Source organism: Larus michahellis, chromosome 4 (genome assembly GCF_964199755.1).
Source record: "Larus michahellis chromosome 4, bLarMic1.1, whole genome shotgun sequence".
Taxonomy (NCBI): Eukaryota; Metazoa; Chordata; class Aves; order Charadriiformes; family Laridae; genus Larus; species Larus michahellis.
The window spans coordinates 24,364,629-24,483,982 of NC_133899.1; the positions used below are offsets into that span (position 1 = coordinate 24,364,629).

Below are 119,354 nucleotides of genomic sequence, written 5' to 3' on the forward strand. Positions count from 1 at the left end.
CACATTTCCATTGGTTACCACCACATTTCCATTGATTACCACCACCATATCCATTGATACCATTGACATCAGTACATTCACGGTGGGGCTCAGTATCCCCTTCTTGCATCAACAGAGCAAGGCTGTTATTTTGGCAGACAGTTTGTGACACCTCCAGCTGCTCCGTTTGTCCACCCATCTCAGCTCCAGCTCTAAGATCCCATATCCCTCCATTCTGGACCAATCCTTCCTGGCACTGAGCAAAGAAGTGCAGACAAAACCAGGGATGTCCGGCACCGAATCTCACCGGTCATCTATAGCCTCAGTAAGAAGAGCTTGGTAACAGGCTGTTATCTTTAGCAGAAAGCAGCAGTAGAAAGGAGACACCAGGACTAGTTCACCAACCCCAGGTCACCTCCCTGGCCGGTGCTGTTATCAGTTATCAGAGTCTGCAGCTCTCCAGGTGCTCAGGGAACAGAGATACTCCTCACCACCTGCGGATCACCTTACCCACCCACCAAAAACCAGAGCCAGACAGGTGCTGCTGCCCATCAGTATGTGCCAAGGCTTTTGCCAGCCAAGGTTTGAACTGGGGTGTCAGCCACCTCCCTGAACCATGACAATTTACCCCAAAACAGGCCTTCCCTCTGCCCGCTGCAGGGAACATGTTGCATCACCCCGCTCTGCTTATTTTTGATGGATCATGGTGACCTTTCCAACATATTTCCTGGAGTATTATAAAGCCTTATCTGAATGGGCCTCTTGCAAAAAAAAAACATAACCAACAGCGTAAACCAAAGCAATTTGGGTAATGATGGCTTTTTGGTCCAGTTTATCCTGCACCAAACTCCATAGAAGGCAACGCTGAACGTTTCCCAGACCTTCACAGTAGACCTTGGAACTGTCTCTCTGATTTATCGGTTGTTTCACGACACATGCGTTTCTCCTATATAATCCTAGTGTTTTGCTTATAAGCCATATTATAACCGGGAATCAATCTATCTTCTTTATTTGAACGTTTAGGACAGATTCACACATCATTTTACCATTAATTAGAATAGACTCAGCCTCACGGATCTTTCAGGTTTTAAGCCTGGCTGTGGTATTTCAGTTCTTTGCTGCTGCTTGCTTTATGTGAAAAAAAATCCCAAACTTCAGCGCTTTCTGTTGCGGCTTGAAGAAGAACACAGGTTGTTTCATCACTCGTTGTGAGACATGTGTTACCCGGCTCATTAATTCACAACAGTTCTTGTTTTCTCTGCCTTTTTCATGCTGATCTGATACATTTGTGAAGTCTGGGGTTGTACTGCAAGTGATTAATGCTGCAGTAAAGTCTAATAAACTGAGATTCCAACAAAAAAGTGTGAAAAATGTAATCTCTAATGTTCTGAAAGCTCACATATGACAAAACCCATAAATCACCCCAGAAGTAGTCATTATGGTGAGTTACTAACTAGATTATACAGCTGCATTTGTCATAATTTCCCATTACGTAGAGAATAAACCTATCAGCCTGATTTATGGCAGAGGGCTTCACAATATGGGAACAGGGACCTGTGCTGTTCCGTGGCAAACGAAGAGAAATGTTGTGTCTGCTCAAGTGCAGGATGGAAAAGGCAGGACGGGAGATCTTCCCTTTCGCTCACTGGTCCTGTGAAGGCACTGATTCGGGGCCAACGAGCCCACAGAGGAGCTAGCCTTACGTCCAAGGGATGGCAAGAGAGAGCATCCACCAACCCAACCTGTCCCAACCCCACCAGCAGCAGCAGAACATGCTCTCCACAAGTAGGGGGAAGGGAGAAGTTGGGAGGTCTTTTGGGGGGCCAAAGTTGGTCATGGGGAAAGCGGATGGTTTAGTCACATCTAGGCATACGTTATCTCCAGACCTTAAATACACCAAACAGCCGTGCCTTGAGCATGGACTCAGGCAGAGCCTTTCCACATTTATGGAGGAGAGAACAGGAAGGGCTGGCCTGGGAGAAAGATGGTCAGCTTCAGCCTGTGGAAGAGAATTTGGCCAACTCAAAGAAATGTCCTCGTGAACAAGGGTAGGCTGCATTTCTCTGGAGGTCCAGTGTGTTTTTCAAACCACTGCAGAGCAAGTTCCCTCCTCCTACAGGGATCTCTGTATTGCCACGCTCTTCTGGATTGCATGAGAATGTCTGCAGCAATTTGAGATAATTCCCAGCCCCTCCACAGAGGCAAACAGTGAGCTGAAGTGGCTGATTTACTAGCAAGCACAGCTGATGAAGGCAACATCAATGAGGACACTTGGCAAGCCCGGCTCCGCGCAACCAGAGCCTGCCTGTCTGTGGTGGTACAGCCTGTAATTAGCTAACACTCATCTGCTATATGCAGAAAGGATAAATATTGACAAACTTTGCAGAGTCTCCATTTATTCAGCAGCTGCTGAAAGCACCAGGTGGTTTGGTAGCCTGGTGCATCTGTCTGTCACCACAAGCTGCCACCCACCCCTGCGACAGCTCACAGCCAAGAGTAAGGAAGAGGTTGCCCATGTCCTCCTCTTCTAATTAAATATCACAGGGGCCGGTGACGCAGACACAAGGCTCAAAGCAGCAGTCTGAACTCCTCCTTGCCTTGGTTTGCTGCTAGGGATCAGAAGCTGCTTGTGCCTACACAGAAGGGACTGGAGCATTGAATTTTGGTGCTGGTTTCTTGCAGGACATTGGGCAGGTCTCCTTGGCCTTCTGTGTCTCAGGTCCTCACCTGTAAAACCGGTGGAGGAAAGACTGCTATTTCTGACCCGTCCAAATGAACCTGTAGTCACCATGTTTATCTGCTGAGATCCTCCCTCTGGAAAGCCTCAGAGCAACAGGGAACTTTTTTTTTTCCAGCTGGAGTAGCTACAGGCATCCAACCCAAAAGCTCCCCATGATCCTTCTCCCAAAGGCCAGGGAGCCAGTGAGGGGAAGAAACCTGAACAAGCACTTTTGCCTTCCTAGTTGTGGAGAATCAAAAGCAGTTTGTGGGTTGTGGGAGGAAGGAGCTGACAGGCCAGAGTAAGCCAGGAGCACAGCGGCCATGGGCCAGATGCCCAGAGCTCCTACACTCCCCTGAGAGGCTCCTACACTCCCCTGAGAGGCTCCCACCATGGCTTCAAGTGTTTAAACACCCCAGAAAGGGCCCAAACATGCAAGAAAAGAGGCTGTGTTTGTCCCTAAGGGGCTCTCTGCTCATTGCTGTTCTACAACAGACAAATGCAGTGAAGGAAATGGTGGCCATAAAGATGATGGGGATGTGTAGGTGTTGTAACTCAACAAACTCTACAGTCACAACTCCCTCATGGGCCAGGTTGCCAGATATTGTATGAAGCAAAACAACATGGCTTTTTGGTTATTTATGGAGAACTCCCTGCTCCGTGTCACCTTCTAGAGGCACAAAAAGCATGAAGGGTCAATTGGGCAAAGGGAGATGGAGGTGAGACCATGCTGCCACCCCACTGAAAACTAGGAAAAGGTCTTTCAAGAACAATCCCCGAAGCGAGAACCACATTGTTTGTGCTTGCTGTGGTGACAGTGAGCGCTAGCAACAGCTAAGTGTAACCTGAGCAAAGCACGTTATCTCTGTGACACCTGGAAGGCGACTTGCTAGACGTTATCGCTGAGCAATACTTTGATCTACCAGATGGGAGCAAAATGAAGGGATCCCACATGTTTTTCAGGAGACTTCTCCACTCCGAGCTCTCCTGGCCCACCTGAGCCCACCTGCGACATCCAGCTCCGTCTCAGATTACCACCCCAACAAAGCACCTGTGGAGCTGAAATCTACCTTGAAAAACAACTGGGGAAAAAAAAAATCAAACAGTAGAAGAAACTTTCTTTTGTGTCAGCCAGGAGAGCGTGCTTTGGCCAGACAGCAGAGCCCTCTTCAGTCCAGCAGTGGGTAGTGAAGAGCTGGTTGAACCAGTGTGACCTTGCAGGCACTGGCAATCTCCCAGTTGGGCCAAGCTGGGGTTTATCTGGTGCTGGGGTATAGCGGGCAGCAGTGCCTCCAGGACACAACTGAATGCACCCACCACCAGTGCTCCCACCATAGATAGAAGACAAGGATCTGTCAAAACCAGAGGGCGGGAAATGCATCATATAATTACAGATTACAGTTCTAGGAGAAAGTATTGTTTCATGGAGAAATCATGGGGTGGAGGAGGAAAAAAAGGGGAGAAAGGGAAGAAACCCGCATTCTGAAGCTAATACATTAAAAAAAAAAAAAGATCTAACAAAACATGTCATCATGTGACAAGGTAGTTTTTCTTGCAAGCAGGTGCACCACAGTTTTAGAAATATTAAATCTTAAGAGGTTTGCATTGCACAATAGATGGCAGCCAGAAAGCATGTTGATGTTTTTTGGCAGTGTTTCAGATGTCATGGTATTTTTTTTTTCTTTAAAGCTTCCATCAGCAGGAGGGAAAGCCGTGCCAAGGAAAAGGAATCAAATCTGGATGCAGCAAGACTCGCATTCAGACGGAGGCTCCCTGCCAGGAGCTACAGGGCCAAATCGGAAACAACCACATTGAGTTCATTATGACAACTGCATAATCAAAAGCCTGCATAAAGGCAAAAAAAAAATTAATATATTAATCTATTTAATACTTAGCTAAATTCTCAATTGTTGAAATAGATTTGAAGAAAAATTCATCGTAATCCCATCTCCTGTTGAGAAATTCCTTCTCCTTGTTCTCCGAGACGCCCATGAGATGGCAGGAGCGCACTCTCCTCTGATGGCCGAGGGGACCATGATGCAGGTGCCATTTCCACACCGGGAACTTTGCTCTGTGGGCACTGCTGAGAAAACGCTGATTTATCTTGCTAGGTATTGCTGCTGGAGGGAGATGAGGGAGCGGCACCAAAGGGCACATCTGCAAAGAAGAAATCGACTGATGGCAGTTTTCTAGAGAGCTACAAATGGCTCCGTTTCCTCCTCTTGATTTCAGCCCCTTTAAATTGCTTTGGGGGACACGACCCTGCTCACCACAGACCCTGGGCCTATGTGCTCATCCCGTGGTGTGCACAGGAATTTGTGAATGGGCACTGAGAAACTGAGTGCGATGAGAAAAGGACCCAGACATCCGCCAGAACAAAATCTGGAGGCTGTGATTTCTAAATCACAGCCCTGGCATTTATGGCTGGGGATGACTATGGAAACAAACTCTCAGGGATGTCCCAGTTTTCAGCTCTGTTTACGATCCCAAGGCCTCTCCACAACTGGGGCACAGCTGCAAGCCCGCCTCTGGTTGGGCAGGACCCACAGGAGCCCAGCTTCTGTGTGCTGGGCCAAAGGGTGGCAGTTGTGCAAGCACTTCCCTTAGCCAGGCTGCAGAAGGGACACCCCAACAAGGGACAGACACTAGTGGCTGAAAAGCACCTGGCTGCCCCAACAGCTTCAAGAGAGAACGTTGCATGAAGGAGATGCTCTTTACATGCTCAAGGGTCTTAAACCAGGAGGTCCCCCTAAGTAAGTCTTTCACCCACTCGTTTGCCAAATCCATACTGAATTCATGAAGTCACACACAATTATGGCAGTTTTGCATGATGGAAAGTGTTCAAGTGCGCAGATGCTGTCTCTGTCAAGGGTACAACCACTTCTGCACCAGGTTCATGCTTGCTCAGGCACGCTCAGCTCAGGTCCTACCAGGATGGGAAGGCAAGAAGAACTCCAGCAGCCTCACGCTAGGTCGTCTCTAGCAACAGGTATAATCGGGACGCTACAGCCTGCGTTCCCAGGAATGTCACTGTAGCCTGCAGACAGCTGTACTGCAGGGAGACACTGCCCTCTACGATGACCAAGAGATGATGTTGGTTAACTTTTCTCAATGACTCCTTTAATCTTCACATAACCCAAACCTCCATTATCTCCTGTCCATTGAATCCTTTGCTTCTGTGTCTTCCTTCACTACCTCCTGACTTTCAAGCTTTGCAGTTCACCATTCCTAATGCAACCTGCAAGATCGCTCTCCTGTCCTCTTCATTCTCTCTTTCTTCTGCGTGGTACATCAGTTGGCATCCAAGCTCCTGGTTGCAAAACCAGTTTAACATCGAGACACACAGACCCAATGCCTCAGATTGCACAGGTGAATCCTCTCCAGAAGCTGATGTCTGCCTGTGTCCATGGACTTGCTGGTTATAAAGAACCCTCAGAAAGCAGTGGGACAGGAGCGGTGTGAATCCATCAGTGTATGAGCCCACAGAGCCCCAGGGACAGCAAGGGGACATCATTGGGATACAACAGCTTTGAAGTTGAGGAAAGATTAGGGCAGGAATTGTCCCTTTCTCCTGACGACCTTATCATTCACAACATTAGTGCCCCGTTTACAAACAACATGCAAACCCACAAGAGTTGGCACTCAAGAGAGCTCAAATCTTGAACCCTCAACCTGACTTGAATCACTGCTGCTCTCTCCAGTGTTTAAATAAATTATTGGAAAACCTCTGCCAAATGCATAAATCCCATCCTAATGCCCCCTGATGTCAGAGGGAAGGTGCCTGGTAACGTTACTGGGCTTTGGATCAGGCCTCAGAAGAGCAGCTGCAAGATATTAACCAGCAGGCTCAGAAATTCGTCTTTGCTTTAACTCGGCCTAAACCTTTGTAAATAACTCACGATAGGTCAGGGAAAAAAAGAAGCTAACAGCTCATATCTGGCTGTGTTCCCCTGTCCTATAAAATAAGCTTACGCTCTTAAGAAAGAGGAAAGCTCGCTAAACAAATCCACCCAGAGCGGTGGTAGTTTCCATTCCACAAACCAAACCATTCAAGAAGGGCAGGAATCGCTGCGATGGTTCTTCACCTTTTTCCGTGGCCGATAACAATTTCCTCCTTGTTCTCTTCAGCGTTCCCACCGGGCCTGTTTCCTGCCCTCTCCTGATTGCCAAGAAATCCCTCCCGCTGCTGTGAGAAGCATGACAGCTCCTAGGAACTATCTGCTCGTGGGATGTCAACGCAAGGTGGTATGGGGAGGAGGAGCAGGTACGTTTTCTTCTGGCAGGAGATATCACGGACTTGGGAGGGTACCAGGCTCTAGCGGGCACCTAGCTTGGGGCGTGGGTGAATCATTCCACCTTCCTCTAGCTCCAGTTGTGCCAACCAGCATCTCGGAGTGCCCCAATAACACGAATCATAGCCTGAATACCTTTTTCTTTTGTTTTTCGAGGTGGTTCTGAAGCGGCAGGTGCTGTTGCCTGGCTCAGCTGAGAAATTGTTCGGCGCCGCAGCAGTCTGTGTCATGATTATCACCACCCCAACTGGGGAAACAAGGGCTAGACAGGGAAATACGGAGCTGGGATGGAGCGAAGATGGGCAGTGAGGGCTGCACACCATGTGGAGATCTCCCACAGGCAGAAATATGGAAATATTAGCATATTTGCCATTATGTGAAGGACAGGATTCCCGTGCAGCATTGGCATATGCTGAGCAGCTGAGAGAGGCGGGGATGGAGCGTACCATGCTGTCACTTCTGTGGAAAGCAGCCAAACGCATCCACACTTTTCACGTACGCTGGCTCTAGCCCAAATGGCCATACAGCAGGGCTTCCAAATTTCTACCCTGACCACCGCACATGCTGCTTCTGTGGTCTTAAAACTCTGTCTATGCAACTGCTCATTCCTTTCCTCTGCCAGGTTAATGAATTTCTGCCCTCAACTTCCACTTCCCAGTTCGCGTTTCTCTGGCCTCCGTGAGGATCTTTGGAAGGCTTGAGAAATCCTGGGGCCTCACGCTCCCAGTGTCGAGGGGTGTTTAACTCCATGTGCGAATCGTCTCCCAGCCCCTGGGGAGGGCAGCGCGGGTGAGAGCAGCTCCCCACCAGAGACCTTCACAGAGCCCAAGCCCGACTGAACGGTGCCACGGAGCCAAAGGGCATCCCAGGGCTTGCTCAAAGCCCTGCCGAAACGTGGTCTCTTCTGGAAAGAAACACAACTGCCGATTCACGACGCGCGCAATCGGCGGTTTAAAGCGGCGAGCGGAAGAGTTCAGCTCCAGAAGTCGCCGTGGCACAGGGCAGGCAGAGCATCTGGCTGCAGATCTCTGTTGAATGAGGTGTTGGAGCAGACTAGATGGTCACAGCAGCGTTAAACCAGACGAACCGCTGTTTTCCTATCAACAGGGATTACATTGGTTAAACCATTTATTTGATACTGACTAATCGAGGAAGGCTCAGAGGAGCCGGGAAATGAAAGGGGTAATCAGATATTCCTCAGCTCGCCCGCTCAGAGCGCACAGGCCAAACGTTCAAAGCCAAAGCGGTGCAGGTGCATATTCCCAAACGCAGGCTCTTGTCTTGTGCGATTTAAAACGGGGTTGGCAAACATCTCGGTTTTCCATGGGAGCTACTGTGTCTGCAAAAAACTTTCCAGACTCCAGCTGCCATCTCGTGGTCATATGAGAACATCTTCCTACTTTTCTGTCCCTTCTGATCCACCACTCGTGGCTCAAGCAGTACTTTTCCAGGGTTGGTAACATCAAAAAATTTCTGGGAAATGTTTTCCGCAGGAAAGCCCTGGTTGGAAGCATCATATTCCCAAATTGCAGAGGTTTTTGACCTTTTCAGTGCGCATTCGAGAAGATACTTTATTTCCACCAATTGACATTTGAAAAAAGTGGACTCTAAGGGTGGGGGGATGTTTAACACTGCTTGTCATCCTTGAAAGCTTCAGGGAATTTCAAGCCGCGTTCAGCAATACACTCAGGTTTGAACTTTGCTGCTGTCTTCCTCTGGCTCCTGGGTAACACCCTCTGGCCCAGACACCCCTAGGCAGGGATGCTTCAGAAGGTGTAGGGTCTACAAAGCCAGAAGGTCAAGCTACAGCACGCTGCAGCCCCTCCGAGCCAGGGACACTGTTTGTTGGCTCCCTCCTCCGAGCACTTGCTCCAGCCCCGCTCCCTGCAGCAGATCTCAGAGCAATCTGCAGCCCCAGGAAAACCAGCGAAGCTTTGAACAAAATCAGAGGTCCATCTGCACGGAACAGCTTGCAGAACGGAGTGTCCCAGGGTAACATCCTGGCTCCGGTGAAGCTAATTGGAGTTTGGCTGGGGTTTTTTTCATCAGGACCAAGCTTGCATCCCTGTTCTCTTTTCCAGGCTCATTCAATGTGATTCAGAGTATCAGTGGGGCCTACAGGTGTTCATAGGGTTGCTCTGTGCATAAAGGTACATTCCCAAAGCTGCTTGGGTCTGGCTATTAGCTGATGTGTATAACCACCACGTCGTACCCTGCTCCCTTGTCCTGCTGCATGCCATGGTGGCCAGCCACCATCTGACTAAAAGGCCTGTTCAATTCAATCTCCTTGTACTTAATGATACCTGTGTGGTCACCATTGTAGAGCCCTGGGTTCCTCAGACACTCTGCATTGATACGCGAACAGCGTAAGTACATGGTCCCTGTTCATTGACATGAGATGTGGTTGGTACAGGCACCTGAGAGAGAGCCATCAATGCCATCACAGTTAAAGTTAATTAAGAAAAATGTTGCGGGCTTCAAAGCCAGACTTCTTTGCTGCTGAAGGCTTCAGGCTGGGTGGTGCTCTGTAAGAGACACTTGCACTGCACCACAAGTTATAAGCCAGGCTGTGGCAGCTCCAGAAAGAGATGTTCTGGCCCGTGTTTTGCAAGGCATTAGTTAATCAGAAGTACTCAATCTAAAAAATAGCTGATGGCCCACCAAGACACTTCCTTCAGCTGGTACTTTCTGGAGGCAATTGCAAAGGGGACACAAATCCTGTGGATGGCCCATTAATCCATGAACAGTTCATGTGTCCTGCTTTCCACCATCATCTCTTGGCTATCTGTGGTCTGTCAGCCATAGATCTGTACCAGTCTGGTGACAAAGCTGGTGTCCAATGCCAGGACTACTCCTACCTGAGTGGTCCCAGAGGCAGCAGGTTCCTCTAAACCACATCTCCTCTGAGGCAGCATTGTGTAGCACAGAATGTGCTGAGTTGATCCAGAATTACCAAACCTATCATCATAGAATCATAGATTCATAGAATCAAATATGTTAGGTTTTCTACAGAGAAAATGAACCTGAGCAATAGGTCCTTCCCCAGCACTGACAAAACCAGAAGCTTGGGTACCACCAGATTAAACTGTCACAATATTTACTTGTCAACTTAAAATCTACACATTAGCTCTATTAACTTTCTTCACTGCAGAGGACAGGAAGCCTGCTTGCAAAATTACTTTATAGGTGTCTAGAGAAAGGCTTGCCTTAGCTGACAACGCTTTTATAAATGGAGCTGGTAACTGAAGACGTAAGTCAAAACGGGGTCTCATCTTAGAGAGGTAAGGCCAACGAGGAAGAGCTTGCCCACCGGTACACCCTATACTTGATGTTGCTCACCACATCTCCAGCTGCAAGGCAGTGCCCAGCGGGCGTTTGCCGTTTTCAACCATTGCTTCGTTACATACAACTGAACGGTGGTGCGCGGCCAGTCACGTAACACCTGCCCAAGTGACACTTAGTTCCCGGGACAAGACTGATCTCTGATGCCAAGGCCTAAGGGCTGGCACCAAATTTAAGTTCTAGACCTGCATCCCCTGGCAGTCAATCCAAGCCTACGGAAAACCCTCAAAAGAGCACTTGTATTTCGAGTGTCTCTAAAGCAAAGCAAGGATCGTGTCCCAGTAGGGCCCTTGGACAAGCCATTACTACAAAATGTTCATGGCTGTGTTGTGTAAGGTCCTCATATCATAAGAGGCCGCTTTCCTTCTATACACGTCTCTCATTTGGAGTAGATTTTGGATCAAAATTTCGCATTATATGGTAATAATAAAATCCAAAAGTTTTACCCTGAAAAACTGGGATAAAACAGCAAAATTAATGGGATCTACAGGCTGAAATCGGACAGTAAACGTGTAAGGAGAGAAGAGATCACTTAAACTGACTTCTAATGCCCCAGAGAGCCAGACTGTGTTACATGTCTTCAGAATTAGGTCAAATTCCATTGTCCAGCTCACAGGGGCTGGAGTAGGTGAGATAATGGAAAAGATCAAGTAATACAGGGTCCACTATGTGGATCCACACTGACTCCATGAGGAGCTACCCAAAAATATCTGCTTTCTGCTGCAGGAGCAGGGTCCCCCCAACTGAGTCAATCCTAGGCTGAGCTCTGCATGAGTCCAGCTGCCCACGCCAGCACCCGGCTGGCTGCTGGAGGAAGAATAGCCAAGGATCCATCCCCAAATTCATCAACACCTCTGCGCCAGACGCTTAGTCACATCTCCAGCAAAGCAGGTGCAACAAACATTTTGGGGTGAGCCCTGATTATTACTTCTTGCAGGCTTGGCCAGCCAGCTTGCTGTTTGCGCGGGGCTGACGCAAGGTTCCTGTAATCTCCTTTGCATCTCACAGTGGCCAACCAGTTCCTGCTTAGCTCAACCTGCTTCCAGGTGAGATGAAAGCATATTTCATGTACTTTGCTCAACTCAGAGATAGGAATCACCGGTAACAAAGGATGTCAGCTGCCAGGTAAGCAAAGTTTGTAGCAGTGTTGTGCTGCAGCAATGATTAAAAAAACCCTCGTGGCAACGCCAGCAAACTTGGCTTCAGGAAAAAAACTAAACGGATGAGCTTCAAAACATAAAATATCGCAAAAAAGTTTGGCAAGGCAGTTCTTCCCTTTGGTTCTTCTGTACTGCCATTGGTCATGGCCATGAGATCTCATTCTGTCCTGGCGATTCCTGGTCACCACCCAACTCCAGCAGTATCTGAGCTACCCTTCTGCAGAGCTGAGGTGCTGGTGAGCTGTGGGGACCTTCTCTTAAGATGCAGGTACATATCTCACCAGCACATGTTTGGCTTTGTGCGTCTGGACCGTGGAGCTTAAAAAGGTGGCACTCACAGGTAGAAGAGGGGAAAATGCCTTTTTCCATCCCCTATCTGGATTTGGTGTGAAGCTTTAACCAAGTTTGGTCCTCTTGTGGTGCTTTCAAAGTCAACGCCAAGCCTAGGCCCAGGCTGGCTAATTAGTTGCTGAGCGCCTCTGCACGTTTCCCAGCAGAGTTGTGCAATGGGTCTGATGTTTCTCAGCAGCAACGGTGGGGAACTTCTTCCTTTCTCAGGGCAAAATACGCTTTACTAACACATCAGCCAAGATTTTATTGTAAAACTGAGGAAGAAGGAGCCACGTGACCATGAATGAAATTCCAGGCTGAAGACTCCCCACCCTGGTTTACAAGCTTTTCTACACCAGGATCCTGCTCTCGGCTCGTGCTGGCACATAGCAAGACTGGGGCCACCGTCAATTTACTACACCAGGTTCTGGTATGCAAACCCTGTCCTTTCCAAAGGGGTTTTTGTAGCAAGCTTGGTCTTGCCAGGTGCCACACGCTCCCGGTTCCCATGAATTTCAGAGGAAGCACTTGGCAGTTTGCAGGACTTGGCTCATGCCGCATGAAGGAATGTCTCTGCATCTATGGCACTTGGAGTAGTGGGCTTCGCGCTGCCAAGCAGAGATGAAGCCAGCTCCTCACATCTTTGATTAGATCAGCCTCAATCCGATTAACATCGCCTAATAGGAAAATTTCAATCTACAGTCATTGACCTTCAAGAAATTCCATATGACACAATTTTGCACTGTAAGTCAGCGATATGCCGTGCGCAGTGCCAGGATTCAGGTGCAGTTCCAATTCCTCAGGACTGCTACGTATTTCTCGTTAATATATGCTGCATAGGATGTCTTTAGGACATTATGAGGCACACCACATCTCAAGGGTCAAAACTACACACACAACTCCCTCTCTGAAATGCTTATACACCAATGCACGCAGCATGGGGAATAAGCAGGAAGAGCTGGAGTCTGTGTGCGGTTGCGGGGCCATGATCTCATTGCAATTACTGAGACATGGTGGGACAACTCGCATGACTGGAATGCTGTCATGGATGGCTATGTCCTTTTCAGGAAAGACAGACCAGCAAGGCGTGGTGGTGGAATTGCACTCTATGTGAGAGAGCATTTGGAATGCATTGAGCTCTCACTAGGGGCGGATGAAGAGCGGGTCGAGAGCTTATGGGTGAGGATTAAGGGACAGGCAAATATGAGGGACGCTGTTGTGGGTGTTTATTACAGGCCACCTGATCAGGATGGGGAGACTGATGAGGCTTTCTACAGACAACTGAAGGTAGCCTCGCAAGCGCAGGCCCTGGTTCTCATGGGGGACTTCAATCACCCCGATATCTGCTGGGAAGACCACACAGCCAGGCATGCACAGTCCAGGAGGCTCCTCCAGTGCATTGATGACAACTTTTTGACACAGGTGGTACAGGAGCCAACAAGGAGAGGAGCACTTCTAGACCTGGTACTGACAAACACAGAGGGATTGGTGGAGGACATTAAGGTTGGGGGCACCCTAGGTTGTAGTGATCATGAAATGATTGAGTTCAGGATCATGGGTACTATCCACAAAACAACAACAAGAAGTAAAATTACAACCTTGGATTTCAGGAGGGCTAACTTTGACCTCTTCAAGAAACTGCTTGGAGAGATCCCGTGGGCTAGGGCTCTGGAAGGCAAAGGGGCTCAAGAAAGCTGGTTGATATTCAAAGACCACTTCCTCCAAGCTCAGGATCGGTGCATCCCTAAGAGAAAGAAATCGGCCAAGGGACGCAGGAGACCTGCATGGTTGAGCAGGGAGCTTCAGAAAAAGCTCAAGTGGAAGAAGGAAGTTTATAATAAGTGGAAGAAGGGACTGACCCCTTGGGAGGATTACAAGAATGCCACCAGAGCGTGCAGGGATGAAACAAGGAAAGCCAAGGCCGCCTTGGAATTAGACCTGGCTAGGGACGTCAAGCACAACAAAAAGAGCTTCTACAAGTATATTGGAAGCAAAAGGAAGACCAGAGAAGTTGTAGGCCCACTGCTGAATGAGGCAGGAGTCATGGTGACGGAGAATGTGGAGAAGGCAGAGTTACTGAATGCCTTCTTTGCTTCGGTCTTTTCTGCTCGGTCCAGCCCTCAGGAGTCCCAGGCATTGAATAAAGTAACAGGGAAAGAAGACGACTTCCCTTGGGTTGAGGAGGAGCGAGTGAGGGACCAATTAGATCATCTAGATATTCACAAGTCCATGGGCCCTGATGGGATGCACCCGAGAGTGCTGAGGGAGCTGGCAGAAGTCATTGCTGGGCCGCTCTCCATCATCTTTGAAAAGTCCTGGAGAACAGGCGAGGTGCCTGGGGACTGGAGGAAAGCCAATGTCACTCCAGTCTTCAAGAAAGGCAAGAAGGAGGAGCCGGGGAACTACAGGCCAGTCAGCCTCACCTCCATCCCTGGAAAGATGATGGAACAGCTCGTTCTGGGTGTCATCTCAAGGCACGTGGAGGAAAGGAAAGCTATCAGAAGTACTCAGCATGGATTCACCAAGGGGAAATCATGTCTGACTAACCTGATAGCCTTCTACGATGGCATGACTAGATGGATAGATGAGGGGAGGGCGGTAGATGTGGTCTACCTTGACTTAAGCAAGGCGTTTGACACGGTCTCCCACAGCATCCTCATAGGGAAGCTTAGGAAGTGTGGGTTAGATGAATGGACAGTGGGCTGGACAGAAAACTGGTTGAAAGATAGAGCTCAGAGGGTTGTGATTAGGGGCACAGAGTCTAGTTGGAGACCAGTGACGAGTGGTGTTCCCCAGGGGTCAGTACTGGGTCCAGTCCTGTTCAATATATTCATCAATGACCTGGATGAGGGGATAGAGTGCACCCTCAGCAAGTTTGCTGATGACACCAAGCTGGGGGGGGGTGGCTGACACACCGGAAGGCTGTGCCGCCATACAGAGAGACCTGGACAGGTTGGAGATCTGGGCAGAGAGAAACCTTATGAAGTTCAACAAGGGCAAGTGTAGGGTGCTGCACCTGGGGAGGAACAACCCCATGCACCAGTACAGGTTGGGTGCTGACCTGCTGGAGAGCAGCTCTGTGGAAAGAGACCTGGGAGTCCTGGTGGACAACAGGATGACCATGAGTCAGCAATGTGCCCTTGTGGCCAAGAAGGCCAATGGCATCCTGGGGTGCATCAAGAAGAGCGTGGCCAGCAGGTCAAGGGAGGTCATCCTCCCCCTCTACTCTGCCTTGGTGAGGCCGCACCTGGAGTACTGTGTCCAGTTCTGGGCTCCCCGGTTCCAGAGGGACAGGGAACTGCTGGAAAGGGTGCAGCAGAGGGCTACAAAGATGATTAGGGGACTGGAACACCTCTCTTATGAGGAAAGGCTGAGGGATTTGGGTCTCTTCAGTCTGGAAAAAAGACGTCTGAGGGGTGACCTTATCAACACTTATAAATACTTAAAGGGTGGGTGTCAGGAGGATGGGGCCAGGCTCTTTTCAGTGGTGCCCGGGGACAGGACAAGAGGCAATGGGCACAAACTTGAACATAGGAAGTTCCGCCTAAACATGAGGAGGAACTTCTTTACCCTGAGGGTGGCAGAGCACTGGAACAGGCTGCCCAGAGAGGTGGTGGAGTCTCCAACTCTGGAGACATTCAAAACCCACCTGGACGTGTTCCTGTGCAACCTGCTCTAGGTGACCCTGCTGTGGCAGGGGGGTTGGACTAGATGATCTCCAGAGGTCCCTTCCAACCCTATGATTCTATGATTCTATGATTCTATGATTATCTTAGGAAGAAAACATCCCACAAAAAAGAGGGTTCTGATTGCTTATATCTTTCTTTTCTTTCATTTAAACAGTCAGATTCCTGCAGAGACCAAAAGGTACACCTGAAAAGTACAGATTTCCTGTGTGAGACTCAGATAAGTGCTGATATATTGTAACTGGACCGATTACTGAAATTTCTGTTGGATTTCTAAAGGCACTCACTGTAATACTTCCCGGTGGTGCTTCATAGAAGCCACATGACATGAAAAAAATCAGCATTTTTACCAACAGCGATGAAGGGCTGTCTTTCCATGAGCGGTTCTCTCCGCCGGTGGGCAAATCTGGAAAGGGAAATGTGGAGATGGGATGGGGAAAAAAAGTGGTGTCTCATCATCACAGCCTAAGTTTGAAAAAGCTGCTTTTAATGATGCTTGTAAGGAGCCCCAGGGGAGAGGAAGTTTAAATCTCTGATCCCTCTATCACGTCCTTTTGGGCAACGTTGGATGCATGGTTGCTGCAGATGGGTTCCAAATGCTTGGGATGGCCTTGCCGCAGAAAAAACTAGCAAACTCCAGGGGAAGAAAAAAAAAAAAAAAAAAAAGACTCCCAAGCCAGTTATTTTAACACTTGGCAGCTTTTTATCAATCAGTATTTATCTAACACAGAAATGCAGCCAGCTTAGCTGTACTTACAAATGTCTGAACTTGCCTTTTGCAGAGCGCGGACACAGTCGTGCCTTCCCTGAGCCGGGTGAAAGGCCTGCGCGTTAATCTCCTCTCTCCCCAGCATTAACTTTCTCCTCCTGCCAAGAAGGGAGAAGGATGGGCCCGACGTGGGGCTGCAGGAGGCACGAGCCCCTTTCCCTCAGCCCTTTCTTGTCGTGCCGTGTTCATCGTGGAGATTTTTCCCCACTCCTTTACGAGGGGCCTTAAAGACAGATGTGAGAGAGGGAACAGCTGTTCCTTGTGCAAAGTTCGCACTGCCAGAAGGCTTGGAGAGCAGCTAGATACCTTCTGATCTGAATTCACGTCCAGACTCTGCAAGAGCCCCGTGTGCCCTCCCACAAACCATTCTGTCATTTGGTGCCTCACTTTATTCTCTGGCAACATGTTAAAACGCTTCCTTTTTCTTCATTTTTCAGCTTCTCCTTAGAGCTTGCACATTTTGGGGGGCAAATATGGTTGCGCCTCTCTGGCACCACATCCAGCACAGCAATGCTCTGCCTTGGTTAAGGCCTTTAAATCGTTCATAATAATATTTATTAAGAGCTATTAAAGCCTTCTGGACATGCCAGATATGTTCCAACTTGACCGGGCATTTCTGGATCATCAGCTACGTCATTGCTAAAAGGGGGGAAGCATGACCTGAAATAAATATGAAATCTGAAATAAATGAGCATCATCGTGTGCAAATCAAATTGTGATACGAAAGCCATTTCAGATCCTAAAGAACAATTAACCAAGCAGCGCTTCACCTGCCAGGCTGAAATCAGCCCAGAAGGAAGCTAGAAGAGACCTAGAAGACAGACAAGGAACTACGGGAGAGAGTCCAGTGGAGGCTATGAAGATGATGAGGGACTGGAGCATCTCTCTGCTGAGGAAAGGCTGAGAGCCCTGGGGCTGTTCAGCCTGGAGAAGAGCAGACTGAGAGGGGATCTCATCAATGCTCAGCAATATCTACAGGGTGGGTGGCAAGAGGATGGGGTCAGACTCTTCTCAGTGGTGCCCAGCGACAGGACAAGGGGCAACAGGCACAGACTGGAACAGGGGAAACTCCATCTCAACATGAGGAAAAACTTCTTTCCTTTGAGGGTGGCAGATCCCTGGAAGAGGCTGCCCAGAGAGGCTGTGGAGTTTCCTGCTCTGGAAACATTCCAAACCCGCTTGGACGCATTCCTGTGCTACCTGCTCTGGGTGACCCTGCTTTGGCAGGGGGTTGGACGAGATGATCTCCAGAGGTCCCTCCCAACGCCTGCCAGTCTGGGATTCTGTGATTCTGCAAATTCCCAAAATTTGCTGCCTAGAGTCATCTTTTTACATCCACTAAAGTAGCCTCTGATGGGTTGCTGTGGGGTTAAGGGAGGAACAGGCTGTACGGAGATGCTTTTCATGGTCTGTGTTGATCTGCGGCATAAAGAGGTTTGTTTTCACGGTGACTGTATTTGCTCTTTGCATTGCCTCGTCCTGCCATGCCCTGGCACTGAGGACCTGCCCTCCCTCCTCCTGGGCTCCCTTGTCTCATCTCACAGGAGCGGAGGTGGTGAGAGGGCTGGGTGCTCAATGTGGGGCAACCCTTCCTCCACCAGTTTCGTGCCTCCGGGGCACTGGATGGGAATGGCTGCAAAAAGCCTGCTGTGACTTTAGCAACATGGCTGAAGGAAAACCCACAGCAAGGTTGGGGTGAAGGAGGGAGAGAAGACCCCACGTTGTCCCCAAGGTGGAGAGGGCAGCTGCTAGAGGTGCCTCAGGTACCAACAGCTGGGTGAAATTAATAAGCTAAACGGGGCTGGTCCTGAAGCACATGGAAGCTCCTGGAAAGGCTCCTGCTGCCTCAACTGAATCAAATGCTTAGAAAAGCTCACTAATGAATTCACATCAAGCCAAAAGTCCTTCCACTCGAGCACTATCGACTGATTTATAACAGGCACCAAGTGAAAACAAGGAGCTTCTCCTGGCAGTTCTGATCAAAGCGTTTTTAAGCTGACCTGATGGAGTGAACCCATGAAGGGGACGAGCTTCTTGTCAGAGGATGAGGGCACCACCAAAACCGTGAGCAGCAGTGGGAGCTGAGCTGTGGTGGGGGAATGTTTTATTCATGCTGAGCACAGACACAGAGATGGGTATTGTTCGCCGGCACATCCATCAGCTGAAGCATCCACAAGCCACATAAAGAGAAAAAGCTGAATGCGAGAGGAAGGGGAGCAGCGCGAGAGAAAGTCACAAGGCAGAGGGTTGTTTTTTCTAAGCATAGCGTTGCTGTTAATTTAGATGGAATAAAAGAGCTTGAGCAGACCACAAAAATGAGGAAAAACTACTTGGTGAAGGCCTTTTGGAACAGTGATTGCCATGGAGTGACCAAAAAAGGAGGAGGGATAGGTTGCAGTACCTGTATTTGCTTGTGCAGCTGTACCCAGAACTCTGTCCATGAGCCCACTGCTGGGACAACACAGCTTAGAGGTTTTTACAATTCTTGGCATAAAAGCACATAGTAAAGTTCATCAAATCATAGAATCCTAGAACGTTTTGGATTGGAAGGGACCATAATGATCATCTAGTTCTAACCCCCCTGCCCTGGACAGGGACACCTCCCACCAGACCAGGCTGCTCCAAGCCCCATCCAACCTGGCCTTGAACCCCTCCAGGGATGGGGCAGTCACAGCTTCTCTGGGCAACCTGAGCCAGGGGCTCACCACCCTCACAGCCAAGAATTTCTTCCTCAGATCTCATCTAAATCTCCCCTCTTTCAGCTTAAAACCATTCCCCCTCATCCCATGGCTCCCCTCCCTGATCCAGAGTCCCTCCCCAGCTTTTCTGGAGCCCCTTTAAGGACTGGAAGGGGCTGGAAGGTCTCCGCGGAGCCTTCTCTTCTCCAGGCTGAACCCCCCCAGCTCTCTCAGCCTGTCCTCACAGCAGAGGGGCTCCAGCCCTCCCAGCATCTCTGAGGCCCTTCGGGCTCAGACACTTATCAAAGCGTGGATGTTTAATGATCAGAGCCATAAGGGAAAAAAAGTGACTTAATATTTTGATCCAGCTGAAGTGGAAAAAAACCTAAACAGATTGTGAGAGTTAGCCCATATTGTAGGCATTTAGTCTGCCATGTGGTCCATAGGGGAGGCTGATGTCCTTGCTTCTGTTCTTGGTCCCACAAATGGACGGAGGCTGCATAAAATAATCCCTGGCTTTCCCCAGGCAGTACAAGCAATAGGTTTTGCTTGCTTTTTTTTTTTTTTTTTTTTTTTTTTTTTCAAAAAGAGATGATGAATGCAAGGGAAAGTAGAGAGAAAAGACGAATAAAAATAGAAATCACTGCTTGATTTCAACTGTCATTTGTGATTTGGCTGCCGGGGAAACAGACACTTTCCCCACCCTATCTGCAGCCCTGAAACCTGACACATTTTTGCCAGCGTTGGCCTCTTTCCTTGGACATTGCTTTTCCAGCATCAGAAACAGTGACAACAGTTGCAAAATGTGGGCTTCTTGGCTGGCTCTGCTCGGCCTTAGGAAAGGAAAGAGGGAAAGCATATGTGATTGATGGAGAAGGAAAAAAAAAAAAACACACCAAACCTCGCAAGAATAGTAGCAAGAGGAGAAGTTGTGCCTCCCATTTTGGGCAATGTTCAGGGCACAGGAAAAGGCAGCAGAAAGGACAGTCACTTTTGCTGGGCTGCTCTCACTGGGGTCTGTCTCAGACACAAGGCAATGAAAGGTCCAATATTAGCATCTTGATACTTGCCAGGGGCCCAGGACTCCATGGATGTAGAAGCCACCATGATAAAGTCTACTCAATGCCATCCAGATATCTCTGTCCAGAATATATTCTTCTCTCCACTTTCTTAAGGACCTGAACAGAAAGCGATGGACAAATCAACCCTCTGCTTGCAGTTTTATCTGCCTGGAGAGGTCTAATTGAAGCATATCCACTTTGCCTGATTGCGCTTTACCTTCCCAAGTCACGATCTGCAATGCTGGCCACCCGCTCAGGCCAGGAGGGGTGCGAATACAGAATGTGGCTCTGATTTTACTGCCCTCCCCCCTTCTGGAACTGCTGACTTAAAAGCACCGTAAAAAGAGAACGCGGCACGGGACTTTACTGTCTGAATACGGACGTTCACATCATTAAACCTGTCATTACTCGTGCTGCTCAGCAAGCCAACTGCGGTGCTGACGCCAGCTTTGGGTATGTGACTCTATTCCCGGAATCTCCCTTACGAAGTACAAATCCCATGTAATATCCGAGCGATACAGCCCCGTAGGAAAAACAAACCCTCCGATCAGGGCGTGAAATCAGATGCAGCGAGAGTGACACAAATCATTTGCCCATCCCTCACCCACCTCAAATGCCGAACATGTACTGGGACAATTGGAAAGGGCAGGTGCCTGTTTTCCAGTGCAAGTACCTGTTGGGGGAACAGGGCAAAGGATCATTAAAGACACCGCTCGTTTGCAGAGCCACCCATTACAGCTTGCTTTACAAACATGGTGTACATGACCATAAGCTTCTAACCACTCGCGTAGTTCACCTTGGGCGAGAGGGCTACAGTGACCTGGGACTTAAATAGCCAATAAGCCTTTTCCTAGGAAGGCTTTGGAAAGCCAGAATACTCTGGAAAGGGGTACGGTTCAATCTACTGAAGCAGGGAAAATATTTTTAAAGATTTTGGTTACTGCGTTCATGCCAGCCCAGGGACAGACCCACAGGTCAGGAGCAGGAGGAATCCAGTCCCCTGAGCAGCCACCCACTGTCCCCATCTGCACCGCCCAGGCAGGAGGTGCTGGAAATGCTCTTATATTTCACCACACATTATATAAAAGGGAAAATTTGGGATGTAATTTGATGTAAAAGAATGCAAATCGTTGGGAAGCAAAAGGTATATTTCACAGTTAGAGGGTCATCTACCTCTGCAAAGAAACAGGGAGGAAATTTCTTCCTGTGGCCTTTTCAATAATGTGAGTCCTTGGAAGCTTTCCACCGCAGTCAGATTTCCTACGGAGTCAGACTTTCTACCACAGGAAGACTTTTCCACATCAGATGCTTCTTCCTTCTTTTTTTTTTTTTGATGCCCCTGTACCGCATGAGCACAGACTGTCTCATTTCAGCCCGTAAGACAGCAGCGATCTTGGATAACGTGAAGGCTAAATAAATTTAACTGGAAATATCTCACTCTCCGAGGCCCCTCTCCTGACTCTCCTTGCCAGGCCCTTTACTACTTGCTGTAACAGAACTTCCACCAGAAATAGAAAGGAGATCTCCTGCCCACACCACTGGCCTGGGCTGTAGGAACAGTTGGCCTTCAGTCCCGCTCAGGCCTGCAAAACTGCAGTTCAGTCCATCTGCCAGACATGACACAAAAGAGGAGACCTTTTAATGGTACATTAGAGAAGGGAATAAATCTGGCAATGGAGGCAGAACAAAGTAGCTGGAATATTCTGCAAAGAGCAAACACGGAGCGTCCTGAGGCCCGTAGGAATTGGAGGCTTTTGATGAAAGCCCTTCCACGTCATGAATAAAATGTGATATATTTATAGCTGGAATCTGGTCCTAGCTGTCACCTGACCGACAGACAGCTCCAGCCAGATGACAGCGCAGTGTCTTTGACTGCACACTGCCATACCAGCTTTCCACAACCCTCCTGCACATTTCCACACATGCCACAGCCACAGGCAGCACAGACCCCATTTTACCTACTGAAAACACGTGTCAGAAGGGCATTCCCTCGGGGCAACGTGACTGCATCACATGATCCAAGGTCACTCACCTACTATCAGGTGTCATCTCACCAAGACATAGTGTTTGCATTTCTGTGGGTATGTGCAGGCTTCATAGAATCATGGAATGGTTTGGGTTGGAAGGGACCTTAAAGGTCATCCCGTTCCACCCCCTGCCCTGGGCAGGGACACCTCCCACCAGACCAGGTTGCTCCAAGCCCCGTCCAGCCTGGCCTTGAACACCTCCAGGGATGGGGCAGTCACAGCTTCTCTGGGCAACCTGGGCCAGGGGCTCACCACCCTCACAGCCAAGAATTTCTTCCTCAGATCTCGTCTAAATCTCCCCTCTTACAGTTTAAAACCATTCCCCCTTGTCCCATGGCTCCCCTCCCTGATCCAGAGTCCCTCCCCAGCTTTCCTGGAGCCCCTCTAGGGACTGGAAGGGGCTGGAAGGTCTCCGCGGAGCCTTCTCTTCTCCAGGCTGAACCCCCCCAGCTCTCTCAGCCTGTCCTCACAGCAGAGGGGCTCCAGCCCTCCCAGCATCTCCGGAGCCTCCTCTGGCCCCGCTCCAACAGCTCCGTGTCCTTCTGACGTTGGGGGCTCCAGAGCTGGACACAGTACTCTGGAGACTTAAAGGTCTCCTCAATCAGACCCTATTTCAGTGAGATATTTAAGACAGTCCCTGACTTTACACGAGTGTTTCCATTACTGCACTCATGCTTGAAGTTAAGTATGTCCCTCAGAACAGTATATACTGCGAGGACTAGGTAATATATTTTGTATCTCTTATGATTCATCACATGTAACAGTTATCTCAAGTTTGAGCCAGAAATACATCCAGCGGGTCATGATCAATGGACAACAATAAACGCTTGGGAGGGGAAAGGGTGAACCACAGAGCGCGGGTGAATTTTTAGCCCTGCTGAAATCAATGGCAGTACTCACATCGTTCTCAGTAAAGCCAGGATTTCACACACCATCACACTGACAGTGACCTCAAAGTCACTTTTCGTGCCAAGTGTTCCCAAGGTCCTGCAACTCCAGCAATGCTTTTGGGTGCTATTACAAGACAAAATGTTTGTGTGTAACCCCTCCAGGCCTCGTGACTCCGGTACAGAGGGCTGCAAAATTTCCCCATTCCCCAGCTGCCCCCACTCTCAGGACTCTTCGCTGTGAACTCTAGCACAGCCCCACGCCCCTGCAAAGCCCTCCCGACCCCAGCCCTGCATACGCCAACCCTCTCCCAAGTGAATGAGAGAGGATTTGGGGTTTTTTTTTTCTCTTATAATCCCTATGTGCAGGAGGTTTTGACAACTTGTAACCACTTCTTGTTCTTAGCTTTTCAGCCATTCACCAGACAGGGGTCTTTTTTTTTTTGTGCAGGATAAAAGGTTTTTTCTTCTGCTTGTTGGGCTTCCAGCTTGTGCTGTGTGTATCGTATGCTTTCCGACAGCCAGCCTCAAGACAGTGAAGACCTTGGCCTCCTGCTCTTTGCTTCAGCATCTACAGAAAGTAACCAGGTTTCCGTTTTCCCAAAGGTCTGTGATGGTTTCCTCTGGAAAGCCATTGTGCTTCACCTCTTGGCTTAGTGGTTGGCACAGCATGAATACAGAGCCCTTGCTTTCAACCTTGATCTGGTCAAGTCCAAAATCAACACATAGCAGAATGTTACACAACACCCCTCTCCCTCCCGCAAAAATTACCTGTGTCAACTTCAGTGTTCCTGGATCTACAAAACTTATTTGCCTCCCGTGTGCCCACACTCACAGTGTCTCATCAGGAAGAAAAAGAGAAAAAAAAAACAAACCAAAACAAACAACCATGGGAAGAAATATGTTTGCTCTCAGATTATATTGTAATGGCTTTGGCTAAATGAAAGACCTGGAGAAAGTGGAACTTCAGGCACCTTCTGCATCCTGTTCTAACCGGGGGGAAAAACACCGCAAGAACTACCTTTTCTACATTATTTTCCTCCATGTGCTTACCATCTCTAGCAAGGGGAAAAAGAAAATCAATGGCAGCGACCCCTCTAATACTGGGAACTGCCCCAATCCCAGACCCAAGGGACATGTGACAAAACTCTCTTGGAAGAGTATTCTGGAAGGAAAGGAAATATCCTAGAAATGAGATGGCATCATTTCCGGGACAGGGTGTACCCAGAGCAGCTCTTGGCATCCTTGGAGATGGGCTACATCAATGCTCCATGAGGAGAAGTACCTGGGTTTGGAGGACTCTCTCTGGTTCAGGACATGGACATCTGGATTGCAGTCACATTTATGGGAGAGGCCTTTTCTCCACCTCTATGAGTGCACATGCGCACACACAGAGAACGTTATTTTAGGAAATGAGTCTACCTTGCGACTAACTTGTTTTTAAACACTCCTCAGAAGGCAGCTGAAGGGGTCTTGGCTCGAAGATTGAGCACAGCCCCTCCACTTGATGCTTTCATATCTTTACGTCTTTGCCTCCTTCTTTACCAGGAGGACAGATGCAGGGCCAGGATTTTTTTTTTTTTAGAGAAAGGGCGAGCAATAATTCACGTCCAACATCTCTGTAACGATATTAGTTTGTGTGACAACAGACAGACTCACCATCAGAGTGACGTGAGTGCCACCAACCCCACCATGTCTTGTTGAACAAGTTGCCCCGTTCTCATTCACTCCTGCAAGAAGGGCAAAATCCATACCCCTGGAGATCCAGAAAGAGAGAAGGAGGAGCCAGGAGGAGATGCGGTGGCTGGGCCCACACCAGCAGCACGGCTCCAGCTCAGCCTTTTCTTTGCAAATGCTGCCAGCAATCTGCCTGCGCGTGGCTTTCTGCGAGCCTCACCACCGCATAGGGGAATGCGTAGCACCAGGGCTTCACCAAATCAAAGTCTGAAAAGGGTAAATATTTCTGCTAGGGATCATTACTTTTCTTTCTTCCTTTGTTTGCCCTGGAACAAAGGGAAAAGGGGAAAAAAAAAAAAAAAAGCCCGTACAATTTAACAATGCTGCATTGAGACAGTATCTGATATCACAGAAATGACCCTCTCCTTGCCCCCTAATTCTTGTATTTTTCAGCCAGGAGGATATTCTGCTGCTGCTCGCAGCACGAGTAAAGGAATGTGGAGTTGTATCTTTGGAAGAACATTTCAGATCTAGTGAAAGGCACTTTTGACCTTGGCATAAGAGCTGTATCAAAAGTGCTGGTGTTCAAGGAAAAGAGAAACACAAACAAAGAGAGGAGCCTCCCTTGTCTGACAGTAGGGTGAAACACTCCCAAGGGGGATTTTTAACCCAGTCGACCAACATCCCTTCTAAAAGAGCCAGAGAGTTAATGTTCCCTGTGCAGAAAATATCCCGTTGTAAGCAAAGATTTTTTGGAACCCTGCTTAATTTGATGAACACTATTTTAGTGGAGTCCAATTACTAATACTTTCGGTGTATCCAAATATATTTGGATAGCTGTGAAACCGAAAAAGCAGACGTGTTTGATAAATATATCCCGCCTGAATTTGGGACAAAGTTGAATGCCATTTTTCCACATTATATAATGATGATGAAATGCTTCCTATTCAAGCAACTTGAAAAAGAACATCAAACAGCACAGACGACATTGTAAAAGCAGCGTGTCTAGAGGACTTGCATGCCGGCGTGTTGAGAGCTGGTTCTTCAGATGACTGTTCTCACATAAGGTGGGAAAGTGAGAGTTTAGAAACGGTCCAGGAGACCATTTCTAAGAAGCAAAAACAGTGTTGCGTCAATATTTGAAAAGTGCGACTGAGGGAAGCCCACGTAATTTCAGGCTGGCTGGTCCCACACCGCTCCTGACCTAGGTATAATGAAGTGGTTTGTACCAATTAATAAGGAGGTGGAGAGCGGGGGTGTAACGCAACAGCAATCAGCAGTTTTCATGGGAAATAGTTCCTGTCAAAGAACAAATTTCATCTTGTTCTTTAATAAAGTCACGGGTACAGTTGATAGCAGTTAACTGTGTTGACTCAGTGCCGCGCGGTATCCAGATCTGAGAAGAAAAATACACAAAATCTATACGAGCGCATAATAAATGGTTTAAAAATAGCTAATGGCAAGATCTTAAAATGGCTTTGTTATAAAGGATTCCTCAACGAATAAAGATTGTTTCTAATGGACTCTTGCAAGCACTTTGCACTTGTGCTATTCGTTGTATTTTATTCAAGATCTGCAAGAAAATACAAGATGATTGGAAAATTTGTGAACTGTGAGAGACAGTTTCAAAAGTGACTGCGCTATTTAAAGTTGCACTAATGGGAGTCGCTTGTCTTGCAGACAAAGGCCGCTGGGATGGGATCATTAGGAGAACCTGGTAAAATGAGCTTTGTTAAAGGAAGTCTTAGGACAGGCAAATGCAAAGTCCTACGCTCAGGAACAATCATCCAGCAGAGTGCAGGGTCATACAGACATCACCTCTAAACGCAGAAGTGCCTCCTGGTGAGTCCGTGCCCTGGAAAGCAGCAGAGTGTGCTGGGGAAAACTGGTCTGTGAGGACGTTTGTAGTGAGCTAATTCCAGCGAAACGCTGTGGACAAAGGAGCTAACAGCAACCTCGGGCAAAGGAACCGGGTAACAAAGAGGCATTGCTGGGTTTCATTTTTTGGCGAAGTCGCCGCAGAAATGCAGAGTCCGGTTCTAAGTGTGCACATTGGTTTTTAAGTGATGTTAAAAACCGGAGGATGTTCGGAGATGTTTTGCAGTGCATTTATGCTTGCAATTACACACATACTCCCTACCTTCACAGTATCTCCTCATCTCTCGGATAAAGGGAGGTCCTTGGGAAGTTCCCATGGAAACCTCTTTTCCAGGAAATTTCCAAATGCTTTAACTCTGCAGGAAGGAACCATGTATATGTATATGGCTATGGAAGTCTTCTGTGAAGGTCTCATGATAGAAGGATCACAGCATCCGCTGATCTTAGTCCTCACGGAAAGTTCTACACAAATGACATTACAAAATAAATGTAACTTTGCTTTAAAACTTCTATACAGACACTTACATTCTTCCACATTTATTCCACTGTAACGAAACTTTCCTCCTCTGATGGCAAATGAAGCTTATACATTTGGTCTTATTTTTCATTTAATCTAACTCTGTGGTGACGGAACTTGAGTCCTGTGTCATGCCAGAAACCTTCAAGCTGCTCCACACCTGTGAGCTCAGAGAAGTCAACAGGAAAGAGGGGGGAAATCTCCTTTTTTGAGCTCAAATGAGAGAGATCTGGGCTCTCAACTTCATTCATACCAGCCTACCCCAGCAAACACCTTCCTCACAAAACCCAAGTGAAAGCCATTGGGACTCTCTCAGGAGGAGCTTCAGGCTCCGGAGTTCCCTTCACTTTGCCTTTAATAAACCAGTTTTCAGGCCACGTGTCTCCATAGGGCTCCGAGATGGCTGTAATGAAGAACAATCACGCTGCAACTCTCCGGGCTGTGGTTCAGCTTGATGATGACGATGAACCACCAGTGCTCAGTCTTTCTGCCTGTTGTCTACGGAGAGTCTGTGCACAAGAATGCAGCATATGGGGAGCAGACGTATACCCCCAGAAATGCACATCGAGAAATAAATCAAATCATCTGAAAGAATATATAAAAAAGGTAAAAAACACTTAAAGTGCCCCTTGTTCATTTGGACAGTCTTTCCTTGATCTCAGACAAGGAGCAAAAGGAACGAGAATTTGAGTAGGATGACAAGGAGAAGGGTTAAACACTTGTTGAATGAGAAAAGACAGTGAAATCCCCCTGACTTTGATGGAAATGAGGATAAAAAGTGAGAATCCAAAGACCTGTGCCTTCAAAGCAATCCACGAGGTAAGCAACATTCCCTTTGTCTTCCCCACTGTGGAGAAAAATCTGGGACAGGTTTCATGGAAAGATTACCTCATGGAGTTCATTAGAAATGCAATGGATAAGTTAAACAAAGAGATCACGTCCCTGTTGCTAGAGCAATGTGGTCAAACGCCCTAGCATGGCCTCCTCCCCTCCCCCCTTCTTGCTTCTACCTTGTTCATCTCACCTCTTTTTCCTCTTTTTTTCTATCTGAAAAGGTAGAACAAGCACGACCAAAGCTCCTGCGGTCAGGGTTCATGAAAGCTAACAGAGTTCTTGCAGCTTTTAGGATTGAAAATTGTTGCTGATGCACTCAAGGATCCATGCGCGGTCTTTCAGCATGATTTTAATGACTCAGGGAAACAAAACACCAGTGGATATTTTTAAAAGCTTCTGCAGCTCTTCCAGCCTGGACTTTATCTGGCCTCTCTCTGTGTTTTAACACACTCCATTAACAGGATTTCCCATCTGAAAGCAGACGTAGGAGGTAGGGCACAAACCTATTTTTGGACATACAGTGCCGTGCAATACACAGAAGTCCCTTTGTCACAGGAGACTGTAGGATGGAGAGAAGCAGAACACGTAGGAGATGGAGGGAACTGAAAGCTGGAGAGGGACTTTTTGAAAGCTGGAGAGGGACTTTTCCCAAGGGCATGTAGTATAGGACAAGGGGTAATGGCTTAACTGAAAGAGGGGAGATTTAGATGAGATCTAAGGAAGAAATTCTTGGCTGTGAGGGTGGTGAGCCCCTGGCCCAGGTTGCCCAGAGAAGCTGTGGCTGCCCCATCCCTGGAGGTGTTCAAGGCCAGGCTGGACGGGGCTTGGAGCAACCTGGTCTGGTGGGAGGTGTCCCTGCCCAGGGCAGGGGGTGGAACGGGATGACCTTTAAGGTTCCTTCCAACCCAAACCATTCCACGATTCTATGATCACATGCACTGTACCCTGGTTTTTACCCACAGCTGACATACTGGGTTGTCAGAGAGGTTTTGCTGTATATCAAGAAGGACACACACAGACAGTTAGGGCTGGGGGCACACAAATGTACATGACACCCAACCAACTATTTTCCTTCCTGCGTCCTGACTGTACCAGCACCCTGCCCTGGCGGTGATGTCTGTATGAGGAAGGCAGCGGGGACGTTGTACACAGAGATGTGACAAATGTGGTGGTATCAGCTCCCTCACCCTTCAAGGTGTAACTGAGATAGGAGTATCACTCACATACCCTCACACTGCCTCCGTCCTCCTGGGCATGTTGCAAAAAGCGGGGGGTGTCTCATAAACAGGTGACCCCACCCCAGTAAGCCGGGGTGTGTTTCTGGGAGTCTCTCTCTTTCCCACACACACACACACACAACAACAACCCTCACCCCATGAGAAAGGATGGAGGTGGTGGCGGGGGGTGGAACTGGCAGCGGAGAGGTGATCCATCACTGCCCCTCTCTCGGCCGCAGGGTGTGTGTTGGGACGGGGAGGTGTCTCATGCAGGTGTAAAACCCGGGCACCCTCCCTCATCCTGCTACAGGCTGCCAGGTGTGTTATCACACCGATATGCATCTCGACACCCCCTCCTGCTGATTACGAGGTGTGTGCTGGGGATGGAGGCGGGTGTTTCTTGCTCACACGCACAAACAAGCATGGGTGAACCCCAGCCCCTCCGATTTGGGGAGGCACAGCTAGTGTTTGGAGGAGTGGGGTCTCTCTCGCACAAGGGTGACCCCAGGTTTTTGCCCCCCCCCATGAGTTTGCAGAGTGTGTGTTTGGGGTTTGCCTGTCTCACGCACCCCTAAACAACCGAGAAATGCCTGGCTGAAGGGAGAAGGGATGTCACACCAACAAACCTGACCACCTCTCCCTGCCAGGCTGTGGGGGTATTTAGCCAGGGGAGGGCATCTCACGCACAGTGTCACCCTGTGCATGGTTGTCATCCTGTAGGGTTTCCTTGGTGTGGGCGGTAGGGTTGCACGAACACAGGAGGGATCCCAAAGCAGCAGGATGAGTGATGGGGGTGTCAGGTACCCACCACAAGGCAGCAGGATGAGTGTTAGGGGTACCAGGTACCCCCCCCAGGGCAGCAGGATGAGTGCTGGGGTGTCTCACACACAGACACCAATCTCCCAGGCTGCAGGATGTGTATTCTCTCATACGCGCACACACGAGGGTGCAAGATGTCCTTTAAGCGCCTCTGTCACCCACATGAGCCTGCAGTTTTTGTCGTCGGGGTGTTGGCCACACTCACAGAGGGTGGTTTTAGGAGCGTCTGCCATAAACACACCAAGCTGCGGTTTGTGGTTCGGGGGTGCCCGTCACTCACACGCTGGGCTCCAGGGTGTGTTTCGGGGTGTCTCTCTGTCTGTGAGGCCATGGTTTGTGCTTCAAGGTGCCTCAGCCACACAGAGGGGCGCAGGCCGTGTGTCACCCATGTCCACGAGGCAGCAGGCTGGGTTTTAGGGGTCTCACGTACACAGGCCGTAGTTCAAGGTGCCTGTCATACATGGAGCTGGGGCTGTGTTTGAGGGTGCCTGACAGGCACACACGGAGGAGCCGGGGCTGTGCTCGCGGGCACCTCAGGCATGCAGAAGGGGCTGTGGGCTGTGCCTGGGGGTGTCTCACACACACACGAGGGGCTGTAGGCTCTGCCTGAGGGTCTCACACACACACAGAGGGCTGTAGTTTGCATCTGGGAGGTCTTTCACATGCACACAGGGCTGTAGGCTGTGTCTGGGAGGTCTTTCACACACACACAGAGGGCTGTAGGTTGTGTTTGGGGGTGTCTCACAGGGCTGTAGGCTGTGTCTGAGGGTCTCACACACAGACACAGCCGTAGGCTGTGTCTAAGTGTGTCTCACACACACACAAAGCTACAGTCTGGGTTTGGGGGTGTCACACGTGTTATAGATTGAGGCCCAATAATTGACAGGAACCAGTCCAATTAATCAAATTAGTTTATTAAGCAAGCGGCAACAAGCAAAACAGCGCTGGGCGGCCGGGGAGTCTTTGCTCCGCCAATGGTGCACACCCCCTTCCCGAAAGTAGTTGATTATATATACTCTTCTGGTTCCCGTATATGTGTCAATCCTGGTATATTCCGTGTCTGAGCGACGTGTTGCTAGGGGGTCGGTCTTGTCCCGCCTCCTGATGGTCGTGAGGCTGAAGGCTCCTCATCTTTATCAGTGTCCTTGGGGAGACTCTTTTCAGCTTATCTCACAACTTAGCTCTTCCCTTTGAAGTGTTAAAACACACCAGATGCCTGTGATTTAGGCCTTTAGGTGTCAAAGTGCACCAGATAACACGCTGGATGCCTGCGATTTAAGTATGTGAAGAGTCGAAACAGTGTAAGTTTTCACCAGCCTTTAAGAAAGCCTGATTTGGTTAACAAACATGATTCTATTTATTACACACACACACACACACATGGCTGTGCCTGAAGGTCTCACACACACATGGCTGTAGGCTGTGTTTGGGGGTGTCTCTCATACACACACACACAGGGCTGCTGTAGGCTGTGTCCGAGGGTCTCTCACGCATACACATGGGGCTGTAGGCTGTGTCTTAGGGTCTCACACAGACAGACAGGGCTGTAGGCTGTGTCTGAGGGTCTCTCACACACAGGCGCAGCTGTAGGCTCTGTCTGAGTGTCTCACACACACACAGGGCTGTAGTCTGTGTTTGGGAGTGTCTGACAAACACACATACAGGGCTGTAGGCTGTCTCTGGGGGTGTATCACACATACAGACAGGGCTGTAGGCTGTGTTTGAGGTTGTCTCACACACACACACAGAGGTGTGCCTGAGGGTCTCACACATGGCTGTAGGCTGTGTTTGGGGGTGTCTCTCTCTCAAACATGCACGGGGCTGCTGTAGGCTGTGCCTGGGGGTCGCACAGACACAGAGCCATAGGCTGTGTCTGAGGGTGTCTCACACACACACATAGCTGTAGCTCTGTTTGGGGGTGTCTCTCTCTCACACACACACACACAGGGCTGCTGCAGGCTGTGTCTGAAGGTGTCTCACACGCACGCAGGGCTGTAGTTTGCGTCTGGGAGGTCTTTCACACACACACGGGGCTGTAGGCTGTATCCGAGGGTCTCACACACACACAGCGCTGCTGTAGGCTGCGCCTGAGGCTGTCTCGCACACACACATGGGGCTGTAGGCTGTGCCTGAGGGTCTCACGCACACAGACAGGGCTGTAGGCTGTTTGAGGGTGTCTCTCACACACGTACAGGGCTGCTGCAGGCCGCGTCCGAGGCTCTCACACGCACACGGAGCTGCACCCCGTCTCTGACACCTCTCCCCCCCTGGCCGTGTCCCCGCTCGCCCCTCACGCCCGCCCCCGCCGCGTGCCCGGAGGCCGCGTGCCACCGCCCCGCCCCCGGCCGCGTCGCGCCGCGCGTGACGAGGCGGCACCGCCCCCGCCCGGAGGGAGCCGGCGGCGGTTGCGGCAGCCGCGGTCCGGGCGGGCGGCGGCGGCGGGGCGGGCCCAGGCGGCACCGGCGGGCCGGGCGCGCTGCGGCATGGATTACCCCGAGCCCGCCTCGCCGCAGGCCGCCTGGGACCTGCCCGGCGAAGCCAGCGGCTACTACGAGCGGCCGGCCCGCGGCGAAGAGGAAGCGGCGGAGGAGCAGACGGCGGCGCTCCGCGGCGTGCAGCATCCCGTCGCCCGCCCGCCCCGCCGCCCCCCGCCGCTGCTCCGCGCCGCGCTCTCCACCTCCTCCTCCGAGGGGGAGCCGGAGGCCGCCCTGCCGCGGGAGCCCAGCCTGAGCGACGAGGCCGGCGGCGGCGGCGATTTCGATTCGGCCGAGTCCGGTGGCTCGCTCCGCTACTCCACCGGCACCGGCGGCGAGGGCAGCGAGGGTGAGGGAGCAGGGCTGGCCAGCAGCGAGAGCGGCGGCAGCGGCTTCTCCCTGGCGGCGGCCGCCCTGCCGGAGAGGAGACGGCCGGGGGGCGGCCGGCCCCGCTATGAGGTGGTGCGGGAGCTGGGCGCCGAGGAGGTGCGCTGGTTCTACCGGGAGGACCGGAAGACCTGGAAGCCCTTCATCGGCTACGACTCACTGCGGATCGAGCTGGCCTACCGGGCCCTCGGACCCGCCGGCGGCCCCGCCGACCCGCGGGAAGGTGAGGTGGCGGCGGTGGAGCCGGTCTGCGTGCGGAGCGGGCTCTACGAGGTGGACGTGGCCAGCGCGGAGAGCTACCCCGTCTACTGGAACCGTGAGTGCCGCCCGCCCTCCCGCGGGGACCCGGCGGGGGTGTCCCCGTCCCGTCTCCCCCCCCTTCCGCTCCCGCGGGGACCCCGGCGGGGGTGTCGTTGTACCCCGTCCCCTCCTTCGGGGACCCCGGCGGAGATGTCCCCTCCTTCCCCACTGTGGGGACACCAGGTAGCCCTTCCTGCTCCTCCAGTGCAACCCCGTGGGTAAACGGGGGTGCGAGCACTACCCATCGCACTAACCCGGGTGTGCAGAGGACTGGACATCACTTGCTACCCACATACGCTTGAGGGACAAGGGATACAGGACTAATCATTCCCCAGGGAGAGGGGACCCTGGGCACCCATCTCTCACACGCACCATTTGTCGCACACCGGAGCGAGGAAGGACTGGAAATTCCCCTTCCAAGTCTCAGAAATGGAGGGAAACAGCGGCACTAGGCATCCCACCCTCCCAGGCACACCCATACGGGAAATGGGATGGGTATCCCTCAGCATGCGCTTGAGAGAGGGGGCACCGGACCCCTCAACATCCCCTGGCGGATGAGAGACACTGGGTAACCCTCACCCCCCATGCAGGGATGTGGGAGAAGGGTGAACCGTGCACCTCTTAAGCTGCTTCCAGCTGCAAAGGGAATTGAGCATCTTTCCCTCTCACCCCCCCAGTGCCCGTGCATCTGGAGGAAAGGGGGATCTGCATTCACACCCACATGCAGAGACACAGGGAAGGGAGGTCTGGGCATCTTCTTGTTTCTTGACACGCACAGAAGGAAGCAGGAGGGAAGGCGACTGAGAACCTTCTTGCTTATGCTTCCCTTTTCCTAAACAAAGGGTGAGTGAGGGTGGATATTTGCCTTAAACTCCCCCTTCCCTCAAGATGCGCGCCCTTCCTTCAGAAGGAGCAGGGTAGAAACAGCAATTGTTTGTCCAGTACCTCCCCAGTACACACATGCTTCTGATCCCTCTTCTTCAGCAAGGAATGATGAACAGAGGGCTGATACCTGGCTTTCCCTCTGCTGCCCGCGTCCTCTCCACTAGGAAGATGATGATATTGTGCTTCATCTTCCCTTCCCCATTGCCTGTCCACTGGGAGGGGGCATGAAATGGGACTTCTTTCTGTTGGAGGGAATGCAACAGGCATCTCAGATGCACACACAGTCGTTACTTCTTACCCTTCCAGTAGAGATGTATTTGCTTCACTCCCTCGACTTGAAAATTAGGTGGTGATGCACTCCCTCTCCCTTTGGATTTCTGCTTTGCTGGAGGAGAGGGAACCTTGGGGAAGAGAGATGAAAGAAGAGCAGGCACCTCAGCTCTTCTGCCCCTTCCTTTGGGTGGGGAATGTCTCCCAGGGTCTTGCTGGATATCTGCTCTCCTGGAGCAGAGAAGCCGTGCTCACCCTCCATCCCTGAGAACTTGCTTTGCAACTGCATTCCTTCAAGGACGAGGGAAATGTTAAGGAGTAGAGCAGCCAAGCGATAGACACTGTGCTGGTACTTGATGCATCTGCCACATGGTTACTGGAAGGAGAAGACGCAGGTCATCCAAGGGGTGAGGAAGCTGCTGCCATCCCTCTTGTAACTGTGCCGCAGGGAGAGGGGAGCGGGCGAGCAGAGCTGTCAGGTGAGGCAGGATTGCTCCCGGTAACAGGAACAGGAGGCTGTGCTTGTCAGCAGCTTAAAGGTTTAATTTCTTGACCCCGTGCCTTGTCCATTTTGGAAGCTGATTCAGTCTCATTAAGCCTGAGGGGCAGATGTTTCAAATGACAGCATATGCTGTGCCGAGATGATTTCTGCTGCTAGGAAGGAGAGGTTCCCAGAGGTTAGCACCAGAAGCGGTGCTGGGCAGGGGAGAAATAAACTCACGGTCCTGAGAAGACTAATGACAGGGATGTTTTTTAGTCCTCGGAAAGCTGATTAAGGAGAGCACTCAAGTCTTTTCTTATTAGCAAGTCCACTCACTCACAAGACTGAGATAAACTTTTGGTGTTTCAAGGGTCTGTCAGTGTCTTCTGGTCTAACTCCTCCTCCACTTGCACATTTCCTTACCTCCGTTCCCTGTGTACATGAGCGCTCTTGCCTTTCTCCCATTCTTTCCTCCCAACTGCTGCATCCAGACCTGAGAAACCAGCAAGGTGAAATCCCAAGGATTCCGTCTCATCTGTGCTTTTGAAGGCCTTGATATAGCTGTTTTTCCCAAATTATTCCCATTTGACAGCACATGTGTGATTTTTGGATCCAAAGGGTAGCTAGCTACTATGCTGGTTTGCTGTAGTGTGTGGGAGGGAGCCAGTGGTGGAATTCCATGAACAAATTCCATGAGTAAGGGAGGAAAGTCTCGCTCTCTGGTGCCATGAGCATGAGGTTTAATAACTACAACTGACGTAAATACTCTGAGGTGCACGTTAAAGAGTACAGAAACTGCCGTCTGGTTCTGCTGATTCACATTTTCAGTTCAGAGCAAAGGTCAAAAGCTTTTATCTGTGGTGTTCTTGCCCGTTTTTGTTGTTCTTTTTTCACGTATGTGCCGTGCTTCAGGGAAGGCTGCTATCGCACAGCTACAACACTGAACGCACTGACAGTTCTTCAGCTATTATGGCGTCTTAATGACAGGGAAATGTTGATTATAGCTTGGCATGTGCTGAAATGTTTTTTCACTCCACATCTTCAGAAATTTTAAGCTCATCACAGGCTTCGTTTGTAACATCAGGAATATCAGACTGAGTTACAATTTGAGCAGGTTAATTACTGAGAATTTTATCCTTACCTTGTGACCTCTGGGACTTATTTGATTAGTATTGCAGAACCAGCAACGGCAGCACAAGAGGATGAGAATTATTAGTGTAGGCTTCCAGATAAGTGAGTAACTTGGGGTTGGGCTGCTTCTTGTCTTCTGTGGACATTACGAGTCATACTTTACATGTGGGTCTTCTGTTGGAATCTTTTTGGGTTATCCAGCCCCCTCCCAGTTGAAGAGGGCTGTTTTACAACCATTTGTCTATAGATTTACTCTGTATAGTTTTTGAAGTCCTGGATGAGTCTGTTAAATCTGCATCTGGTGGACTTCTGAGTGGCTTTCTCCTGTTCCTTGGCATGTGAGTTTGTCCCATGCGGCTATTGCCCTGTCTGGTATTTGTTTTCTCCTTGCTTTTTGATGGTTACGTTGTCAAGTTGCCTGTATTTAGCTCTTACAGGCGCTGTTTTTCTTCTAACGCTTTCAGTCGCCTCCATCCTGGCATGTTCTCCAGTTTCAGTTCTGGCTGTGTGTTGGGGACACTCATCGCCTCGGCTGACATCTGTCTTGCAACAGTAGTTTTTAAGATCGAAGTAGGACTTTTGTAAAATCCGGTGGTATGTGGAGAGAAGCAACAACAAAAATGTGTGTTTCTACAGACATTTACGGAGTCTGTGGAGCATTGTCTTTTAAGGAAGGATAAAATACTCCACTCACAGACACAGGTTTGGTAAGGGTGGGGTTTTTGTTTGGTTTTTAACATGTATGGTTTTGCATCTAATAATTGCAGAAGTCTATTAAGTAAAATACCCCTTGTTGTATTTAAAAACATTTTCTTCACTAGGACCATCCTTGAGTGAATATGTAAGAGTAACTTCTGCTGTACTGGTATAACAGATATTTTACTGACCGTAGCCTGGAAATACCTGTAAATACAGCATACAAATTTTAAAATCTGTGTGCTCAGGCTGGAAATGGGCAGCTTTAAAAAAAAAAAAAAAAAAAAAAAAAAAAAAAAAAACAAAACTGTTTCAGCTGCCTTTAAGCTTGGACTGAAAGAAATATCCAAGACCTTTATTTTCTTCTGTAAGCTCTCTGTGACCTGCTTTGTAAGCTGGAAGAAGAGGCAATCATTAGCACCTTGTGAAAAGCTGCTGCAGGTTGAGCTTCTGCAAAATGAGAGGTGAATGCCAGGGAAGTGTTTATCTGCCCTGTGAATTTAGAGTCAGTCAGGGTTACTGAGAAATCTTGGTGTGTAGCAGCTGATGCTTGGCACCGGGTGATTACAAAAGGCCATTTTCTTAGCGGATTTTTTCTATCACATGCTTGTTTTGATGTAGGAGGTGGAGGTCAGCAGTAAGGTATGAAGCCTTTCGTACCTCAGCCACTGGTCGTTCTTTGGGCTGCATTGTCAAGACTATAAAAATCAACATTTCTGAGCTGTCAGGTGCTTCTTTGCTATTGGTTCTGCGCGGGAGCCCTGGGTGCTCATGCCGTCCCTGGAGCTGGTGGCATGAATTTGTAGGTTGACACTTTGCAGACTGAAAACCCTTAAACCCACATTCAGGCCCCACTAAACCTCTTGCCTGGCCGCTTTAATCAATGTCCGATATTTCTTCTGAGGCCATGTGCTTGTTTTACGGGGTTTGTGTTCTGGAACAGAAAGAGTATTAAAACAGGTTCACGAGGGAAAGAGCAAAATTAAGGGCTTGGAACCAAGAGGTTGTCAGTATGTTTGTGGCTTGCATTTGTTTTAGTCCGGTTTTAGCAGCAGAACACAATTTTAGTTGCTTTGCAGCATGCTTAAAACATTGCTTTTGGTGTGTTGGACAGTCTTTGAACTTGGTTGATGCAGTTTCCTTTATGTAAAGGACCTTTTGATTGAAGGCTGAATTCATGAATGCTGTTTTCTTGCTTTTCTTTCCAGGTATGTTGTTATTTTGCAAATAAAATACTGATAGTTTACACAGCAAGGTAAAGCATGAGTTTTGCAGCTCAAAATCTTTCCTGGGTTTTACTTTTCTGTCCCTGTTCTTATCATACCGTCCTTCCAAAAGTATCTCGTAGCTTAGTTTTGGCCAGCTCCTTCCCAACCAGAAGAAACAATTTTTAGATTTGCAGTGCTCCACGTATTAAATCACAAATTACATTTGTTTGTATGTATGTTCTGTTTGTGTTTATGGTCTCTGGTACCTGACTTTTTTTCAGTAGAGAGAACTTGTGACATTTAGGATGCTTTCATTAGAACAGGTGGGAGATGGCATCACTTTCCTTGGATGCGTCTTTGAGGGCAAGTTTCTTCCCTGTCTTCAGCTTTGATTTAAGCATTGTTTAAGCAAAATGAATCTGTTGTCTTACTCCTGTAAATGATACCAAAATCCAGCGGATGGTGTCAGCTGCAGCAGAGTAGGATGGACTCATCTTGGAAAATGAGTTGTGCTTGCCCTTGATGTGGTCCAGCACTTTTCCTGCTGGATGTGGGCAACAAGGAAGAAGGCAGAGATGCAGGGAATACTTGGGTCACAAGTTGTGGGTGACAGGGCGTTAGCTACTGTAACCGAGAAAGCAGAAAATGTTCGTGGGATGAGGAGGATCAGGGGTTCTGTTCTGGCTTGATTCAGCATTGACTGCTGATTCAGCTGTGGCAATATCAAAGAAATAGGATGGGATTTAATTGGGAGGTGACAGGGCTGGATTAAAGATAGATGGCAGGTGAATTTCTGCACGTATGTGTGTGAGGGGGGGAGGAATATTTTTTTCTAGGGAAAAAATGATACTGGAGGCAGAGAGACCTTGGGCAGAGCTCCTTTTTGCTCCGAGAGGAGCACAACGATAATCTGTAAGAGCTGACACAGTGTAAGTTAGTAAGCAGAAGGGCTAGATAGAAGAAAAAATCTGTAAAGCAACAAGAAGTTAAAACAAGAAGCATGAGCAGTTCTCTCAGTGGTTATGTGTAAGGTTGAAGAAAAGTGAAGATGAAGTGGTGGTTTTGAGTGTTTGACTAGGTTGTGAGTAGCTGAAGCCACACTGGAAGCTCCGGAGGTTGTAAGTGTTGTAAATAGGATGGTTAGTGGGCGGTGGGATGAAGGGAGCCTCAGGTGCAAGTGGGGTCCCAGGCACTGATATTTAAGATGAAAGAGAATAAAATCGGTTGTTTTCAAGGGGTGAGGAACTCCACAGGGTAAAAAAAAAATCGAAGGAAAAAGTGAGATCTGGGGATGAAAGTGTGGGGAAATCAGGAGATGGGGTGGAATAGGCAGAAAAAGGAAGTGAGGCCAGGAGGAGAGTGCAGGGAAAAAAAATCCCTGCAGAGGAGAAGGGAGAAGATGAGAGCAAAGGTTAGTGTGCCCTGAAATATCTTCATCGTGGTCATTAGTGGTAGGTCTGAGGTTTGAACAGGAAAAATCTGGCTGCTCTTTTTTTAAAAGATATTATCGTACAGGAATGCTCAGACTATCTATACGTGATCGTCGCTGCTCAGTGTGGGTGAGAGCTCGATAACCAAAACCGATGGACGAGTGCCTGCCAGGAGAGCACACGCTGAGCTGAGGTTGGTGTGATTGTCCAAAAGTCTCGTGACTTTCCATGGGATTTAAGTGCGTGCTCGCATTTTAGGAGGTGCTCACATGTTTTTCATGTGACACGGTCATTCTTTTGTGGGTCAGTTTAGCTTTCACCTAATGCGGTTTCAAAAAAATGCAAGTTTCTCTGGGTGAAAAAAGAGCTGATGAGGAACTTTGCTCCCACCTATTACCAACCCCAGCAGCAAATGCTGGTCATGGAGGTGCTTCACTTCACAGTACTGGTATTGAAATGTGGTGAACTGTTTTAGTTGATAAGGACTGAATAAAAATAAAGCTCTGAACTGCATCCCCGCTTCATGTTTCAGCAGTACAAGGTTTTTTGATGAGCGTTTCTCACTCATCACGGACATGGCCAGTAAGGTGGGCTTTAGCGTTTTGACTTGCGCCATCAGGTTCAAGTCTATGTAAAGAGCAATTGCAGAGATTTTAATTAAACTACTGCCTTAAACCAGAAAAATCCTTCTTGAAAAACAGCTAAATTTTGGGGTGATGTACGGCAGTTGAGATGAGAGAGGACTTTGAGGGCATTCATCTCTTTTTGAGGGGCTCTTTCTGTGTTTGGCATTTGAACCAGCCCCAAAGATCAGCCTTTTGTTATTATTTTGGATTGCTCAGTTTGTGTAAACGGATTAAAAATGGTTCAGGGAGGAACAGTTACAAGCTGTTGCTTGAATATTTCAGGTGATCTCAGTAAAAAAGAGGCAATTTCACATTTTCAGTGGAGCAAAGTGCATGTTCCTCCCTTGCTGCATCTAATGCTGATCTGTGGAGATCAGAGTCTGGGAAGAAAATCCTGTCCTTGCCAGTCAGATTGCTCTTAATGTGCGTAGTCGTTGTGAAACTCGAAAGTAACTTCCACCTGTAATTTCGAAATTGCTTCAGTAAAGCAATTTAGAATTATTTGCTGGACCAGCAAAATAATATCCTTTGCTGCTCAGTGAATGAAATCTCTTTTCACCTCGATTGCTGAATTAAAAAAAAAAAAAAAAAATTTGGGCGCTGTCAATTTGTGCAGCTCTGTTAAGTTTTCTGAGGCCGGGATTTCACCCTTGAACTCCTCTTCAGGTTATGTTGGTGCTTTTGAAAAAGCAGAACAGATTGCCTGTGTTTGTGGTTAAACAAAGGAGGGTCACCCGGGCTGTGATTAAGTGAGTGGCTTCATTTTTTTAAATGTCAGTAACCTGCTCTATTCTGAAATACTGTGTTAGGGGAAAAGCTAGAAAGCTATAGAATATTAAGCTATTAAAAGAAAAAAAAAAAGTTAGCTAGCAAACATGAAATAGTGACACTTTAGCTTTGGGCTATTTTTTTTTTTATAACACCTATTTGTTCACCCAGCATGTATGATAGTGGCACTGACAGTAAAACATGGGAATCTTTAATCTCATGATTGGTTTCTGTAACCATCTATTCTCATAATTAAGCTTCCTGTCCTCATGAGTTTTTTTTTTTTTTGGGAGGTGGGGAGGTTTGTTGGTTTTTTGTTTGGTTTCTTTTTTTTTTTAACTTCGTGAGACTCTACAAACCCAGCCACGAGGGAACTAAGGAAGAGGAACAGATCTTGTCCTGCAAACTGTGCTCTCTGCATTTGCATTGGCAAAAACAGCATCTGCAAATCATTGTTTCTGTAGAGGCTATAGTGGCCGTGGCTGCCGTCGCGGAGGTCAAGAAATACCTGCCCTTAAACTGAACTTTGCACTAGCAAAAAGTCTTACAAACTGTGTAGTAGTTAATTTACCCAAACTATAATTTTAGGCTTGATAGAACAGGAATGGATAGCAAATTTTAAAAAGTCTCCAAAAGTCATCCTTGATGTTAGTTTGGAACACATTATTTCAGTGGCTCATGTCAACATTCAGGTTCTTATGTGTATTACAATTGCTAGGAGTGCTGTGCTCCAAGATGTAAGACGTTCAGCGCTTTTAGCAGGCCTTTAGGAAATTAAATTTTAAAAAAAAAAAAAAAAAGGGATCACTTTTGCCTTCCCCCCCACCCTTCTTAAATGTGTGGGAACTTCCCTTCATTATTTAAATAGCTTTCAGCTTGTCACACAGTAGCCTCAGTTACCTTCAGCTTGCACAGATGTCATCCTCACATGCTGCAAATTGTTTGCAACTGTAGTAATAGGGAAGTCAAATTTAGGGAACAGAAAATGCTACGCAGAAAAGCAGGAATCTGAAATTGCTACACTGAAAAGCGTCTCGAGGTGACTGCGTTTTATGAGCTCATGTTTCTCGGACAACCTCTTGCCTTTGGGCTCGGAGAGCTGGGAAATTGGGATTGTCCATTTTTGGCGAAGCACGAGCTTTAATTTAAATTTCTGAGCCTTTGAATATTATAGGAACCTTTTAAATCTCATTTGTGGGTAAATTGTTATGGCTGTCTTGAGACTGGTTGAGTGAATAGTGCCTTAACTTTGCCACCGAGCCGTCTGGACAGGACATCAGCTTTGAATCAATGCAACAAAGGTTCCACTGAATCTTATTCTCTTATAATTTTATTCTGTCTCTCTGTCTTCCGGCTGGGGTTGGCACTTCCGAAACAGATCTCCTCTGGGCTTTTTGTTTAAGCTCTGTTTATTAACCTTTAGTTATTATCTCTGTATCCTCTTGGTTTTGCAACTTTTTCCTGGTTCTGAATCAAGTGAGGTGAAAGAGCCTTATATGAGCCGTACCTGAGCTGTATGGTATTTAATTTTAGGTATACACAGTTTCAGCCAGTGTGGTGGCAGGAAACAAATTAAATTTCATACTGTGTTCTGATGGATTGGTTAGCTTTTTCATGCAATTTCTGTTGGGTGTGATCACACAGTTTAAAGGCATTCACAAAAAAGGAGTAGCTGGGGTATACATACAAATTACTGTACACGTGTATACTATACAGTTTTTATTTTCACATAATTTCTGTTGTTCAGAGGATTTAGGCGATTATCATAATGCAAATCGCTCATGTTCTTGTCCCATCACATCATTAATTACAGTGCTTGTATTCTTTTATTCTTTCAATTTTCAGGAAAAAAAAAAAGACCTTTTTGTGTAAAAACAAAGAAATCCTTTGTTGCAGTCTAGATCTCTTAAACTGTTTTCCTCTGAAGGTGGTAAAATGTGTATGACTAATTAAAATAAAGAGCCTTTCATCAGCTCGTAATCCCTGCCATTGAAATTTATTTAGAAATTCTTGTATAAATAAACCATGCAAGTGTATAACCGGCCAAATATATCGGTATCTTTCAGTTCGAGGCACTGCCAACTGCAGATTATATGGCGTAAGACTTAAGGCAGTAAAGAAATCAAGGCAAATGCTTTCCTAGGGATCCAGACTGTAGGGGTAAAGATAAGTAACGCTTCATATTATAGATTTGGAATTCTGCATCGGGGAGGGGGGGAAGTTAAATTGCAACATGATTTAAATATCCGTGTATTTGGTTTTCCTGTAAGCCAAAAATAACTGAAATGTAGTTTAAGCTTTCTAAAATCATCTGAATATCCAAGACGTGAATGGATTTATTGAAAGTGGATAGGAGGGAGTGAAGTTGGGTGCTAAAATGGCAGTTTTAATGGTAATTAGTGTAATAGCTTGCATCAAGTTCTCTGGATGAATAGTAGAGAAATCTTCAAAGAACAGCCCCTGTCCAAGATGAAACTGAGGAATTGTATTTATCGAGGCGGGCCTTTACTCCTTCCCTCTTGTGTTGCAGTCGCCTCGTTTCCCCACCCAACCCAGAGTATTCGGCGTAATTACCGTTAACATATTGCTCGTCTTAACTGAAATGCCTCTTGCTTTTGGAGCTGGTGACTTTTAGCATCAGTAGGTCGTCATCATTGTCATGACCAGAGTTAAGACTTTCACCCGGACTGAAATCCGGCATTACACGCTTAAAATATCATAGCCACCGTTGTTGAGTTTTGAAGGCACAGATGTTAATGGGGGCTGGTTTCTCCCACTTTAGCAAGTGTCAGTGTGATCACAAATTTGATTTTTTTTTTTTTGTTCTGAAAGCGTTCAGTTTTCTTTAAACCAGACTGCGCCTCTGATGGAAGGAAATGTCATTTCCTCGCTTCCTCTACCAGCCGGTTTTCTCTTGAGGTTTCCTGGTAGCACAGTGATCAGACCTGAAATAAAACAAAGCTTGGAGTTCAGGGTGCTGTGGCTGCACACGTAGCATGCAACAGTTTAAAGGAGGAGGGGGGGGAAGGCAACTCCTGGGTTCCCCTAAAATCCCACAGAGCTTTGGAAAACAGAATTGCCTCACTCAGGTTTTAAATCTGTATTCTGAACACATAATAATCTGACTTTGGATCTGAAAGTGATTTATATTTCCATATAAATGCCCTTTCCAGACCCAGAGCCAGATATATCAGTTTATCCCCAAGCTAAACTATCCTGCAAAGATTTGGCAATAAAATTTTTCTTACTTGAAACCTGCCAATTTTTCCTGGCTGAGCCTTTGTGGAAAAGGCGCTGCCCATCTTACGTTTGAGAGCTGCTGTTGAGTGCTACAGTCTGCTCTTGTAAAGAACCGCTATGGGAAAGTTTCTCTTTCAGGCAAAAAGAGCCTGGAAGTGTTTATTTTAATGCTTTAAGTTTAGAATTTTAGAAATCTGTAGGTGGAAATTCCCACATGAAAAACTTAAAGCCCTTCAAAACTGAAAAAAGAGGCGTCTTGTATTCATTTGGTTTGGAGTACAAAATAGTATTCATATGATTATTATGATTTTTCTTTTAAATCTTTTTATGGATTCAATGAATGGAGCCTCATCAGAATGCTTAGTCAAGAATTAAGGAATTGCTTACAGATTTTCCCAGTAAGGAGTAACATCTGACGTAGTCATGTCGTCGCTTGAGCAACAATGGGATCCTTTATGTACGCTCACATATTATGTGCATTTCATTTCTTCCTACAGACAGCGCTTTGTTTGTGAGGGCAGCCTGACTGGATCCGCGTGTATTAGCTGTACTGAAAAATGCGGATATGTGGCAGGTGTAAAATGTAGGGGAATCCAGCAAAGGTTAAGGCAAGTGCATGAGAGACGGCTGTATGTGGTGTGAGCTAACATTGCTGTGGTTAACTTTAATTTCAAGAAAATAAAATACTCATGTTTCACGCTTCACTGATGGGATGTAGACTCCAAAATTAGTTTAAATTTTCATAGACGATTGAATTTTCTAGGCCATTTGTAGTGACTGTTAACTTCTGCAGTTTAAAGCCGCTCAGATCTTTTGTTCTTCTGATATGTGTGAGTTCATTTTCATTAAATAACCACACCATTCGAACACCCCAGCATCTCTATTCATCTGATGGATGATCAGCATCCAAAATATTAGAAATTCAGCTTGTAACAATTGGCTCCTGTCTGGAGTAGCTATTTTAGCAGTGCAAAACTGCTAAAACAACTATAGGGTTGCCTGTGGGATTCCCAGTCACTGGAACGCTCCGGTAGCCAGGGGAAGACCATTTGCCAGCACCAAGTGAGGGTAGTTCAGTGGTAATCTGAGCTCTGTGCTCATCATCTGCCTCCAGCATACGCTTCCCTCCCCGCCGTGAGCTTTCCTGCCATTCACCTCTCCTTGCTAATTGCTGCAGGACCGACTTAAGGATGCCATCACCCGCAAGCGTGCCCTCCTCCTGTTACAAAGGTGGATCGTCATCCCTAGTACTGTAGAACCTGTTTTCCTGTAGTCTGTTACGGGAAAGGTTTCAAAATTGGCTTTGGAAACAGTTTGAGTGTTACTTGCCCTGTGGGGAGATTATTTTAAGGAGATTTTCTTTAAGAGTTTGTAGGTGCAGTGATCTGAGGGATGAAGAATTTGGAATAGTTTAGAGGTTCCAAGTGAATTACGGAGGTGCTCGCAATTCTCTATTACATTCTCATCTGCAAGCAGTTAGTATAAAAAATACTTCTGGGTCTACGTGAGCCGGCAGTGTGTGCTCACAGCCCAGAAAGCCCCCGCAGCCTGGGCTGCATCCCCAGCAGCGTGGGCAGCAGAGCCAGGGGGGGATTCTGCCCCTCTGCTCCGCTCTGGGGACACCCCTGCAGTGCTGCCTCCAGCGCTGGGGCACCAACAGCAGAAGGACATGGAGCTGTTGGAGCGGGGCCAGAGGAGGCCCCGGAGATGCTGGGAGGGCTGGAGCCCCTCTGCTGGGAGGACAGGCTGAGAGAGCTGGGGGGGTTCAGCCTGGAGAAGAGAAGGCTCCGCGGAGACCTTCCAGCCCCTTCCAGTCCCTAAAGGGGCTCCAGGAAAGCTGGGGAGGGACTCTGGATCAGGGAGGGGAGCCATGGGACAAGGGGGAATGGTTTTAAACTGACAGAGGGGAGATTTAGACAAGATCTGAGGAAGAAATTCTTGGCTGTGAATTCTTCTTTTGTGGTTGAGTTCTTAGCAGCTTTGAAGAGATTAGTGTGCACGCGCCTGAGATGTTTGCGTTTGGCCTAGTCTCTCTATAGATACTAACTTTCCCAGCAGGACTGGTTAGCCTGCACTAGAGGTCAGTGGTCCAACTGGTTTGGGGTCTCAGCAGACCTGTCCCTGTGCTGGTCCCATGAGGCTGGAGGTTGGGAACTTACAGGCTTATGGACCACAGGCACACAGAGTATTTCTCCTTCTTGATTTTCTAGATGTAGGAGGAGAAATTCTGAGCTGAGCTACAATGGATATTATTGTCTCAGCTAGCTTGGAGGGATGGGTGTAAGAGAATTCTTGCTCCATACAGCCCCAGTTAGTGTGGGTATCAAGCACAGTTTAATGAAGAACTAAGCAACAAGACAAGAGTTTTCATAGAAACTTCTCTTTTTTTCACGTGAACAGCAAATGCTGGGTACCCAGTTCCTCATTTTGGGGTGCTGAAACTGGAATGGCAGTGACTGAAAACAGCCCTTGGTGAAAGACTGATTTTAATTAAAAAAAAAAACCACCTTTCGTCTTCAAAATCACCCTTTATGCTAATTGATGTGTAATTTGGGTTATTGTAAGAGCAATTCCCAAGGGAAACAAGGCTCTGTGCACTAAGGGTAAGCACGAGTGGTTTTGTATCTCCTCCTTATTCTGCATCCTCTTGATAACTTTGAAACCAATGGTTGTTATCAGTCAAATTTGATAGGGGAGCATAAGTCTCACAAAGTTCTGAATTTTTTGAAAATTCAAGGCAACTGGGTAGAGAAGAGCATATCCCGTTAAATCCAGACTGTTGTTTGAACTTAACCCTTAATAAACTTTACAGAATCTGCATCTTTCTGTCCATCTCTCACATCCTCACACACGCTCTGAAAACTTGGCCTCACTAGCTCAGGTGTTTGCCAATTAACACTACTTTCACTGCTCATTTTGGCCCCATAGGAAAAGGTGGTGGTGTTTCTTGAGGCGTTTGTGGTTATCTCGTTAGGGGTCCCAGCAGTGGGAGCGTTAACTTTTTCATCAAAACACCAAACAGAATTCCCTTCCCTCTTACCTGCTGTCAGTTTGTGATTTGTTGCATTAAAAAAAATAATAAAAAAAAATAATCTCTTGTTTGATTTTCAGAAACGGAAAAGATCCCTGTAATGCGTGGACAGTGGTTTATTGACGGTACATGGCAACCTCTGGAAGAGGAGGAAAGTAACTTAATAGAACAGGAGCATCTCAACCGCTTCAAAGGCCAGCAGCTGCAAGAGAGCTTTGATATGGAAGTATCAAAACCTGTTGACGGGAAGGAGGGTAAGATTGTTTAGATTGCTGTTTTTATAGTATGTTCTCTGGACAGTTGGCGTCTGTTTTTTCTTAAGTTTAAGAATGTGATCTGTGATGGTTTTCCACCCTACATAGTAGGCAACATTATTACAGGCATCAGTTTGCTCTCCCATTTTTCAGCGCATCCTGATGCTGTAGGATTTCCTGCTGTGGCACATTTGATGAACACTAAGTATTAAATTCATGGATAAACTTCTTGTTCACATTTTGATTCATGTTTCATATCTTTCAATTGTGCTTGAAATCTCACTTCAAACTGAAATCTCTTGATGGGACAAGAAGAGTCAGTGTCTAAATGCAAAGTGGCTATTAGCTCTCTGGCCAGCGTTCCTAATTCTGCCCTGAAGGGAGTATCAGTTTTAGTGATCACATTTCATTTTCCATTCTTGTTCAGTCTGTGAATTTATTAGAGTAGTTTTCAGCTATAGTAAATCTTGGGCATTCATTCTGTAATGGAGGTCCTCATATTTTAACGACGGGGCTGAGAGCATCAGTCAAATTCATTTAACATTTTTAAGAATAGCCTTCTGAAATTACTGATCTATTTTTAATGTACACAGTTGAATTGGTTGATCAGGGTAAGTATAGTACAGTGAAAGCAGTATTTTTGGGTTTCACATCGCTTCTGTATGTTGCTTTTCACTTGGTGAACAACCCACAAACCAAGAGCTGCAAGTACAGAGGCCTCACAGTATATTTTAGTAGGGTTTTGGTTATGTTATTCTTTATAAAGCAACTTTATTTTTAATCGCTTTAAACTACAGAGTGTAGGAGTGGCTGTGTTTTGGCCACGAGCAGGGAAGAGTTCTTATGTGTGAGCTACATGAGCACACACAAGTAAAAGCTTGTTAATAAATTAGAAGCAAGGCAGTATTCAGGCTACTTCTGTAATTACTGTCATGAAAACCAGAATATCATTTGTTGACTCGGGGAGATTTTTCAACAGTATGGAGTGTTGTTAAGTTTCTACCTCCCCTCAAGGCTAGCGAGGACTCTGTGAATATTTTTTTTTTCCCTATTTGTACCGCTTTAAAAGATCTTTTTCTTTTTTTTTCTCTGGCCAAGCCTGCAGTACACTTTTCTGCTTTAACAGCTCTGTCAGGCAGGTGTGTAAAATGGTGTGATCCCTGAGGCACAGCACCCTGCCGGTACGACAGCCCTTCTGAAAGGCGCTTTGACCGGTATTTCTGTGTGCTTGTGCTCATTCATTGCTCCAGTGCACTGGTACGAAGCCCAGCTTTGTTAGTACAGCTGCACACCTACTGTGAGTGCGGTGCTCTTTGTGGTGGGGTAGTGTGATTTTTTTCATGGAAAACACATCTTTATGGGTGCTGAGTGCTTCCAGCCTTTGTTAGCTTAACCTCTGATGGAAGGAAGGAAGGATGGGTTCAGTTGTACTTGGATTCTCCTTATCGAGTAAGGAAGAGTTCAGGTTTTTTTAGAAAAAGTCTGGTCTGTGGAGCAGGAACTTTCAGATTTGAGGTTGGAGAGACTGGAGAGAGTGATGAGAAAGGTATAATCCCCGATACTTATGAAAACATAAAAAAAACAGAAAAAGAAAACTCCAAATTCAGACATCGGTGCCTTTTCTAAAGCTAAAGTTAAAAAAAAAAAAGACAAAACAAAAAAAAAATCTTCAAGCTGTTCATGCAGTCATTTCAAAATGTAATATATGTGTCAAGTCACCAATAACTTTCAATAGATTTTTTTTTTTGGTAGTAATAGGAGAGTTGCAGGAAAATTATAGCTAACAGTAGGTATGAAAAGTGGTTTTGTCATTATAATATGCCTCTCAATACATCTCTGATCAGCTGCCATCCGTGATTGCCATCTGCACGTGGCACTGGGAGAAGCTTTACAGCTTGCATTATCGCTGCTGAAGTAAACATAATTAGTTGGGAGTGCTGAATTCAGTTTATAAATTTCTTAAGTGCTACAGTTTGTTGCTACAATTTGTTGGAATTGCATCCTGTATGAAACGTATTTTGGTCCCATCGAGGTTTACAGGTAGTGGTTATTTAAGACTAGTGAAAGTTAAAATAGATCTGTAAATACCATTGAGAAGCGAAGTGACTATTCGCAGTGCTATGATAAAGCATTGTAAACGATGAAAAACTACCCGTCTCATTTAATTCCTCAGCAAAATTAATACAGTCTGCTTTAACAGTCTCTTAGTACTTAGACATAATTACTTTTTTATATGAACATGCCAGTTTGCATCGTAAATAATGAAAAACTAGCTTGTAAATAGGCATCGTGCAGTAGACAAACCTGTTAGCTCTTGATTTGACCCCAGCCGTGCTCTAAATGGTGACCATAGGCTGAAAAATTAGGAAGGAGCAGGTTCCACTTCGCTGCTCCCGTTCTGGATAATTTTCTCTTGTTCAGCCTGCTAACTCAGGGCAACATACAATGCCCTGGAACTTAGTGTCCAAGACTCAGCTGACAATTTATTTGCAATTTAGTCGCACTTATTTATTTGTTTTATTGTCCCCTGAAATCTTTTCGTGACGAAAACAAAACTGCGAGCAAGCTTACGAGGTGTTTAGCACCCTCAGCTTTTGACCAGCCTGCCCAGTGTGTTGCTGGCGATGGAATCACCCTCTTCTAAGTCCTGGGCAAGTGGTGCTTCTTCCCGTCTGCCTGTGGAGTCATCTGTGCAAAAACTGATAGTGAGCACGATGTACGTTACCTGTGAAGTGCCCGTTGTCTTCCCGCATATCTTTAGTTTTGGGATACACGGTAGGAGGGAACCCTTAGGTCTAAAAACACAATTTCCCACACCAATAATTTGATTTATCAGTTCTGCTTCTGGATTGAAGCATTGTAACAAGGAAATCACTAAGCTTCATCCAGGGCTTTTGTTGGTGATCGGAGGTTGATGAATAAATGCCCCATTATTAAACTCTTAATTCAAGCAAACCTTCCTCCAGAAACGCAAAATGTTTCAGAATAGGGATCTCCAACCTGTGGCCTGCAAGTAACATAATGCCCGTGCCACCTTCCAGGGATGTTAGGGAGCACGTGAAGCTGTAAGTGCTGAAGGTAACAGAAAACGTGACAGCATTGAGGTCAATGATTTCTCAAACTCTGTTTTCCACGGGGCAGCCTGGAGACCACTGCTTCAGCGGGAGATCACTCTGCTGAGCAAACTGTAGTGGTATTTTGATTTTCATCCTTACAAAGCATTTAATTTCATGCCTTGCAAAATGAACTGCATTTATGGTGTCTGATGTCACCAGCTCCCCTTGGTGTCTGATCCTCTCCAGTGGTCTGCTGAGCTGTTGGTCTCAGCACTGGCGTGACTTTCTCAGGTAAATTATTTGTTATGGCAGAAGGCAGAAATGGGGCACTTTATTTCTTAGGACTGTCCAAACAGGTTAATGTGACCTTTAGATTTGCCATATCCAGCTGACCTGGGTTTGTCTCCAAGAAGGCTTTGTCCTGTAGGAGCTCACAGACGTGGCTCCCAGCTACCAGAGCTCTGCCTGCTGCTTGGAAAAATTAGTCAAATTGCCGAGATTTCTGGAGGGATGTTTGGTTCTGAATGTGTTGGCATCTGTAATGCTTGTCAAAGGCCAGCTATCCTGACCGGCGATCTTGAAGTGCAGCAACACAGGAGGTGTTGGCATGGGATGGGGTAGTGACAGGACGAGGGGAAACGGTTTTAAACTGGAAGAGGGAAGATTTAGATGAGATCTAAGGAAGAAATTCTTGGCTGTGAGGGTGGTGAGCCCCTGGCCCAGGTTGCCCAGAGAAGCTGTGGCTGCCCCATCCCTGGAGGTGTTCAAGGCCAGGCTGGACGGGGCTTGGAGCAACCTGGTCTGGTGGGAGGTGTCCCTGCCCAGGGCAGGGGGGTTGGAAGTAAATGACCTTAAAGGTCCCTTCCCACCCAAACCATTCTATGATTCTATGACAGCCGACTCCCCAGCCCACCACAGACCATGTCTGTATGTTGGGGAGGGATGCTGGGGACATGAGCCCCTCTCTTCATCGACTCCCGAGGTGCCTAAAACCAGGCCAGAGGGATGGATGCTGCACAAGTCCTGGTGCAAGCAAGTGCTGCAAGGACATCACCCGTCTCCTCCATCGCTTGACCGCACTCTTGTTTCACATCTTGTCACCCCAGAGTCTGCTCTGATCCTGGCGAAATTCCATATACATTTTTCAGTTTAAATAGTTAATTTTACTATTGATAGATACAGGGAAGGATGTTGCTATTCTGTCTTTTAAGACAGAGTAACCGATAGGGCTGCAGGAGGAAACCACGCTCAGGATGAGGAATTAGGGGTTTGGCTGCATTTCGACTGCTTTGTCGTGAAACCAAATGTCTGCAGCCTGATTTGAGTTAAGGCAAATCACAGATTTGCACAACTGCAAATCTGCACATTGGCAGGCTCGGGAAGGCATCTTCGGGCTTGTCATTGCATAAAGTAATTTTGCATAATTTTTCTGAGGAAAACAAGAGTCACCACATTGTCATTTTATAGCTGTATTGAGGAGCAGAGCTTGGTGTTTGCCACTCAAGTCTATGCTAAAAACAGTCGACTCTGCTGGTACCTTAAACCCCTAAATGAGTTGCTGCGCTGCTGTAACAGTATACGTGGGCTGCCCGGTCTGATTTGTTGTTCTGCTGTTCTGTTGATGGATAGACAACATTGAGCCCTCAAAATTATTTATCCAGTACTTGGGTTTTTTTTCACCCAGGTAACACTAGGCTTTTTTGTATATTGGCTTTTCTTGTCCTTCTTAAGAACAATTCATGCTTCAAATTTAACACACATAAATTAATATCAACACAAGATGCAAGGCGACGTTTTGATTTAAGTTCTTAGCTTCAAAATTTTTAGATATTTGATACAAACTTCAGCCCTTAAAATGTGGAAATATCTGGGGCGTTTTTTGGGTGACACCGAGAACAGGTTATATCTCTGTGCCTTTTTGCAGAAATACTGACCTTTCTCATATTGCATGTACCCGGTGATTACACTAAAATATATGACTACAATAATTCTACGTTATTATAATTCTACAACAAATAATTCTACAAATATCTCTGAGAAAGACACAGGTTAACACTTGTTCTTTGAAGCAGCATTTCAGCTGAAACCATTCTGAACGAATACAGGAAGGGTATCCTAATATCTTTTTAGCAGTCAATAAGCTTAAAACGTACAGAATAAGATAAGATTTAGGCTACTTTAGATGGATCCTGAACTCACTGTCTGCCTAAGTATGCACAAAAAGTAGTTTCTATCAAAGGAGCAGCATTCTCAAGTGATTACAGTAATATTAAGATGGTTGTAAGATAAAACAAGACTATGAACTCCGATCATAGCAAGCTCTTAAGCGTTCTCAGACTCGATATTTTGCTAACAGTAGTTAACCATAATAAAGGCAGTGATGTTCAGACCAAGAGCTTCTTGATGGAGGGTCAAAGTTGCTTTTTCTCTCTTGCTCTGTGGCCAGAGCCCAAATATCCCTTGGTGCAAGCTCCTCGAGGACCGAGGAGCTGTTAGCAGGAAGGTGCCCACCACTTCAGGCGCAGGAAGGTGGTCAAGGATGGACAAGCAGCTTTTCTCAGACAGTCCAACTTTCAGCTGGAGGTTCCAACTGCAGGACACACAGCTGCCTGGTACAGGGTAAAACTGTGACCTCTTGTCTTCTCCATAGCAGCGATGGTGCCAAACAGCAGAGCAGGAGCAGCAAGTTCTCAGCATGCTCCTGGAGAGGGAGCAGCAGATAGATGGGACTTCCCGCTGCTCTGGGCTCGTGTGATGGCTACTTCTGATTCCTCCTCCGCTGAGCAGTGGTTCACAGGGTACATCATAAAGTGGTCCCTGGTAGAAATATCCTCCAACAGCTTTAACGTTTGCTAGGACAAGAGGAAATGGCCCCGAGTTGTGCCAGGGGAGGTTTAGGATGGCTATTAGGAACAATTTCGTCGCCAAAAGGGTTGTCAAGCATTGGAAGAGGCTGCCCAGGAAAGTGGTGGAGTTCCCGTCCCTGGAGGTATTCAAGAGACGGGTAGATGTGGTGGACTTGTCAGTGCTGGGTTAACAGTTGGACTTGGTGATCTTAAAGGTCTGTTCCAACCAAAACAATTCCATAATTCTATGATCTCTGCCTTAAGAATACTTGGTTAGCTGTTACTATAGTAAATACAGTTGAGTACCTGTCATCTGTTGCTCCATCATCTTTTTCAGGTATATTCATTTAACTAGGATGAAGTGAAGCTTAAAGCTTAATATATTTGATAGTAAGATAGGAACAGACATTGTGCATTGCATTTGCACAGAGAGATGCTCAAAATTCAGCTGGAAGTCGCCTGAGCAACCTGAATCAGACTTGAAGTTGGGTCCAACTTAGAAGTTGATCCTGCTCTGCATGAGGGATTGGAGCAGACGAACCCCAGCATTCCCTTCAGCAGAAATTACTCTGAGATCAAGTCTGTGATTCTGTGATAGGTGACAAGAAACACAGAAAAAATCCTGTGAGTCAGAATTAAATTTTTTAATGCATTGATTTTGAAATGTCCTGAGTTTATTGGTTTTTCTTATGGAATTTCAACATGTGGTTAGATGCCCCAAAAACCACAAAAGTTGCATTTGGAATAGTTGATTTGTTTTGTCGTAGATTTCAAATAATATTTTCTATTTTCATAGAAAAGTTTATATAGATTTTTTGGGTTTTCGTCACAGCTGGCCAAGTTAACCCTTAGATGGGAAAGTCATATTTGTAGGAGTTGTGCAGATCAGGAGGGATCTCTGGAGGTGGTCCCCTCCAACCTCCCTGCTCAAAGCGGTGGAGTCAAGGAGAGCAGGTTGCTCAGGATGTTTCTGGCGGGGTTTTGAATATCTCCAACCATGGACACTTCACAACCTCTCTGGGCAATCCGTACCAATGTTTTCTCACCCACGCCATAAAAAAGATATATTTTTTTCTTATACTTGACTTTAATTTCCTGTGTATATTCTTCTTGAGCTGCCACAGCCAGTAAACTATTCTGTAGACTGAATTATTCCATCAAGTTCCAAGTGCAGTGGCTGTGAGCCTAATTTTCCTCTCCTCTAGAAAAACTGATGTAATATAGTAATATACTTCGCTTGCATCTGTATTAAGGCATCTGCTGACAGAGCTGTTAGCTGAGGGTGTGAAGAGGTGTGATCCTGGACCAGCATCACTGTGGCAGTCGATGCCCTTGACGCAGGCATGGAATATCACACTCTTGTACTGGCATAAGTTACTGGATCACAGAGTATTAACTGCTCCTGGTTTTTTTTTTAAGGGAAGATGCCGTTCAGTTGTGTTTCTCCCCACTCTGCAGCAGGCTGACTCCTTTCAGGTCATCACAGGCTGTGCATTCTGAAGCCAGGCTGGAGAATCTTGATTTCTTATTGGATTTAAACACACTCTCTTGACTATAGCAGGTTTTTGAGGCTGAAACATTTTGAAACGAAGACTGTTTGTATGAGCAGGGGCCCACAGAGCAGTAACAGAGAAGATGTAGATTTGTAGGACTTCACTTTCAGCCTTGCTCAGGAGCCACTGAAGAAGTGTAGAAGGTAGTGAAGGTCTCCATCATGACAACTTCACAGTCAATACAAGTCTCCTGTTGTGTAAGTGCCAAGAGCAGCTTCTTCCCCCTCAAATAACTTTATCTGCTCCTTAGCAGCAGTTTTCACTTACCCGAAAGTACTCCTTCCAGAATCACAGAGCGCCAATACGTATGTCCCTCAGAAAGAATCTGTTGTATTGCTGTGTAATATTGAAATGTTCTCACGAGGAGTGAAATAAGATGATTGAAAGTCTAATGAAAGTCATGGACTTGCATTTCACTGCAGCTTCTTGAGGACTTACAGAACAGGGTAATGGTAGGATATTTTGTCTAAATGAACTTTTAATGATCCTCTTACACTCTCTGGGGAAAATAATAATTAAAATTGAGTTGTGGGTTGGTTTTTTTTTCCCCAAAATGTTTAGTGTATATTTAAGAAGGGTGATTGTGTTCTACCCTATACAAATAGAGCATTTAGGCTTTTGTGTGTGTAAACAGAAAGGCACTGGGTGAGTCTGATTACAGTGTTCCATCTGTCTTTTAGTAATGCCTTTAGCTCTGTTGTGATATCATAACTGTTTATGAAGAGTGAAGAAATTGAATTTGGCTTATGTGACCTGACACTTTTGCTACAAAAACCCATTTTTAATGTGTATAAACTTTTTCGGAAAATGTGCCAACTTTTCTTTTCTTTCTAGAAGTGGTAATACTAATGAAAAAAATGACACCCCGTTTAAAAATTTTACTTTGAAGCTCAGTGTTTTTACTTTTAGTTCTCTACTACCTCCCTCCCTTCTCCCTCCCTTCTTTGTTCAAATGGAGAGGATATAAGGAGAATTCAGATGCTGCATGTCTTAAACGCAAGCGTTCCCAAGGTACAGTAATTGTAGATTTCTTTTTTTTTTTTGTAGTACTCCTGGCATAGGAGGCTTTAAATTCTAGTTTGCTTATATCAGTTAAATGTGTTAGATTTACATGCTTCAATTTCTTGAGCTGTATTCATGCCGTTTCCTTCAAAAGGAAGGAAAAAGCGTCATAAATCCTAGAAGAAAAGTAGAAGCGTTGTGAATCTTAGAGAAAAGTAGATGCTAGCAGTATCACGCAGTAATCCTTCTTATAATTGTTTGTGACTGAAAACTGTAAAAGTTTATTTCTTACACTCTTTATATGTGCTTTGGCTTTTTCAGTAAACTAAAAGCAACTTTTTTAGAATCACAGCAGGCCTGGTACAAGATAAATTATGTCCGAGAAGGAATGGAGGGTTTATGCTAGACAGTGTTTTGTTTGCCACTTTTTTTTTTTTTGGATAATGCATGAATCTTTTATGTTGTAAATTATTTTTACTGCAACTTTTGTATGAGTACTGGAACAAAACGAGACTTTGGATGTACGGTATAAACAGGGGAAGCTGTATAGAATACATGATAAAGGCTGCTGTGTTGCAGAAAACTTTGAACTTTGCAGCGGCTGATGTGCAAATTTGCTTCAGAAAGTGGGAGTAGATCTTACAGGAGCCATTAATGATTGCAGAAGGCTCAAAAGTGCTTTCTCTGCCAACCGTTAAAGCCAGCAGTGATTAAACTTTTACTGACTTCTGTGACTGTGGAAGTAGACTCCTGAAAACTGCACCCTCCCGCGATTTAAAATGTAAATACACGTGGTAGGTTTAGAGTTGTTCTTGTCATACCGTGTATTCTTTTAGCTCCTGAGGATATTGTAAGGTATGAGGATTTATTTTGGCATGCATAAATGTTTGCCTCTTTGACTTCCTTTAACTAGATTTTTCAATAATTGGGCCCAAATGAAAATGCCTGAAAGCAAAATGTTTAATAGTAAACTTTTTCCTGCCTCTTCTCACACATGGAACTCAAGTCTGTTAATAAAGGCGAATAAATGTAGCTACTGTCTTGAGCAGTAAGAAAGGACTTTTACCTTTTATTTTGTGATTGTAATTTTGAAATTATTTTGTATATTTTTCTCTCCAGATCATGTGCAGTTGTGGTAACGAGTGTGCTTGAATTAAAAAATTAAAAGTAGATGTTTATATAACAAACAGTGATACTGGTGAATCGAGAGGTGGTGAAATGCAATATAAAAATGGCAGCAATGTACGACAGCCCTTTTTAATCAAGAGCGATAGCCATTTGAATGGCATTGCATTTGTTTTTGAAATAAATAAGAAAAGGTTTTAAATTCTACAGCTGTACCTCAGGTTTACGTAGCACGACTTCAGAGTTGTTTAAGAACGAACAATAGTGGCCAAATTATGTTCTCGGCTACCTGTATGATGTGGCAGGATTTGTGCAGAAACTGCTGCTTATCGATTGCAAGACAGATTAATTCAAAAATCCCTGGGGAAAAAAAAAAAAGCCGGCAGAAAAGGTTTTCAGGCAGTACTTATCCCTTCTCTGGCCTTTAGCCCTGACTGGAATGACGGTACCTTTGTGGAAGAGATGGAGATAATACTAGCTCTTAGCACTTCAAAGATGCTTTCCTCTAGACTGATTTTGACTTGAGCATAGTCAAGCTCTGGGAGAAGAGAATCACCCCATGCTTTGGTCTTGGCAGCTGGATGAAAGTCTCAAGTAAAAAACCAGTTGCTTTACCTTAAAAGGTATTTAATTTTAAACTGTTGGCCCTGTGAAATGCCAAGTTCAAGTGCCTGTCTGTCTGCACTTGGCGCTGGAGATGTTCAGCTCCTCAAGCGCTTGAGCTGGGAGGATGCAGTGTGCATATCCCCAGCTTCTCCACAGGTTTTAAGCATAAAAAACACTGCAGGCTTTCTGCTCCTCGGTTATTCTCCAGTTATTTTGACTCAAGATGAGTTTCTGCAGTCTAATTGGGATCAGATTCTTCAAGGCTTTAGGAAGACGTATTCCATATCTTTTGTTTATCACTTCATTTTTCATATTCTAACTTTTTAGAGGAATTTTCCGCTTTGTGTTCATCTATCGTGGTGAAGCTGGAGGTTTGTGTGATGGTAACCATTAATTTCTTCAACTGAAAGAAGTCCTTTCTTGACCCCTCTCCCTTCCCCTGTGTTTCCTTGTTTTCGCATGGCTTGCTCACTGCTGTCTAGCGCCAGGCTGTCTTCTGTTTACGGTAGGGTTGTGCCTTCCATGTACTCATACTGTAGGTGTCTGTCATGGCTGGTATTCCTGAAAAATGCTTCATTTCTGGTTTGGCTACAAAGGACTCAAAACTTGGTCTTGTTTCTGTGGGCTCGGCCGTCAATCCCAAACTAGAAAACTAGGCAGTGAGCAGAATACCTGGAGTTTTCAGCAACTGGGGAAGATGCGCCTATGGAGACGCCTACTAAGAAAGCTGTGCATGTTGGCAGTGTCAAGAGAAGTGGTTCATGTGAAACAAAAGCTGCAAGAAGTCTGGTCCAGAGGGAGATTCCTGACCCATGGATTTACGGGAGACCCTTCATCTTCTGTGCCTGACGTTCAGAGATGCCGTAGCCTCAGTCAAATCTCAGTGAGGCTGAGCAACATCCTGGCCAGGTGCACTGGAGAGAATCCGCAAACATAGAAGTCGTGCTCCTGAAGGACCCAGAAGGCAGAGGCATGAACACGAAGAGCATTCCCCTGTGCCATACCCACTGCCTAATCTGAATTCTGCAGCTTGGCTTCCTCGGCCATGCTACGACATGCCTTGGTGACTTCCTGACACTCTGACATCTCTTGGTGTGAAAAGCTCCTGAGTTGTCATTTTGACCACCTCTGCAGCGTGACAGAGGTTTATAGGACAGTCACCATTTGTTCTGAAAAGAGAATGTAAATCGTATTGTCTCGTCATCTTCAGGAAAACATAACTTTCTCTTCCTCGTGTTCAGTTTCAAAACAGCGATGGCACCTGTTGTTATGCCATACCTGGAAAGCATGGTTTACATATTTTGAATTTTTTTTTTTACTTTTTTTTTTAGGATGCTTATTTTCAAGCTTCTATCAAATCCTTTCCAAAGACACTTTTTTTTGTTCCCTGCCTCACTATTAACACACTGTCAGCGGCAGAAGCCCCTTTTGGTTGGGCTCTTGAAAATCTTGATAATCTCTTCCCAGCGCTCGGTGCAGTATTGGCCCTCATGAAGAGGTACCTTATTGCAGGTGTGGGGTTTTTTTTACCTGAATAATATTTCCTGTGCATAAGGACAGAGAACCTCTGTCTCTGCCTAGATGTGGATGCACATGTGGCTTGTGGATCATTTATCCCTGCGACTGATCTCCGCTAGGCAGGTCTTCTCTCAGTTGAGTTTCTGCCATGCAAACCTGCAAGGGCGTACCATTTTTCTCTCCGCAGACATTGTCATCGCTGTGACAAATTCTTATGTAGGGATAGAGAAAGCACAACAACAGTTATCAAGTGGGGCGTCACTCCCATTTTGAAGGGATATTCTTGCAGAGCAAGAGGGCCTGGAGCTCAGGGTGACAGATTTTCCCGTATTAGGGGATTTCTGTTCCGCTGGTGGACATCACATCCAGGGTCTGAGGATGAACAGGCATCCCGATGTTTATATAAATTAAAAAAGGGAAGACAACATCTCATCCTGCCACAGTAAAGAGGGTCTGTGGAACGGGTGCATCGATCCTCAGAAAGACTTTTTGAACAGTCCATGGGATTTCAAAACAGGGTGCCAAGGTGGAGCGCTCGGTTTAGTTTGTTTTGACCCAAGTGACTCTTGTTAACTTCTAAAGGAATGTGTCTGCTCCTGGTTGGTAAGATAAACACTCTGGAAGTGTATCCAGACTTCTGCAAAATACTGCACAGGAGTGCACGGTGCTTTTGAAATGTCCTGCAGCCACTATTTTTCAGTGATTTCAGTCCAAACTGCTGGTTTGGACCTTGCTCTGGAGTGTGCACGTGGACAGGCACTCAAAAGCAAAGCAGTGAATGTGTTGATAAACCAAAATTACTGAGAGATGCAAAATAAAATGCAAATATATCAATAAAATGGCAAAATTTATCATCTTACTGGCAAATCGGAAGATTCTCTGAAAAGCATTGTCCACATACATGTTCTGGATCCTGCCACTTCCCTAAAAAACTCCTGATATTTTGCAGTTGAAGGAAAACTGAGAAGCAAGAACAAACACATGGTTTTGGGGTGGCTTTAATTTTTTTTTATTCTGAGTGCTGGGTAGAAAGGAAGAGCATATAGTCCAAGTGCTGTAAAAAAATATATATCTGAGCTTGAATGCAATGTGGATGTTAACGCCACATCTCAGAGAGGTAAGCTACTCTGTTGTTGAGAGACGAGTATCGTCCTACTGAAGGTTACTGGTAGTTTTACGTGGTGCCTGTGTTAACAGTAGACCAAATTTTTCAGGTTCCCTTTTGAAAGCCTTACTAAACATACAGAGAAATAGTGTTGGGTATTTCCTTTGCAGTTCCTCAGTGCTTGCATGTTCTTATAGTTGATTTTGATGTGTCCTTCAACACAGGTGTTTTTGAAGAAGACCAGAAGAGTACAAGTTAGGAATTTGTTCTTCCCCAGTGAGAATAATTCATGCAGGGTAGGGAAAACCAACTTCTTTCTGTATATTCTTTCCAGTAGAGAGGCTGGAAATGATTCCAGAAAGAGTTTGAGGGTCACTCCTCCCCAGACTGCTTTTCTTCTTCGGTGGTAATAAGCAACTCAGCCGTGGGCATCTCCATCTCTTCCTCTGCATGCTTTGGATGTTGAGCACAACGCTCTCCAAAGGCATCAAGGTTCCAGCCCTCCTCTGTCAGCTTCCCCAGGAACATCCTCTGAGAGGGATTTTACAGAATGCGGGTGGAACAGCTCTTAAAGACCTGCTTGCCTCTGCCCCTGGACTGCGTGTCTGTCTCAGGATGTCACAGTCTGTGCTGCATTGTCTCCAAGTCTGAAAGAGGGAATTTTTGCTGGGAATCTCCATTCCTTCTCCAGTTCTAAATTGCGATTTCTGGACATGGATTGACCTCTGCGCCCGCAGGGATGTTTATGGAGAATCAGTTTGCATGTTCGTTGAGTTCTCACTAGGTTGCTTCTTGCTCTGGCCGGTGTTACCTTCAAAGTCAGGCTTACTTCCTTTCCTGTTCTTGCTCTGTCACTGTAAAACAGCAATAGAGTTGTAGTTATTTTTTGTGAATCAGATGCTTACTGATTCAGAGAAGGGGTAATCCTTTTCTAATCCCCTTGTTTCTTACAAACTTCACTTAGTTTTTCACCTGACTATGTCAGGCCTATCTGCCTTGGCAAAGAAACAAAAAATACTACAGGAGAAAGGTGACAACGTCTAGCTTAACACGGCTAGTTTGTGCTGTAGCAGAGTTAAAATGTGAAATCGTGATGGCACAGGCTTTCTCAGAACGTTTTTAGAAGAGTTTTAAAAATTCATTTGACTGTCTTCAGGTAGGGGACAGGTTAGAGCTCTGCTTGTTACGGGGAAAAAAAACCAAACCAAACCCAAAACAACCCCTCTGGGTGTTTTCCATGACTTTGGCCTTTTTAGCAAGACCAATGACAGTTAAATAACACTACTTTTGGTTTTTTGTCATAGGGCTATTGCCGTTGTCAGCTCTCCTAATGTTCTGTATCCCAGTTAGGTGAGACCTAAGCAGCAGATTTCCAAACTCAGGTGAAATCCGAATTGCCAGCAGCACAGCTGCGGTACTGCTTGGCTCGAGCAAGCTCTAAGCCTGAGCTGAGAAATTCTGACTTGCATGATAACATGCCCGCTGTGCTTAATCCTGACAATCGGGCAGTGTGTCATGGGGGTCAGTCCCAGAGCTCAATCGGTTCCAAATCTGGAAAACACAATAATTGCCCAAAAAACACTAGAGCTCTTAGTGGCTTTTGAAAGGGCTAGATTCTGTTCTGTGCCAGAAATTACTCATTCAGAGGCTTTCTCATTGAACTGTGTTTCCAGCTCCAAGATATTTCTGAAAGGAAAGAAATGCAGTGGAGCTTTCTAGTAATGGAGCCTTGAAAGCCTCTGTCTTAATGCAGTATACAGTCAAACCCAGGGATCTCGCTGTATGGACAAGGAGAGAGAAAATAGGAGTGAAATTGCCCTTTTTCTAGTGGTAAGAGTTCATATGGCAACCACCTCGTCATCCCGCCAACCTGCAATATTTCAGGATGCATTGCCCTCCTTCTTCTCCCCCGGCTTTTGTTTTCAGCTAAAGGGAATATTTTGGAAACCAACCATCCCAAAATGAGGGTGGGAGGAGAATGATGTGAGATGTCCTCAGGGGTGGTCTGCAAACTGCTGCTTGTCCTGCTGAGATTAATCCTAAACGTAAAAAAAACTTTTCAAGGTAAGAAGTTATACAGATTTAGATATAATGGAGCTCTAGATTTTAACCCATGTGTAAATTACTTTTCTCTCTCTCTGTGTTTGAAGAGACTTTTTTTTTTTTTTTTCCCCCGCCTCTCACCCATCTAAATTATATGTTGTTCCTTTTTGCTGCAGCTATTCATAGTCTAAAGTTGAGTCGCAACCATGTGGACTGGCACAGTGTGGATGAAGTGTATCTTTACAGTGATGCAACAACATCTAAAATTGCAAGAACTGTTACACAAAAGTTGGGGTTTTCCAAAGGTAATATTTCTCCCGGGTTTGTAAAGAATATCATCAATACCGGTATTTTAAGTTTTTGTTACTTTAACTCTAGAAGGAGATGTTAAATTTGAAGTTTTAATCTGTGACTAGCCCCCTTTGGCCATTGCAGTTTCTATGGAAGAGTATACTAGGTGCCTTAGGTTGTTGTACATAATTGTAACTAGATATGAATAGGCTACAATTTATTTTGTATTACGTATTTTTTTATTATTTTGGATGCAGCAGTTGACATTATATAGTAAGTATATAAAAAATATTATAGTGGCAGAGTCTAGCAGCTACAATGTAAGAATTACAGTTGCCTTTGCAACCTGAATTTTACCGCTGTCTACTTGCAAGCTGCGATGCATTCCTTAAATACACCATCATACCTTCCCCTCTCACCCCCTCTCGCCTTTTTTTCCTGTTGATTAAACAGACGTATGAACCGAGAGGAAGGGTGAAGAATTTCTTTTAGGCAGAAATTGTTTCCAGTAGGAACCAGGGCTCATTTAAGCTCAAAACTACCAGTTTAAAGCCAGGAAGGCTGGGATGGTTGGAAGGGAGGATGGCCTCTCTCAAGGAAAAAGCAGATTATTGCCAACCTAGAAAATTGGAACTTGGCCTGTTGTGGCGCTTCTGTGCGCTGCTGGACAACAGCAATACCAAGAACATACACAGCTGCTTTGTTCCTTGGCCACCAAAGGGACAAGATTGGGTAATAGGTTTGACTTCAATCTCCATGCCTCCATTCCGTAATTAATGCCCTCTTACCCCACAGGGCCCTTGGGTGGATGCTTAATTAATGTTTGCCCAGAATGAATATAATTCAGTGCTTCAGTTGCAGAAGAAACGAAGTGTTCTGTATCCAGAACATAATTTGGGCGGTGTGTAATAAATAAGTAAGATCGTCCTAAACGGTTTGGGGGAGAGAAATACCAAGTAGAAGCCCACTTGATAATGCCGCCTTCCTCTCTATGGCCATCTGAAGGTCTTGGTGGCCGCCTGGCCAGCCAGCTCTCCTGCAGGGCTGTGGTCCTCTCCGTGGGTCTGTCACTAGAGGGGGATGGAGACACACTGTGCCAGTGGGTTTCTCAAGCCATCAAGCACTGAGAAAACACCCACATTTGCCCCAAGAAATTGATTGGGTTTTTTGTTTTGGTTTGTTTTTTGTTTTTTGGTTTTTTTGGTTTGGCCACTGAACTGGGGAACGTGTGGGAAAATTTGAGATTGGATTGGCTTGAAATAAAGCATAGGTTTTTCCCTGTCAAAATGGAAAGATTGTAAAGCTTTTCAACTGGGTCAGAGAAGGAATGACAACGCTTACCAGTTTTTGTGGCCAGATCATTTCCATGATCCTCCCATGCTGTGGAAGTAAGGTGGGGATGTAAGGGAGTTTAATGATGGAGACACACAGAAGGAGGGTATTGTGTTGTAGAAGTTGGTGGACAATCATACACTGTTGTCTAAAAAGTTGTTTTTCAAAACATCTCTGAAATTAATTATCTTTACAGTAGAAATGGCCTGTTAATACGTTAACTGTCATAATATCATCTAGCTGCTCAAATATCTGAGAAGTTTAAAATTGCAGGTACTTGAAAATGCATGCTCTTCCTTTATGTATTATCTTATTTTCAGATTACTTTAATGTATTGGTCTGAGACTAGTCAAGCTTCTGTCAACATATGAGACCGTTGCGCGTGGTCGAATGTAACTGATGTAGGATAATGTTTTTTCTACAGCTTCAAGTAGTGGGACAAGGCTACATAGAGGCTATGTAGAAGAAGCTACGTTAGAAGACAAGCCACCACAAACTAGTCACATTGTGTTTGTTGTGCATGGTATTGGGCAGAAAATGGACCAAGGAAGGATCATCAAAAATACAGCTATGTGAGTGCTTCGTAATATTTGCAGTACCAACTCTAGCCTGAATATAAGGCTGTTGTTATAAATAACAGCAGAACCTTTGGTTTATGCTCTGTCTTTTTTTGTTTCTTTCTCCTCCTCTTCCCCTGATTCATTAGTATTTATATTGTGGGTACGCTACTTTCTATGTTAATTTGGATGTATGGACTTGGTGAGAGCAGCTGCAAGAGCGAGAAGAGCAAAGATATATTCCGTTTTCATGGCCAACACTTGTGACTTTTAAGGCACTGGCCCATGAATTTGTAGCAGCCCTGGTTAAAAGCTTACCAGGTCTTTTCATTGAATGTCTTTTGTCAAGACAAATGGTTTCTGATTTGAAATCTGAGCTAATTCAGAAGGCCGCTTAGGGTACTGGTGAATGGGAAGAGAAACTCCGGAGCTAGTGAAAATTCTGTACCTGAAAAGACTTTTGAATATCAGAAGAAATTGTAAAGTGGTGATGACAGCACTGTGAGGGATGAGGTGGTGTTGAGGACCGCTTCATTAGCAGAAAGAAGAGGATAAAAAAGTGTTAACTGCAGATCAGTCTTGCACAGATGGTTTAATACGTGTGTCACAAATAGTTCCACGTTCCATCAGAGTTGACAGAAATAGCGACGTACTCAGTGACTCTTGTGACAGTGTGTGTAGAGCTGAGATTGCTGATCTTGTGGTAGGAGCTTTGTGAACCTCTTTAATTGCAGAATGTCAGTGCTTATCTGCCGTCGCCATGGTGTGTACCATCGTGTCAGCAGGCTCTTCGTGTTCATTCAGCTCATTGTCCCACTCCAGTGTCCTCTGGTGCAGTAGAGTAGACCTGTTGATGTCACTGCAGTGTCATTTGTCATCTCAAAACAACCAGCCTGCTCCTCCCTCCTCCCCTTGTGCTGCTGCTTCGCTGCTCTTTTATTCCTGTTGTTTGAGAGCAAGCAATCAAAACCAAAGAGAAATGGATCCATAGCCCTTGATAAAAAGCTGAAGCAGGTCACCAAAATAAATGTAAAAACTTAAATTTTTGTAGGATGCAATTCTACTGGAAATGCCAATACCCTAAATACAAGTTGCTGCTTTAACAGCGGCAAGAAATAAAACTTCCACCTTGGAATTATCAGGGTTTTCTGCTTTTTCTTTCTCCCTGCCCCACCTTCCATCGAACATACACAGAGGGCTTGTATGGGTGGGTTAACTTCAGCTCAGGACACACTGCACAGGTATTCATTCCATAAGAAGTCCTGCTTTGATCGACAGCCAATTACATGAAATCTTTTACCTAAAAAGGAAACAAGACTTTTTGTCCTTCAGTAAATCTCGCTCATATCCTCAAGAAACAACAGACAGTATTGCATGGCCTTTTAAAGTGCTAATTATTGGCATAAATTGTGGATTCTGTACAAAATCTGCAAATGAAAGTATCATTTTAAATTGAAATCCTTTTTTTTTTTCCTCTTTTTTTTTTTTTTTTGATAGCTTAGTACTTATCAGTGGGGAGCATCCCATATGTTCTAGGAAGATATTTTAGAAGAAATCTCTGCCAGGCCAGCACAGTGGCAGCTCTCACAAGCCATACTAGCACTTTCTGTTAGCACCTTCATCCATGATATATGTGTGTATTTTTTAATATATATCTTTTTTACATTCTTTTGCATTAGCGACACAGGGAGTCCAATGTTGCCTTTTGAAAAATGATAAGATGGAGAAGGAGAAATATTTTTTTGACTGTTCGCACTTTAAAGTAGAAGCTAAGGAGAAAAGGCTTAGTGTGTTTTTTTCCTATTAAATGCCCATTCTTTAGTAGGAAACCTGTAGTTGCAGCCGTGCTAAATCTGTACCTTAAGCTATAGGTCTGCCTGTCACTGTCACCGCTCCTTTCTTCCCTCATCAATACCTGGGTGCTGCCAGCAGATATAGAAGGCACTACCAGCCCTCATAACTCATCGTTGTGCAGCTTTGAAGGACCTGGATGTCCCTTGTGATACACGCGTGTGGGGTGGGAACCCCCGGGTAGGCGGCGTGTGTTTCCTTTAGAAATAGAAAGGTGCTTTTTGGTTTAGTCCCCAGGACATCCGGCAGGCCAAGTTCCTCCGCAGAGTGCCACCACCAGTCCTCTCTGTGGGCTTTGGGCCACAGATGGGGAGAGAACAGCGATGAGGCAGGTTGAACGAGGCAAACTCCATGAAACCTTGCGGTTTTTTGGCATGGTGCTTGGAGGGACTCTGGGATCTGCAGAAGGGAATACTTTCTCAGGTTCTTTCCCTTTCTACCATCCACAAAAAAACTGTCTGAAGCATTTTGTCTTTGCCACGTTGTCCTGGTTCGAGTTGGTCCTCAAACCAGGACGCATGTATGTTTATTGTTGCTTCTTGGGGGTGTTCAGTCTACCCTGGGATAAAACTTTTGTATTTATTTCAGCCTGTGTGAGAGCAACACTTTGGTTCATAGCACAAAACCATAGCCTCCCTTGAACGAGTAGTCTTAAAAGAAAGAAAAGTGCAAAAATACAGTTTATAACTCAGACATGGAATGCTTTGTCTGTAAACCAGGCTGGTGAGAGACCCTACCAGAGCTCATTTGATGTGCTCTGTCCTCAGGGTACCGCCTCGAGAAGAAATCGGTGCAGCTCACACGATGCATCTGCATCATTAGGCAGATCCTGTTGGTTACAGAGGTGAAAACAGAACTCTGCTTCCAGGGTAACTTAAAATTATGTGCACCGATTTCATTAAGGAATGGAGTTGAATCTAGTCATTAACGTGGTTACAGGGTGCCCTGTAAGTAGGTAAATGCAAAAGGTGCCTTTTATTGATGCTTGAATGAGCAGGTCTTTGGTAGATGTGGCATCGTTTTGTTTCTTCACAGTGTAGTTAAACACATTTATTATCTAAATGTAGCGCAGCAGCTGGTACAACAAGCTGCTCCTGTCAGCGCTGGTATTAAGTGCAGAACTCGTCTGGGAAGAGACAGTACCTCCTCCAGGCTGGAGCAGTGATTCACCTCACCTAACGTGAGCAGAATAATGTGCTGTCGGCCGCTTCGGTGACATAGGGATGACTATTTAAGGAAGAAGATAGAATATTCTGTATTTCTGTGTAATACAAACTAAGATATTGTGGCATAATGTACTTAATTGGAAGGTTTTTTTATTTGCTGGCAGATACAGTATTCCGGCATTGCTAGGTTTCTGATAAGGTACAATGTTAACTTTAAAAAAATATATCATTTTGGGATATCCTTTCATTTTGCTCTACACACTTTCATTATTTGGAATATTTTTTCACTGAAGCCTAATCTCTGATTTTCTTGAGTTTGTGCTTCTAGATTATGGCAGGGGGTGGCATGGCGTTCTTATGTTAGATAGAATTTAGGAATGTTACTGCCCATGTTTCCAATACCCTTTAAAAATACCCTGTTGTTTTCCCTGACTTAGGTAAAAGTCAGACCTTTAGGCTGGCCCCTTAGATTTCATCGTCTCCTGTGCTTGAAAATTGAGTGGAGTAACTGTTGTGCCTGTTCCCATAATGGCTGTAATGTGGGGCTTCTTGGCTGCTCTTTCCCTAGAGCTGGTGTCTGTCTGCCTCTGCTTGAATCTCCTGTTTTCATTCCAAAATGGTATTTGCCTGGGCTGCTGCTCGGAGCCCAAAAATTGCTGTCTGCACAAGCGACGTCATCTTGGCGTTCCCTAATCACCAATTTACATTTTTATTGCAAGTCCCGTTAGAAAGCATTTTAATTGTGGATTATCATTATAATTACTTCAGAATAGCTATTTTGGTAAATTTCCAGTGGTGTGCCAGCCCTTACAGAGTGCAGGGCCTCTCGGAGGCCTTTCAGTGCATTAAATATATGCTGCTAGAATCTTAAATCAAGATTTCCTGTAAAATTTTTCCTATAATTTTTAGCTTTTCAGGTATCTGGTAGTTTTGCTCATTTTCCATTTAAACGCTTACATTGCATTCAATACGTATTACGTGCTTGTTTTCAATTCTTCGGTGCTGGTAATAATTGCATGTTTTTCTGAAATTACGTATCCAAATGGTAAAACTTGCCTTACAGGTTTCAAATTGAGCTTGTCTTGCAAGCTAAATGAGAAGTTCAACCCAAGAGGTAAAAGGTGATAGTTAGGGCATTAAGTACTTTCATAAGAGCTTGTTTTGCGTAAATTTTTTAATTAGCTAACACGACTGCATAGCGGGTGGAAGCTGTAATAGCCTGTCCAGGGCTTAGATGTATCTCTAGATCCATTCTGGTTCCTGTCCCCACCCCCACAGCCCTCATTTCTGCCCGGTGCTGCCCTTTCCCTGCCCACACCAGCACCAATTTCGGTATGATCCCTTTGTAAACTGGATCCCTGCAGTTGGTCAGAACAACTGGAACCCTCTCTGGAAGATGGGAGCGAGAGGCGAGGAGGCAGGGGATGATAACAGGGACGAGGAATGCCAAGTCAGCTCTATACCAAAGCGAACATCTCATTTGGCAAATGGTGCACTTGGATCTCCACAGGCTTGTCTCGGGAATCCCATAATCAACCAACTGAGCAGCTCGAGTTCCTTTGATCATGCTGAGTCCTGTTATTCTCGAAAAGGACGAAGTGTGAATCATGATCGTGCTCGCTTTGTCTGCATGCTACAATTTCTGTCTGTCTTCCAAAGTAAAATGAGTCTGCATGTGACTCACCTATCATCCTATAACTCTGTCAGTGTTTATCCAAGCCCGGAGCACATCCATTTGCTACACCTTTTACAAGTACTAAAGCTCATCTGTAGGAAGCCACGCACAGGATTATTTCTGTCCTCTTCTTATTACAGACTCATTTGAAAAAAGATATTTCACCAACCTGTTGCCTCCCAGGCTGAGAGCATGCATGCGAGTGGATGGTAGTCCAAAAGTGAACAGGCTGCCCAGGGAAGGGGTTGAGTCCCCATCCCTGGAGGTATGTAAAAGACATGTAGACGTGGCACTTCAGGACATGGTTTAGTGGTGGACTTGGCGGTGTTAGGTTTATGGTTGGACTGGATGATCTTAAGGGTCCTTTCCAAGCTAAATGATTCTGCGTCCTGAGCAGCGGTCTTACTGCGTCTGGTCTGAGAGCAGATGAATCCCTGAAGAACAGTGGCAGAATCACGGAATGGTTTGGGTTGGAAGGGACCTTAAAGATCATCTCATTCCAACCCCCTGCCATGGGCAGGGACACCTTCCAGAAGACGACTTGTGTCTTGCCGTTGTTCTTTGAAACCCGCCTAGAGTAAGACTTGAGTTTGCATTTCTGTGGCGCGGGTAGGCGTTTAGGAAAATGAAACCTCCCTTTCGTTTCCTCTGCCTTGAGCAGATCGCAATTTTTATTACTCATGCCCGCTACTCTCACTTCGATTTATATCAAATTTAGTTCAAGCCAGCCCTGAGTTTCCTCAAGGACGCATGGTATTATTTCCTGAAAGAGGCAGTGAGTGCTGCCCTCTGTTTAGGGCTCCGTGGTGGAAGCGGGTGGGGAATGCTTTGGGGCATAATTTACCAGTTGTGTGACCGAAATTCAGGGATGGATCCACATGTTTTGCAGGCAGTAGAGACTTTACAGGGGTTTTTTTTTGTAGGGACATCCCATTGCCCTATCTCTGAAATCAAGAGTTCAGTGTAAGAAGTTTGTGTTGTAATGTTTTTTAAATTAAAAACCATTCCCTTTTTTCTTGGCTATGGATCATCTGATGGAAGCGAATCTGCAAAGATGACTTGGGAATAAAACGAGTAACATCTTCAAGCCTTCAGGCATTTTGCTCTGTTACCAGCTCTCAAGGTCGTTTTATAAAATTTGTGAACTAGCTGAAGCCAAGTTGTTTGCAGCTCTCCAGTTTTTAATGTAGTATTTGTGATTTGCTCCACAAGAGTAAAATTAGTAGCATAAGATTTAAAAAAAAAAACAAACCCCACAGCAATAATCGTAAATATGTTACCATATCTCTGCAATATACTTGCTTAAGCAAGGATGTATACCTGTGAAAATATGGGTTTATTATTTATTATTTTAATCAGAGAAAGGCAGCCAAGCACATTTTATTTATGGTGAGTCTCAAAGTATCTATTTTCAGGCCATTGCTTCTTGCATGGAAAACAGCAATATGTCAAAATGTTTTCTAAGGTATGCGTTGCATCTGCACCTGAGTGATTTATTTTTTTTTTTTTCTTGGAGAAATAATAAATTTTAGTTGTTACCATGTGTTTTGGTGTATAGATTTAAGTAATTGTTGCTCTGGGGTCAATATTTCAACATCCGTTTGCATTGGAAAGGAGAAGAATTCTTTGCCTGTTTAAATGAGGATTTATGACTTCGGTTGGTGTTAATTTAGCAAGTGAGCAGAGGGACTAATAAAATAGCTCAAAATATTTATGTTTAAAAAGCCAGAAGAAGGGGGGGGGTGGGAAAGCCTTTCGAGCAGAGAAGGTAAGCGTGTGTATAGCAGGTCTGGGGGTTTGCGTGTGAGCGTAGCCACCTTGCTTGGCAATTACACCACAATTTTTATTAGAATTTATAATATAAAATTGTTGATCGAAATCAGTGGGAGATGTTGAACAGTGCCATTCGCTGTTAATGAGATGGGTTGCCTCGGGAATCGTTGTGCTGGTGTGTTTTAATGCCTCCGTGATCCTTGCGATCAGGAGATGGGGGTGACATTCCTGCTGTGAAATAATGAGAGAGAGAATAATTGCCCCTCTGATGGTATTTGGCTAGTAGCACAAAACTGGCTTGCCTCAGAAAGTTTAGCGAAAGGCAAAAAATGAAATATTTTTGTAACTACATAGTTTGTAACCTGCGAAACTCCAGCCAGTAGTTGGTAGTATGAACCAGCTTCATAAAGTTAGCATGAAATGCAGCGTATCGGAGCGGGGAGCACGCTTGCAACGCTGAGGAACACAATCACTGCACATGTGATTTGACACTGGTGAAGTGGCAGGTAACAAAAATTAGTTGAAACAGACCTTTTGTGAACTTCCACCTGAATATATTTTGCCAGGCACAAGGACGACATGCACAGAGTTGGGTTTTGGTTTTGTGTTGTACCCAAGAGCTTTTGAATGTTTGTCCATAATCCGTTCTAGCAGAAATTGGGACTATTGTGCCGGAGGCTGCACCATGCACAACCTCAGATGATGTAGGGAAGGAATCTTCCAGATCCGAGTAAAATTAGGGTTTGCCTTCCGCAAAATTTTGGGTAAGAACGCAAAGCTGGCACAGTTTTCAGGAGGCTTTTCCCAAAGCTCTGGGGAAAATGTGTCTTCTCCCATGTGAAGCTTTTCCCAAAAGCTCTGGCAGAATTGCTGGGCTGCACTGATTTTTTCCAAAATCATATAACTAGCTTTAGAAAGGAGATTTTTAGTTAAAGAAATCCTCTGTGTCAGTTTGGCTGTGAATAGCTTTAGCAAGACCTGGATCCTTTGGAACAGGAAGAAGCCCTGTAGCTGTTGTATCGGAAGATGGAGATGTCAGTAGCTCTAATAGCTATTTCTTCATAAAATTTACAGCTGCTACTGATGTGTAAATAATCTGGATGTTTTTTCCTACACTATTAGGACCAGGTTACTTACCGATTCCTTCATTTAAAGTGATTGTTGCTGTGTAGAATTCTTTGCTTTATTCATACAACGTTTCTGTGCTTTTACAGCTTTAGATTGCTGCTTGTCGGGTTTTCTGCTAAACTTACTGTTTCTGAGTTCGTCATAGCTGGCCACCATCCTCCTTCACCCAGAGAAATTTAAGCTGCCTTGGCAAGACCAAAGAATTGTTAGCATTTCCAAAGAATATTCATTTAGATTTTAGGTCCCTACGTTTCCTTGTGCTAGTAATCATCTGATGTTGTTCAGACAGATGTGTTTCTCTTTTGTTTTGGTTACTCAGGGACTCCAGGAATATTCTTGTATTTACTGAGTTTTTTATCTTCTTGATAATCTAGAAAAATCTGCTCGGCTGAAGTTGGGCTGAAGTAGAGGTGTGTTGTGTGGGATGGTGGTGGGGAGGGTTGTTCCGTGCCTTGCAAGGCTGTGTCAGTTCGAGCCTTAAATTAACCCCAGTTTAAGGAGATCCTCTTGCTGAATTGTGGGGTTTTTTTCCTCATCATGGGAAGGACATTGTGCTTTACTTAAACCTTTGCCATCTCATTGGACTAGAGACTGGGAGATTAGGAGTGCAACCAAACCAGGCTTTAAAAATAGAAGTGCTGATTAGTTTTGTTTCTTGGCTGTTTGGTCAGGCCATTGGTAACTGCTTTCGAAGACAGCATGTAAAGGATGCTCCCTTCCCTTTCCCCTTCCCTTTCCGCCCCTCTCCTTTGCTCTGGTGAGACCCCCCCCTGCAGTGCTGTGTCCAGCTTTGGAGTCCTCAGTGCAGGAAGGACACGGAGCTGTTGGAGCAGGACCTGAGGAGGCCCCGGAGATGCTGGGAGGGCCGGAGCCCCTCTGCTGTGAGGACAGGCTGAGAGAGCTGGGGGGGTTCAGCCTGGAGAAGAGAAGGCTCCGCGGAGACCTTCCAGCCCCTTCCAGTCCCTAAAGGGGCTCCAGGAAAGCTGGGGAGGGACTCTGGATCAGGGAGGGGAGCCATGGGACGAGGGGGAATGGTTTTAAACTGAGAGAGGGGAGATTTAGGTGAGATCTAAGGAAGAAATTCTTGGCTGTGAGGGTGGTGAGCCCCTGGCCCAGGTTGCCCAGAGAAGCTGTGGCTGCCCCATCCCTGGAGGGGTTCAAGGCCAGGTTGGATGGGGCTTGGAGCAACCTGGTCTGGTGGGAGGTGTCCCTGCCCAGGGCAGGGGATGGCACTGGGTGATCTTTAAGGTCCCTTCCAACCCAAACCATTCCATGATTTCTATTGAAGGCGAACAGAGGAGCATTAATATATTCATAGAAAGTGTCTCAGCTAAGGGGTTAAACTTACTAAACTGCATTTGGATGGGTAGAAGTACAGACGGGAGATTAGTGTCATCATGCCTTTGGTTGTAGCAATCATTAAAAGGGTTTTCTTTGAAAATAGGAGAAAATAAAACCCGTGTTGAAACTTTGGGCTTTGTCTCGGAAAGGAAAACACCTCTGATGCTTGGAACTGGGAACCAGCTGCTGGAAAGCCAGCACTGCTGCCGCTCGGTCAGGTTTAGTTTGTCATGCTCATCTTCAAAAATGCTAATACCCCTGGGAGCTGAGATTCATGTAAAGAAAAGAAAGGAAAATATAAAGCTTTCTCAGTTTGGCTGCTGAATGTGTTTGGTGGAACGCTTGGATATTTTACTGTCTTGTATAATTTGATGCTGGCTTTCTTTTTTTTTCTGAGCAGTCTTTCACACAACACTAATAAAGTGGTATTTTTAAAAGAATATAACACACCATTATTCCCCTTCTCCCCCAAATAACAGAGAGGGTCCAGATATACTTTGGTTTTTAGATACTTTAAGTTTCTTGCATCCCTTGACAGAGGTGCCTCCGTGTTCGTGTTCAGATATGCTTAAAAAATGAAAAGTCTTTTAACAGGACATTTAGCCTGTCCGTTCACCGCTGCACACTGAAACGCTAATAAATGATGCTGTTTCTCACTCTGAGAACTCTCAAGCCTTCCAATTTGATACATGAAATTAAAAGTAAATTCTGACTTCTCAAGCAATATTCTTAATAGTTTTCTTTGTGTTTAAAAGCACTGAACTATCTTCCTTACATACTGGTCTAAACTGGTGATCTAAAGGGATTCAAGATTTCAAGGCACTGATAAAATTCTGAATTTTTGGTTGCATTCTACCCCAAACCCACTGAAGTTAACAGATGTCTTTCAGCTGAACTTAAGTGATTGATGTTAAGCCTGTAGTGTAATATATTTAAAGTTTTTGAAACCCTTTTGAGCGTGTAATGTAGAGAATTTTTCATTGAATAAGAATTGAAGCACTTTATAACAAAAGCATGAGATTGAGGTAATTATCCATGTTAATAAGCACGCATTGCATACTTGAAAAGTAGTAATGTGAGAAATGCGTTATTCCTGGATGCACTGCACCAACAGCAGTCTTTACGGGAACATGTTCTCTTTTCTCTTTTACAGGATGCGAGATACTGCAAGAAAAATAGAAGAAAAGTATTTTTCCAATCTTGCAACGCACGTTGAATTTCTCCCGGTTGAATGGAGATCAAAACTTACCCTCGATGGAGGTACGTTGCTTGCTTACTGGTTCTTGTGCCATTCCAGTAGCTGCAGCCTGCAAAATTGTCCCCAGAAGTTCCATCCCGTGTTCTCTGCACGTGCCTTGTTTGGATTTTATCATTCTCCCGCATGTGACTCGAGTCTTTTTTTTTTATTTTCCAGACACTGTGGACTCCATTACTCCGGATAAAGTACGAGGTTTAAGGGACATGCTGAACAGCAGCGCGATGGATATCATGTATTATACGAGTCCTCTATATAGAGATGAAGTAAGTGTGGTTTTTATCTAAGTTTTACTAGAGCAGGCATTAGAGCATGAAACAAGCTGGGCTTAGGGATGTAAGCCAATTTTCCTTCTGAGAGACTCCGCATAAAGATTACTAACTCTTTGCAAGTGTGTAATGGTCATCATAGTAATCAAAATACAGAGTTTTAAGAGTGAGAGGGGTAGAGAAACAGCAAAAAGTACAATCAGTGTAATTTTTTAGAGCAGAAATGGCTCTCTAAAATGGGTCTGTATCAGCAGCTTAGAAACGGGAAGGTTTTTTATGGCGTTTCCATATAATTGCGCATTCAGAGCAATGGGAGTCCATAGAGCCGAGATTCTTCATACCTCTTGCAAAATCCGTGAATATTTGTCACTTCGTTTGTGTCAGATGGGACGGCAGCATGTGTCACCGTGCCCAAGCCAGTTTTAATGCATTTAGGTGCACTTACCTTGCAGGAAAAGCAAGTTGGCTCTCGGTTATTTGTTTGTGAGAGGACTGTTCATGTAGTGGAGGCTCCCATCTTACCTCAGCCATCTGTGCTGTAAGGGGACCCCATTAATCAGAGGAGAAAAGCCTTCAATAAGTAATACAGTAGCCTCTGAGGCATGTACAGTGCATCACCCCAATAGCATCCTTTCTGTGGCACGCTTACTGGTAAACCCCTTGGGGGGATGTTTTAGTGTTCTATAGGAATTGTAGGTTTTTTTCCTATATTGACTACATTATGTATGGATATATATAATAGGGTAATCTTTTTGCAGCCTTGGTGCTCTGTGCGTGGTTAGACTGGGGCAGGGAGGAGAGGAGAGGCTTTCAAAATTTAGGTGGGGATTTGATGCTACCTTTCCTTAAAATGAAATAGATATCCAAGTCCTTAGACTGGCGATATAATTTTAAACCCTAAACTGCCTAATAATACTTCCTTTCCTGATAGCAGCAACGGGGGTGAGATTGCTGGGAGCTTTTTAAGCTTCCAGCGCTAGGGATAGGTGTACGGAAAGCTGTACCCCTCTTGTTGCTGAAGGATGCAAAGTTCAGGGCTCCTGGGTTCTCCGCTGTGTATCGTGTTTCTCTGTTGTGGAATTGAGGCCAGCGTGAACTTTCATGGCAAGCGATGAAAACTTCTCTGGCAGCTCTAAAATAGGGTGGTTTTAAACTGCATTAGAGGCTTGGCATGTCTGTGGGCATCTTCTGGGAAATGGACTAGGGAGGAAGGTTCAGGTATGCTGGCAACAATGCATGAAAAATGTAATGCATTGCTCGATAGAACTGTGGTTTTGCGGGTTTATCACCATGCCTCAAGTGCAAGAATTGACAAATAAAATGGTTGTGCTGTGGCTGTGCTTAGATCTGATTACAAAAGACGCAGTTGTTTTTGTCACGGAATCAGGTGAATTCTCTTGAAATGTTTGCAACAAGTTGATTGTTCCCTTACCGTGTTCAGACTGCATCAATAACTGTTATAACTTCCTCGAAGCCAAGTTGTGCAATTTGGATGGCAAGTGTTTGTCCAAAAAAGAAAATGCTATTACAAATGAAACATTAAAGCCTTGAAGAACGGGTTTCTGAAAGGCATCTTTGGCGTGGCAGCCAAAATGTTTGGGGTGCAGGTTTCCTTGTTCACCTTCTGCCGGTGAGTTGTCAGGGATGGGCCTTCTCGTTTGATTCTGCTCGTTTGGTTAAGGGTTGGGTAAAGCTCATAGTCATTAAATAGTTTTTCCATATTTTTTCACCTTTTATTTTGCCTACAGAAAGGAGACTTGTTTTGGTTTGGGCTCAGGTTGGTTTTTTTTGCTCACTCTTCCTTATCTCATTTTATTTTCTACGACCTAACTTTGCAGAGTTTAAACACAATAGTATCAAGTTAAAGCACTCCTCGTGCTTTCCACCCAAAAATCCTAAAAGTATCTCAAAAGGAGCCAATTAAACCTTGCTGTGCCCCTGTGAAATAAATTAAGCGATGCAGTGAGTTCAGCCCAGAGAAGCGTAAAGCTTCAGATTCACCTGACTGCGCTCAACAAGACTTTGATGTGAATTTTCTTTCTACTTCCAAGGATTTTCCCCAAATCTAGAAGCAACGTAACTGCTTCTTTAAAGCTTTTGACCGCTCTTTTAAACAACTCGGTAAGGGATTTGCAAGCGGGTAGCCACTACCTTCTTTCAGGGGCAGAAGCCTTTTCATATCAGGTTTCCCAGGAGATCGCAGAGAGCTGTTTGGGGTGCAGCGGGATCGCACTGCTCAGTGTTACGGGAGCGTGGTGGATCACCCCCTCTCTGATTTCAAGTATTGTTTCTTCGGCAGCAGGGTGGGAGAATATCCAAAAGGTGCCTCTGACTTCTGACATGGGATGTGATACCAGACGGGTATTAATAATTCAGTACAGAACATCGCAGACAGTCGGGTCTCGCGGTTCAGTCTGGAGGATGGCGGGCAGCCAATGGATTCAGCTGTGGCCGCAAGCAAATTGTGCCATGCAGGTCCTCATCTATACGATGAGTACAACAGAATCCCTCTTTCAACATTACAGGTAGTACGGAGAAGCAATAAATTGATATTTTGATGCACATGTGCCTATTTCTACATGAGCAATCATTTAATTCTGACCTCGCTAGTGCCACCTGTGGTAAGATAACCGTGTGGTTTAGTGTCTTCGGTGGGTGACTTGGTTTCACATCTGTGTCTTTGTAGCTTCATATTTCTTTAATAATAAATGGCTGTAACGGAGATTAAAAAGGCTAATTGATGCATAGTAGATCTAGTGTTGTCACCTTCATTACATTGTTAAGTGCTTATTTTACTGAACTTCACTGTACTTACTTGCTGGCTAATTGTAATTCTGTAAATTATTGATATATATCTTGGCAGAAAATGCCTTTAGTACATGATAAAGATTATTTACATCCGTCATCCTGAGATCCCTAAAGATTTAGTGCAAATATTGCAGTACCCTCAGAAGATTAGTAGGAGATATTTATGGATTACTTCCGCCACAGCTGAAGTGCAGGGAAATGTGGTGGGTAGTGAACATTTCTGACGAGCTGAGGAGAGGAAACAAAGAAGCCAGGGTCTGGGAGGTGGTGGCTGTGGGCTTGGTGTTGGAGGTACATTATGGGCTTTAGGAGGCCAGGAGGAATGCAGTGTAATGCAGCCAACCTAGCATTTCTCCCTTGGGCAGACCTCACTGCCCACCTTCAAACAGCTTGATGGTTTGCTATTATATAGGTATTAATAAGGAGTAATTCATGACTATAGTCTTGAAATTCAGGATGAGTGTTAACTTTTACTAGAGCTTTCATCCCTCTTTAATATGAGGTTTTGCAATCCTAGAATCACAGAATGGTTTGGGTTGGAAGGGACCTTAAAGGTCATCCCGTTCCACCCCCTGCCCTGGGCAGGGACACCTCCCACCAGACCAGGTTGCTCCAAGCCCCGTCCAGCCTGGCCTTGAACCCCTCCAGGGATGGGGCAGCCACAGCTTCTCTGGGCAACCTGGGCCAGGGGCTCACCACCCTCATCATAAAGAATTTCTTCCTCGGATTCCATCTAAATCTCCCCTCTTTCAGTGTAAAACCGTTCCCTCTCATCCCATGGCTCCCCTCCCTGATCCAGAGTCCCTCCCCAGCTTTCCTGGAGCCCCTTTAGGGACTGGAAGGGGCTGGAAGGTCTCCGCGGAGCCTTCTCTTCTCCAGGCTGAACCCCCCCAGCTCCCTCAGCCTGTCCTCACAGCAGAGGGGCTCCGGCCCTCCCAGCATCTCCAGGGCCTCCTCTGGCCCTGCTCCAGCAGCTCCGTGTCCTTCTGCTGTTGGTGGCCCCAGAGCTGGACACAGTACTCCAGATAGGGTCTCACGAGAGCAGAGTAAATGGAAATGTCCTTCTCTTATGCACTTCTTTCAGCAATAAAAGGCACTTGTTTTATGTGTGTTTGAAAACGAGAGGGATGTGAAGCAGGAGATTTTTAACTGAGACTGTTTCAGCACTGGTTTTGCTTATTCTGTTGAACCTAATAGCCAAGGAGCTGCTTGGCAGCACTTTCATGGTTCACTTAATTCATTTGATTGTCCTTGAATGTAATTGCAGCGTTATAAAGTGATAGGTTACTGGATCTGCCTGAACCTAAACTTAGTCTTGAACACACAGACTCAGCCTTTCAACAGCAAGAGGGGTGGCGAGAGAGACGCTGGGCTGGGCAGATCCACAGATCCTTTCTCTGTAACGTCACCAAGGCACGCAGCCGTTCCAGTCTGTTCACGCAGCTGAAGTCTCTTTCTGGCCTCTCATCTGTTGTTGTGACACTCTTCTGGCATCCATCAGTGATGCCGTCAGGGAGCGTGACAGCCGTTGTATGCTGGAGGGTCAGCAGTCTCACCATCCCTGCGTTGTGTGCTGGCACGTTCTTCTGGTTCACATGAAGCAAACACGCCTTGCCTTTGCTTTCATGGTCCTTTACAATCCATCCTTGAGCTGCAGATCTTTCGTTGGCTTTTAAGGACCTTCTCCTACCTCCAGTTGGCTCGCACACCTTCTTACTGCCTGGTTGCTGAATTTCAAACAAGTTTGTGCTTTCTCCTGAAGTTCTCTTGACATTTGGAGGGAGCTGCTTGCAAAACTCACTGTTCCTCAGATCTCCTTAAAATTCCTTTCCCACGAAGCCTATGAAAACAGTCCTGCTATTCAAGCTGGAGGGGGTGCAGAGGTCAGGTTTCCTGCGCTCCCTTTTCATGTGTAGATCTCTGTTTTGGGTTTTGTTTTGTTTTGTTTTTTTTTTTTTCTCTTCGGCTTCAAGCTGTTCATGTGAGAAGATTGTCCAGTGGGTGAGGGTCCTGTGGAGATGGCAGGGAGAAAGAGTTACAGCAAGGGGGTGGTCAGAGCTGAGAGCAGTCTCAGAAGAGGACAATCCCCAGAGCCCAAGAGGAGAGCAAGTGGTTTTGTTGGCTTAGACAGATCAAAGGGCTCGGGACTGGAGTGCTCTATCCAAGTTTTGGCAGCAAGTGGGTCATTGAGGATTTGAGCAAGAGGAGCGCAAGCTCTGCATTACTTCTGTGCTCAGGGTGCCAGCAGGGGGGTTGTACTCATTGTTTTCTTGGAAAAAAAAAAAAAAAAATCAACCTCATTTTGTGGGTATTGAGGGGAAAATGTCATTTTCTACCCTGATACTTTCAGCGTGCACTGAAAAGCCCCTTCGACCCCGGCGATCTGCCTGCTAGAATGGGCCGTGGGGGATGTTCCTCCTCCGGCCTGGATCTCCTTGATGTAGGTCCAGGAGGTGTTTGTCCACCACGCACACAGCCGACCTCCTCCTGCTTTGCACGAAACAGGCTTGTTTGTTTACACTGGTGTCTCACAGGCTTCTTCTGCATCAGAACAGCTGGTTTGGATGCTGGTGCCGGGGATTTAGCTGGGTTTTTTCCAGCTCAGCACAGGATGCTGTTAATATTCTGTGCAGAAGGGCTTCAGTGGAGACAGACGGTGGCTCTGGATGTTTGGCTGCTTTCACGGTTATTTGCTGCCCATCATGACCCAGCAGTTCGGGCTTACCCAGTACCCACAAGGTGATTAGAGACATGATCCTTCTGCCCTTATTATCAGTCTTGCCACAGCTCCTTCTTCTGCCCAAGATGACAGTGGTGTCTCTCGTCTGACTCAGCCTCCGTCTTGTCTTTGTAAAACACATGCCCTTGCTGCCAGGATGGGTGGAATGAGCTGTTGTGGTTTTGCCTACTCGGACATGATATGCCAAGCAGGTGCGTAACTGGAAAGCAGAGGGGATTTTTGGCCCCATCAAGTCTGCCACCCCATTCCTTGGTCAACAGTCTGGTTTTTTGGCTTCCCCTCGAATTGCATGGCTGTCACGCTGGCTCTCCGTGCAGAAAGACCTTTCCTTTACTCTGCCTTTCATTTGGTTTGTGAAGGGCCTAGAGCATTTAACCTCAGTTCGTCAGAATATGAGCTGATGACTTCTGAGCAACTTGATCCTGCGGGCTTGGGTTTCCTGCATGGAAGATTTATTGGCAAAACTTCAGCTGATAGAGGGAGCTTCAGGCAAGTAGTCATCCGTTTCCTTTTCGTGAAACAAAACTGAAACACATTCCCAGAAGAGCTTCACAGGGGAACAGCACCCTACTGCATCTGCGGACTTGGCTGGTGGCATTTTTTCTCCATTTCCCCCTGGTTTTGCTGAGATCTTTGACTGCTGGAAATCCAGCCTCTCCCTTGCCCTTTGGGACCAGACTGGAGCATGTAGGAAATGCGTACATTTCTTGGATGCTGCTCCCAAACTGTATCTCAAATGTTTGTGCTGTATTGAGCAGGTCTGAAAATTCAGTAGTACATAAGGGCTCTCTCCCCAGCCCGAGAATTGTGGGGTGCTTCATGTGCTTGATTATGACTTGTCGTAAAATCAGTCTTGGAGATTTCATTGCACTAAAGGCTTCAGGCATTGCAAAGTCCTGCTTTATTTGTATTTCATTTTCTCTAGGTAGCCATGAGTATTCACGGTGGCTTCAACAAGGCTTGTAGTGTTTTAATCCCACACTAAACTTTCATATTGAAACAATTTGTCTGCAAAAGGTGCTGAGGAAATTTTTCCCTAAAAATCAGAATAGGGAAAAAGGACTTTTCTGGGGAAGAAAATAGAAACACTGGAAGTTTTTCTGTACCTTTCGTTCAAATATTACAGTGTCCTCAGGCTGATGCTAAACTAATGCCTTAGTAGAAGGGTCAGCTGGGAGGAAGGGATTTGATGCAGCTGTTTTTTTTAAGAAATAGGAAGTGTTCCCTTTGTTACAGTGGTTTGATCTGTTCAGGAACAGACGTGGAAGCATGCCGCCTTTCACTGGTGAGAGTAGCAGAGCAGCCAGCAGATCAGCATTCAGAGCAGTGATTGTGGGAGCAGCTGCACAGGGAAAAAAAAGCGACTCAATTGACTGCTGCCACATTCGTTCTTTTGTGAGATATTTCAGCTTGTGTAGTCTGTGGGAGAAGCCTTATTATGGGAGAACCCGTAATAAATACAGGTTGGGCAGCAACTCAAGGAAGCCATAGCCTTGTAATAGAATCATGGAATGGTTTGGGTTGGAAGGGACCTTAAAGATCACCCAGTGCCATCCCCTGCCCTGGGCAGGGACACCTCCCACCAGACCAGGTTGCTCCAAGCCCCGTCCAACCTGGCCTTGAACACCTCCAGGGATGGGGCAGCCACAGCTTCTCTGAGCAACCTGGGCCAGGGGCTCACCGCCCTCATAGCCAAGAATTTCTCCCTCAGATCTCATCTAAATCTCCCCTCTTTTCAGCTTAAAACCGTTCCCCCTCGTCCCATGGCTCCCCTCCCTGATCCAGAGTCCCTCCCCGGCTTTCCTGGAGCCCCTTTAGGGACTGGAAGGTCTCCGCGGAGCCTTCTCTTCTCCAGGCTGACCCCCCCCAGCTCTCTCAGCCTGTCCTCACAGCAGAGGGGCTCCGGCCCTCCCAGCATCTCTGGGGCCTCCTCTGGCCCCGCTCCAACAGCTCCGTGTCCTTCTGCTGTTGGTGCCCCAGCGCTGGAGGCAGCACTGCAGGGGGGTCTCACAGAGCGGAGCAGAGGGGCAGAATCCCCCCCCGGCCCTGCTGCCCACGCTGCTGGGGATGCAGCCCAGGCTGTGGGGGCTTTCTGGGCTGCCAGCGCATGTTGCCGACTTGTGTTGAGCTTCTCATCCACCAGCATCCCCAGTCCTTCTCCTCAGGGCTGCTCTACATCCTTCTCCACCCAGCCTGGGTTTGTGCATGGGATTGCTCCATGGGGAAAGCTGTGCTGAGGGGGGGGCGGCTGTTAAAGAATAGCACTGCTGCAGGGGCTGGAGAAACAGCTCTTTGAATGTCCAATCTCACCAGTCCCCAAAATGAGATGGGAACTTGGAGGGAGGAGGCAAGAGGGGAAGATGGAGGGAGAAAGAGAGGTCTGGTTGTGTTGCATTCTACTGCGAAACTTCCCCCCCCCCCCGGATGGTTCCTGCTTTCCTGTTTTTAGGCAGAAACAGCAGGTGCTTCCTAAGCACATAATGGATCCCACAGACCGGCAGGTGGTGAGGCTTGGGGTTGGGAGAAGCACCGGGGAAACCAGTAGGGAAGGGGCTCCCTTAATTGGGAAGTCATTGGTGGTAGAGCAGGAGAAGCTGTCAGGAAGCTCTGGGTGAGCAAAAAGACAAGCCATGGACAAAACCAAAAAAATAAATCAGCTTTTAAAACATTGTTTTTAATTACAGTGATACCATTTAGGAGAGAAAATTTGACAGGTAGGTATGTTTTTCGTGTTTAATTTCAATGAAAAAAATCACTGATTTTAACAAATATTAAGCCAATTGGTGTTTATAGAAGGTGTTTGTATATGGAGCGTTAGGATATATATCAAGCTGTAAATACAGAAGAGGTTTGAAAGCACTTCATGTTACGCTTGCTGGACTAAAGCTCTTTTCAAACCAAGCTTTTCTTTCACAGGTTAGAGTATCATACGCTTTTTTAAGACTAAGAAAGCAAATCAGGCTTAAACTTCATATAAACTTCTTAACTTCATATACTGCTTAACCAAATAGTTTTTTAGCTGGAACTTAAAATGAATATGCTTTTTCCTTTTCCTTTGTTTGTTTTTTTTTGTTTTGGTTTTGGTTTTTTTTTGTTTTGGGTTGTTTTATTTTTTCTTACTGTGTACCAAATGGTTCAGTTTTGAATCTTAGTACTCATACAGAACTGTTGGCAAGAGAGAACCATCTATAAGCGCCCACTGCAGGTGCAGGGCTTCTGGTTTTATTGTAGCAGCAAACCGGACCATTCACAGTGCCTGAAAATCTGGAGGCTTTCCTACAGCAGACCTCCTCTGCAATTAAGTTAGGTAACCAGAGATTTTGGAGTATTTGGAAATCCATGCCCAGTTTCTTAATTGCTGACCGTGTTTTTGCCTAACTTCTCAGTAACAGCACATTTTTAAGGAGTACGACAGTTAAAAACAGGGTTGGACTCGGTGTCCAAGCAGGACTTTGCAAGAATATTCTTTTTTATGCCCCTAGATTGCAAGAGAACAAGACCTTTATAATGAAATGCCATGATGCCAGAAGGTTACTTACCCACTCTGTGCCTATGGGCTGTGGGGGAGGCTGACATAATATCGTTTTCCCTGGAAGATATCTCCTTCTCCAGGGAAATAGGCTGTGAAGGAATAGGGTTACAGGAGAGTAGGGTACAGGGCTGTTGAGCAAGTTGGGCATTGGGAGAAATAAATAGCTTTTATGCAACAAGAAACCAGAGGAAGCAGTTGAATTGTTGTGCATATTACTTTTCCCACCAGAGAAGAAATTTGGGGACACTGAGATATATTAATACAGCTTGTTTAGGGATTTTTATTTTTTTTTTTTAATAGAAGATGGCATTACTCGTCTCCCTGCTGTACTGACAGGGATGCTGGAAGCCGTGAGGAGTCCAGCAGTAGTTTGGCTTGGCATTTTTCCTTGGAAACCGGGAGCCAGAGCTCCATCCAGAGCATCTACTGTATGGCTGGTGGTCCTGGGCTTCCTGCTGAGGTCCCAGATAGCAGGACGATGTGTGGTGGGTACCTCGGCAGCCAGCCACGCAAAAACCGCTGGATACCAGCATTCCCTCATTTCACTGAGCTCCTGGCAGGAATCCCAAAACACTTGCATTTCAACAGATCCTCCGCTATTTTGTTCTGGCTTTTACTCAAAACCTTTTTAAATGGAGAAGATGCCAGCTAGCCAAAGCTAGTCCTCATTTCTATTTTCGGCTCCAACCTTTGTGAAAACCTCTGTCTGTTTGTTTGTGTGTGAAAATAGCGCCCAAAGCCTGTACAGAGCCCAACGCAAGAATGGGCAGCGTCCCAGTCAAAAAAAGACTGGAAAACGGGAACGGTGACACTTATTTCTCCAAGCTGTTGCAAGGCTTTGTTCATCATTTCACAGTGCTTCAGGCACAAGGGTTTGTTGTGTGGATCCTCGCTCAGTGAAATGTGTATCAAACACTGCCAGCCCCGGTGCCATTCATATTTATATTCAGTAATGATTCAGGCTCTTGAAAAATCATGTTCAAATTACATGTTGTAGAGCTTTAATTTCCTGTTGCTAACGAGGGAATGATTTGCAATTTCTTGTTTGTCCTCCTCTATGCTGTAGCCTGGGAGCATCGCTCAGTTACCGTGCTGAGTTTCACAAGCAAAGCTGCTTTTTTTTTTTTCTTCTTTTTTTGTATTGTCTCATTCCTAAATCTCAGGGCTTTCAATGTTTCTCTCTAAAAAATGCTTTCTGTGAACCTGAACGTTTTTATGCATATGTGCCCTAGTGCAGGATTTGAAGCAGATGAGCCTCTCAGAGACTCAATTACCAGAGGACCAATATTTATTTATTGCGGTAATACTATAGGATTAGCCTGTGATGTTTGAGAACCATGTTGCATTCCTGTTTTTCCCCCCCTATAAAAAAAACCCTCCTGGAAAACTATAACCAGAAAACTGCTTTCTTAACATTGTTTTCATCAAATGTTCAAATTCTGGCTCTGCCTGTCTCATGCGTGTGTTTTCTCCTCCCATATCTTCCTTTTGCCTGAGATGAGGCTTTTTATTCTTTAGTGGCACCATTTCATTCTGATTTCTTTAGAAAAAAATTCCAGCAGGTGCAGTATGGTGGGAGGGTAAGCAGGACAGAAACCTGTGTCTCCTTGTAGCCAGGCATTGGGCAGAATAATGAAAGACATGATGAGTTCAAGTATGCTTTACCGAAGATCCAAAAGCAATTTGAGGATATTTTCCCACAACCCATGTAGACTGTCACTGTGGTATCTGAGCATATCCATTTTAGTGGGTTTATCTTCCTAGTCCCCTGCAGTGAGGTCGGAACGCTCTTGCCTTGCTTTGATAAATGGAGAAGAGCGAGCGTTACTTGTCTAGGGTTATGTGCTGAGCTTGTGGCAGAGGTGTGAGCTGATTCCAGATCATCTGTGGCTCCTTAGGTTAAAAAATTTGCTGAACTGCTGACGCAGGAGAAATATTCGGTGCTGTGAAAAGGTAGAGAAACAAGCAATAAGGGAGCACAGCTGTATTAATAGTTGCTGTGGTGCTAATGGATCACTAGTGAAAACCAAGTGCCTTGCTGCTCCTCACCTCAGAGGATGCCGTTACGTACTTTAACACAGCTGTCATTTATTTCGTGGTTTATTTCAACGTAATGCTATGGACGGTGTAGTGTAGCAGTTGTAGGGTCACCACGTGTCTTGTGTGGTTGTTGCTGCTGGGTCTGGAGGGGAGAGAGGAACCACCGGAGTCAGTGGCAGTCAACCAAACCGTTGCTGCTGACCATTAGATTTTGCTCATCTTCCCAGTCTGAGTGAACAGACCATCATGCTCATCCTAGATACATGCTCAAGGAGTAGTGTAGTTCATGAACATACATGAACATTCTGGAACAGGTTGCCCAGATAGGTGGTGGAGACCCCATCCCTGGAGACATTCAAGGCCAGGCTTGATGAGGCTCTGAGCAACCTGGTCTAGTTGAAGATGCCCTGCTTACTGCAGGGAGGTTGGACTAAATGGCCTTTAGAGATCCCTTCCAACCCAACACATTCTGTGATTCTATGAACAGGAGTGATGAGATGTTGACGTTAAACTTGCTTTCCTTTCCTTCTTGAAACAGTTGGTGAAAGGGCTGCAGCAGGAGCTGAACCGGCTGTACACACTCTTCTGCTCACGGAATCCGGAGTTTGAGGAGAAAGGAGGGAAAGTCTCGATTGTGTCCCACTCGCTGGGCTGCGTCATCACCTACGACATCATGACTGGCTGGAACCCAGTCAGGCTTTACGAACAGTTGCTGCAGAAGGAGGAGGAGGAGCTTGAAGAACGTTGGATGAGCTATGAGGAGCAACGTTTACTTGAAGAACTTTACGTAACTAAACAACGGTAATGCATCCAGTTCTGATTGTTAAAGGAGAAAACCACATCACTAGATGATGCCCTTTGGGTGTTTCCAGAACCCACCATGGCTGTTATCTTTTGTGGCTGATGTTCTTCTGCTGGTGATGGATGGCAATGGTAAATGCTAAACACACAACTGAGGAGGCACAGGGAGCTGGCACTGCTAATAAGGAGCTCTGATTCCACATCCCATGGGCTCTACCAAGCAAGTAGCTACTTCTCTCTGACCAGAGGCACTGGGAGCAGATCATAGCCAGGAAGAAAGGAGAAGGTCAGGCCATTAGCCCTCCAGATACTTGAGGAGGAACACAACCAAGTAGCTTGCAGGGGGGCAGTGAGCTATAACACTGAGCAGAACCCCCGAGCATTGAAATTCCTGTTTCTGGAGGAAAAGGAGAAGTTTTCTCCTAGGCTCAGCTTGGAAATTGAGCTCCACCAGCTGGATACAGATGTTGTCATTGCTGGGATTGGGTTTATGAGGTTACTACTCTGTGGCTGGACCATTTACCAGCTTCTTCCTGCTGCCATCTAGAAATGTTCGTGCTGTTGGGAGCGTGAAGCAGCAGTGCCCATCATGACAAACGGGATCTCGGTCCCAGCGCCTTGCAAGTGTTGGTAGAGAGTCTCGGTGTTAGGGGACCTTGTAGATCATCATGATGTCTCCACAGTGTTCAGGTGACTTCCCTCTTCTAACCTGGATATCGAGCTGCTATGAGACACCCGTTCATAGGGCATCTAACAATAGTAGCTTGAGCTTCAGTCTTTCCAATGGGAGGTGAGGATAAATCATGATCATGGTTCTTTTTGGTTCCTTCTTGAAACCCATCTTAGCATTGACGGTATTGTGGAAGCATTAATGTAGGATCAGATCTCCCGCCGTGCTCACATCGGTATGTGTGTAATTAGGGATTGGTACATCTCTATCAGCTGCAAGGCTGGATAAAGTGCAGTCTTGCGGAGAGAAGGGAAGTACGAAACCTAGCGAAGCTGTGCAGTGGTAAGATGACCCTTCAGGCATATCACTAGCATGTCATCAGGGAAAAATTATCATTTTCACACTCACGCTCCAGCTCCTTAGGCATCCTCTGAAGTTTTTCAGGTTGCATCCACAATAATCCAAGTATCGTTTGACACTGGCACTTCTGTCTTGGAAGAGTGGCTCCCCGTTTCGTGAGCCATCTTAGTGCGATTCGGTCTGAAATGATAGAAAATATACTGCTGAAATCCTCTAACTTGTGGCTTTCTAGTGTTGTAAGGTTGGCAAACACATAGTGGATTTTTGGAAATGCTTATGCCTGAGCAGGGTGTGTTGTAGCATGTGAAAATATTCTAATTTGTAGATGAAGGTGCATACAGCATGTGAAGCTTGTGGATTGGAAACCTTTGATAACGGTTCACAAGAGTTCTGCATGCCTTCTTTTTTAAGACTGAATCACATTCGTTAAAGCATATAATTTTTTTATTTTTTTTAAGTACTGGCAAGTCTTTGGGAAGTTTCAGCTCCAGACTTGCTTCTTTCTGATCAGGATGGCAGAGGTTGAGCCTAATGTGTTTGTTTACATAATGTCATTGTGGATGGTGTGTTCCTGCTCTGAAGAGGGCATAACGGTCTGGTGCTGGGATTAGGAACATTTTTACCGGTCCGTATGAGTCCGTAATATTGTAGCTGCTTCTTTAATTCAGGCTAACAAGAAGAACAGGTGAACAGTCTTTTTAAATGATAATTGAAAGGGTGGGATGTTGTCCTCCAGATAATCTACCACAGTACAGAACTCCGTAATGTTTGGGCCACGGACTTCCCTGTGGCCTTGGGGTTTTTTCATTAAAACAAAACAAACAAACAAACAAAAAAACAACAAACCAAGACAGGTGATTTGGCTGCAAAGCCACCAAGGAAATGGGAGATGAGTCACCTGCTCCTGGGGAAGGAGGGTGGGCAGATGCTTGGGGTGGTGAAGGGGGGAACTGTTGTGTCTTGACTGATTCTTTCTGTGGTCAGGGAAACAGGGTTTCACATACATTGGTTCTTTATCAGTTGGGCTGCCTCCAAGAAATACTGACGCCATCGCTCTCTCTTCCCAGCAGCCAAACCTGTTGGACCCCACAGGAATGCCTGTTTGGATCAGAGGGGTTAAGGCTACGTTTTTTATTGGATCTCAGAAAGATCTCTATTTTCTAGGTTGAAAGAGATAGAAGAAAGGTTACATGAGTTAAAGGCATCCACCATATCAAAACCACCTGTCTTAAAATTTAAGGTATGTATAGTCGAGAGGTTTTTACTGAATGTTCTACTTGCTGTAAAAATACACCTGCAATGTGAGTTATTCTACTTACTATTTCCCCCGTGCCATTTCCCTAGACATGATGTTGGTAGAATAATTTTAATGTATTGCTTGAAGTGGGTGTACGTGTCTGTCAACATTTTAATGCATTCATATATTACTATTTATTACAAATTTATATGTTTACATGTAGATAAATAAACCTGTATATAGATGGTTAATATATTGCACACGTGTGTACAACTACATGGGAAGGTAAAAGCCATTTGGCAAATTACATTAACCATGTATCTTAAACAATTTCACTTCTACTTTGTTGACTAATCCATTTTTCTTGGGGACTGCTTCTAACGTGTCACGTCTCCGAGCAAATCTGATTGAATTTCCTCCAGCAGTGGATTTTCCTTCCACATTATTCTGGCCTGACAGCACGAGTTGCTTTTAGTCTCATGAAATAGATTGCTTGCTAATCAGCTGTACAGATTGCTAACATTTCTTATCATTGGGAAAAGGCATTTTCTACCTTCTTGGTGGGATGTGCAACACTTTCTAATTGCTCGACTATATCCTGAAATATTAAACTATAAAAACGTGACATGACATGATATGATAGATGAGAACAAAATAGATTATTTTTTCTTAACTTGCCATTTTTCTTTCCTTCTGAGTTCAGAAGGAATTCTAGAAGCCAAGGTCAATCTTGAGCCATAAAAAAGAAGAAACTAACTCTAATTCAATTTGTCATAGCCTTCTCCTTTTCATCGCTGCTTAAAAGCTTGTATCGCGCTATTATCTCTACTATCAAGGAAGCGGGAGTCAGGCTGATACTCCTCCAGCCGTGTGAAAGATTATTCTTCACTCAGTTGTGTTTAAACTGAGGATTTTTTTGAACAGATGCTTTTTAGAGGGAGCAGGAAAGGAAGGGAAAAGAAAGGGGGAAGAAAAGAAGGCTGTATCAATCCCAATTGCTGCTAGGTAATTTTCCATTGAAGTACATCCTTTTTCTTACCCTTACCGAGAGGAAGATGTTGTGTTTCTGTGAAGCTGGACGCTAGTCACTCGCGTTGCTTGAGTACCGTGCCCGAGACAGAGCTCCAGAGAGAGAAGAGAGGTTTTCCATGAATGCGATGGCCAAGGGCTTCTGCCAAGGGAGAATTTCCAGCTTATTGAAAGAGAACTAACAGCTTCGTAGGTACCAACTACCTGCACCTTGGCTTTTCATGGCAGACCAGAGCTCTGGTTTGGTCATGAGTTGCTATTCACCGTAAATGCTTGATCCACAAATTAATTTGGTCTTTGGTCCCTGATCTCCTTAGGCTGTATTACACCACGAAACGGGATGTGTACAGCTGTTAGCCGCTTGTCCGTGTGTTGCCTCTTTCATGGACCGAAACAAATTAAGCTTCCCAGGATGAGGCGGAGTCACTAGTCCTGCATTAAGCAGAGTTAAGTTTGTTTGATGTTGAGCAAGCACAAAGGAAGCTTTAGCAAGACAAGCGCAAGAATAAATACAGCAGCTAATTCAGCTGGTATCTAATATTAGAGGAAATGACCTGTGTGGTTGATTCTCCCTTTTGGTAGAAAAAAAACCCAACCAAACCTGAAACCATGGAGTGTCTTGTACGCTAATAATACATTGGACAAGCCGCCAGAATGGGAACTTGAGGGTGGGGTATCTTTGTCTCTCTTCCTCTACTTCTCCTCAAATGGCAGAATCAAATACAGTGCTGAATCAGCAGGAGCTGCATGGGTTAAAAGCAAAGCCAACCCACCACTGTAAATGTAAAGCTTAGAAACACAACCATCTGTGTAAGAGGGATCGGAATTAAAGGCTAAAGGGGCTGAAGACCATGAAAACCTGGGGCATGGTGCGATACCTACCTCTTTATGACTCTGTGGTGCATGAAAATAACCATCTTGTGGGATGAGTTTCAGTCGCAGTGGGGAAGAGGAGGGCAGGACATACCACAGTTGCTCCCTAGTACTGAAAAGGACGTTCATTTACACCTGGATTTGACCGTGTGCTGTCCCAAAGTGCTTCAGGATTCCTTAGTGCTTCTTATTCCCCTAGGGTTGGAGAAACTCTTCTGGAAGAAGCTCCAGCTTGTACTTGACTTTGTGGTTTCTGTGTAGCATCATCTGACAGTGATGTCAATGCCGATAACAACCATCACAAATTATTTATAAGATACCAGCGATTTACCACACATAGGAGAACCATGAGAGCTTAATGGGCTGCTGATGCGCAGCTTTATCTGAGAGGAGGAAGCCGTTAGACTGAATGCAGAAGTGTGCCGTAGCAGTAGTTCAACACACGATCTCCCAGTTAAATTCCCTGTGTCATACTGGTGTAAATCTCTATTCCCGTTGTCTGCTAAGGCTACAGGACGTTCCTGGCCGCAGGAATGGGGGGAGGCTGCTGCAGAGGTCTGTGTTTCCTCACTCTGGGAGGATGTTTGGGATCCTCCAGGCTGAAAGGCAGCACAGAAACATAAATTGTAATTGCCTTCTGGGTCTTCTGTTTTAACCTTGCCACTAAAAACCATTCATTTGTCCCCCCCACTTACCTGTGCACAGCAGAGCCGCGCTGCCTCACCGAATGGTGGCTCATTCACCTTTTTTTTATTATTATTATTCTGAAAATACTGCAGTTCTAAGTTGAACGTATGACTGTTTAGCTCAGCTTCTGCTTAAGATACGAATAAATTCATTAAGTCTTTTGTTTATGAATCATACCCAGGAGGACAGTGCTGTCCTGAAAGGTCATGTTATTAAACCTTTCTTCTCTGCTGTTAAACATTTACAGGAGTGTATGTGAAGTGCCCCACTCCTGCTTCTAGGAGAAACACCAAAATTAACAAATGTTTTCTAGAAAGATCTTAGTCCTCTATTCACAGTAGGTTCCGTGGCGTGGCGGCCTTCTCATCAGCCACTTTGCATCAGCACTGAGAGTCTAATGGCTGCAATTTTAAAGGACTTTATTTTCGGAAGACTTGCTTTTGATTTTTAGTGCTCACTGCTTTGGTCTTGGTCTGGTGCCACCCGTTAAGTTACCCACCGAGTGGTTCTTTGTCTGCGTAAGCATTTCCAGAGCTGGAAGATGATGTTGAAAGGCTTGTGCCCGTAAGAAGATACGGAGCAAAGAACAGTGCCCTCCAAAAAGAAAGCATCTCTCTGTGGGCACTCTTAATTGTATGTTTATCGATAGAAACGATAGAACAAAAGCCATGCACCATGTAACCCCTGAAGCTACTTACCTTCTGAGATTTTTGCCTAGTCTGTAGTAGCCTGAGGTGAATCCATGAAGACACCTTTTAAGCAAGTGTAAGCCGGCAGTCGCTTTCTGATTTCTTTCTGAAGCAGAAAGACCGTAATTGTGTACTTCAGATGCTCGCGACAGGGATACCAGATGGACAGGGTTAAACATTACTTATTCGGTTTAAAGGATTGTACTGTGAATATCTGTTCCTATTGTGTATTTGAAGATGAGAAGGCTTTTTGTCCAAGCTGCAAAAATGCAAGGGTTCTGTATAAAGCTTGATTATAAGAAAGGAAAGGGGCTTCACAGCAGACTAGAGTGCCAATGTAGATGACAGAGCAGTGTATGACATTGAATAGCTTTGCTGAAGACCTAGATTATTATTTTTTTTTCCATTGTATTGGGACTCGCACGTTCTTTTGGAAGGCAGAGGTGGAGTCCCAGTGCCAAGTCAGAGGAGGAGGAGGAATGTTGTGTGCAGTGCTGGAATCTGATAGATGAAACGAACCATTATGTCTACGCCCTCGCTCCATGCGCTGACATATAGAGAAGGCACATGGGAATCCAAGCGTCCTCTGCGTGCACTTAGCAAGGATGCAGCGATTTCTCGTGCTGGTTAAGCAGCACTGGGAGTTGCCCAGTTGTGTATTGCTCTGCAAACTGGGCACTGCTGTTGGGAAAGTCGCGGTGAAGGTCTGGTGACGGTAAAATTAATTTTTCGTATAAGGAAATACTCTAAAGGTTAAAAAGTAATTTTGGACTTAGGAAAATATTTTTGACTACAGATTTTTACATTTGGTGCTTCTAGGAGGTGATGTCTGAGGATTGGTAGTAGGATACGAAGCCATTCACCTCTAGGTCACTGTGGAATCCCAGCCCGCGTTGGTAGTGACCAAAAGGCATTACCACTGATGCGCGTTTGGTGACCTTTGCCAGATGGGTTGGCAGTTGCAGCTCAGGTTTACTCAACTGCCTCTTGGTGTCACAGACAGTCCTTTTAGAGCAAAGCAACGGTGGCTTTGGATGAGGTGAGCATAGCCTGCAGAGCTGCTCGGTGTGCTCTCCCTCTCCTGGGTAGCTGTTCCTCACATGTGACGTGGTGGCACTTGTGATGAGCACCGTTCTGTTCACTTAACACTAGGTGTTTTGAAGAGCTTGTATACGTAACACCAGCCTGTACGTGTGTGTGGCTGCTCTAAGTATTCTCTAGGTTGTCTTTAACACTCAGTGTAGCTTGTATTTCTACCTCGATGGATGTGTGTGGCGAAACAAATCATGGAGTACTTGGTTAGGGTAAGGTTAAGGAGGTGTTGTAAGCTTAGGGAAGTTTCATGAGAAATCAGACTTCAGTCTTGTGAAACTCATCACATTTCCTTAATGACTTCCAAATTCTTCTTGCTCCAGCCTTTCCAGCATGGGTAGACCTCTTTCGGTTCAAATATCTGACTTGTTTTTCAGTTTTCCAACTATGTAGCACCACTCTTTTCTCACAACAAAGGGAAATGGGAAAGTTAACCTTCATGTTATCGTATGTATGTTGTAGTGGTCTTCCCTGTTTTGACTTACTAATACCATACGAGTACCTCAGTTGAAACTGAGAAATCAGTTGAAAGAGAGAAATCAAGTCCAGCCATGTTAGAAAGCATTATTTCCATCCTTATTAACATGAATGAAATCTCTCCTTAGGTTGAGAATTTCTTCTGTATGGGCTCTCCGTTGGCCGTGTTCTTGGCATTGCGTGGCATCCGTCCAGGAAACAGCGGTAGTCAAGACCATATTCTGCCCAGGACAATTTGTAACCGCTTACTAAATATTTTTCATCCAACAGATCCAGTGGTGAGTTTTAATTGCAATTGCAAGCTTTTACCTTGTCTGATTTTAAGCATCAGCTGTGTGATAACGTGTGATCTTCAAAGCGTGTGAATCAACGCAAATATGTTCCAGCAAAGGACTGTTTGTTAATGATTATTGTAAAATGTCTTGGTTTTTGTAATTGTAGAATAACAGTCCCTACAAATAATTGCCTTAAATACCATATTCTTTGCTTCTCTTTTGATTTTTATAAGCATAAGATTTGAGATTAGTCTGCTTTTTTTTTTTTTGCGAAGACATAAGAAATAATCCTTCTCAGTCAAGTTCCAACTTGCGTTTAACTTACCAACTTCCATTAAACATCACCTGTCCAAAGATACTACTGCTGTTATAAAAAAATAAATAAATAAAAAAGGCTTCACAAGCAGTTTACAAGATACTGTAGAAAAAGAAAGACGGTATTTTTTTTCCCAAAGGGTCCTGAGTGACAGATTGTTGGAGGGTGGGAGAGTGCTTGGGAGGGTGGTGTTAGTGTAGCTGTGCCCTGTCCTTCCATCGCCAGCCGCTGTTCGCTCTTATCAAAGAGCCTTTGATCTGTATCACCTTGGCAACTTCTTTGATGCGAGCTTGATTTGGGATTTCATACTTATTGTAGAACAGTAATTCGGGGGTATCTCAAGATCTTGCTCAGCTCCAGCTACTCCAAAACCAGAATTTTCCTGGGACATGCAGGACGATTGGATCCATAGACTCTGCGAATGGTGACTTGACTTAGTCTTAACATAAAGTGCAGAATGATTTTCTACGTCTAAGTAAACAAAGAAAAATAATCGATAGAAAATGATTTATTTTTTTTTAATAAGCATGCCAATTCATGGTGTGCACAGGGATCGATGAAGAGTCGTCAAACAAAATGTTTACATAGCCAGTTCCTCCCTCTCCGCTGTCTTGTGCGGAATCTGTTTAACCGTATGTAAAATTTGCTCCGTCAATGCACAACAACAAACGTGTGTGAAGAATAACTTGTGTATTTGTAACAACATGTGCAAATGTGAGTGCACGAGCAACTAGGCGGCTAATATGTCTTCCAGGCCATGAAAATAAAAGTGAACCGGCTCATAACGCCACCATTCTGTCGCTTTCTAGGCTTCAGTCATTACAGATATTTTGGATTTGAGGTTGGAGAGGGCTCTGTATGGGACAGGAACATGATTTTTTTTTTTTTTTTCAGTCTTCACACCTGGGATTTTCTTTTCTGATTCACCCTTGCAGGCCTATAGGTTAGAACCTTTAATTCTGAAGCACTACAGCAACATTTCGCCTGTCCAGATCCACTGGTACAACACTGCAAACCCTCTACCTTATGAGCATATGAAGCCAAGTTTTCTCAACCCAACAAAAGAACCTACCTCAGTTACTGATGGTGAAAGTGTTTCAACTGTACCCAGCCCAACTACTTCACCAGTCATGGTTCGACGCCACTACGGGGAGTCTATAACAAACATCGGCAAAGCGAGTATATTAGGTAATTGTTCTTTGTGTCCTCTTTTTTTTTTTTTAATTATTCTTTAACGTAGGACCTTCCTGTGGAGCGTCACTGTTTGAGGTGCAGCCGTAAGCAAGCTATTCCTGGCTGGTTTAATGTGTTCCGTATAGATTTACGGCTTATTTTAATCCCAACTAACATTTACTTTGAAGAAAAGACCGTTTACGTACACGGGAGTCCAGGCTTGCGGGGAGAGGATGTGTGTTGGGGAGTTTATGCTATCGCTGCCTTATTGTCGTCTACCTTATTGAAGTAACATCCTGGTGATTTAATAGTTTCCACTGTACTTCATAGAAAAAAAAATTAATTTAAAGCTTGTTTTGTGACTGCATTTTCTGGTATTGGCAAATAGGAGAAAAATCACTCTACGTAAGCTATTACAGTTCCACTGAAGTCATGGGTTTACAACAGTCAGGCGGGTTTAATATGAAGTCTGTCCCCTTCTGGCTTTCTGATTGAAAATAAACCCTGGTTTAAGTGAGCTTAAATTGACTTTCACTGGAGCTTACATTTGAGCATGCACTTGCAGTTTTTGTTGACTCAAGGCTTTTCTTTAGCTCTCTATGTGGGATTTGGAAGAAGGCTAATGTGACCTTATGCCAGGAATCTTCCCAATCAAATAAGTATATAAAAGCAGTTTTGTCCTTAAGTGGAAATAGGCAGTGTTTCAAAGCAGAGTTGCTTTTTACTGTGTTACTACAGTAACTTTAATGTCTTGTCCATAAGGTGGCAGCAAAGTCGGGAGAAAACATTACAGATCTGTTCTTAACTTTCATACTCTCCCTGAGCAACCAAAATAGTCATTTTAAAGGATGATAGAGCATTTGTAAATGTCTGTAAGGGTGATGCCAACATAAGGGCCCTTAAGGGGAGGACTGTCTTAAGTATCATGATGGGATTCTTAAGTGCAGAAGGTACTAACAATGTTATAAAGCACTTTTGTCTTAGTCTTAGACTTTCTATGGAAGGGGAATTACATCGTGTCCGTAAAAGTACTAGGTTTCTTGCTGCAGAAGTGTTCTCGTGTATTTTTTTTTCCCTCCCCTAACTCCAGTTTCCAAATTATATCTTTTGTGTGTACGCTAGATTAGTCTCACGATAAACAGTGTACACTGAAGTCAGATAAGCCGTTCCCACCCTAGAAAAGCATGAATAGTGTTTTCCTTTGTCTGCCGCTCCGCTCTAATTGATGGGTGCTGCGGTGACTTTAATTTGCGGTTTGATTTAGCTGCCCCTGTGCTTGTTTGTTTGTTTTTCCTTCCGTGCTGAATGCAGGAGCTGCGAGTATCGGGAAGGGCCTCGGCGGGATGCTTTTTTCGAGGTTTGGTCGATCCAGTACAACCACCCCGCAGACGCTTGAGCCGGGAAAAGACGGAGCCGAGGGGGACGACAAAAAGGCCACAACTGTTGGGACACCGCCACTCCCCCACAGCAGCTCGGGCTTTCTGGAACCCATAGGTGAGTGATAAGTCCGCCGTACAAACCTCATGGAAAGACCACCTTTGGTGAGCTGTGGCTGTACATTGTGGGATATTAATTAACGTGTGTTAATCAATGTTGTTGATTTGCTCTAAAGTGGTAAAAATTGAACCTGCTTTTTGAATCTGCAAAGAGTGTCCAAGGACTGACTCTTTGTTCTCCCTTTTATCCCTTTTTCTTTTAAAGGAGGTTTGTCTGTGTATGTGTTTGTGCGTACGTGTATACCACTGACACATATATACACACGTATGAGTTTTGGCTAATGAGATTTGCGTATCAGTAGTTCGTAGAATGGAATCATAGAATTGCCTGGGTTGGAAGGGACCTTTCAGATCATCGAGTCCAACCATCAACCCAACACTGCCCAACCCACCACTAAACCACGTCCCTCAGCACCACATCTGCCCGGCTTTTAACTACCTCCAGGGATGGCGACTCCACCACTGCCCTGGGCAGCCTGTTCCAGTGCTCGACAACCCTTTCGGTGAAGAAATTTTTCCTAATATCCATCCTACACCTCCCCTGGCGCAACTTGAGGCTGTTCCTTCTTCTCCTGTCGCCTGTTACTAGTTCCTAGACTCCCACTAGGAAAAGCAATAAAAATGCTGCAGAGAATCCCACTCACCAGTTATCGTAAAATGCATTTATTTAAATTTCCCCACACACTTGCAATCCTGAAGCAATCTAGATTTGAAGGCACGTATGACTGGAAACAGAAGCTGCCCTTGTCCTGATCTGAACTGCCCAGAACAGAAACTGCAATTTTAGCAGCTGGTTTGTTATGGTTTTTTTTTTTTTTGAAGAGTATAAGTACTTCCTTTACAGAAATTCATACTTGATTTTGTTTCTAAGCTCATTGACACTGTTGCAAGGCTGGGCGGGTTTTTTTGCAATCTAAGGAGTCACAAGTATGTTGTATCTTGTGATAGCGTTCACATGATTCGTTGCCGTCCGTTCATCGCTGCTAATTTCGACAGATAACCTGTCTGAGTCAGTATGTGAGGACAGGGACTTTGTTTTAAACTCGAGGAAAACAGAATGGCGTGACAGTGAATAACGTGGAGCTGTTGATTGAGGCCCTTTCAGGGGACGTTGGCACATCAAGGGCCTTCCACATGGTTCCTGCATCCCCGTCTGCTGAAAGCCCTTCCCTGCTCTGTAGAGGGAGGCTGTGGAGTGGCAGCCAGTGGGGCTGTGAGCTGAATCATAGAATCATGGAATGGTTTGGGTTGGAAGGGACCTTAAAGATCATCCAGTGCCACCTCTTGCCCTGGGCAGGGACACCTCCCACCAGACCAGGTTGCCCCAAGCCCCATCCAGCCTGGCCTTGAACCCCTCCAGGGCTGGGGCAGCCACAGCTTCTCTGGGCAACCTGGGACAGGGCCTCACCACCCTCACAGCCAAGAATTTTTTCCTCAGATCTCATCTAAAACTCCCCTCTTTCAGTGTAAAACCGTTCCCCCTCGTCCCATGGCTCCCCTCCCTGATCCAGAGTCCCTCCCCAGCTTCCCTGGAGCCCCTTTAGGGACTGGAAGGGGCTGGAAGGTCTCCCTGGAGCCTTCTCTTCTCCAGGCTGAACCTCCCCGGCGCTCTCAGCCTGTGTGCAGGAATGATGCAATCCATGGCCACGGTATTTGCTGGGCTTGTGATGGGGTTTGGCTGCCACCCAAGCTCTTGTAACGGCCTCTTGTGGAGTCGTCTGGGGCGTCCCTTCCTGCAGGGAGACTGGGGTTTTTGGAATATGTGTGCCTTCGTGGAAGCGTCTGCAGTCATCTCCTCATATCGGAAGGCTCGGACTCCCTCTCCTTGGTTTGCTCCTGGGGAAAGCCACGACTGCCGAGGCAGCGCTTGTGCGATGCTCTCTTCGTCCCCTCTTTGAGCCAAGAATTAAAATTCCTTGAAACTGGCTTTGTAAATGGCTGCATTTTTTACTCAATATGGGGTTTTGGCTTTTGTAGCGAAGCAGGCTTTTAGTTTTGTCCTTTTTATTCTATTGCTCCTTGTAGAGATGCTCTAACCACTGAAGTGCCTTAACAATAGGTTAGCCATTGGCCCAGTTAAACACGCAGTGAAAATTGCTTTGAATGTGGTATTAAACAAACCCGCCATTGAAATGAAAGGGTAGCTGCTGAAATGTATTTGGAATAATCTGGAAATTAAAAGGGCTAGTGCCGTGTAGGGACAGCTGGTTTTCAGAAAGGGCTTGCGATACCGGGTGTAGTCTCCTTGTGTAGCCACTGAAGATGCCAGAAGTCCCTTTATTTCGGCATGTTTTGAGCATCCGCCTTCTGAAAGTTGGTGTTTCCTAGTGAGGCCTCAATATTTGCTGGGTGATTCTGCGTGCTTATCATAAGGAACATAAATAAATGTATTTGTATAGTTACTGTAAGGAAAACAGCTGTTTAAAAACTGCCGGCTTTTTCTTCACTTTAGGTTTAGGGATGGTTTTTGTTTTTTCCCCCCGTAAACTAAGTATCACTCTTAGGTCATGTGTGTGGTAAATGCGTGTGCATAAAAACGTATGTACATACTATTAAAAATCACAATTGACTTAGGTGAGTGGGCTGCTCAATGTAAACCCAGAGATGATATGTGCATTTTATATGCAGCAAATAGAATCGGAACCCAAAACTGATGGAAAAACGTGCAGGTGGTTTTTTCCTTCTGCTGACTTAGAATTCTAACGTTTTTGTTTCTTGTTCAATTTCCAGTGGAACTGGAGCACAGGATTGATTTCGAGCTCAGGGAAGGTCTCGTGGAGAGCAGATACTGGTCCGCCGTCACGTCCCACACTGCCTATTGGTCATCTCTGGATATCGCTCTTTTCCTCCTAACCTTCATGTACAAACACGACCAAGAAGATACCGACAAATCCAATTTAGACGCCATTTGAATTTTTGACTGGGGTTGGGGCGGGATGGGAAAGGAAATTTTAAAAGAAATGGCACAAAACTGATGTTTTACTGCAGAACAGCAGTATATGTGGCATGGAGGTTTCAGGTTTAAGTGCATGTTTGGATTTTTTCCTATTTCTAAAGAGCAAAAATGATTTGTATTTCAAAGCACTTTATAGTTTTAAACATTTTGCAGTGCTTAATTAGACCTGAAATGATTCCAAATTCTTGTTAACTTTGACTGTGTAAAAGCCAACGCGACGTGTAGCATCCCGTAAGCACGGTCGTGCAGTGTGCTTGGGTGACATACTTGTTAATGACCATAATTGCTGTTTAGTTCATTAAAGTATAAAAGATTAGTTGATTTTTAAAAGAAAAAAAAAAAGCTAAATTAATTTCCATTAATGAAAAATATATGTTAGGTACAAACCTAAAACTGCCATGTTCTGATGTTTTATGTATCAGTAAATAACAAACGGTGGTGTCATTTTTCTAGGACTTTATTCAGCTCCACATCCTATTATCCGCAGTACCATTGAACGACCATTCTGACCGCCGGCTTCTGAGGGGCGTGTTATACGTGGCACATTTAGAAACTAATGCTGAAAAAAGCATGAAGCGAATATTTGGAATACTGTAATTATAATTTATTATTATCTCTAATTGTTTCGTTTTACTCCAGTGTATAAAACATTACTTTTTTACTGGTTTCTTTTGGCATAATTTAAGAACCACGTTTATTTTCTACAGCGTTAAGACTTTTTCTCAGAAATGCATATCTTTGTACTACTATTCAAATGAATATATGGACACTGTGGCACACTTTAAGTATTTTTTCATTAAAAATAAATATTTGTGGTTTCACACAAATTACATCGGTCACATTTTTCTCAAAGGTAAGTGACGGCCTTTTGTTTTTTAGGTCCCACGTGTTTCTCAGGTGGGTGAAGGTTTTGACCTCACATTAGACTTGGTTTGCTGAGGATCCAGCTGTCTTTTTCCGTACCATTATTAAATGTATATATGCGTGTGTGTGCATTTGTATGAAAAATATCTGTATATTTATGCGCAGAGATTCTCTCAAGAGGGAAGAGGGCAGCATAAAAAAAACTCAGCAAGGCCTGAGAATAGCAGAGTTTAGATTGGGTTCGTATCTGAAAGTAATTCAGGAGAAGTCAAGAGAGAAGCATTGTGATGAAAGGGAATAATCTCCAAAGAAACGCTAAAAGGTCATTGCTGAGAGTTTTAAAACAGCATGGAAGGCTCTGGAGCAGAAGTGCCAGATACATGTCCTCTGGCTGAGGTATTTATGATCTGTATAGCCTATGTAGAAGCTGCAGAATTTAAATTTTTGTTAAAAAAAAAAAAAATTAATAATCAGGCTGTGGTGTTGGGGAATAGCAGTGTTCTCCATGTAAACAGATGTGGCCGCACCAGTGGGCTCAGAGACGGCCTCAGCTGGTGGCTCGGGGATGTGGAAACCACCCAGAGGGCCCTTTCTGAAATTCCGGGGGCGGGCGGGTGGGGGAAAGGTGGCTTTTCTTCCCGGTAATGTTGCTTGGGCTGTGGCTTGTTTCTCTGGCATGTGGTGCAGGGGGGAAGGAATTGGGAGCTAGGGCTGTATGTTGGGGTTCTGGATTTAGGAATAATGATGAAGGGGGGGCGGAAACAATGCAAAGAAAAAGGGGAAGGGAGGAAGATGAAGAAACAGCACCGCTATAAACACAGTGCACCGCTACCCAGCGAAGATGTTCAGAGGGTATAAAAGACTGTGCTTCGGTGCAGAGCTCTGAAAAAAATTCCGTCTAGCCTCGGAGAACTGTGACTCTCCTGCCTGACATGTTTACCTCGGTTGATGAACAATCGTAAAAAATGAAAATAACCCTTTAAGAGAAGGCAGCTTGACACCTCTGCTCCAGAAAACAGGCTTGTTGTTTATATTACCAGCTCTCCAGATAAGTTGTTTAATCAGCTTTTCCTAATTAGGAGAACTTGAACATAAAAGGAGGATCTTCTTTTATATTTAGAACGTGCAAACCATTTCCAAATGTGCATGGTTTGTGTTTTACTTTGAGTTGTCGCTGCTGCCATATCCCCTTACACTACTGGGTCCACACTAGATCTCCTTTTAAATGCTGTAAACAAAAGGGGGTTAATTCCTGTAATTCTTGTGGTCTGTGTAAACCCTGCCGTTGTCCAGAACGTGTTTCAGATTTATGGAATAGCTGTTCCCTTCGCATCGGAACATGCTGGTACTTGCTGACGGCTCTCCATATAAGGGGTGAGATCCTGCTTTTGTGTCCGTACCCCTTGGTAAATCAGGGAGAAGACAGAGCTGAGAAGTAAACCATGTTCCTGGTAGGAAAAAAAAAAAAAAATTAATAAGGACCAATACCTGTTCATCGCTTTGCATTTTTCCTGAGTTACTAGACGTTTGTTCTAATTTGTAACTTCGTGGAGCATCTGCTGATCTCCGCGCTTAATTACCAAGCTAAAACGTACCTCCAAAGAATAAATGGGGATTTATTCTAAAGCATATGCAAAGATGTTAAGCACACTGCGGGCAGGCTTTCATCTTTCTAATCCTCAAAAAAAAAAAAAAAAAAGAAAAAATATCTCTCCTCCTCCTGCAAAGTTGAAATGGTGTTTGATAATTGAATTTTGAAGCTGCTGGGAAAAGGTTTGCCCCATTTCTGGTCTGCAGTGGAACAGAGATTCAAGTAGGGTCACGTCTCTGCATGCTAGAGACTAAATTTCACGCTCAAAACTTTCTGGTCAGATGGTTCGTGGCATAATATAGAGCTGGAATGTCCTGGCTTCCAATTACTGACTTGTTTTCTTCTGCAAGAATGATGTTTAGCTTTACAAGCTGTGTTGACTGGTGGTTTTTCTTGAGAAACCAAGATAAGGGAAACGTACTGCACTGTTGTCAGTCTTCTGACTGATACTGAGCTGTTCTCTGAAACCTGGCCTCGAGTGCTTTATCCAAATTTGACGCATACAGGTTTTTTTGTTACAAGGACATTTTTGCAGATAATCGGCTTTAATAATTTTTTTCCCCCCTTTTTACCGAATTCCGTCCCTTTGCTCCTAATTATTCAGCCTCTCTTCCCCTTTTATTGCCCACGTTTCTGGAGTTAGATGCCCTTTGCTTTATTTTACTGTGATAGCCTAGCTGCCCAGCTTCAATTATTTTATCTCCTTTCCTAATTTAGTAGTATTGGGCTGAACTGAATGTTTCACATTCTCCTATATATATTACGCCTGGCTGCCACCTCTTCCTCCTCCATGGTTTTCTCTTGTCCTGCCACTCATTTCCCAGCTCTGCCCATAGCAAAATTGGTGGGGATTGATTTTTATTTTTTTTTTCCCCGAGTTCGTGAATCACTACGTCAGCTGTTTGCAGTTAGATAAGTTAATGTACATTTGCGTGCCCTCTGGCCAGCAAGTTTATTTGCAATGCGTTGTTTCCCATTGTTTCCCGTTTCTCCGTTATTAGCTCAGAGATTAGGTTTCTGCCTCCGCACGGCATTTTTCTACTGCAGTGGGAGCGCAGGTGGCTGACCCCATGGTGTTCTACAGGGTCACCTCCCCCGTCTCCACCATACGTCTGCGGTGACCGTCAGGGGTTCGGGAAGCTCTTACACACCGAGACCCAGCAATAGACGGCCATGCAGAGACTCACAGAACAGTTTAGGTTGGAAGGGACCTTAAAGATCATCTAGATACACTCACTTATTTTCAGTTTCCCAAGCGTTGCCTTGCTGGTTGCTCTCCATCTGCGCTTGTGGCAACCACTCTTCATTGCTTCCCCAGAGTCCGTGCCGATTGTCTTGGCTGATCTTGTGAAAAGCTTTAAAAATCTTTATTTAAAATGTCACCCGTGTGACAAGCCCGTTTTCTGGTTCATCCAGTGGACTCTAGCCTGAGGTTTTTCTCGCATTCCATGTTTGATCTGCATTTAATAATCATTTTCCACAAAAGCAAACTTTCTCTTGGTTTAGCTTTTCCCTTCCCTCTTCCACAGGTGGTTTTTAGCACAGCTCATCTCTTCCGTGTTGCACCTTTTCTGAAGCGTTCAGTTTTCATTTCTGCTTTGGTTTCTGGCCACTGGCGTGGCAGTCGGCTTGGTGAGCATTTGAGCGTGACCTTGTGCGTCCTCGAGTCTTAAAGTGGAACCTTGAAAGCCACTTGAAACCCAAATTGTGATGCCGAGATTCCTCTGGAAAGCCCAGCTGGATGCGTTCAGCTTTTCACGTTCTCTCTTGACGGAGTTTGTGTCTTCCATCGTTCAGCTTCACCCTTGGGCCTGACAAAGCATTTTCTGTCGTCCTCAATGGATTTTGGCGTGTTGGCGAGGAGTGGATCTGGGCTGGCCTCTCCCGAGACTTGTTCCTTGCTCCTTGGGTTTCTCCTGCCACCCTGAAGGCCCGTTTCACCCAGGCTTTGCTGTAGATGGCACAATGTTTTGTGTTCCTCTGTGTCCTGTTCGCAGCATCACTTAAAACTGCCCGCACAGCTCGCAGTGCATTGACACCGTCTCCTCTTCCCAGGAATGAGAGGGGAAGTCCCAATCCATGGAGACAAATGCCTGCTTTCAAACTTGCGGATCGCCCCGGAGATCAGTGCTCTCTGCTTCTATTAGAAAGAAAATTTCAACATCAGCTTTTTTCCCCCTCCCCCAAAATGCCCTGTCTCCCCAGCTGCTGACTGGCAGAGCTTGGCCCATCCTTTCCCTTCGAGAGTGAAAAGCCATCGAGTCCCCTGCAAACACGAGGCCTCCCAGGAGCAATCTCTTGCGGTTTTGCGATCCTCGCTGACTTAACCCAAAGACAGGCTTTTCATTCGACAATTCTCTGGGCATCTGCCACGGATTAACTTCTCTCTTTGTTTCTTAAATAAAATAGCATTTCTTGCGGCTACCCTGCCCGTTCCCTGGTGCCTCGTCGATGGTGACTGTGGACGCGGGAGCCTTCCCCACAGACTGCAGCCCTGGCCAGGCGCTCGAGCTCCAAGGACACCGCATCTGATTTGTTCTTCTTGCTGGTTTTATGGCTCTTTCACTGTTCTCTTGAAAGGCCGCGTCTCATCTCAGCGTGGTCTCATACTTAAAGAGCAGCTCCTTAAAGGGTCTTACCGTTTTACCATCCTCCTTGATAAAGAAGATCCTTGACTTCCACTTTAAAACATGATTTTCAAGCACGCTTGTGCCCAGTTATCTCGATTTGGGGGGTTTTACTACGCTCTTCGGTTTAAAAGAAGGCTCCTTTGGCTTGGGTTTTGAACTCATAATAGCTGTTTCAAGTAGAAATTAATCTTATCCGGTGCCTTATGAATCCAGATATTTTTTCTCTTTACTGTGATATAACCGGTAATGCGACAAACCACCTCAAGCAACTAATGCGGTCCTGTTTCTACTACTTCTCTGACAGCCAGATCCCAATTCCACCAAAACAAAGGTCTTCCCTTGACGTCTGGAAGTTTGGGATCATGTTCTGGGTGCCTTTAGTGCTTGTTGCTCTTCCTACCTTCTCTTAGGTGAATAAGTGCATTGGAGGGGGGCGGGGAATAAAAGGCATTTAGGTTGCCAGTCAGCCAGCACTGAAAACCTTGATTCTCTCAAACAGAGAAATCACCCTGTGGTTGAATTCTGGGGTTTGTGGGTTGCTGTTCGTGTCCTTCTGCCTGCAGAGCCCAGACCGGCTGGAAACTGAAGCCACGGCAAGGGAAAAAGGAGAGCAGCTCCGCTGGGTTCGGATTCGTGCTATCTTGCCATCTCCTGCTGTCTCTCACACCTATCCAAAAACTGGAAACACATTTGTGCTACCACTGGAAAAAAGGCGGACGGACCGCAGCCTCCCCGGTGTATTTTCACAGCTTGTGTTTTCAGAACTGAGTCACGGCATGCGCTGGGGCTTTTGGACTCCCAATTGTCAGGTGTTGCAGGGTAAGGACCCAGCGGGCCGGGGAACGGAGACAACCTCCGTTAACCCTCGGCAGTGGAAAAGGCAGTTGGGAATGATGGGGGAAGGTGGGCTGGTGTCAACAGCCGTGGGCTCGGGGCGGTGATGCCGGTGAAACCGGGATGCTGGGTTGGTCGGTGCCGCAAAATCCATCCCGCAGGGAGGGAGCGGGGCTCCTCCCTGGCCACCATTTGCAGTGGGGCTGCTGCAAGCCCTGTGCTTGGGAGCTGGGAGTGTGGCTGGGAAGGGATGGGGGGTTCCCCCGCCGCCCCCCCGGGGGTGGCTGTGGGGTGGCGTGGGAACAGAAAATGGCAAAATTCTCCACAAGATGCAGAGAACCCTCCGAAAACTTTCCACCCCACTCCCATTCTGTCATGCTGAAGGGCCAAATGAGGAGCAGGCATGTTTTCCGTCTGAAAATGCCCATGTCCTGCTCTGATAACTTTAGGTGTCTAGCGCTACAGGCTTTGTCAGAAATTATTTTCATGTTCATAATCGCTCCTAAGCAACCAATACTTAAGTTTAAAAATAACTTACTTTCGGCATTGCTAGGTGTGCTTTCAGTAAGGAAATGGTGAGCCCTATTTGCAAAGGAGAGCCGATGGCTTCCAAAATAACCACCGTTTACCTCCCAGCTGGTCTCTCGGGAGCGTGTCCCGGCGATGCCACCCCTACGTGTCACCAGTGATTTCCCCAACTGATTTTAATGCTGCTGGACCGCGACGGGCCCTTCGGTTCGCCTCTGTGCTTTGCATAAGGTGAGATGCTGCTGGGAAAGGGATCTTTAAAATCTCGGATGCGGCCCCGGCGCTCAGCCTCGTGTGCTTTTATACCGAAAAAAACAACCGAATATTCTGTGGTTACAAAGCACCATGTTTGGATGGGACAGCCTCAGGTTTTCTCCTTTATGCTTACCAGACTGCCCCTTGCATGCAATTGAGTGTGGGGTGGGGTGTTTTGTGTTGTTTTTTTTTTTTTTAATTTTCATATAAACTAGAGTATTAAAAACCGGCAGGGGGGGAGGGAGGGAGGGAGGTGAGGCTGCTTTGCAGCAGTTGCGGAAAAGGGAAGAGGGTAGAAATGTTCCTTCCAAGGATGCATGCTCTGCTGTCACGAAAGAAACCTGCCATCTCCTCCGTGTCGGAGAGACTGCATCTGCCTTTGGTGGGGGCCCGGGGGGGGTGAAGAAGGGGGAAGGCAAAAACACCAGGCAGGAGAAGCGCTGATTAAATCAAGGCAAAGCTTGGCAGGGCTGCGGAACAGCCTGATGCCTATCAGCCAGCACGTGTTCAGCACATGTTGGAGCTTGATGCTGCCATCAGGAGATGGGGGGCCGCGGTGGACGGCAGCGAGTGGGACGAGAGCTACGGCCCTTTCCTCCCCCGAGGGGCTCGGTCCTGAGCCTGCCCCCAGCGCCCTCTGATTCTTGGGGGATGAGCGATCCCTTCACACCTGCGCCCAAAACGTCACTGTGGCAAGGCTTCTGCTGGTGGTGTTTGCCCCGGTGACTGCCATCAGGCTGGGGACGGTCCTGCGAGGCAGCCACCGCCGCTCAGGTGGCATCTCCCAGAAGTGGAGCAGGGAGCCCACGGCACGTCCCCGGGGCACTTGAAACCCCTTCCTGAGCCTGGACCGAGCCCGGGGGTTACCTGGTGCTCTGTCTACATCCCCTTTTTGGTGGTCAGCCTCGAAGGAGCATCTGGGCTTCACGTTAGGGCGACACCAGCCTTCCTTTTCCCTGCCCAGAGCCACCCGAACGCGGACACTGAGGGATGGCTAAAGTCAGGAGGGACCGTTGCGTCTTGTCTGACCTCCTGCAGGCGATTGCCTCCCACCCAGCATCGCCTGGCGGCTTTCTAGGGATTATTTGCTCTCTTTCCCAAGCCGCTGGGCTGACCGAGCGTTACGGCTTTGACATCCGCAACCACAAAGGCTCGGGAACCGTCGCAGCGTCTGCCAAGGACTGGCTGCTTCCGACCATCCCTCTCTGCAGCAAATTGTGATTCCGAGCAGCCTCAGCGAAGCCAGGCTGCCTGACACCATCTACAGACCGTCTTGGTCCCGCGTTCTGCAGGGCGTCCCTTTCGTTTGGTCCGGCTGACCCGAAGAAAACCAGCGTTGTAGGGGCTTTCGCAGCAAACGTTTTGCCAATTCCCAGTTATATTTCACAATCGCAATGGCATTCTTGGGCCTCCATGGATTTATGATTGATGGTGACACATTCACAGCCTTCTGGGGGAAGCGGGAGCTCTGGATGCAAGCTGTTTCGCTGGGAAGCGTTAAGGTCCTCCCGAGTTTATTCCGTGGTATCTGGAGGAAGCGCGTGCGTGCGCGAGCGTGGATGCACGTGTTCGGTGCATTACATATGCCTGCAGAGCGCACTTGTTTCCCCGCCGTCCGTGCCGTGTTTAAATCAGGGCTTTAAAACGAGCCCAAAAGCTTCTGCGAAATTATCTTACCCCTCTCCAAAAAATTTAGTTAATTAACCACCTAAATCAGTTCTTGCTGACTCTCCCTGAAGATACCCCCTCTCGAACGAGATTTTTTTCTTTAGATTTGGATGAAATGCAAGGGTTGAGTCATGAGTTTTCTTTCTGGCGTGGTTGCCGGAGTGGGGAATGTTGTTCACAATATTGGCTGTTGCCATATGCTTTTTTCATCAAGTAAAAGGGTGCAACTTTCTTTTTTGCTTCCCCCTCCACTGACTCACTCCCCAAATATGTTTCTGGTTAGGATGCCTTGTGACTTCTTCCTGACATAAGGTTTTCTAGTTTGCCGTTCGCTTCGTGAAATCGGCTCCGTGAGCTCTACGACGTCCCAGCTCCGGGGAGGAGAAGACGGGCGTCCAGGAGAGCAGAGGGAGCAGCAAGATGCTGACCCAGTTCTTGGGTGGTTTGTGTGTTTCTTTGGCAGCTCTTCTGCCCCAGAAATGGTTTTCCAGAGGCTGGGTAGTCCTGCTGCGATGCCCGACAGCGTCTAGGGAAAGCCCAAGGGAATCGCAAAGGGATCTCGAGAACTTGGCATTTGATCTGTTTGCAACGCAAGGCTTTTAGGATCACTGTAAGTTAAGGAAGGGAGATGCTGACTGTAAAATAGCTTAGAGGGACAGACAGACATGTCCTCTCTGAATTCTTCTAGGCATCACATTCAGGCCTCCCCCAGAGCTCTGGGTGCAGTGACCTTCACCGCTGATGCCAAATTTCCTCGGAGAGGGTGAGGTAGGAGCACGGGGCATTTGTCAACCCAGTGCTCCCAGCATCCTGTCCTTAGCAGCGGGTAGTTTCCAGTGCTCGGCCAACAGAAGGAAACACCTCCCCCTCACCCCCCCAAAAAAAAAGCGGGCCGTCAATCGTTCAGATGACATTTCCTGAGCCTGACCTTGCAGAAAACAGGCTTGCACCTGCAAGCATGGGGCTGGGTGCCTGAAAAACAGTGTCCGTCGCACCCCACGACCGACAGCTTGCGGCGGTAGGGCTGTAGGTGTGCACCCCATCCTCGTCTCCCCAGATCCTAACATCCCGGGAGATGCCAGGGAGGCCAGGAAGAACAGCTCGCCTCTTTTCCAGTTGGAGGGACCGAGATGCCGAGAGTTAAATGACTGGCCCAAAGCCAGGGTGCTTGGAAGCGAGCCCACGTGTTCCGTGTATTAGCTGGGACACGACCGTGTAGCATGCCTTGCCCTGCTGGAAATGTCACCCCCGATCTCTGGAGCAGCCAAGAAGCAAAGAAGCGTCTTTTTTTTCCCCTAAACTGCTCTGTCTCACAGGACAATCCCCCTCTCTCTGATCTTCTGGGACGCGGGAGAGCCGATACGCGCCAGCCTCTGCTCCCTGCCTTGTAGCACTTCTCATTTCCTACAACTTTGCCTGGAAACTCCTGGCTTGTCCGCGCTGGGAGTTTTCCTGGCGTGATGCTACAGAGAAAGTTATTCCAGTTGAGCGACTCTCCAGCAGCTCGTCCCTGGGTGATGGGTTGGTGGCAGAAGACACGCGAGGGTGAGTCGGCTCTGCAGGGTTGGCCCTGCCTGATCCCAGCACCTCTCCCAGGGAGAAGAAATTGGGAGTCACATCCTCCCTGTCCCTCCTCAAAGCCTTGAGCTGCTTTTCCCTGTGCCACTTGGGATGTCACACTGAGGCGACTCGCCGTGACGACAAGCCGTTTGGGTACAGAAGGTGGCAATCGTGGTGTCACACGCCAAAGCCACCTGAGATGCCAGCCCTGCTCCTGGGACTCAGGCTCTCGTAAGAAGACAGTGGGTCCCATCTTCACGCTGGGGTCCCTTCCAGGAAGGACACATCATCTGTAACCAACCCTCCACGTGCTGGCTGTCCACGTGGCCTTGGTAACCTCTCCTTTGAGATCCAGGAGTGACTCCTGCAAGATGGTGCCTAATTTCTGTGCCGTTTGATAGAACTTTGATGATTTTTTTTTTTGCTGTTTTTTTTTTTTATTATTTTTATTCTTCCCAGTGCTGCTAATCGCTGTTTTTTCCTGGCCTGGCGATGTCATCGTCCGGTGTCATCACTCGGGAGATGGAGGGGGAGGCAGAGGTGCTTCCTTGCAAGGAACAAATGTTGGAATAACCCATCCGGCAGCATCTCCAGCGCCCAAAACACACTGGAGAGATGTAAGCAAAGCCTGGCCACACCACAGCCTGGCAGAGAGGGACCAGGGGACTCCGCGCTTGGAAAAATTACTCTGGCAGCACAGTCTCCTGGATTCTGCCTTTTAAAAAAAAGAAATCCCCCGAAGGAATGGATGGAGCCCAATGTTCGTGTTATTTAAAACTGAGTAAAATAAGGAGTTGGAGGCTGCAAGCTCAGTGTAAACAGCAGTGGCTTCTCAGGACCTTAGTTAAAGCCCCCTGGGGAGGAAAAGCACATCAGGCGGCCAAAATAGGTCTCTCCTCCTCTCCATTGCCATGTTTCCATGTAGTTGGGAAAATGAGTGAGGTCTTGGGAATATCTTTTTCCCAGCTGTGCCTTCAAACACGGAGCTGAGATACTTTACTGCATCACCTCCCCTCCCTCTGCTTCCCTGCCAAGGAGAAGCGTTGGGGACATGCCCTCCCCTGTCTCCTGCACGGCCACAAGCGTGGGGGACAGTGCTGGATGCAGGGTGCCATGGACCCCTGAGGGTCTGGGCAGGGCTGGGCAAATGTCTAAGGATTTGGGCTGTCGGATGGAGATGGGGTTTCCCAAAAGCAGAGAGTTTTGGGGAGGCAAACTAGGCGATAAATGCCATCCTGTGCACTCCAGCACCTCTGTACAGGGCGGGTCATGCCAAACCCCGGGGCTGCAGCATGTCCTGGCCCCATTCCTCACTTGACGAGGCCAAGATGGGAGGGCAGTGGGGGCCTGGGTTGGGATCCCAAACCTGCCTGGTGCCCCCATCCATCCCCTAGAAGGTGGCACCAAACCTCCCTCCTGATCACCAGTTCGGTTTGTGCTCCCCAGGGCTCTCACTGGGGTTGTGCCCCCTGCAGAGCAGCGGTCCCAGCTGAAACCGTGACGTTCTCCATGGGCAATAACCACCACCCCGTCTCAATGTGACAAGGGGTAATGGTTTTAAACTAAAAGAGGGAAGATTTGCACTAGATGTGAGGAAGAGATGTTTTATGCCGAGGGTGGTGAGACACTGGCCCAGGTTGCCCAGAGAGGTGGGAGATGCCCTGTCCCTGGGAACATTCCAGGCCAGGTTGGACGGGGCTCTGAGCAACCTGATTGAGTTGAAGATGTCCCTGCCCATGGCAGGGGGTTGGACTAGGTGGCCTTTAAAGGTCCCTTCCCACCTAAACGATTCTGTGAGTCCATGATTATACGATCTCTGCGCCATGGAGACCTTCCTTTCACCCGATGCATCTCCCTCTGTACCTCTCTCTTTCCCAAGAGCTTCCCGCTGGCCTGTTAAGCCATCTCTGAGCATTGACCTGGTTTTCTCCTTCTCCCTGTGCGTCTCCAGGCTGTTTCCTATCACGCTGCCGTGGGGCTTGGCTTCTCCTCCCACCCTCCCACAGCTGTGCGCGGCAGCAGCTCGCAGTGCATTCCTTCACATCCTAATCTCCGGCTTGCTATCTAAGGAGCTGAAGGATATTTCCAACCCAACGCTGCCAGAAAATACTGGCACCCACCTCCGACTACCTTCCTCTCGTACACACATCCAGCTCCTCCAGCGCTCTGATACCCTGCCATGTTTAAACAACCGTCGCGTACAGTCAGCTCTCAATGCGGCGGGTTATTTTCTGGCTGGGGGTTCTTTTTATTATTATTGTTATTCTTTTCCAAGCCCCAGCTGGTTTCTGCAGTTTCTTGCCCTAGTGACTGGGTTTGACTCTTCGCACCGAGCGCCCGCACTGCGGCTGCTGCACGAGAGCTGCAAAACATGAACCACAACCTCCTCATGGCCTCTCCTTTCCCAGGGGAGCAGCTGGTCCAAGACGTGACCAACCTTCTCCCATCATTGCTGATCCCATGGGTATCATCCTACCACACCTGAGGAGCGATCACAGACCAGCTTCCTGGCAGCAGGGATGAAGGGTCCGGCTCCACCAGCGCTTGCCACCTCTCCGCTCCCAGCTGGGCTGTGTCGCTGGCATTTCTGTTGGCCCACGGGATGGTCTAGCAGCGATGTGCTCTCCATCCTGAGATCTTAGCTGCAAGGACAGGAGTGGACAGCCATCCTTCCAGCGCGTGGTGGGGTTGGGGCATCCTCAGTGCTGGATTCAGCATCCAGCAGAGCACAGAGGTTTCCTTGCAGGCGGGGACTGGACCACATCTGTGCATGGCGCTAATTTCAAGCCCGTCTTTGGAGGGAACGAAGCTGTTTGGATCAGGCAGCAAGTCCAGCATCCTCCAGTTTCAGCAGTGAGCTGCCAAAAGCTTTTCCTGATGAGAGAAGGTGTAAGACCCCCATCGGCACAGAGCAGGCACGTAGACTGTTCCCACCAGCACAGAGCAGGCACACAGACCATTTGGGACATATATTTTCTGGCTCAGCTTTGAAAACCTCTGACAATGGTGATTCCTCTCCCTCTGCAGTCCTTCAGCCCCTTGCACCTAACCAGCCTCCCCGAAGAGTTACCCAGAACCTTTCTCCAAGTGATTTGCCCGTTGCTTTTTGCCTATCCATTGTGGAAACGGGGAACAGGACATGTCCTCCCTCTTCCATCTCTCTCTCTTCAGATACACCCTCTTTTTATCTACCTGAAGGTGTTATTGTCCGTCTTTCTTTCTCTAGGGGATACAACCTGAATTCTTTTAACCTTTCCTCATTGGTCACCATCCCATCTTGTCACAAAGTGCTGATGAACTGGCTGCCTGTCCCCAGTTTGCAGGGGACACAGGGCTGTCCAGAAACTGTAGGAGCACAACTTGGCTGCGGACCACCGAGCGTCTCCTGGGAGCTCGCAAGTCACTGCGATTTCGTGCTTCGGCGGGGTTTTGGGGATTCCCAAAATCTCCCCATGTTGCCTGTGCCTGGCTGGCTGAGACCCCACCTCTCCTTCCTATGGCAGCTCCCATCACTCAGACCATTCTGCTCGGAGGCCAAGTTCATCCCACCTGGCTGATTCGATAACATCTGCCTTATTAAACCACTCCGACCCACTCTGTCTCTATTTTTCCAGCACTAACTGCATTACCATCCCACTTGCGTCTGACCTTTCCGGTGAAGACTGAAGCCGAAAAAGCACAAAACCATTCAGCTGTCTGGGCATCATCCATCTCCCACTTCCCCCAGCGCAACAGGCTCTCAAATGTGCTCAGCCGCAAATATTGCTTGTCCGAGAGGCAAGTAAAAGGTATCAACTCCCCTCCCCCTTTAATAGATGCCTTTGTTTTCTGCTTGACGGTCCCCAAATCCCTTTATTCAGCTCAGAAAACTTCAGCGCAGCATCGAGAGTCAAAGGAACCCACAGCGGAGAGACATGGACACGGCCAGTAAACCTGGGCGTCCGTCGGTGCACTAACCCTCCTGTTTCTCTGCAGCCTCCCGGTGTTATTTTCCTGGAAAAAGGAAGCGTTTTGAGGTTATTTTTGACTCAAACCCCCAAACAGCGGGGGTTGTGCTTTTCCATCAAAACAAACCACACCAGCCATCCTGGGCAGCAACAGGGAGCTGCATCCTCAGTGGCTGTCGGTCACTGTCCCACCTCCAGCCTCAGCATCTCTATCTGTAAAATGGGGAGAAAATTATTGCGGTTTCCTTGGCTGCAGCCATTCCTACCCGTATTTGACCAGGGAAGTCCAGGAAACACCCCAAACCCAGCAAGAAGAGTCAGGATATGCTTGTGTTCGGTTAAAAACAAGACAGAAGAGCAGTCTGGGGGGGACCGTGGGGAGCCCCACGGCTGCCCAGGTGAAGTGGTCATAGGGGACGATGCTGAGTTGCTCCCCCTGCACCTGCAACCTGGGATCTGGGGCAAATTTGAGTGATTCACACAGGACAAAGTTGCCCAGCATGATGGCTGTGTGACCAAATGCGCCCCCAAGGCACATGGGCCCCCAGTGCCTGCGACGCGTCCCTTCCTTTGCTCAGGTGCCTGTTATCAGCCCGGCTTGCGCAGAGCGCTGACGTGCGTTTCGATAAAAACCCTCGTTGGGAGTTTTTTGTTCTCTGGCAGCGCATGAGCAAAGGCGGCCAAACCCCGGCGGCTCCGTCCTCGGTGCCCTCCGCCGCCTCCTCCTCCTCCTCCTCCTCCTCCAGCCTTTGCAGCTTCCCGCAGCAGGGGTGGGATTTATCGGGGGGGTGTGATTTATAGGACGGGTGTGATTTACGGGGCTGCTGCTATTCTTGTTTGGCCTTTGGGGCTTTGCAGCCTCGAGGAACTCCCAGCTCCCTGCACTGGTGTGGCTTGCTCCGAATCCCTAACTCCTGAGGAATTTGGGATCAGACAATGAGAACACAGTGGCAGTGTTTCCGTAGGGCCATCGCCGATGGCTTCTCCTTCCTTCTGTCTGGGCTTGGGCACATTGGGCAGCTCCTCCCCGGGGGGCTTGACGCCACGTAGCTCCTTCTCGGGATACCCCACGAAGGGGAGGTGTGGGGTTTTGGGGGATAATAGGTCCATGAGTGTGTCCCACAGGTGTTTGCTCTCCACATCATAAGGGTGGTGTCTGGGTTTCCCCGTTCACCCCCAAGCTGCTGCTGTCATACCCCTGGTCACGGGAGATGAAGAACAAACCCATCTCCGAGCATCTTTCTGGGGCTGCGGGGTGGGGACCAGGACATCGGCACCAAGCGGGTCGGTGGTGCAGCCGGCACGGAGCATCCCAGTACTGGCCAGAGGGGATGGGTGGCCCAGGCTGGGGTTTCTGGGGTTTCCACAGTGGGAAAATCATCCCAGTCCCTCCCCATCCTCATGTCCCTTGAGCACTGCTGCACAGCCAGTCCCCAGGGCTGGATTTGCTACTATATTTCACGATTTGGTGATTTTTGCAGTGCCACGGGGTGAAACGCTGCCTTTGGGGAGCTCATCTTGAGCTGTGCAAATTTTTTCACGGGGTGGGGGGGATTCAAGCAATGCTTGCAAAGAAAAAACTGGTGTGGTGAAACCCCAGGCCTGGGCAGGACACGGATCCGCTCTCTCTGGGCTTCGTCTTGACCTCCGCATGCCTTGAGCTGATTTCGACCCCACTTCCAGAGCCCATCCCTAGGGGTGGGAATGGTCCGGCATGTCTGAGGGATGCCCTACGCCTCCCCAGCCCTCGGGCCCCGTAACGAAGCGTGACGAACAAACTTTGCCTGCTGCTCCCCGCGCTGATAGAGGGGAAAACCCACGGGCCGGGAGCCAGTTTCCCCGGACGGTTGGGGAGGGGAGAGCTGGGGCTGGAGAGATAACGGGAAGAGTCAATGTCAGGGCTCGGGGTAGGGTTGGGGTTGATGCTGTAGCACGTGGGGATGCCGCCTTGCAAATACACCAGACAGGGCTAGGCAGGGTGCTGGAGGCAGTTTTCCTCCCCTCCTTCACAACCTGGGCAGATCTACAGGGCGCCAGGTGCAAGTGCAAGGTGTTTTCCCGCAGCTCCGCTTCCCATCAAGCGGCTGCCCAGAAAAGGTCTGAAGAGCAGCTATGAATAATTGATGGTGTGATTTGGGGATATTACTTTCTTTTTTTTTTTTTTTTTTCCTCCCACTGCTTCCCAATAAATCACTTCCAAATACTTTCTGCTGGCCGGCTCTGCGGATGATGGCATCAGAGCCATCAGATGAATTATTTGGGATTTTGTGGGTTTTCTTCTTGCTGACTAGCAGTAGATAAATGACGCTGGGTGTTTCTTCTAACCCCCCAGAGTCACCAGCTCCGGGGATGGTGACTGAGCCTTGCATGACATTTGGGTTTTCTTCGAGCCCCAGCTCCACGGGAGAAATTCAGCCTTCCAGCACCTGTACTTTGTGTTTGTAAAGGCAAATGAATAGGAGGCCTTCTGGAGGTGGAGAACAGCCAGAACAGGAGTGGCAAAGGCTCAAAACATCTGACGGACAATAGAAAGTGGTTTAATATGTTGTATATTAAAGGAGAACAGGAGGGGTGTGAGATAGTTGAACCTTTGGGCTGGAGTCACCCCCTTTCTCTTGGGCAAGTGCAGATCAGTAGTGTGGTAAAGTACCCTTTGAAGTCATTTTTAGTCAAAAAACTCTACAGACCGATCACATTCTGGGATTACTTCATCAAAACACAGCATTTTCCATCCTGGGTTTCTAGAAAAGGAGAGAGACACTGACCGCTCGCTGACAGCCCCGTGCAAAGCATCTGTGGGAGAGCACCCTCCGAGAGTTGGTGCATTGGCCGGGGAAAGCTACGTTTGGGATAGGTTTTGCCGAAAGGATTTGCAAACCTTGGCAATGGGCTGGATGGAGGCAATGGTCCAACATCGCCGGGGGTTCTGGGGCTGGCTGAAAGACCAATGGGGATGGCAGCAGCTGAGACGTTCCTGCATCCCTGTGCAGCATTTCTGCCCCATCCTTTACTAAAACATGGGCATGATTTGCTGCTGCAAGTCACGAGGTGACATTTAGAGTCCAAGGTGAGGATGATGAGCAGTACCAAACCCAGGAGCCAGGCATGGGCGATGCAGAGAAAGATCAGCAACGTGAGTGGGGTCCTGGGCATGGCTGTTGTGAGATGCTCAGCACCATGCAGGGACCTGGAAGGACATTTTCAGCCCTGGGATGAATCAACTTTTTGGAGAATTCACCTGGGATTTATCCAAATTCTCCACCACGTGGCTTCAAGTGTTCTGCTAACAACTCACAGATGTCAAGAGGGTGCTCCAGGAGCCACCGGCTCGTTCAGACACAAACCTCAAGGACCCTTCTGACCCTGGGGATGACTAGAGAATGATTTGGGGCACGTTGCCTCCTTTCTGGGCCAAGGCAAGAGTCACACTCAGTGGAGGTCACTGGAAACATCAGAAGGACACGGCCGCATGATAGAAAAAGGATAAAAGATAAACGACGGCACAGGGATTAATGTCAACAGGAAACTAATGCCTGACACAGGTTGAGCCAGCGGAGTTATTTGTTATGAAGAGCTGATTGCGGTGGAAGAGGCTAGGAAACGAACCTCTCAGCCTGAGGCTTCAAGAGCTTGATTGCCCCCAATTCCTGGAAAAAAGGTGAAGAGGTGACAGAGAAGAGCCCCGCGGCAGGGTTTGTCCTGCGGCACAAGCCTCATGGGCTCCAGTGCGCCGCAGCTGATGTTTAGGCACATGCAGAATGGAAATGAGACGTGATTTTGTAGCTGTAGGGCAATGAAACCTTGGCTTGACTTACCAAGGGAGGAGGGGGCTTGCTCTGGCTTCGTGTCTCTTATCTGAGCGTAGCTATCTCTTGCAAGCTAGGATTTATTCCAGCTGCAGGCATGGATTTTGTAACCTTTGGGCATGAATGACCAAGCTGGATGGTGGTGACAGTCTCAAATCTTCTTCATCCCATGTGTCCTTGGCCATCAGGAGGAAAGAGCTGGCCACATGGCCCTCCTAAGGTCGATGTCTCTTGTTTTAGGTAAGGATACCCATCTTTGCATCGGTACTCCTTGGCCGGAGCACCCAGCTGCATTTCCACATCAGGTTGCCTGAACTTCCCTTGGAGTAACGAGGACAAACATTCCATCCTGAAGACACGAGGACTTGAGTCTACAGACCTATTCCTGATCCTCAGGCTCTGCGAAGACGTGCAGTTTTGCCTTGTGTGTTCGACCCTGGGCCCCACATACCCCTCCAGCTCCAATACCTGCCGTCATCCCCGTTCTCCCCCCCAGCCAGTGGGAAAGCCCAAAGACACTACACCAGCTACGAACCCACCCAGAAAAGGGTGCTGAGGCCCCCAAGGTAAGACAAACTCTTGGAAATTCTTCATCGGAGCTGAGACGGTGAGGCTGGAGGAAGGCTACGCATGAGCAAAGCAGTGGGACTGCATCCCTGGAGTTGTGTCCTAAGGGACTTTGCTGCTGGGCAGTGAACTATGGAGATGCTGAATCTTTGCAAGATCACAAGAGGGGCTTACTGCGATCTAGAATGACTAAACCTCCACATCTCAAGTGCTTCTTCAAGACCTTAATCCCAAATAGTATCCATCCTTTCCTTACAAGGATGCTGAATAACTCTATGCATATACCAGGTGATCGCACATTTGGACAATACGTATCTGTGACAGCTTCATTACTCCGCTTGTACATTCAGAAAAATGAAAAAGCCAAGTCACGCGGACATTTCTGAAATGACAAAATCAGGGAAGAACAAATGTGGCCAGGAATAAGCAAGGAAGCGGAGTTACCCAGCACGCTTCCTTTGCCAGGAGCGCGACCTTCTCTCTGCTGGGTAATGGCCATTCGTGAAAAGTGAACCTTGGCTACGTCCAAAAAAACCCTTAGAGGTGAAAGGAGATGAAGAGACACATGGAGGAAACATGGAGGAAACCACCCAGGTGGTTCGAACCTCCCTCACCTGCCGTTACGTGGCGATGGAGATGCGGGAGCGGGTGATAAGTGGTTTGTGCTGCTGTTTGAGTTGATTTCTAGTAGTGTCTTTTTTTTCAAAGGGATTCAGCTCCGAGTGCCCCATCGCTCAAGGGATGTCTGTGAAGAGCTCAGAGTAAAACTCTGGGAGAAGCAAACCCCATGAGAAGAGGAGCGGTGGCAGCGGCAGCGGGTTGCAAAGGAGGGCACAGACAGGGAGGTGTCAGACACGAAAAGTGCCGGGGAGAAACCAGGCATTCGCATTTCTCCTTTTTCAGGTTTTCTTTTTAAACTTTGCCCTCATTAAGGAAGAAATTTAAGGAATATGGAGACCCAGGTGAACCAGAAGGGTGACGGGAACTGAGCAGGGGCTGCCCACCACCGGGTCAGGGCACACCGTGCTCGGCCAGGATGGGGCATTTAAGGAAACGGAGATTTTGTTTACATGGAGGTTTGGGGAATTTCTCTGCCTCTGGAGATGGAGATGGGAGCTTGGTCCTGCTGCTTTTCCTGCTCCGGTCATCCAAATGCACCAGGCAGATTCCCAGGACCGGTCACCCTGGAAAGAGCCAGTCTGACCGGCTTGCCCGCAGCCCCACGAAAACCAGCTGCTTTCAACAACAGTTTAAAAACCAAAAAAAAAAAAAAAAAATCACAAATTAAAAAAAAGGGCAAACCAAGTC

The 119,354-nt window shown here is 46.5% G+C and overlaps 1 protein-coding gene across 2 annotated transcripts; it reads left to right on the forward strand.

Annotated features, from left to right (window-relative positions):
• The first annotated feature begins 32,266 nt into the window (after window positions 1-32,266).
• DDHD1 (DDHD domain containing 1) lies at window positions 32,267-100,797 on the forward strand. Of its 2 annotated transcripts, XM_074583524.1 has the most exons (13): window positions 32,267-33,049; window positions 46,880-47,053; window positions 55,418-55,519; window positions 62,084-62,212; window positions 63,955-64,102; window positions 74,175-74,281; window positions 74,436-74,542; window positions 86,204-86,466; window positions 88,661-88,736; window positions 93,709-93,858; window positions 95,107-95,359; window positions 96,656-96,838; window positions 99,571-100,797. In XM_074583524.1, the coding sequence occupies exons 1-13, from the start codon at window positions 32,356-32,358 to the stop codon at window positions 99,750-99,752; spliced, it is 2,568 nt and encodes an 855-aa protein (XP_074439625.1). In that variant the 5' UTR covers window positions 32,267-32,355; the 3' UTR covers window positions 99,753-100,797. The 2 variants fall into 2 exon arrangements, with proteins under 2 accessions (XP_074439625.1, XP_074439626.1); XM_074583525.1 differs by lacking the exon at window positions 55,418-55,519.
• Window positions 100,798-119,354: the final 18,557 nt, after the last annotated feature.

Bases quoted from the DNA above. Each gene is read 5' to 3' on its own strand.
- DDHD1 (XM_074583524.1), top strand. From the start codon at position 32,356: ATGGATTACCCCGAGCCCGCCTCGCCGCAGGCCGCCTGGGACCTGCCC. The intron at 55,520-62,083 runs GTACAGTAATTG...TTTTTGCTGCAG, and splicing joins TAAACGCAAGCGTTCCCAAG to CTATTCATAGTCTAAAGTTG. The intron at 95,360-96,655 runs GTAATTGTTCTT...TGCTGAATGCAG, and splicing joins CGGCAAAGCGAGTATATTAG to GAGCTGCGAGTATCGGGAAG.